This window comes from Lutjanus erythropterus, chromosome 13, assembly GCF_056507025.1.
Source record: "Lutjanus erythropterus isolate fLutEry1 chromosome 13, fLutEry1.hap2, whole genome shotgun sequence".
Classification (NCBI taxonomy): domain Eukaryota; kingdom Metazoa; phylum Chordata; class Actinopteri; order Lutjaniformes; family Lutjanidae; genus Lutjanus; species Lutjanus erythropterus.
The window spans coordinates 30,342,802-30,465,002 of NC_139329.1; the positions used below are offsets into that span (position 1 = coordinate 30,342,802).

General features: G+C 41.2%; 5 protein-coding genes across 5 annotated transcripts; 3 read left to right on the forward strand and 2 right to left on the reverse strand.

The window, feature by feature from the left end:
* Positions 1-56,859: 56,859 nt before the first annotated feature.
* nuak1b (NUAK family, SNF1-like kinase, 1b) lies at positions 56,860-79,137 on the reverse strand. Its single transcript, XM_084733871.1, has 7 exons — positions 77,883-79,137; positions 70,148-70,268; positions 64,953-65,104; positions 63,291-63,356; positions 62,556-62,675; positions 60,774-60,906; positions 56,860-59,013 (listed from the first exon to the last, which is right to left on the reverse strand). Exons 1-7 carry the CDS (start codon positions 78,186-78,188, stop codon positions 57,920-57,922), a joined length of 1,992 nt encoding a protein of 663 aa, XP_084589997.1. The 5' UTR covers positions 78,189-79,137; the 3' UTR covers positions 56,860-57,919.
* A 6,491-nt stretch (positions 79,138-85,628) lies between these two features.
* mov10l1 (Mov10 like RNA helicase 1) lies at positions 85,629-100,823 on the forward strand. The gene is made up of 27 exons (XM_084734066.1): positions 85,629-86,027; positions 86,321-86,441; positions 86,523-86,710; positions 88,057-88,216; positions 88,503-88,615; positions 88,813-89,000; positions 89,583-89,723; positions 89,983-90,294; positions 90,480-90,677; positions 91,396-91,510; positions 91,732-91,909; positions 92,000-92,070; positions 92,175-92,266; positions 92,375-92,430; positions 93,695-93,789; positions 93,871-93,943; positions 94,048-94,229; positions 95,148-95,294; positions 95,576-95,697; positions 95,821-95,920; positions 96,797-96,943; positions 97,168-97,341; positions 97,501-97,650; positions 97,857-97,964; positions 98,859-98,999; positions 99,104-99,195; positions 100,682-100,823. Exons 2-27 carry the CDS (start codon positions 86,345-86,347, stop codon positions 100,707-100,709), a joined length of 3,468 nt encoding a protein of 1,155 aa, XP_084590192.1. The 5' UTR covers positions 85,629-86,027; positions 86,321-86,344; the 3' UTR covers positions 100,710-100,823.
* A 4,313-nt stretch (positions 100,824-105,136) lies between these two features.
* Positions 105,137-106,900, forward strand: szl (sizzled). The gene is made up of 4 exons (XM_084734375.1): positions 105,137-105,515; positions 105,670-105,836; positions 105,964-106,056; positions 106,177-106,900. Exons 1-4 carry the CDS (start codon positions 105,235-105,237, stop codon positions 106,485-106,487), a joined length of 852 nt encoding a protein of 283 aa, XP_084590501.1. The 5' UTR covers positions 105,137-105,234; the 3' UTR covers positions 106,488-106,900.
* Positions 106,901-108,086: 1,186 nt separating this feature from the next.
* On the forward strand, positions 108,087-110,044 carry LOC146316831 (prolactin-like). Its single transcript, XM_084734498.1, has 4 exons — positions 108,087-108,254; positions 108,406-108,507; positions 108,651-108,836; positions 109,780-110,044. The coding sequence occupies exons 1-4, from the start codon at positions 108,117-108,119 to the stop codon at positions 109,987-109,989; spliced, it is 636 nt and encodes a 211-aa protein (XP_084590624.1). The 5' UTR covers positions 108,087-108,116; the 3' UTR covers positions 109,990-110,044.
* A 296-nt stretch (positions 110,045-110,340) lies between these two features.
* Positions 110,341-114,992, reverse strand: dbx2 (developing brain homeobox 2). Its single transcript, XM_084734421.1, has 4 exons — positions 114,603-114,992; positions 113,278-113,361; positions 111,325-111,509; positions 110,341-111,003 (listed from the first exon to the last, which is right to left on the reverse strand). The coding sequence occupies exons 1-4, from the start codon at positions 114,877-114,879 to the stop codon at positions 110,812-110,814; spliced, it is 738 nt and encodes a 245-aa protein (XP_084590547.1). The 5' UTR covers positions 114,880-114,992; the 3' UTR covers positions 110,341-110,811.
* Between the last annotated feature and the right edge of the window lie 7,209 nt (positions 114,993-122,201).

A 122,201-nucleotide genomic window follows, 5' to 3' on the forward strand; every position in this document is an offset into this window, starting at 1 on the left:
TGAGGTTGATAATAAAACTAGAAATGTTGATTCTTTTACAACCCCTGGACGTTAATTATGAACATTATCTCTGCACCCAGAGCTTTTGGTGTCTTTGCATCCCTTCCTGAGTGTTGTCAAGATGAGAATAGAGGCTTTCACAGAGGCTTTCTTTGTTGTTTTAGTCTCAAACCTGATTGATGCTCCTTAATGCAGTGTGGAGGAGAGGAGAAAACATGGAGGAGAGAGAGTAGGAACACTGGGGAACTCATTTCTGCCCAGTGTTCAAAAAAAAAAAAAAAAAAAGTGCACTTTTGTTGTCCTTCCAGTGGACAAAACATGGTAAAGTGCTCTCTAGGGTGCCCTTTCAGTGGACAAAATGTGAAAAAGTGTCTTCTAGGGTGCCCCTCCACTGAACAAAGCATGAAAAAGTGCACTCTAGGGTTCCTTTCCAGTGGAAAAAGTGCCCTCAAGGGTATCCACTGGACAATACATGAAAGTGTCCTCTGGGGTGCCACTCCAGTGGACAAAATGTGGAAAAAGTGCCTTCTAAGGTGTCCTTTCAGTGCACAAAACATGAAAAAGTGACTTCCCAGTGTGTTTTTACAGGCCTAATAGTTATTGCCCACTAAACGTCACATAATAAAACAATTTTAATTTAAATTGTAACTGTTTCACCTTCAATGCATCACGACTCTCCATGCTCAGCTGGTGCCCTTTCTTTTATTTTTTTGCCCCTGCCCCTCAGAAAGCCTGAATCTGCCACTGGGTAGGAAGTGAGGGAGGGGAGGAGAGGGGAGGCACGCAGGTCCCGTTGGGTTTTGTTTTTAAAAACACACATCATCTTCCATCTGGGCCTCATTGAACATAGAAACCTGAGTATCATCCCAGTTATGCAACTCAGTTAAACCGGCTTAGACCTCCGTGCAGGAGAATCACCAGAAACATCTTTATACGAGGTGATCATCCAAGAGGTCACAGAGAATCTTTGGTGACCTTTTCTGAGGGGTTGGTGGGAGATTTAGTGTTGTGGTTGTCTCTGTGGGTGAGCTGAAAGTCATTAGCAAAAAGTTATGGATCTTGGATGTGTGGACATGGGTACGCGGTAATAAATTTTGGGTCAAGGGTGGAGGTTTATGGGTCAGAGAAAGTGTTTAGAGGCAGTAGACTACGTCCTCCACAGGCCCCAGGAAGCGACAGAAGAGGTAGTTGTGTTTTTCGGAGTCTGAAATGAGTCCTTCCTTAGTGGCAGTGGGTTTATTGTTCTGGCGAAAGGGGAGAGGATTGATGCCTATAGGTAGCAGGGGAGAAAGCCGTGTGCGGCCTGAGTGTCTGGAATGCATTATATATCCGTCTCCCAGTCGAAAAATACCTCACCTCACAGCATCGCACTCCCCATGTGGTCCGGCTCACTGCACTCGGGCTTCATGTTACAGAAAGGATCAAGGAATCGCACGCTAACAGCCAGTGGAACAACAGGCGACCTTTTAAGAGTTAAAATGGTAGGAAACATTTTTGATGCTGATGGAATGTTGTTTTCATATGATTAGATGGAGTCCTACCAATATTAGAGCCTTCTGTTATCAATATTCAGACTCAAAGAACCACAATTTACTGAACAGACAAATAGTTCTGAGCAAAAATGTTGCATTAGAAAAAGAAAATGAGAGCAAAACAACTAGATCACTGTCAGGATTGGTTGTATTCCTCAGTTGAAAGCAAACCATAGAAAATCGAGAAAATCAGCACGCAGATTAACAGATGATTTCCATTTTATATTGTGAAGAAATATATAATTTCAAGGCATTTTGGGTCTTTCCTTGATTACAGATATTATGTGTAAATATGAATTTGTGTGTGTACATTCTGCTATACTACGACTATTTTTTGTCACTTTTGACATTCACACTGATATTCTCCACACATCATGATTTTCTAACTTGGCTCTGTGTTGGGTGGTTCGGTTTTGTTGTTAGGTGCATTTTATTGCTGAAATGCAAAAAAGTTAAATATTTTTAAAATCCTCACTACAGCTCTGTGCAACCTAATAATTTCCTTGTCCCACAAAACTTCAGCTGTGCTTTATTTTCATACTGAATGTTGTCTGTGAAACCTCACGCAACCAGGAGAGCTTTGGAGAGTTTCTGCCTTCATTATACTAAGCAAGGTTAATTTCTCTCTGGCTCAGATCCACAATAAGCACAGGCAGTGGTGGAGTCAGGCTGTCTGAGGTGCAGGGGCAGAAAAAATAAAAAGGGCACCAAGTGTATGCGGTGGAGCACGAGTGTGCTGAAGGTCTTGATGCAGTCACGATGAAACAATTTCAATCCCTAGTACTGTTTTATTATGGGATTTACAGTACAACAAGTACTACACCTCAGTAATAAAAACACACAGGACACTATCAGCTCTTTCACCATTTTGAGGCACAGAGACACCAGCTAATTTTCTAGTATGTAGGGCAACTTATATAGCACTTTTTCATATTGTTTCAACTAGAAGGGCATCCTAGAGGGCACTTTTTCATGTTTTTTTCACTGGAAGGGCATCCAAGGGGGCACTTTTTCCACATTTTATCCACTGAAACTTTTTCATGTTTTGCCCACAGGAAAGGCATCTTAAAGAACACTTTCTTTTTCCCACTGGCTTTGCAACCTAGGAGGCAGTTCATTATGTTTTGTCCACTGGAAGAACATTTTAGGGTGCACTTTTTCCGCAATTCATCCACTGGAACACCACCCTAGACGGCACTTTTTTGACATTTTACGTACTGGATTTGCACCTTTGAGTGCACTTTTTCATATTTTTTCCACTAGAAAGGCAGCCTAGAGGGACATTTTTCACATTTTGTCCACTGTAAGGGTATGCCAGAGGGCACTTTTGCACATTTTTCAAGTCAGGGGGGCACCGAGCACAGACATTAATGTACAGAGTATAGGCTACTGTAATGCAAACCAAAACATAAGTGTACCATGAGGGGGGCGATCACTACGACCTTAAAACAGTTCACCAAAACAAAAATACACTGGCCAGATTATCTCCACATTGTCCTGTAGTCACACACACATTTTATGATCACAGGACCGGCGTGACTCACCGGAATCCTCCAGTTACCAAGATGATCAAATGAAGATTTGTGCTTAATTTGATAGTTATGAGCATGTAACTGAGTCATGCCACAACCATTTGGAAACCGAATATGAGGTAGATGTGCTCAGGCTCCATTGAAATCATCCATTTACTTCGGTTGATGTGTTTGCCTCTTTTTTTTTTTATTGTCCGAGGATATGGCACGAGACAGCAGTGGATGATAAAATGCATTTAAGATAAAAGGCAAAAAGAAGTTTCAGATTTATCTTTGCTGTTATCTGCCATGGTCATACATTTTCTATTAGACTGTGTGTAAGTACTGGTGCCAGCGCTTTAAGAATCAGCTGTATGCCAGCTGTGAGCTGCTCTTTGATAACGGGGGAGGATGTTTTAGAGAGCTACCTGGCCGTGGGCAGTCTCCATCTACCCTGGCATCTCAGGAATCCCTTTGTGCATAAGCACTTCATCTGCAGCCAGTAAAGTTACACTCCTGCCTCCTTTTGCCTTTCCAAACAGATTTTATGGCAGCCCATCTGAGGCTATCTGTGGTAAGCTACAGGATGGTGATCTCAGTTGAGCCCTTAAACCGTTCATCACACGACCTTTTGTTGCTTTTAATGCCGCTGCTTGCATGTGCTGCTTGCGCCATACTATTTGGCTGGGTTAGACTGTATCTCCAAAACAGCATTCATAAGAATATGCTGGCTGTCACACACACACACACACACACACACACCCGCAGACATACACACACTGAGGCTGAGCCCCATCTGTGTAATGTATAGGCTCATTCTAATCCAAACACCCTCTCAGTGGCTCAATCAGTGCTCATATTGAGTGCCAATCCATTCTTCAGAACATGGGGCCCAACATGATCTAAAGGCTACCAGCCTCTTTTGATTTATTATTGTGGGAGTGATCGAGCCTAAACACACACACACATATACACACACTTAAATACATAGACACACAATAACCACAATCCCGAATGCAGCTGCACATACGCCATGTCAAAGGAGGTCTCAAATGAATTGGTCAATTGTTGGTAATCATGAGATCTATATTTTCCACAAAGCACCAACAATCTGGCTCGCATTAGGCTGTCCAGGGATAAAAAAAAGAGCCTCGAATAAGCAGAAGGACATACCTTAAAATGGCTGTCCACATGTTGGCTGGAAGTCTGTCGGACTACAAGACAAAAGCCCCTTCTGTTGTCTTTAAACACAGCCTCATTTTGAATTGACCGTGCCATGTTAAGGAGACTATCTGAAGCGCATCCAGATGTCAGGAGACTCAAGACGGAGGAGCCGCCATCGACTGTGGGCATTGAGTTATTATTGCACAGCTTTGGAAATTGCTCCGTTATTAAAGCTGCAGGCTTATTTTGGGCTTCGACAGAACTCTGTGTCTTTGCCACAACAGAGCAGAGAGTGCGTGAGAGTGAGGGACTGCAGAGGACATCAAAAGAACAATGGAGGCTGCTTTTTCAGCCTCGCAAACCCAAAGTCCACCAATGAAGGAAAATTAAAAGGTGAACAACAGGTGAAACAGTTTGGTGATGTAGATACAGAGATTATGCTCGGGCATATAAAATAATTTAAAATCCAAGCACTAACATGCAGGCTCGTCAATCTAAGTACATTAATCAAGACCTGGCATGTCAGATGCATCCTGGGTGACCACTTTTTATCAGATCTCACTTCTCCAGTACATGCAAATAAACACTTCAACTAGTTTGTCAGTTGAATGTCCATTACTGTGCTGTCAGTGGTCGGACAGGACAGACATGTGGGATTTTATTACTTAACTATGATCAGGAAGAAAAATGTGGCTGAGCCTTTCTCCTGTCTGCTCTTCTCAGCAACACAAGAATACTTTCACGTTCTTACAATATGTTAAATTTCTGTCATTTTTTTCATGCAGGGGGTTCATACAAACATGTGACATCAGATTTAGCAAACATATAACCTCAGATTACAGTGTAAATGTTCATATTTAAGTTCACATGCATGAGACTTGTAAATTGGCGTAATTAATGTCACAATAATACCATATAAGGCTGCACTTCCTGCCCAATATGTTAGGAAGTGTTCATTACTGAAAATGGCATCAAAGAGTAAAAAAAAGAAGAAATTTCCGAGTTTGAAGTTTCAAGTCCTGCTTTTAGAGATACATAACAATGGTGGAACCTGCTAAAGCAAAGAACGCAAAAATTTTTTTACTGCTGTGTTAGATGAGGATTGGACTGTCACTAAAATAAAAGAGAAATGTCTCAATGTGAAAATGTTTTTTTTTTTTAAAAAAGGCTTTGCCACAGTAAGGGACGACTGATGACTGCAACAGGAGGAGGGTCAAAGGGAGGTCTACATCACAGAGAGAGAGGGCAGAATAAGTGAGGATGTTTCACCTGGACAGAGACTTCATAAACCTTCATGTGAAGATATACAAATACACCTGACAGTAGGTAATAATTAATCATTATGAGAGGCTACATGTGTAAATTTAGAATTATATTATGATTTAAAATGCAGTCAAACATGATGATGATGACATGATTATGAAGTGAAATTTATTTTTCAAAGTCAAAGTGTCTTCAAACTAATGAAATAAACAGTCATTTGTGATAAGTTCGGTTTGGATAAGAGGAGACTAACTGCACATGACATGAGAAAATTTGCGAGTGTTACAAGTGAATCACTTGTACACACACATTAAGAACAAATCTGTTTGCACGAGTGGTTCTTGCATGAGGCTCATTGTTGCTTTTACAAAACAAATAAACACAGACGGCCGGCTGGGACAAATGGACGTGTGTTTTTTTCACAAAGGAAGAATGTATGTATGAATGTAAAATATATGACACTTGCTGAATTTACAAGAAGTCTCAAATAATTAAGAATTTGTCTTAGACAGTGTCTCACATTTTATAAAGGTTCTCCTCACTGAACAACACTCATGAATGGAATCTGGGGTTACTACTGTCTTCACAAACAAAGACAGCAAGTAAGTAAATGTGTAATTTGCATTACAACAAAACAAATGATAGACTTACAGGATGTCAAATAAATAGGTGGCCTTTCAAAGTGGGCCAGACTACCTCCCAATGTGGTCTGAGCAATAGATCCCAAACGCTGATTGCATTCAGACCTGTACTTAGAGCTGTGCACTTGTGATCGGATCACTCAGGATCCGTGTTAATACCAGGTCTGAACAGAGCCATTGTCCCCCTGTGAGCCCCGATGACCACATTGTGTCCGCGGCCTGGACCTCCTGTCTCCTGCATTCTTCGCCAGTGTCACGTTACAGGATCTGCCTCAGCGGGGAGCCCACTGGGTTTCCTAACAGGCTTTTAATTGGCTTTAATTGCTTCAGTGTTGTAGCTTAATGAGCCGTGCCTTCAGCGCTCACCGAACAGAGAGATCTGGAACGGTATCAAACATATGTAGATTTCCAAAGGTGCTGTCCAGAAAACTGGACATACCAGCGCTCAAGCTGTGGAGCGATTTGTGCCCCAGAGGTGTTGAATGTTTGATACTTTACCGATGAGGTCATGTTCAACATCAACTGGCAGCACTTCAGCATTTTAGAGGATATGCTGAGCATATTAGGGAATGACATGAAATTAATTACAGCCACTGGGGTTATCACCTGGCTCTTACACAATATAACACTGTCTTTCTCAATTTTATGGCTGCAAAAGTTTTTATAGAAGAAAAAAAAAGAGCAGCGTGTTTTTAATAAAACTCATTGTTTTGGGATTTTGGTGCATAACGTGTTGTGGAGGTCTTAAAAAACTAAAAAAACGGCATCATCATCAGCCTCAACTGTACTTTGTGTATATGTTATTGAATGTAATATTATAATGCAAACGTGATAAACAAACATGGCAACCACAGTAAACACGTCTAGCACATTAGCATGCTGGTGTTAGCACTTAGCATAAAGTACAATATCACAACATCTTTTTCTCAAAAAATACTGAAAGGTTTACCTCTTTGGCCATCTAAAATTATCTAAATGACACAATCGGAGAAGACATTTTCCAGTGATGAGGGGTCGTGAGTACATGTTGCTTTTAAAGTGGTCACAGACCAAAAGAATGGAAACCGCTGTTGTGGACAGTTGTTGTAGACATATGAACATTTCTTTCCTTGTAGTATGTTTGAAAGAACATTTTGTTCCCTGCATTTCAGAAGTATGCGTAAGCGTGTATCTGCTATCTGCTCCGGATCTGGAGAGCCTGTGTTTGGCCAATGCCTTAACCAGCGCGCTGGAAAGGTTTCTAAACCCAAACAAATGTGGAGATATCATACCAATGTGACATCCAGGGTCGCCACCATGAACATGTATAATAACAACATGACAGTGTGCTGGCAGTAATGCAGTACAGGAATCAGTACCATTTGACAGAAATGTTTGATACACATTCACTCAGTGAGCAAAACCACTCAAGTCTTATTAAACCAACTCAGCTGCTTCTGGGAACAACTGGGGCAAAGTCACATCTTTTCAGGGAGTGTAATACCCTGCACTTTTGAGGGCATATAGGTCTATTTCTGAGTCAAAAACTGGAGTGCAACCTACTTAATGTTGGTCTGACCACAATCTCTTCCATTTCACTCCAGCTTAATCTTTCCCCACTTTTCACCTAAAGTAGTGTCAGCACCTCTCAACCATCCTAAACCTCCCTGTCCCACCTTCTCAGTCCCAGCTGCCCAGGTCTCACTCAACACATCCCGGCTTTATCCCCCACCTTCAATCTGGCTTTATTGCCGACTTGGAATGCCTGGTATGTCCACAGGCTCGCCCATCCTCTCCATCCACACAATCAACAATGCAAGCACATGCCTGGGCTTGTACTTAATGGTTTTCCACAGCAAGGCAAGTTCCAGTGGCAGCCCTGGCACTGATACATGCAGACATGGTCAGATAGGGTTTAACCGAACCTCTGTCACGGCACCGTCTCCAAGGCTTTGTCTGCCTGTCTGTCACCGCGAGCAGGTGGTGCCTGGAAGCCAAGTTCCAATCTGAGATTTCACCTCTGCCCACCCCACCCGCAAGCTCAACCCAGAGACCTCTCCTTTGTGTTGGGTGGCACTGAGGAATCATGTTGCCTGTTTGAAATATTCATGCAGCGCCAGTCTTGATGAAAAGACACATTCTTCTCCTACAGCTCCCACCTTTTCTGCTGAGGAAGTGTGGAAGTGGGCCCGCCGAGGGGCAGAAACAGATCCAGCCGCTGGATGCTGGGAAAGTGTGTCAGGATCTGAGAGTCAGATATCCCAAAGAGAGAGTGAATGCATACCTTTAGATGCATACATGCCCATGCACACACACACACATACACACAAACTTTTTTTTTCCATATGCACAAGCACACATATTCATGCTTTTCTTGCTGGAAATGATGGATGATGTGCATGAAATTCTCCTACACTTTGCAGACCTTTACCTCCCCTACATCACCCCTGGTGGGAATAAGTGGAGGTCCTCTTACAATTTAGCTGTCTCATGGGAAACATTAAAAAAAAAGAGGGCCAACATGTGGTGCACATACCGACTCAGCTTGGAAGTTTACTGTCCTAATAATACGGCTAAACAAATGCCAAACACAGCTCTCTGGCGCGCCTCCTGTTTTGAGAAACAAACAAATGACACACGTTTGCTCTCATCTGGTGATTGTTCGGTGAAGGGAGGGTGAAATAGGTGTGAAACTCAGTGCCAGGAGTTCTATCTTATGAATCTGGGGAAGGTTTACTTTTAGCTCTGAGAACGTGTAGACAAATTTCCCAGTAAGATATACAGAATTAGGGAGTGAGTTCATTCTGGGACACTCTGACTTCATAAACAACAAGACTATCAGGATGCAGAGGATGGCCTTCGGTGATTTTGGAAAAGCAGATAAATGCTCTTAAAACGAGAAATGACAAAGTTTTACAAATGATTTAGCCAACAGCTGTACATAAGAATCTTTAGTGGTACTCACTCATAGTACTCGCTAATGGAAACAAGTAATAACTAGAAGAGGTCACTCAGTAGTGTGCAGATCCCCACCTGGCAACAGATGATGAAGCACCTACTGCAATGCCACCATAACTTTCAGATGCATCCAGCAGAGATTGTTTCTGCTAACATTAACATGACCCCCACATACATTGTCCTGAGTTAAAACAATGGACAGCTGTCAGTGGTCATATGAATATAAGTCAAAAACAGAATTAGTGCCTTGCAGTTGCATGCCTGTCAAGTTGCAGTTTACAGTTTACATGATAATGAATGAATCACACAGGTCTTTCAGCATACAGTCATAAATGTACACAACAAAACAATAAGAGGCTGATCGGGCCAGTAGTACTCGAGATAAGCAGCTGACAAGCTGCAGGTTCAGTGATCAGACACACTCACTCATTTGCTGATGCACACATGGAAGCAATTACATAATCCCCTCCAGACAAGATAATACTCTGTGATATATGCTTAAAGTCTACACATTTTGAAAACTTATTATATTTTAGTAACTAAATAATTTTACTTATTTTATCTTCTCTTTTTTCTCTCTTTCTTCTCGTTTTCTTGGGGAAAGACATGACTGACAGTGCACAGCAGTTCTTGGTTTGATTAGCTGAGTTTAGAGATGAAACCCAGTGTTGGGTGGACTAAAACATTTTGTGCCTTTTGTAAGGGCTGAGAAGGGCCTCAGAGACTCTCCACTAATTTTGAGGAGAGAAAGTTCAGTCTTTGAATCAATTCATTCAGCCAATTTTAATTTATCTATGGCACAAATTACAAGGAAATTACAAGCAAAAACAAACTTTTCAACTTCTCCCTCCACTACAACGACCTTGTAGATGATAATGAACAGAAAATGATTCCCTGAAAGTTGATACGTCTCGAGAGTGCTATCTGACAGAGTGATCTTTGAGGAACTGTTGGAAGATAATTGCTATAAACAAAAATCTGTGGCTTTGTGTGTGTTTCGGTCCACATCCATCAGTCACCATGAAAATGTGTGTAAGCAGACACTTTCTCTGCTACACAGCTTCGTTTGAGCACATCTGAGTGTTTGTTAATACATGTGTGCATTCTTGCGCGTGTAGACAGTGTCCTCACAGCACCTCAGCTGCTTTGGGAGGCGCTCGATATGCTCTCTGTGCACCGTTGATTCTGAAAAGCGCCACTTCAGTGGAGTAAGCCTAGCCTGTCATTAGCGAGCATGGCATGGGCATGCTGTTTAACCATTAGCAAAGAGTGGAGCTACAGCAGGAGGCGCTGCCAAGAACAGCAGTGCTGTGCCACGAGGACAGAGAGAAGGAGAAAGGCCTGCTGCAGTCTGCAGAGATATACAGTACAATGGGTGTGCGTGCAACACATTTTTGCTTTTGTATGGTATGTGAAGTTTGACGCTTGCCCCACGAAAGTCGGTCAAACCGTAATTACTTTTTCTCCGTAACCGTCCTCGCTGTCCCCATTCTTCCAATTTTCAAACCACATACTCCACATTGATTGACGGGCCGTTGGACCCCGGACTCCTGCAGCAGCCGTTCAACATGTTTCACAGGGTTGTGGGCGACATGGCGAATAAGGATGAACGCACTTGTGACGCAGGCTGGCCAGGGGAACTGTTGAGTCGGTGTCTCTGAATTACAGAGTACGGCTGAAGGCGCTCTGCAGCAGCTAAACCACCTCATTAGGTCGTGGTGACTGCATTTAGCCGGCATTTCCCCCCTCACACGTCCAGAGAGGCCGCATCAGACATGGTGATTAACTGCAGAGTAAACACGTCCATCTCCGAGGTCTCAGGTCTCCGCCGCGCAGTGCAGATGGCAGCACGGTTTGCTGCGACAACCAACCCAGAAACACTGGAGAACCCCCATAAGTAATTGCAAGATTCATAACATTTGGTCAACGCTGTGTGGCAAAACAGAAACTACAGCATGTTGTAAGTTTGAGTTCACTTGCAGTTTAGGTTGATGTTGCTTCAAGTGTTTTAAGCCACTGCCTCCAATAATCGAAGCAGACAGGAATGTTGTTTTTGACCTATCTCGACAATTACCCTGGAACTTGAAAAAACAACAGGACCGCAGCTATGTAAACTTTTCAGGAGACGTTTTTCTCCAAAAATAATGACAAATAACTTAGAAACACAATTCCCAAAGCAAATATGCATGAACGTATAACTTAGAATTTTCCTCTTCTGGAAAGAAAGTGAATTGAGAGTTCTTCATGTCCCTTGTCTGAGACTGACTTGGCCAACGGAGCAGAATACCACAGCAGAAAAGCGTGCAAGGGCTGGATTAATTATTGCAATATCTGCAGCAAAGCAGGGCTAATTTGCTGCACACTTCATTTGGTTTTACTACCCCTTGTCTCGTGGGGTGTTGTAACAGAGTTTACCCTTGTCTGGGGAAATTTTTTACCCATTAACTGAATGTCTGTAGTCAGTGGTTTCATTTTTACTCAGGGCAATGTGGAGCCTCTGCCAAGGCTTCTCTGTTGCTGGGTGGAGAGGAGAATGAAAAAAAAAAGAGAGAGAAAGGCTGAGAGCACTTTTTTTTCCATTTCATGTGTGTTTATTGTACTGTAAATGCTACACCCTCAAAGCAATGCTTAATTTTATAGAGTTTTAGTGTGCAGAATGCTTTTTCAAGTCCATCTTGTGTTTCTGTGTGACGCAACATATTGCGTTGGTATTTCTGCAGCACATTTTCTGCACTGCTACCTCCTCTAGACTACCTCTGTGCAGTGTGTGTGGGTGGTTTCACAGAAAACATGTAGTTGTGGTGTCAAGGTCACGCCGAGGTCATGGATGCTGTGTAGAGAGGAGACAGAGGTGTTGGGAAAGAGCTCGACGCCGCAGGCTACACGACCTACCTCTGGAGCTGCAACTCAGCTTCGCACAGACAGCTGTAGACACCCTGTCTGGATGAACAGCTGGCCAGGATGTCTGGGAGAAAAGGAGGGGGAGAATGAGAGGAGGAGATACCAAGATAGAGAAATACAGTAGAGGAAGGGGGAAGATGGATGGACATATAAAAAAAAGAGGAATGGGAAAGTGGGACAGGAAAGGGAGAGGAAGGAGAGGTAGACAGAGGTGACAAAAAGTAATAGACAGGGTCCGATACATCCAGAAGCTCCAGAGAGGGGCCTCTGTGTGGGAAAAGAAGGGTGGAGAGTCATAAATCTGGCTGGGCCTGGCTGTCCCGGCTGCCTGGTTCCACACTGGGTTTGTTCAGGTGGCCATCTCCATCAGCCTCCTCCTGCCGCCGCTGCCTCCTGCTCAGTGAGCTAAAAAAGCCCTGCTGAAAGAGAAATGTGTCGGGGGGGGGGGGGGGGGGGGGAAAGAAGCACTTCATGGTTTTATGATTTCCTTGTTTCTGCAGGCACGCTCACAGACTGAGTGACATGGGCTAAGAAGCATGACCTGTGAGCCGAAGTTCGGAAGACAACCAGAGTTATGGGGTTGAGCCGCACTGTGAACTTTTTTAACCTTTATTGTTAGGGTGAAGGTTTGGTGTGTATATGACCTACTTATGGTTATGTTTCATACTGGCAGACAGATGAACATAATATAAGAAACTTGGACCTACAACAACAGTTTTCTCATGTGATGTTCTAATTTAGCATGCACTGTAAAATAAAATCTTTTTACCTCAAAATTTTGGTTGACTGAATTTGTAATTTGAGGTAACTTTAATTATTCAAATAAACTTGATATTAAGTCAGTTGTACTTGTTAAGATATTAAGTTGAATCAACAACTCTTCTGTCACACTGATGAACATTACAAACAAATTTGATCCCTTTCACATTTTCTCACTTTTATGAGGCTGCAGCTGCTCCTCTTTGAGCTCCTTCGTTCCAGCATTGGCACAAAGAGAACATTTAAAAATGCTTCCAGTGAATTCAGTATTATCCTTCATCATTTTCACAGTTTTCATTACAAACAACCATGACTTTTCTTAAAGTGTATTAGAGACACACAGCAAGCTGTCATCATATATATGTTTTAGTTAAACTATACAAAATAGAAGAGTTTTAATGCTCACACAATGCATGCTGGGTAGTCTGCTAAAATGCTGATCATGTTTCTTTAGAAACTTAATGTAATGAGTTGATTGACATCTACAATACAGTCATTCAACTCAGTCAGTTAGTGGTTTGACTGGATACAAGATACATTGTTCAAGGCTCGATACTCTCAAAAAATGTTTAACAAGGTTGAAGTAAAAAGTTTGACTGTAAAATTACCTGTATTTGTTCCTCCTTAAGGATAAATTGTGCAAAAACAATTTGGAGTTCTACTTTTCTTTTTTTTAAAAATACATTTTCACACAGGATTAGTGCAAAATGTTAAAACAGGAATCTATTTTTCTCTGTTTATCCAGTTCCTGGCTCTTTTTGTTTAAACTTACATGAAGATATAGGCTACACACACATACAGGATCAGAGTCATAGATACCACATGTAAAAACAAACACAAAACAACAAAAATAGGAACAAACATTTAAAAAGGGAATCTTTTAAATGAAAAACAAGGCAGCTTTTTTTGGACATTTGTCTGTATGAAACTAAACTGGAGACTAAAAATGGCTTGAATGTTCTCATAAAGAGCAAACGTCCGAACATGGTAACAAGTTCACATTTTCCAAATACCTCAGTTTGCCACAAACCCCAATTTAAACATCCTCGTCCAAACTGATTTTAGATGTCTGGAGTAGGACAAGGACATGTTTTAGAACTACAAACTTGTTATTTTATACATTTTCTGGGAGCAGTTGAGACCTCTGAAGGCTGTTGTTTTAACGAGTGCCGTTTAATAATGCTTGCAAGCAAAAATTTGTACCTTTTGGGGTCAAAATCCTTTAGATTTAACTGACATTGTGATCCAGTCATGATGCATTTGGCCCCTTTTTGTACTTTAATATGCTGTTGCACATTTACCAGCCAGCGTTAAGGATTCAAACCAGCAACTCTTCAGCCAGAAGCTGGATTCTCATGAAGCCGGAGGGTCCGCTGAGTTCAAGTAGGGATTTTTCAGTACACAACAGCAGAGCCAGAAAGTGGCCTCTTCATGGCTGAGGTCCAGAGACGCTGGCCTAGTGGGCAGACTGACAGTGGGAGACGATACAGAGAACAAGAGGAGAGAGGGGAATGGAAAATGGAGAAAACAGATCCTGCACAATTCACACACACACACACAAGATATTACAAGGGGTCTTTCAGTGGATCAGCACTCACACATCACGTGAAGACACACATACACATAATTTCTTTTACACAAACACATACCGGATTCACGTACAGTATGCACGGAAAGAAGGGACACCCAGTATATTAAACTCACACACACGTGCATAGAAAACATGAAACACATAAGAAAACATGCAACATAACGCAAGCAGAGTTCCACATACTTTTCCACTTTGTCTCACGTGCTGGTGAGAAAGCGAACTAGTGGGCTGTGTAGACAGGGGCCATTTTTCTCCTTTCCTGTGGTCGTGCGTATGTGACTGGGGATTTATTTTCGCAGCTCTCCGGAGGGAGGTCACTGTTTCGCTGAATTTGAAACATTTGAAGTATCCGAGGCCCCCCATCCCTGTTCCACATTAGAGGAATGGCCCATTCATTTGGACCTGTCAGAGTGCATAATGGTTCTCAGATCGCGTCTGCTTACTGCTCGTCAAACTGGGTCACACAAACACTCTGGCCCTTGATCTCATTATGTAATTTACCTCTGTCTCTCTCCTGCACTCGCTCTCTGTTAAGGTAAGATCTTCACTGACAAAAAGTGTGAGTGATTTGCTAAAAGATTACACAAATTAAATTAGCCAAATGACCACACGTGAGAAACAGTACATGTTTGCATGTGGGCAGATGTAGAAGTATTTGGATCCTTCACCAATATCACCCTGAGAAAATACTACAAGTAAAAGTCCAACATTCAAAACCTTACTTAGGGCAGCTTCACACCTAAAGGTTCAGTTTCCGAATCGAACCAATCCAAGAATGATACCTTGTTTAAATTTTCCAGCTGGTCCAGTTGCGTTCTACAAGCCACAAAAGTACTGAGAGCTTGTGAGTCCTGGTTTGTTTCCTGTCAGTCGCCAATTTGGTAACAAAATGCGCCGCTAGTCATCAAAACAGAAAGCGTTTTTTAACCAATGAAATGACACATACAGTGGAATGAATGAATGTCAATTACTGACATTTTGGGTTGGTAATGTGTCCAAAGCACAGAAAAATAATGAGAAATACTGGTTGGTGATGTTGGTGATGATTGAAAGGGGTTATTTTTCTATGAGTCTATGCATTGTTCATTGGGAAAACCCTTCATACTTTGCCTTAAAGTAAAAGTATGTAAGTATTATCAGAAAAAAGTGACTTATTGTTCAGTAAAATTGTCCCTGTCTGTGCTGCATTAAAGCGTACATTGCATTTTTCTGCTGATGTCTAAGGTTGAGCTAATTCTAACAACTTTATATACTGTTTGGTAGTTTCATCTACAGGAATGCATCATATTCCATAAGATCATCATATATGTTTGTGGTGTAGCTGCCCTGTGAGAACCATGTGTCTCTAAAAAGTCAGCTTTATATAAGCTGCAGAAAATATCCCGTTTTCAGCTTAGTGACAATGCAATTTACAGCTTGTTTTAAATAGTTTATTTAGCTTAAGAAGTAGAAGAGTTGCTCAATCCTTCATTTTATCACAAACATGATTTTCACTGGACAGAGGGAAAAATAAAATATTTATCTCTGAGATGTGGTGGAGTGTAAAGTTGCATAAAATGGACTAACTGGCAGCTGTGGGTTCAACTCCTACTACCCTCCCCCAAAAGATAATACTAAGTATCTTAAATGTGTACTTCACTGCTGTACTTGGGTAAATGTACTTAGTTAGACTCCACCACTGCAACCTCTCTGATGAAGTGGAAGCAGATATTACCCTGGGCTGTTTGACACATGGCTGTCTGGGCTTCATTTGCCTCCTACGGGTAATATTTTACAGTAATGGCTACTGAGAGATCTGGCTGAAGCTGAAAAGGAAGACTTCCAGAAGCTTCTGTCACTGCAGGACGATTGTTATGGAGTTCAAAGTGAAATGTTACCCCAGCGACGATCCAATAAGACAGCGATCGCAAGAAATCCCGACCCACAGAAAGTAGGGCACTGACAGTTGGTGATAATTTGCCATCTACAGTGACACTGCTGTGTTGAGTTATAAACATTAAGTGCTGATAGCTCCTTTTGTCTGCAAAAGTCTTAATCTCAGTAGCTCTGCCTCTGAGCTCACATTACATTCAGCGAGGTAAAATGGGTGTTTTGTGAGTTGAAACGGGCCCAATTTGAAACAGACCCGCTCATTCTGAGTCTGGTCCACTTAAGGTAATTGAATTTGACTGTAGCATTTTCCTCCAGTACTGAATCGCTAGCTGCAGCAGCAGCGCTCACTTCACATTCAAAACGAGAAGAACCAAAGTCCTCACCCGCTTGCTTCTTCACTACACTCTACTCAGGGTTCTTCCTGAAGGGCTGAGGTTCTACCTGGAACCATTTGCTGTTGAAGAACCCCTTTTGAAGAAAGGGTTGTGTGTTCTTTGTAAGACTAAGGGTACCATAAAGAATCATTTTCATCTAAAGAGCTTTCTTGAGTTCTTCAAGGATTTCAACAATCCTTGAAGAACTCTTTTGTCAAGGGCTATTTGTACCATAACAAAAAAGGGTTCTCAGTAGAACTCCTGGGTGGGTTCTAGATTAAACCCTTGAAATATAAAAGGGTTTTCGGCAGAAACTCCTGTCTGGTTCTAAATAAAACCCCTGGAATATAAAAAGCGTCTTGGTAGAACTTCCTGGGCAGGTTCTAAATAAAACCCTTGGAGTATAAAAAGGGTCAAGGTAGAACCCCCTGGATGTGTTCTAGATAAAACCCTTGAAATATAAAAAGGTTCTCAGTAGAACCATCTTGGTGTTTTCTACATCAAACCCTTTCAATATGAAATAGTTCTCTGTATAACCCCCTGGGTTGGTTCTAGATAAAACCATTAGAACCCCTTGGATAGGTTCTAGATAAACCCTTAGAATATAAAAAGGTTCTTAGTAGAAACCCCTGGGTGGGTTCTCGAAAAAAACATTAGAACCTCTTGGGTAGGTTCTAGATAAACTTGTAGAATATAAAAAGGTTCTCAGTAAAAATCCCTGGGTGGGTTCTAGATAAAACCCTTGGAATATAAAAAGGTTCTGGGTGGAACCACTACACCAGCGAAGGGTTGTGTAGGGTTCTGGGGTCCTTTCACAGGTGGTTCTAACTATAACCCTTCTCTGAAAGGGTTACTAGTGGAACCTTTATAAAAGGTTCTACCAGGAACCAAAAAGGGTTCTCTAGCATCTTTATTTCTGAGAATGAGCTAGACAATAATATCGGTTTCAAAGTCATGTGGAAAACCACCAGGGTGCAAACACACGCTCATACACACGCACAAACACATTTGTCTCTAAAAAGACCAATAAACATTGAGGCCAGTTGCCCTTGAGAGAAATGTACCAGTTTAGAGAGGGCTAGTTCAGAACTAGGACAGATATTCTCAGCCTCACACACACGTCCACTCCTCTGGCCACCGGTTTTTGTTTGTGTTCTTGCACGACCTCTAAAATACAGAGATGGGTCAGTCCCGTTCCGCATGAGATCCTTTTAATATGCAAAAGAGGATGGTTCTTTTTTTAGTCACGCTAGTGGTGGGGCTCTGGGGATGTTGGTTGCTTGGCCCCACTGCTTTGGCCCAGACTGAAATATCTTCACTAGACCTAGATCTACAAGATTAATGGGCACAAAACTTGTCACAGACACTCATGTTTCCAGACAATGAATCCTAATAGTTTGTGATTTCCGACTTTTATTGTACTGCCACAATGAGGCTGATATTTTTGGATCCTAGTAAAATGTCTCAAAAATATTGGCTCCCCCACAGGATGAGTTATAATAACTTTGGTGGTAACTTAAGTAGGGCTATTATGTTTAAACTCTAAGCAACTTCAAAATTTTCCAGTGCTTTGGTCTACATCTAGCCTACATACAGCATGCTAGCATGCTAAGCCAAGATGGTGAACATCCTTACCTGCTAAATATGAGCATGTTATCATTGTCATTATGACAGTGTTAACATGCTGCCATTAGCATTTGGCTCGAAGCACCACTGTGCCGAAGCACAGACCCTGGATTATTGTATTAGGCATTAAGAAATGGATACTGGACACCAAGATGGCGTCCATTCACAAACCTTTTTTCAAAGCAGCCATAGGTGTCACTTACACTGGCAATGCCTATTTAACTCTAAACGTTTGTGTCAAAATGGCTGCAGTGAAAAAGGTCTATAAGAATGATAATTACTCATCCTAAAAGGTTTTCTTGCTTCCTGGTTTGCTTCTGCACATGTGCGGTTCACTGGACATATGAATTAGTGTCGACGCAGCCCTGAATGCTCAGTCCCATGCAGCCACTACCTCTCTAGGCGCTGAGAAGGCTGTGCAAATAGAAGACCTTCATACATGTAAAAATTCCCATTACAAAGAGTAGTGACTTACCTCATTTGCAGTTTGAGGTATCACAGACATCCCTTTCATAATGGTGGCCCTATACACATATGATCCTCCCACACAGGTGTTTTTGTTTGTCATGCTTCACTGACTCTTCTCAGGACTGCGTGTACAGACTCTGCTTAAATGTCCTCTCTCTGACTCATATATTAGTTTTGTTGTACCTGTTGAGGTAGGAGAGTTACACCTTTATCATCCGTATCGGTTCATTTAGTTTAATGTCCGTCTAGCATTGCTCCACCCAATTCCAAGCAACTGTCTGATCAGATACAACAAGTGAAAGCACCTGTGAGTGTTTGCATGGCCTTACACCCATTGCACAGCTTCACAGAGCTTCTAGCAGGCTGTTGACTCTTAGGCTCAGACCAAACTAGCCCCTACACACCCCCACCGTGAGCTGAGTGTGACGAGAGTCACTTAAATAAGGGGGAGGGTGTGAAAACACCAGCAAGCTTTGGGAAGCCCTCGCCTTTCATTGGCGTAAACAGGAACATTCTTCATAATGGATATTGTAATTGAATAAATATTAAAACAATAATCTTATAAACAGCACTGACAGAGACGTAAGTGGTAATGACAGGCATGCTCAACGCACAAAGGGAGTGAGAGTGGGTAGGGGGATTGTGTAGGGGCTGGTTTGGAATAGAGCCTAAGTCTTGGTATTTTACAAAAAGAAAAACACCTGAAAAACTGATCACAGTGGTTCCCAGGTTTAAGAATATGTAGTGTGTAAGAATTACGGGGATTTATGGGCAGAATAAGGTTGAAGTGGAACATAAGATTCATATGTATGTTTTAATTAGTGTATAATGACCTGAAAAAGGGCCACTTACACAAAGGCCGCCACACTGCATCACCATAATAGTTCAGAACAGACAAATCAAACAGTGGCTGTGGATATGGCCTTTCAGATTTTTCACTTCCACGGTTAAGGTCCATCCACACCAAGGACTATAGCCTATACAAAATATAGTTCTAAAATCATTCTAACTCAAGTGGATGGTGGAGTTGAGAGCACAGGTTTATAGTTGTGGTGCCCCCGAGTTAGGGCCATTTTAGAACAATATTTTGGAAGTTTGGAAGGGGAGGGTGAGGCGGAGTGTTTGCAATCTGCATAAAGAGCAAAGCAAAGCATGCAAGTAGCATAAAGACAGCAACCTGTGCCATTTCAACAGATGGTATGTGAAGGATGGGCCATACCAACAAAGTATATTTCTTGGCTGAATGAAAGACAATAGTTAACAAACTTAAAGGGATCTGCATCAAAAGCACCATCAGTGGTGAAATTCTACGAATACAAACTTGACGCTGAGATAGACGATAATTCCAAAGCAATTTTGCATTTGTTTTTGCGCTGTCCTCATGAGACATATATCACCATATATCACTTGTGTTGACAACAAACCCCATCATTTACCCAGAACAAGTGATGACAGAGTCCATTATGTTAAGTTAACAGGGGTTTTGCTTCACTTGAAGTGGGGTAATTAACAGCACACTAAGTGCATTGGCCCTTTTTATTGAGCCATGGCTAAGTGGAAACCCCTTTTTACAGGAGTCAATGGTTCATCCCCGAGCTTTTTGGGGGTTGGCCAGACAACACAAGGCTACTGACAATGATGAATGGGGGCTTTGCACGCATAGAGCCTCTCGCTTCCCATCTTCAGCGGAGAACACGGACTTGTTCACCTCTTCGCTGTGTTCGTCTCCACGGTAAGGCTCCTTGTGTGTGTCTAACAGCCATTAAGTCAAATACTAATGGTAGGAGTTGACCAAAGAGAGATGATAAAGTGGAAAGAGCTGGTACCATGATGTGTGCAGGTGTGCAGGTGACCTTTTCTGCCTCTCTGAAGCACTGACCCAATAACCAGAGTATGTGTTGAAACGTGAGCTGTGTGACTGTGTGTCAGTGTGTGTGTGTGTGTGTGTGTGTGTGTGTGTGTGTGAGCCACCTACATGCCTGCAGTGCTGTGTAGAGATCTGTCACTTGTTTCTTGCGCTGACATGTGGTTTGTGTATGTCTCTCTGTTTATGTACAAGTGTAGCATGTGTGTGGTTTTATGTTTAAGTTCACAGCTGCTGAAGGTGCCTCACTCAGTGACATGCGGCTTTCTCTCACACAGAGACGCTTGTTTTACTCATTAACACAACATTACAGCACATGAAAGTTCCACTTGTCAATGCACATGTATGTTTTTCTGTTCCCCCCTATGTAAACAGAGCTGTTCTGGCTGCCAGCACTCATAGAAATAAGGGTTCCAAAAAGGGTTCTTCCTGAAAGGCCGAAGTTGTACCCAGAACCATTTGCTTCTGTGGAACCCTTTCTTTGAAGAAAGTGTTCTTTGTAAGACTAAGGGTTCCATTAAGAACCCTTTTCATCTAAAGAATCCTTTTTTGGAAGAAACCCGATTGTTAAATTCCTGAAAGAACTCTTTCATCAAAGATTAAGTAAGGGCTTTTTTGTACCAAACCCTTGGGATACAAAAAGGTTCTCTATGGAACCACCTTGATGGGTTCTAGATATAGTCCTTGGAATATAAAAAGGCTCTCGGTAGAATCACCTTGGTGGGTTTCAGATGAAACCCCTGGAATTTAATGAGGTTCCTGATAGAACCCCCTTGGTGAATCCTTGGAATATACAAAGGTTCTTGGTGGAACCATGTGGATGGGTCCTTATAGGCAACCTTAGAAGGTGGAAAGGTTCTAGATAAAACCTCCAGAGAAGATTCTGGGTGGAACCATTACACCATAGGGGGTTCTGTATGAAACCTTTCACAGATTCTAGGTATACCCCTGTGTGTTGGGTTCTAGGTAGAACTCTCTGAAAGTGGACGTTTGATAAAAACGTTCTAACAGGAAGCAAAAGAGGCTCTATGGGGACAATGTGAAAAATCCTTTATGGCTCTAGGGTAGAGACGAGAGGCCTGCTTGTCCACGCCTAACGTCCCCCGTCTCGCACCCCCATCTTCTGCAGTCTAATTAATTTTCCCAGTCAGGCTGCTTGTACGCGGGGACAGACCATTTCATCACTGGTATGATCTTTATGTCTGGCCGTCATACGCTGGCGGTGACAGACATACAGTTGTATGTTGAGGGTATGTGGGCCAGACGGCGTACAGCGCAGTAGACTGAGTAGTTCAGTGGAAGCTATGCGAGGCGATTATTATGATTTACCTGTCAGAGGAGCCAAACACAGGTGTCAGAGTTAAGGAGGAAGCTGCAGGGGAACTGGAGGACCAGCTGTGAGGGAGTTAGAAGAGGATGGTGGCAGACAGCTACCACATAAATCCTGCTCCATCACTTACATCAAAACCATGATCAAAGGCTGTATAGATGGCTCCTATTCATGAGAGGCGATGCCAAACAGCCTCACATCAAAGATCGAATGACCTCATGTGGGTACACGGGTGGTAGCCAAATCAAGGAGGAGAGGATAAGCCGAGGCGTCAAGGACACGGAGGGGTGGAGGTGGAGGAGCTGAAGTTGGAAAATGAAAGAGCAACCAGATGCTGAAGGAGCCATGATGTATTTGCTAGTTGCATATGACGTTTATTTGCTGCTGAAATAATGCTTACTTAAAAATTGTCAGTGGGATCACCATGAAATATTGAAATCAAAATGGTTTGGTTTGTTCACTTTGATATAAAAGCAAATAATTAGCATTTCTGTATGATTTGTTGTACTTAACGATATTTGATATAGTCTTATTATTTAGAATGGGCCAATCCCAAAACAGCACCTACCACTTACCATAGTCAGCAACCAATAAATTTCCCAGTGTAAATTCCCAGTGACATACTTGAGCAAAATTTCCTTAAAAATACTAAAATAAGGGTCAGTCAGCTTGTTTTTAAATTTATTCATATTCTGCTACCTAGTAGCCAAAAACTGCTTAATGATTCTTTAAAGCTACCATCTGAAGTAGTCTCATATAGCCAGACCTCAGGGCTGAAAAAAGGTCTTGCTCCACCAATGGGCTCTCTGCTATCGGGGAAAAAAACGCCCTGCCATGTTTGCATTTCTTCAAAACAATCAGAAATGTCTTTGGCAGAGCAGCAATGGTGCTGCTGCAATGTAGTGTTGAGAAGGATCTTGTTTTGGTGGATTTGCACGTCTGGAGGTGAGTTCTGGCATTAAGATGGCTAAATCATCCCAAAGGTAACAGCTACTCGCTTGTTTGTGTTTGTATCATTAGCATCTCAGGCACTAATTTGTCATTTTTACTGTGTAGTTTGCTAGCCTGGAGGTTGTTGTTGTTTCCCAAGGACTTAGAAAACGAACATAGCGGTACCTGGAACCAAGAAACCAATGGCAGGCTTGTACCGATGAGTCAAACTACATTTACAAGTATTAATCACTTCACATTGCCAATGTGTGAACAGATTGTAACATAACTTTAAAAAATGACACCTTTCCCAACTTTCTCAGCAGCTTGTTGACTCATTTCTCTGTGATGGACTCAAGATGTTTTTTCTGGGAAAATCTACAGGATGTGATGTTGGTGCACTCTCCTGAGTGCCTTGACTCTCTTCGGCCGCCCCACAAGGCCAAAATTGTGCAATACTAGCAAATGAGCTTAGAAATCATGTTTGCTAACATCAACAAATGACAGAAGCCCATCACAGCACAAGTTTAACTTTACTTTTCTCATCTACCAACATGATGCCTGCCCCACAATGATATAAAAAAACAGTTTGTTCTTTAGTATCCTCATCAAAGAGTGTTATTACATGTCTGCTAGTACCCTGACTGTCAGATTATCCCAGTTGTGTGTGGGACATATAAACCTGGTTACAGAAACCTGGACAAACCCATATCCCATTTTTGAGAAACCTGGGCCAGGATACTCAGGCCTGTAAACACCTTATCCATGTTTCTGAACATTCTGTATTGGTACAGAGTAGTAAGCTACATTATTTGGCCAGTAGAAAAATGTGGTTTCACATAAAATATTTTGTTTTTCCAAGAATTTCCTTCAGGATGAATAACGTTTTATCTCATCTTATGTTATCTGGGATACTAATTTACATTCAGCCTATGTTCTTTTTGACTTTCGCTCAAACACATAATAATTATGTTGTGATGAAAAGCCCTAAGCACAATGGCAACACACAGACACTCAAACGTATCTCTCTCTTTCTTCATCTGACACATGAAATGATTGAACTGCACTGAGGTTGCTGGCTGGGCTTGGTTGCCATTGTTAGTGTACACGGTTTGGTTGCTAGCCTGTGTTTTATGGAAACCTAGTTGGTGTGGCAAGTGCAGAAACATAAATTATATTCCACTACCTAAAGAATTGGTATCAAATATAATTGTAGGGTTGTAGTTAAGGTGGTGACGTGACATCTGGCAGTGGCACTAAACTGCATCTGTTGTAGTACTGCTCTATTTTGACTCAGTGGAAAATAGTTCTCATCTCTACAACAAAATTGTAATAATCTTTGTCTAAAAGTTACAGACTGGTTATGCAAATTAACTGTAAGAGCCCCTATTTCATTGCCACAAACAATACCACTGATGGTGGGTTCTGCCAGCCCTTTCTCCTCCAGTATTTGGAGGCAGGTCTGGCAATGTGAGACTAGTGTGGGTCTGGCTCAAGGGGTGCAGCCACCACAGAGAATTCCCATCCCTAATTCTTCACAAACTCCACATTAAATTGCTTCAGCATCTGTTTTTTTTCCAGACTTCCACAGCCTAAACAAGGGAGGAGACTTGTATGGAAAAGGGATGAGATCAGTCTCTCCCTATGCCGTCCCTTGGGTGTCACATCATCACATGATCTCGGTTATGGAGCTCAAAACGCTCACAGACCCCCGTTATACCCATCTGCTGCTTATGGAGGCCCCGGGGAGACATCTGAAAGACGGCCACACGACACAACACGCAGACCCGACCGCAGGAGAACAAGGGTGAGGAACTGGTACATTTGGAAGAGGATAAAACGCGCATGGCGAGGAAGGCAGTATATTAAAAAAAGGAAGACGGGTCACATGTGCTTGTGGATAGGGAAGAATGCTGCCCTGAAGATCACAAGCAGAGAAATAATTTATCACTGCTCCCTCTATCATTTCTTCTGGCAGAGACAGATGGCCTCGAGTCAGATTGGATCACTCCTGGCTTTCTTTGGGATTTTTTGCCTGCTGTGTGTTTTGAGTCACATATACACAGATACACATATTCATTTACTTGCACACTCACATACACAGGAGGAGACTGGCAATTAGCAGTGTCAGCTAAATGAACATCTGCCTTCGATAATGAACTGACTTCATTTGAACACATGATAATTGTAGAGACCAAACTCAACAGCATGAACTCATGCATGGTAGTTAATCTTTCATCAAATCGATTAAAGGGTATATTTAAACCAGTTTTTATAGGATAAAGAGTTTAGAGACCCCTTTGTTTGAGATAAATTATAATCCATCATCCTTAACGCCGGAAAAATATTATTTTTTGGCTGTTTCCAATTTCCTCTCAGTGTTAGAAAGCAACATTTGAACGTAGCTTACAGCACTGTTTGAAATGCTGTGGTTTGGTAATGGTGAGACGTAATTGAGAAACATTTTGCCCACATGGCCGACCTCCCTGCTTCATGTAGTTTTCTAAACTTTTCTACTTATTTTAATCATTAGCATGATGCTGGTTCTCTAGGTCAGTTGAGGTCAGTTATTTTTTTCACACTGAAATAGAAACAGAGACTTACTAAAGGGAGTAGATTATGATAACAGTCGGCCAATGGGAATCTTATCTTATGCTGCATTCCAGTCAAAGTTGTATTTTCCCCAGTTGAAATTTCCAACTTCCGACCTACAAGTGTCCCATGCCAATTGTGAACAAAAACAATGTAAAAAAAGCAATGACAAACTGATGAGTTTCTTTGGCAGGTGTACACGCAATTAACTTTTAGCAGAGCAGCATCTCTGTATAGGCTATGGGTCTTCAACAGGGGGTGTGGGAACCCTAGAAGGTCCTTAGAGTTACTGCAGGGGGTCTCCCAAATAATACACCAACATAAACACAACATTGTTATTACGAAAAATGCAAAAAGCAAAAGCAAAAAAACCCCCAAAACATTTAATTTACCATTAACAAAAGGCTAACCATGAATCCTTGTGCAATTTTATGAGCTAGCTAACCTATTACATCACTGTGCAGCATCTGCAGCATCCATAACAGCAAACTAGTTAGCTACATATTTCAAACTTACTGGCCAATTAGCTTTATTATTATCCCAAGTATACAGACACTCTATGAGCCTAAATGGATCCTTTTGTGCCTTGAAGCAAAAGACTTGCAGCTAAGATCAGCCATGCTACAACTGTTGCTAACTTAGCATCCAGCATTCAGCATTCAGCATCCACAAATGAGGAATGGTCTGAAAAACATTTAATATCCCTGGCATAGGCTATATAAACGACATGGAGGAGGAAAACTAATGCATGAGGTAATAGACATCATTTTACTGTGCTGAACTTTGCTGTATGATAGCATGCATTACTTATTACTACTCAAGTCACAAAACAGGTATACACTCAAGGGCACCTCAACAAGACGAGTGCCTACCCACACAGCAGCCTGAATCTAGGTGATGTTGGTTGATGTTGATTTTTCCCTAAAAACAAGGCAAGACTTGTCTCTTTAAACTACCCACTGTGTTTGGGTTGGTAAAAGTACGCATGCAATGGAAAGTATTTTTGGCATGGCAGAAGGCTATAAATACTACAATACCCATGAGACGCGGGCAACATGGAAAAGAAGTCTTTTTTGGACGTAGATCTAGAAAAAAATGACTATTTGTTATAGTTTTGTTCACAGCAAATCACTGCAAGTGTTCTTTGATTTAAGTGTGTGATCAGCCCACTACTGCAGCTACAGCTATCTAATTAAGCACTCAGTTGGTATTTGTTGTCAGAGTACTGGTATCATGAATTTTTAAACGATACCCAGCCCTAGTCAGCCATACAAATCAGAACACTGGACCTTTTTAAAATTATGTCATTTTAGTCGTAAAAAGTCCAGTGTGTAAGATTTTACGGAGACGTATCACAGAATAAGACAGAAATGGAATATATATTCATAAGTATGTTTTCATGGTGGCCTGGTAGCTCAGTTGGTAAAATGTTCATCCCATGTGCTAAGGCTATGAGTGCTCTGCAACAGCTGCTGGTTCAACTCCTGCCAGTGGCTCTTTGCTGCATGTTGTGGGGTGCCACCATATCTCAACAGTAGCCTAGAACGGACAAACCAAACACTGGCCATAGATATGGCTTTTTCCAGTTTTTCATGAGTCTCACAGTCATTATAGTTTCTCCTACAGGCTTGGAGGGGGAGGTTGAGATGAGGTATTTGCAGTCTGCAAGCTCACCACTAGATGCCACTAAATCCTACAGACTGCTCCTTTAACAAATGTGGCATCAGACATTAAAAGTGAACTGATTTAAGCTGCAGAATGTAAAATCCGTTTTGTCAACAGCATAATAGTTGCCGCATGCTGTTAGCGTGACAGAATTTAAGCCTGGTGATCGGAAGTGTCTTGCCCAAATGTACTTTGGAGTTGCACTGTAGTCAACTTCCACCCACAGATTTTTATCTTCGGCTTTTTATTAAAGACACAGATATTTTGTAACACAGTTGTTAATCATTTGGACTGATGATTCAACTGGGAGAGTTTTGTGCTGAGCAAAGCCAAAGAACTGCTCCAACACTGAGTCAGTAATACTTTCTATGGGAAAAATGAATGGGACTTTTACTTGCTGAACCAGAGGCGCCCGAAATAGCTCCTCTCTATTGACGACATCGCTGGAAAATGTCCTCCATGACTCCCAATTTTACAAGCTCAACACCCATTGGGTAACTGACAGGGTACTTGAAATAAGCTGAGGCTTTATCTCATCTTAATATTTAGTATATATACTCAACCTTACCAATTTTTACACTGCTCTACACATGCATTCTCATCTCTAACAAGTACAAGTGCAAAACAAGCTACAATTAGTGCACTGCTGGACACTTGTAATGTGCATCTGTGCCGTGATGCTCTGACTAAAATGAAGTTTGCTAATGTTAGCTAGATTATCTTACCTGTCCAACAAATATGATGCAGACAAATGTTTCTTACAGCAGACGCAGGTGTGACTAATCACAATAATTACATCTGCATTCCATTCAGGTCTTCTAGTCCTACTGCGCACATTACTGCTCACTGGCATAGCTTACTGACACAGCTAATTGGAATGCAGCCATCATTAATGTTATTGGTTACACCTGTGCTTTTGTCTGCAATGACAAGTCAAAATGTTTGCTGTGAGGAAGGTGGACGATTATTAGTTCCTGAACCTTTCCACATCACTCAAAACTTGATCTAATATTTACTCAGATTTTGGAGACACTAAACACATTTCAGTCCAGGAAGCCTGCGAGGAGTGTGGAAATTCTCCAGCAGAGTTTAGAAAGCTTTAAATCTGTGGAGCCATTGAGGTTAATAAAGGAGCAACTGGTATTGATCAACAACACTTGCACGCTCCAGCTGATATATTTGCGGTTTAGCTGCACAAAGGGGCAGTAAAATATTTCTTAACTAGCTCAATTAAGATTGATGCCAATTAAAAATTGCCCAGAAAGTTACCCTGTGCATCACTGGCTTTAGGACAGGCAAAACAAAAAAAAAAACAAAAAAAAAAAAACTGCCGCCTTCATCTATCTTTAATCCAGTGAGTGATCACAGCCGCTATGTCGTAAACACACACTCGTAAACATGTAAACACTACAGGGTATAAACATTCACAAGGTCAGTTTCACCCACATACTCACTGCTAAAGCATCCAAACAAAGCCGGCATGCTATAGTGAGGGGACTCTGTTACGTAAGTTAAATTAAACCAGAGAGGACGATGATGATGATGATGCCAAAGCACAAGAATGAGCTAATTGCTGATTTGCTTTACAACACAAGTTTAAACTGCAGTACACCTGACTCACTTCTTTGATGTTAATGAAATACTGCTGGCCAACTGGGTTCTTAACTCTATACAAGGGCACACAGCGGCTCTATTATGAAAGGGAAACAGTAATTTTTTCAGGATGAAAGTGAGTACAAGGAGAGACAAACCTCTCACTCTATCTATTTAAAGGGATAGTTCAGATTATCTGAAGTGGGGTTGTATGAGGTATTTATTCATACTTTGTGTATCACCTACAGTAGATGCTGATTGGCACACTATGCAATTAACATGTGGAAGGGGTCAGCGACAACAATAACTTAAAAAAGGTCAACCTAAAAAGAAAATCTACATCAGTTTAAGTTTAGGCTATGTCTTGAGTATTTTCACTGCCTCACCTTGCTGTCAGACAGCCTTTTCTGACAGAAAACCACTGTTAAATGCCAAATAGTAAACTAACCAAAATCCTTAGGTAAAAACAGAAATTTTCCGTCAGAGAACACAGGAGTTGCTGGTGTACTGCTGCCTCGATCAGGTAGTTTCTTTGTGTTATTGTGTGACTTTTGTGAGTCCGAACACCTTTCGGAACACCAAAGTCACACAATAACACAAAGAAACTCACAGATCGATGCAGCAGTAGACCAGCAAATCCCATGTTGTGCAAGCTAAAATCCCTGATTTTGCCTATGGAGTTTGGAGAAAGAAAAAAGCCTCTTCTGACAGGTAAAAATATTGTACATATAGCATATACTTAAACTGATTTTAGGTTTAGGTAAACCTTTTCTAAGTGGCTTAAATACCTTTTATTACTGACCCTGTCCACAGCAGTTCATTGCTTAGCTTTCATGCTGGTGCCCCCCTCTGCTTCTCCAAACTGAACTGCCATCTATAGTTGGTAATACACTGACTATCGATAAGAACCTCATGCATTCCCACTTCAAATAATCCAAACCATCCCTAAGAATGCAAGAATGCGAGAATGCACTTTTGGAATTTCATGCTGCTCAGGGAAAGTGCAAATGAACAGTGTTTTCTGTTGTGATATCCGCCCTTCTGCAAAGATAGTCATGCCATGAATTTCTACAGCTCCTCCTTCACAGGTGCCTCCGTCTCTCTCGCTCTTCCTGTCTGTCAACATGCAGATGAATCACCGATTGCAGGAATGAGCGTCCATTAGATTTAAGCAGGATGTTTGGGAATGCTGGTCGGCCTTGTTTTCATCTACGTTCTATCAGCGCATCTCGGCTTTGCATGCATTTTGGTGACGGATATGCCTAAAATGGGTGCCAACAGCAATTGAAGCGGGAAGAGCGAGAATGGGTGGACGTGATGGGAAGGGGTGGAGACAGAGACTAGAAAAACACCACACAAGCCGGCGGCGTTATGGATCCGTGGAGAGCAAATATCATCTATTTGGAGATTGGATTGGGAGACGGCTCATTTGAGAACCTCAAACACCTGCGTGCTCCAGTGCCCATCACATGACTTTTAAAAAATAAAAGGGAGAATAACTCACACTCGTGATTCACAGCTCAGTTGCTTTGACCATCTTTGAGGGCTTTGATTTGAAGCTGCTCGTTCCCTCGCACCCCATCACGTCACACACACTCTTGGGGAAACACACATGTTCATCGCACACATTTAAAAAAGAAAGAAAAGAAACCTTAAGATAGAATATTCAGCTCTGAAAATAACCAACACACCTTGGCCGGTGTCCTACTGTATCCACACCCACCCTCCTGACACACACATCCATCAGCCAAATCAGTCAGTGTGTGAAAGATATGAGCCACCTCCGAGTGATGATGAATAGAGTGTGAGCTACCCTGAACTTTGTAATTACAATGATCACACACGGGCTGTAATTCTCACTCGACACATTTAACACTTCGGCTCGGTCTTGCTCGGCTGGCACAGACACGCCACGCCAATAAATATGCATTCCTGCTCCCCTCTCTGCACAGATTAAAGGGCCGATTTATGTGTACAGTGCTCTGAAGCTGACGTGTCTGAGTCCGCTTTTATCAGCATACAGTAAGCTTGAACAGTGAGAGTATGTACATACAGTATTTTGATATTAGAATTGGTTTATAAAATACAAAGTTTTGATAATATAGAGCAGTGAGCCCACACCTGCATCAGGAGGTGCATCTGCAGGTAGATAGAGCTGATCGTGACTGAAGAAAGAAAGGAATAAAAATGTCCACATACTGTATATCCACATAGTAAGGGACAAGAAAATATTTAATATGAATGAATGGCAGTTAGCTAAAAGTAATGACTAAATAGTTAAAACAGCTTAGGAGTTGAAATAATTAGCTTAAATGAACTGTATGCTGATGCTAGGGGTCTCTCAATCAAAACAATATCAAAAAATAGATTCTGTGGAAGTTGTCTCAGGCAGGAATCATGTTCTCAGTATTAAAGTCAATTCACTTCACATTCAGACACATTCGTCAACTTCCTTCCTCACTCTCTGATGCATCATGCAGCGTTTCCTGTGTTTCCCAGCACACTGGTGCAAGTGACCAAATGAAACACACCCTTACCTTAAGTAAATTTACTGATTTCTCTTGATCTGAACATTGTTGGAAAAATTTGAGTACACATCTCAATAAAATATATAACAGGTCCAGTCATTTCTAGGCATTTTAATGTAAAAATGTGTTATACGTTTAAAAAAAACTGTTAAAATTAAAAGATAAAGTAATGGTTACATTGTTTAAAGAGTTAAATGGTTGTAATAGTTGCTAAATGTAACCAGTTCAAGTAATTAGCTAAATGTTAATGGTTGAAATGGTTAGCTAAACATAATGAACAAACTTAGCTAAAAGTTATGGATAAATGATTGGAACCATTGGATAAACGTGGCAGGAATACTATATATAGCTAAAATTGGATAAATGGATAAATTATGAAATAGCTTTAAATTATGCTAGGCCAATTAGCTAGGTTAGCCTCGTTAATTATGACATGTACAGCCACACCTTAATAGTACCAATGCAAACTTGACCAAACTGACCTAAACATGATTGTTTTATAGTTTTAAATAATTTTTGGCACATTATAGAGAAGGAACAGGCAAGGGTCCTTGAGTTCATCTGACAAGTCTGCAGCAATGCGTCAGACAAAAAATTTACAAACCACTGCTGTAAAATACTTGATTTTGAGCTGCCTTTAATTGTTTGGAAACAACCCCCCTCCCTCCCACATTGTGTTCTTATCGTAGACATCCCAGAAGCTTCCCAAAAACAAGCCAACATGCCAGCACGCCTAGCTCTCTCCGCTACCCACAATCCTTATCTACAAAGTAAATAAGGGCTCTCATCCTGTCTAGAGGGATTTTGTCTCTTTCTACGCCGAGCTCTGCCTGCCAACATCTTTAAAATATGGTCAGAGGGAAGGAGAGGGAGGTTGAGAAAGGGAAATAAGCTAAAAAGGCAATGCATCTTCCACGAGCCAAAGAGAAAGTAGGCCTAACTATCAGTGTTTAGGACCACAAACCTCATTTATAAGAATGTTGCATGAGATTTTACAGGATTTTTGGAAGGTTTGGGAGAAAATGTCTTGAAGGGATGAAGTCTTGGAAGTCTTGGATACAGTCCTATCTTCCAAGATTTTCAGAACATTTATACACAAAGATTAAATCAGGTTCTAGTCTTGGAAAAGATATGAATATATTACAAAAACTGTTACTGTAACCAGCTTGTATTTGGCACCAAAGTTGTACAAGAATAGTTTGATGGATATAAAGTTTCTCTTCATTCTTATGCTTATTTGCTTATTTTCATTTCAGTATCCTCATATTAGCCTCTACTCTGGAGGGAAACGATTCTAGATTTTCACACGTTTCTATTGACACATTCACTGACAACTCATGCGACAGCTTCCAATGCAACCAGCTGACAAAATCTCCTCTGAAGAACCCTGAGACGCTTAACCCTCATGGAGAAGCATCTCTGTAGCTTCTAGACTTCCACTCCTGCGATTTTCTTTTAAGGGATTGTGGAGACGAAGCAAAACACAAAGTCTGTTTCAGTTGCCAACTGGAGAAATGAACTGTAAACACTTGCATGCCTCTCATTTATTCACATCGTGAGTGGAAATGCCAGAAAACAATTCAATTAATCTTTGGCAGAAGGAAGGAAGACTGTGTAGAGGACAGGATAAACACACACACACACACACACACACACACACACACAAAGAGAGAGAAGAGATAGATTAGGAGATGTAAACACAGATCGTGAAGGAAAACGTGCCATGGAAGCCACCCTGCCGCAGACGAGGACCACATAAACAGACCGGCTGCTAACATGTCGGCAGGGACGGCAACGCTGATCAACTGTGGGAATCCAGTTGTAAACACTGTCCATCAGTGGAAGGGGAGGAAGGATCAGCTGGCACTGTGTGTGTGTGTGTGTGTGTGTGTGAATTGTGTGCATTGCATTTGCAAACATCAATGAAAATACATATATTTTGGTGTATATATACACTGTAAAATGTAATAAGTTGGGTGTAAAAAATTAGCAAACTCAATGCTAAAAAAAAACTAAGTTGAAATTTTAAAGTAAAAATAACTTGTTTATTTTGAGTCCAAAATACTTCAACTAATTTGTTAATTGTGAGTGCACATTAGTTTAACTAACTTGTGTATTTTAAGTTCACAATAGCTAGACTAACATGTTTATTGTGTATTTCCTGAAATTCTTCAGAGTTCAACATAAATAATGTTCAGCAATAAACAGCAAAAAGAACTCAGTCAGTTCAGTTCAGTATCTCCAAATTTGGTCCGAGTAAACCCTCTTCACCGAAACAAATCAACTTAGGATCTTTGGGAAAGTTTTAGCGGTTCAGTTTAGTAAGGAGTAAAAAGAGTAAAAAGACTAAATCAACTCGCCAACAAAGTTCATTAGAGATCTGTGGACAGGTGTCAGGTGTTTGGCTCATGCTCAAACAGAAAATCAAACACCAAAAGTTTGTTAAAGAAGAAAATAAACGGAATAAAGGGGGAAATGAAAACCTGGCGTTCGCCAACTCACCTTTCATGAAGGGAGGTTATTGATCAGCTGGTTCCGGAGATATTCGGTCTTTTCAGAGGACTCACGCGGCGTTTTTCCCACGCCGTCTTTCACAGACCATCACTTCCGTTTTACCTCCATAATAAAGGAAGAGATGTGGGTCGACTACTCGAAAAACGGTAAGTGATTGGTTGTCAGGATGGACAGGTGACAGGGGGGTGGGCTTCATTCATTAGAATTAATTCATTTTCTGGGGACAGTGCATATTATTAAACATTACTATAAATATACCTGAATTAGCCAGAAGGTTAGTTTTTATTGACCAGATGTAAAGTTGGCAACCTAAAATCAATATGAAGATTAAGAAAGAAATAAATAAATGAAAGAAATCTGCATGATAATCTGATAATATTTAAATAAAATAATTTAAATAAAGCAAACATCAGATATCACGTATCTGAGTTTCTTTATATATTTTTTAAATTTTAGTAATATTTTATTCTCCTTTATTTCTTTATTTTATTTCTTTATCTTTCTTTTGTAGTATTTTATTCTTTATTATTAGTTTTCACTTGCAAATCTTTCATTTTCATATTTTAGGGGCCAGTTAATAAACAAGCATTAATAATAACTTTATTTACCAGAAAAAATAAGTAAACATTAAAAGGCCCATAACTAGTTCTGAACTAAAACACTGTTTTAAACTGTTTTAATTCAAAATGACTTTTAATTTTATTTTACAATATTTACCTTGTTCTGGATTGCAAGATGGAGGATTAGAGCTGCTCCAGGACGTCCAACAGGCAGGTTTAACTTGAGCTCACTGCTGTTTGTGAGGGAACACGGACTGTTTGTGAGATCTAAATCAGGGGTGGACAAACTTTTTCCCTTCAAGAGCCAAAACTGAAGCTTACTGCACACACCCGATGTGTTGTACAGATACAAAATGATACCAATCCCAAGTTCCATTAACTTCCTGTGCAGAGAGTCGCTCTAGCCGTCTGCTCAGATTATGAAAAATAATTAATAATAAAGGATCCTATTTAAAGAGTTCTTTTATATTATTTTGGGGGCTTTTGCCTCTATTGACCAAGACAGGTGAAGGTAGACTGGAAAGGTGAGAGAGACAAAGGAGACGACAGACAAAAATAAATCAGCATAAATAACAATTTACACATTCATTCTTAATTAAAGGTAGAAACATCTGGTGGGACGAATCAAATATTATGGTGGGCCAACTTTGGTCTGGGTGCCCCAGTTTTGGCAGCCCTGATCTAAGTAAAGACTAGCAGGCTCTACAGAGGCCAGATGAGTCTGTTTTTTACTTTCAATAACTGGGTGGTTTTAGATTTGTTTTAAAGGCATTTTTCATTCTCACTTATATAAAGTGCCTCTAATTTGTGGGATACTTAAGAACAAGAGTAATGTACTTAGTTACATTTCACCACTGAAAAAAGCAAAACATCTAAGTACTTGGTTTGTTTAAGTGAACCCAACTCAAGCACACTGAGTTTGGCAGCTTTTTTGACCTTAAAGTACAAGTAACTTATTTAAAATGAGTGTTAATGACAAGTTGACAAAAACTGAGTTAGATGAACTCAGTATTTGTGAGTAAACTTGATGTTAGTATTTACAGTGTGGGCATGGTGGTTTGTACATATTTAAAGTTCCCATGACACAGCTAACAGAGTGTTTATGCTTACATGTTTCCAGTAAAATGGAACAGGGACTTTGTCTGAGACATTGATTGGTGGTTATAAGAGCCAGTAGCGTTGTGTATTATGCCCCCTGCCATGCAGCTAAAGGAAGCCCCTAGGAAGAGCACCAGGCTTTGAGGCCAAACCATGTCAAAGTCCTAAAAGACTTTTTTACCCAGTGTCTTCCATTGTGTAAGAAACCAATGTAAAATGGTGATTCATTTTTCTAAACATCACTCTTCCCACAAAATGACTCATTTCAATATCAGAATTCCATTATTATTATTATTTATCACATTTAAGTAAGCGAAGGCTAAACCGGGAAGTTAGCCATGTGGCTGAAGGAAGTCTCGCTGCACTTGTTCTATGGGCCACACAATACAGAAGCATACATGTTGATGCTCTGTTATAGTGGCTGGCTTCATGTGGTACTGACCAGCTCACAGGGATGAACAGAGGCCTGCCTTCATTGCTTTATCCAGTTTTTCTCAGTACATCCATGAGCATGGACGTAACACAGAAGGACAGCTGACTCTTCCTGGACTTGGCTCCAAGTGCACACTGCCGGACCATGATCAAAACGGATCTTGGTTCTTAAAAGCAACCTCGGTACTGTGTTATCTGTCGGTCTGGGAGGCTGTGTTCATCCTGGTGACTGGTTTTGTGCACTGGGAGGCCGCTGAGCCCAGTTCTGTTGCCCACTAATGGTCACATTTAGCTATTTTAGCAACAAGTAAGCTATTGCTATCTGTCTATAAGGAAAGCGTCGTAATTAAATAACCAAGAGTTGAAGCTTAGCAGCCAGAGGACATCAGAGGGGAATCCAGAAAATGTCTTTTCCATGAAATGTGATTTAATTTTACCCTAAATCAGTGAATAAAGTTATAAAGTTGAGCTTTTGTAATGAGGCCCATTCCTCAAAAACACTGCAGTCAATTCCAGTGAATGGAATGTCTACAAAACAACTTTTTTGTCATTGTTAGGCCAGATGTTTTAAGATTAGAATGTTTATTTTTACTCTTTATGAAAGTCGATATGAGAGTAATTGGTTACAGTGCAGAAGTTGCTTTACACGACCCCAAAACCCACAGCCATAAAGTTGTGTGAACCTCTTCAAACCGAGATAGGTTACTGTCATTAATCAACACAGACTGATGTCAGTATAGTTGTGTTTTTTTTCTCTGTGGACGGACTGTAACATCTCATTTACTCTGTGTTTATAATGCCATTACTTTATGTTATGTCACCACATCTTAGTAAGCTGGGACCGTAAACAAAATGAGCACCGATGCTCGTAATTCAAAATGCAATATCCACCGTCTATAGAAGGCTTTGTAACGTACATGCAAAGTGCAATACCATCTGAAAGCTAATATCTCAAGAACCATTTCTGGTTGCACTTTTACGTGTCCAAACAAAATGTTATTACTTGGCGCCATGGAAATAAGTGGAGGTAAAAATAGTCACGGTAAAAATAACACATTCCTAGCGAGTGACAGATCGACGTTTGCCCATTTAGTGCAAATGTTGCTGTACTCCTGTGGCTGCGAGGAGAAATATTGGTGGGAGGCACGTTCCCAGAAAAAGGGCCCTTTTTTTCTGTCTGTGTGCTGAAAGGGATAATTGCTCATCTGAGCTCACACAAGATGCCTCTCGCTCCCTTTCCAATGGCAACATAAACTTCTTCTGCATTCTTGGGAGAAGAGTTATGTTGACCTCCTCTCCCTCTCCCGGGTGTTTGTGTACACTCTAAGAAGCAAGGGTTGCAAAAGGGTTGAGGTTTTTACCCAGAACCGTTTGCTGCTGAAGAACCCTTTTCTGAAGAAAAGGCTTGTCAAGGGTTCTCTGTAAGACAAAAGGTTCCAATAAGAACACTTTTCATCTAAGGAACCCTTTTTGGAAGAAAGACATCTTCAAGGATTGTTGAAATCCTTGAAAAACTCTTTCATCAAGAGTTTGTCAAGGGTTCTTTGTACCACAATATAAAAAGGTTCTTGTAGGTTCTAGATAAAACCCTTGGAATATATGAAGGTTCTTGGCAGACCCCCCTTGGTGATTTCTTGATAAAGTCCTTGGAAAAAAAAAGGCTCTTGTTAGGATCCCTTTGGTGAGTTCTAGATTTATTCCCTTGGAATATAAAAAAGTTCTTGTTAGAACTCGGTGAATGTCTTTTAGATAAAACCCTTGGGATGTGAAAAGGTTCTTGGTGTAACTCCTGGGTGGGTTCTAGATAAAACCCTTGGGATGTGAAAAGGTTCTTGGTAGAATCCCCTTAGTGGTTTCTTGATAAAACCCTTAGAATATAGAAAGGTTCTCAGTAGAACCTCTTGAGTGTGTTCTAGATGAAACCCTTGGGAAATAAAGTTCTCGGTGTACCGCCTGGGTGGGTTCTAGATAAAATACTTAGAATCTAAATAGGTTCTTTTTAGCACCCTTAGAGGTTGAAAAGGATCTGGATAGAACACCTGCTGAGGATTTTGGATGGAACCACTGTACAACAGTTCTCTGTAGAACTTCCTACAGGGGGTTCTGGGTGAAACCTTTCACAGATGGTTCTAGGCACAACCATTTATGCTGGGTTCTAGTTAGAACTCTCCTGAAGGATTCCAAGTGGAACCTTTGTAAAATGTCCTACCAGGAACCAAAAAGAGTTCTCCTATGGGGACAAGCAGAAGAACCCTTTAAGGTTCTAGTTAGCACCCTTATTTCTGAGAGTGTATGTGAAGGAAAGACTGAGAGTGTGGCTGCATGTGTGTGTGTATATACAGTATGTGTCTCTGCTCATGTCCGCTGTATGTACAGTATGGTTCTGTGTGTATGGGGTATATACGGGGTGATTTTTAAAACGAAGGGAGGATACAAGAAAGAGGTTCTCTGGAGTGGTTGAATTGTGTGGGAGAAGAAGAGTTTGATGGTGGTGATGGGGTTGGGAGGGGGCACTCCAGTGGTGTTTGAAGGTTTGTGAGTCAGACTTCAGCAATGAGGGAGTAACAGAGGCCATGAATGAGAGTGCTTGTTTATGTGGGTCAGTGGGCTCCCTTTTAACCCCTTCAGCCTTTTCAGCCTTTGCACAGGAAGTAGCTGCTCCACCCATGGTCGTGCCTGACTGAAAGACAAATCATGTGTGCGGGAAAGGAAGTCAAACACACCGTCAGCGAGACAAAATCCTTTGTAGTCTCGTGGCTCCGTGCAGAAAAGCTCTCCAATAATTGCCGTGTTTACACTGGGGATATGAGGCTTGCTTTTCGTCACACATGCCGCACAAAGCTTCTATCTCCATCCACAGAAGGCCGAGGTTAATTGGAGTGAGATCGTCTTTCTATAGAGAGCCCCCCCCCCCCATAATGAAACTCTTCTCTCTGCAGGAGGGAAACTGGATCAGGAATGGAACTCTAAACTGTCGCTGACATTTTGCTGGAGAGCCAAATGTGGCGGAGGAAGCCTTGGCGCTTAGCGTTGCATGCACACAAATTGCTTGTCCTGTTTATGCAGCTGCTTGATTCGCAGAAAATTCCAGATAAAACAGCCATTTCAGGATGTGAACTAGATGGAAGGAAAATACCACGTCTAAATACTGTATGTGCACCTGGTGGAACTCAATCAAAGCTCTGTGAGTGCTGCTGACCCTTTGGGACAAATTTAAGATTGAAGAGATGGTCAGGTAATTGACTTGGCAGATTTGCAGTGATGCACAGTGATTGCTTCCTAATGAGTTTATAAAAGCTGAGATTTTACAACCAATCTGACTGCTGTTACTAATTTTACAGCTACTTTTTTCTCCACTACAACCACATACAATGCCTATTATTTCCTCATTAAACATACAATATGTAAGTTCAGCTGCTGACATTAAAACAATAACCAAAGACATCGTCTTTGGATCATGATTTTTTAAGTTTTTTTTTTTTTCAGGCTTTTTGCAGACACTGCAGAGAACTGATACCAACTGAGCTACAGGGGCATCCCACAGATGATTTTTTCACTGTTAAACAACAACCACTGTATATGAAGAACGAGGTAATATTCATGTCACGTTTAATTATGTTTGCCGGCTTCCTTTCTGACTAAAATCTGTATCCTGTGTATTACCAGATGTTATAGCAACTAGCTGCTAGTAGGAAATGCACTTTTACCTTTAATTAATTACAGATTTCTCTGTGTTTGACAGTTGCTGGAAATATTTGAGATAATGAAGTACACATAAAGTTTAACAAAATATAAAACATACATATAACATGGGGGTCTGCAATCTTCAATCTCATTTTTGGCAAAAAAAAAAAAAAAAGAAAGAAAAGAGGAGAAATCTGCCTGAAGCTGTAACTATTACAGTTTCTGTTTTCCTCTGAGACTTTTCTTTCCTGGATTTGGCATCCATAGGTAGCCGAGGGAAACACAAGACCAGCCACAGGTAAAATTTAGAGGAAACGGTGACAAGCTGTAGATGTATGATACACATTTTAGTTGACAATATTAAAACTTGGAAAATGACAAAAAAAGTAATTCGGTGGTATTATGATAGTTTTGGTTTGTTTCAGCCAGGTTTTATATTTGTCTCTAAGATTTCTAAGCGCTAAGCACGATGGAGCGAGAGCATTTTTGGCCACATTGAGGCAGCAGAACAAGATGTAAACACAACACTGGTATATTATTACTTCATAAAGTTGAGCAAACAGTTGCCTTTTTACACAACAAGTAGCCACAGAGCAACCATAGCATTAAGGGTCATGTTTCTCACTATATGACTTTGCTCTGTTTTTGTCTCCACCAACTTCTGAAGAAAATATCTGGCTATTTAGCTGCTAAAGGCTGCACTATATTCACCAATGTCACGCTAATAACGGTCTGTCTGCCATTCGGTGCTGGGCAGGTAGGATACCGTCATCTATTGATCAAAGCATTTTCACTCAAAACGGCTCCTGGAAATGAGGTTGATGAGAGTTTTGAATGAAGAACAATGAGCTTAGATATGCTAAAACACTGAGAGGAGCAGCATAGCTGGTTAATGATTCACTGTGGGTGTGCCTCTTTAAGATGACACATTCTTATTTGAGCCATTGTTCGTATAAAAATATTGATTATTGCAGCTTTAAATTCTTCAACAGCAACCTCTCTTTCCAGAAACAATGTTCACATTCACTCTGGATAATCTGCAGAACACAATGGTGAGTTTTCCCAGGGATGACTTCTTCAGTACAAAGGAGTTTCAATGGAAAACTGTTGACTGTGAGGTTTTTGGACTGATTTTGAAAAGACATATTTGTGGAATTGCTGTTGAAACCATCACAAATTAATTTCCATTCATTTGCATTGTTTTGGGTGGAGGCAAGAATGATATTTCAAAACTTGGACAGATAAAACCAAACTATCTGGATGGCTTGATTTCACTAGATAGATGCCTTGGTCTGATTCTTGTAGCTCAAGGACACTTCGATAGGATGGCTGTTTTTCTGACATGTGGGCTCGAGCGCCGTTCCACAGTTCAGATGACCCGACCTTGAAACTACAGGCTGCAAGGCCTGCGGGGTCTAATGTTATTTTTCCTGGTCCAGCATCAGAGTCTAAATAAACTTCTGGCGGCTTTTAGATGGATGAGCTTCACAGGGACTCATACAGAGTGATTCACCAGAGTTCAAACCACAGCAAGTCTGGAAGTGGGAAAGAACAATGATATCAAAAGATCGCCTGTTCGCTCTCTGACACCCCCCCCCCCCCCCCCCCCCACACACACACACAGGTTGTGAAGAGGACATCTGTCCTGCGTAAACTCACCAGGACGTCACTGTCGGAGGGTAGAATGTCTGGAATGCGGCCTTGTGGTCAGCGGGCCGGTGCACGAGTCATTGGCTAGTATGGCTTCCAGTGTCTGGAAACAAAGGCGTCCTGGTCCACCTCTCACCTTTGTGGGGTTCTCCTTGGACCAGGCCTGAGGAATTTCTACCTCAGGAGTTATGACTCTGACCTGCAGGTCGGCCAGTTGGGGACCACCCTCGTCCAAACATATCAGCTCTCACATTGTCCAAGGGGTTCATATTTTGGTTTGTAACATCATATTGAGCATATCTCGTGATATAACGTTGACATCAGCTGCTAGGAATGTCTGTCAGTTCACTAATCTTTCCCACCCTTCTCAGTGCATAGCTCACCACTATAGTGTGTCATTAGTGTATGAAAGATTTGTGTTTTGAGAAGGAGACGTGTGGGAGGTGTGTGTGTCTGTTACTGTCTTTGATGTTGTCAGGTACTGAATGTCTTGGTGGAAAATGTTTTGGTGGTCAGAGGGACAAGTTATGGCAGCTCCCTGCTAATCACAGAATAATTGTTTTGTGAGAGATGGTAAGAGTTGGATTCTGAACAAAGTATCAGGTAAAAAAAAAAATGCATGTGAAAATATTTTTGCATGAAAGCGATGCCGTTGTTTTCTTTTTTCAAAGAATGCAATCATCTCATCAAAGACATCTTATAGTTTTGGCCTTTATGCTACTTAGTAAAGCTGCAACAGTCAATATTTTTTTATATTAACAATGGATCGAATGAATCTGTGTCATATAAAATGTGTTACCTCATGACCATCACCTGACTTTGCAGGTCTCCTCAGCTCTACGCAGCTTTTTAGCCTCTTTTTAGCTTGTAGTTTTGGTTATACAAACCAAAAATTCCACTCTCATCCACCTTAATTTCAGCTGTAGCAGACAGCTGTTGTCAGCAAAAAAAAAAAAAAGCTAAGAAAAGGCCACTGTACACTCCTGCTCAGCACTAAAAGACAGAGATAAAGTCAGCGTCTAGCTGCTGAAGAAAATCAAACCTTCAGCGTGCAAAAGAGCAACCTTTTTTTTTTATCAAGAGTTTGCAACATGAGCTACCAGGAGAGTAAAGAAGGGGGCTTAAAGCAATAGTGTGAGAGTTTGGTATATGCTGTTACTTAAACTGCCTGGCAGGAAATTATGTAAATTATGAATAAATAACTTTGCAACACTACTTATATTTTCCCTGTCTACTCAAGATTGCTTGCTCCTTGTATATTAGTGTTAGATGAGAAGATCGATACCACTGTCATGTCTGTGCTGTAAATATGAAGCTATTGCGAGCAGCCAGTTAGCTTACCTTAGCATGAAGACAGGAAACAGGGGAAACCACTAGCCTTGCTTTGTCTAAAGGTAAGTAACAAAATACACTTACCAGTACCACTAGAGCTCACTAATTAATATGTTATGTTCTGGGCTATTTCTTGGTTGAGTGCAGGAAGTTTGTATGGTCATATCTATACAGACAGGAGAGTGGTATTGATCTTTGCATTTAAGTGTCTGCAAGAAAGCAAAGCATTCTCTTTAACATTCATCAGGTCACAGCTTTGACTGAATGCTTATGTTGCTGTGCTTCTGCTGGATGTACACAACTTGATCGATGACCATAGCAACTTTATAAGGTCATAATAGATCAGATGTTGTATTTCCAGCATGTCCGTCTTCCCCCCACATGGCCAAAAGTCAATTAAAGCAACTTTGAAGAAAAGCTAGAGCTCATTTAACGTTATTATATCTGTGCATTCTCAATTAGCCTACTAGGTAACGTCATTTTGACTGCCCTCATTGTGTTTCTATAACATAATTTTTGAGTGGCGCCTCCTTTCTGTTAATATCTAATTTTTTTTCCCTCTGCTTCTTTTCCTTGTCTTTTAATTTTCTGGTAAACCACAGCCATGCCTTTCATTGCGCCTCCACCCCTTGTGCTGTACAGTTCTACAGCTATTTTGAACCTAATATTCTTCAGCTGTCCAAAGCAAAGAACCCTCTTCTTTCTCATTTCCTCTCCCCTGTATATACAACTTCTCTGCCATTTATTCTCTCTCAGTTTATTCTTGCTATCTACTCTGCAGCTACTCTACATTTTTTCTCATCAGCCTCCTCAGATGGATCTTCCTCTAACCATCACTCTCTCCTCCTCTCTTGTCTCCATCATTCCATCCTCCTCCCTCGCAAATTTTTTTCTTTTAATTTTACCCCAAACCTCCTTCCCCACTCACCGCACCCCCCTGCCCTTGCGTGCGATGCAGAGAGGTATACTCTTTCGTCAAGCCTGCACAAGTGGAGGGAGGAGGGGGTCAGAATTGTGGAGGGAGGTGGTGGTGGTGGAGGGCTGCTGGGACAGATCCATTTTCAAAGCGCTATCTTTTCATTTGTTTTCCTTCAACATTTCACTGCTATTTAGGAGGAAGAAAAAAGAGGAGAGGAGAAACAAAGAAGAAAAGGAAAACCATACACATGCTCGCACACACATACTGAGGAACAGCCCAGATGGCCATCACTCATAAAGGGAATCTTTCAGGAACGACTCACCAGTCTATCCACCATGTTAAGACAAGACACCCCAACAGCCAGCCCCCACCCCAACAAACCACAGCTGCCAAGGGGAGATTTGTATCTCTGCCTGGGAGGAAAAGCACAGCGCTTCCATCCAAATGTCACCCTAAGTGAGCATCAAATGGGACTCACCTGTAGTTGCGGAGCGGCTGCTTTTATTTGAAACTCAACCGTTCCCTAAAGAATTTCCCCACCCCTCCCTTGTCTTGGCAGGCAACGCAGACCTTGATATCTGTCTAGGATGTTCCTCTTTTCTTAAATCAATCCAAGAAGCGTGTATTCATCCCCCTGAGGCTGCTTTTAATCCCCTCATCATGAGAGGAACCGCAAAACCTCCTCATAGTTGTCTCCATTCCCACAAGCATGCCTGGGACAAAAACACATTTTCATTTATCTGGTGGAATCTCTTGTCAGTGACATACTATTGTATAAGCACATGAGGATGGAAGGATGGGAAAGGAGGACCGAGGGTGGAAGGACGAGAAGGGGAAAGGGTCATCGCTCCGAGAGTGATTACCTCAGTGGTTAGCACTTCATTACCTTGTGTCTCACATTGTTTTATGTGCACGGCTGTGTCTTAGGTGGGCTGTAATGGGATAGCAAATGTCAGGCCCCACATACTCCTGGGAAGTTTTTTTTTTTTCCCTCTTCCTTTTAAAGAGAGACAACAGTGGGCGGACCACCCTGACAGGGATTAATGTAGACAGGGTTTTTACTCCCAGGTTATCTGAATGTGGCGAAGGTTCAAAGAGGTCAGTTGTTCGTGGTGATATGTGGTCATATGTACAGTAGTTGTACCGAGCAGTGGACTGAGTGTACCTTTCCAAACAAGCTGCTGAAACATGAGACTGGACGAATCTGATTACTGTCTAACAGGATAAATTGGCTGGATGTGGAAAAACACACAATCTAATTTTGTAATGATGACTTGAAATCTCATTTTAGGCTGGGATCAAGAGTAAATGTGTGTTTGGCTGCTCCTCATGCATACGTCCAGCTTGTAAACATAATGAGTTTACATGCACAAAATATTCCAGCTTGCCCTTATTCAAAAGAATATTCCTACTAAGCTGTTAAATAGCTAATTAAAGTGAATGTTCCACCATGCATGCTTTGATTTTGAAAAAGCGGAATGACTGGAACAGCTTGAGTCATTTTACTTCTGTGTGTTAAAAAAGGATTTTTTTGATGGTGCAAACACAGCCTTTTTAAAAGTTTAAAAGTGGGTGTGTTTCTCCTTACATCCAGAAATGTGGGATTACCTCTTTTGTATGCATCTCTATTCCAGCTTTGCAGACTGTTGGCGACCACGAACAGGCTGTTTGTTGCGAACTGCTGTAAAAACAGTTGAGCAAACTTTGTGCCTTGGTCAACTTTCTCCTTTTCCTGCAAAACCAATCACAGTTGTCTTGGGTGGTGCAAAGCCCAGGGTGCAAAAGGATCCCTGCAAAAAAGGTGTTGGATGGGAAAACTATTTTGGTGGAGCAACATAGACAAGCCTAGCACATAGCATATAAGTATAGGGAACAAGACAGTTCGCCAAGGTACCTAGCTTGCTTAACTGTCGTTGGAACACAGAGCAAAAAGGGGCGGGCCTTGCAGTAGGAAGGGTCAGTTGAGTCACATTTTCTGAATGTTTTGTAGAGGCCATGTCCAAAGAATGCTCCTAAAACCTGAATTTATCCAAACACAATATGTTCTTTACATTGATCTGTATATAATTCGGAATATTATCATAAATTCTGCATACATTGTTGTGCATTTGAACGCTTTTGCAAGTGCCAGTTTACCTGTCTGAACCACGATTTATGAACAAGCCATTGTGCATATTGTACTTGAATATGTCGAACTGAACTGCCAAAATCATTCATCTCACACTTGGAGTCTCATCAAGCCCCCCTCCGTGTGAAACAGCCACTTCTGGAAAGCAGCGGAGGAAGAGGAAGCAGGACAAGGAGTCACACCCATCTTCACATCAATCACTGTGATGTCAGTCTGAGGATGGCCAGTCAGTTGGTACTGATGATAAGGCCATGTGAAGAGATATTGTTGAAGGGTGGCAGAGCGTGAGAAACTGCGATAGTGATATTACAGCGTGTTGTGTGGATGCAACCGCATTGCACACTAAGCAGAGAGCATAATGTTTACTGTGAGCTGTTTCAACACATCTGCAAGTCCAGGAGAGAATGAAGATAGTGACAGGATGAAACAAATTAAGTTTATTTTTATTTTTAACCACTGAAGTGGCTGCAGGATAAAACTGCACGGGAGTTTCCCTGGTCAATTTTTGGGACTATTTAAATTCACTTGAAGAACGGGACAGGCGAAAAAGGCAGAGAGGAAAATAGCTATGAATGGAAAGAGAGTGGAAAAGCAGAGGGAGGGGAAAAAGGAAAAGAAACTTTAATCACAGAAACACTGACCCATAAAAAAGGAGAAGCAGACACAAGTGGAAACCAGAGGAATGTTATCCAGCTGGGGGATACATCCATCCAGCTCTTTCTGCTGTATTTCTACTTAAAGCTACGGGTGAATTAGATTGGGGTGGGGGTGGGGGGGCTGGGAAAAGAAAAAGCCTCCGAAACAAAAACCAAATTGAAGGATGAGCTAAAACCAGCAGTGCTAAAACCCTGCGGCCACGGGATCGGGTCCCGGAGAAGCCCGGCCGCACATCTCTGTGCTACAGCCAAGAACGACTTTGCTTCCCAGCCCTTTCACACTCCGGAGAGAAACAGCTCACATACAAAGTGCTGAAGGCTGTTTAATTACCTGACTGGCCAGTTAGTTGGACGGCTCGGCCACGGCGTCTGATGGGCTTCCTCCCAGTCTCCGCTCTTCCCTCTGCATGGCCCTAGACTCGGCCCCACCATGCTGGAGCTAAACCCACATCCCCCTTATTGGGAGCCAAGGCCAATTAGCTGCATCCATGCTCACACTGCTGACTGTTCGCTTTTCATACTCGCCTGTGTACATGCTAATGCTAACAAGAACAAGATGTTTTGTGATGGGAGTTCTTATCAGTAGCTCGAGGATCAGCAGGATGCGGAGTTCACTGATTTACAATGAAAGGGTTGCAGAACATGCCATAGAAACATTTCCTCCTCTTGGCTTCTGAAGAGGCAGCGGGTGCATGATTACGTGTTTTAAACGACTTGGCTGTCGCCCATCGTGTGATTTTTACACCCTCCTGTTCATGCCCTAATCACTTGGCCTGGGGGAAACCACTCCCTCACCGGATGAACTCTCATTGCCATTTAGAAAGGCAGGTTTTGTGTCATAAAATATGATGGAGACATATGTAAAACGCACCCTGTCGATTCAGATTGTGGCCTGGGGTAAAACGTCTACAGAGCGATAATTTACTGGAATGACAAGCAGCTTTATTGTCCTAAATAGCTCTGTCATGTCTGAATATTTAGATGATAGATAAAGAAACGTGAGCAACGCTGCCGACAGTTCAGGCATGCCTATAACGTACTTATTGCATTGTAGAGCATCGTCCCTGCTCGGGTAATCTTGTGGAATGAATGGGCCCGCCTGCTCCATTGATGTTATTGAGTGGCATACTGCAGTATGTCTCTCGACAAGGCCCAGCTCAAGCGGATCTCTGCAATCATGAGCAACAGGTGGGCTTGGACGGCGTTCCCTCCACTGCAAACAATTTTGCTTTGAAACCCCTAAAGCCTGATCCAAGACAGGAAAAACTTCCCATTAGTGCTGCTTATTTTCTTTTCATGGACCACACACACAAGCACACACACACACAAAGACACCAAAACATGTAAGCAAGGCTGCATTGCATTGACTTTCATTCATTTCCTGGAGACTTAACCAAACTTTAACCATAACCATGACTAACCTCAACCCTAACCTTAAAGGAATAGCTCAACATTTTGGGATTTATGCCCATTTGCTTTCTGATGGTGAGTTCTGGTGGGAGAAGTTGATACCATTATGTCTGTCCAAAATCATGTTGATTCTACGCACGTACATTGGTGCCATGGTTTTGATCCATCCTCCCCATGGCCACAGCATTTCAGAAGCATGAGAGTGTTTTGCCCAGCTGATTTTGTTGCCTTGCTCAGGTTTTGTTGTTTTGGCCCTCTTTCCTTGCTTTTTCGTGCTTCTATCATGAATAAGTTGGCTATGTAGTAAATTTTTTTTGTCTGTTTTTATGATTGCGAGTTTGCATGGCGTCTTATATTTTGACAGTTTGCTCTGCTCTTGAAAACTGATGCAAGGAGAACATGGATACCACATTGCCACTTAGCCTTGCTTCACTTTTGCCCAGTGGCCACTCGCAGTATTGCAGGGAAAAATTCCTTGTCTGTAAAACCTTTGACAGGACACCTTGAACTGCAAAGGTCCATTATGACTCTTTCTATTATGATTTTCTGTACATGCCAGGTGAGTAATTCTCATTGGACTGAATAGGAGCTGCCTTTGCGTCTGCTATCCTGTTCTACATCTATGCCTATAGCTAGTAGCCAGTTAGCTTAACTTAGAATAAAGACTTGAAACAAGTAAGTAGCTAGCCTGGCTCAGTCCTAAATCACATTTCAACACTTCTGAAGCAATCTCATCTCATTTATTTAATCTGTGCAAGTGTAAGAATGACAATTTGGGGTTTTACAGGTGGATGTTTGATGAGCTTGTCTGGCTGAGAGAACCAACCCAGCTAAGAAAACATCAAATTAACATTTTCACACCTCATTTTATGTATGGATTAAACAAGTATGGATAACAAGATATAATATGTACAGAGATTCTGGTGGACATAGATTTCTTTTAGTGAGACTGAGCAGTGCTCACTGTTTCTTCTTGTTTCCAGTCATTGTGGACAGTTTTGAGAGTGATATTGAACATCTCAGCTAACTCTCCACCAGACAGTGAATTTCCCAAAATGCTTACTTTTAGCACCAAATGGGAAGAAAAAGTCAATCTTTGAACAGATTTTTGTTCCTATCACATAATCAATACAAGTACAAAAGCACAAATACAGATAAACACTAACAAAAGGTCAGTCAAAGACCTACATAGAAGAACCTCAGAAGTATATGGGACAGAGAAACTTTCTCTCCCCTCGCTCCAGCTTTTTGTTTCTGCTGGAGGAAGAGCGAGCTCCAGCTACAGCGGGCTTAAAGTTGTAATCAGAGCCCCGAGCCGTCCGCCCTGCACTGGGACTCTGGAGTGGTTTGAGAGTGGGCCAGACATTCCAGAAGAGATCGCCGCCCAGACACCCAGCAGCAGCCAGTCAGCAACAAATTCCAGAATAGCAGTGCTGCCGCTAAAAATAGTCATCTGGACAGGAGAGGGATGGAGAAGCTGGGTGTGTGGAGGGGGCCCGCTCGCTGGATGGAGGATGAATGATAGAGGAGTGGAAGCTGAGCAGGAAAGGAGGGTGGTTTATTCCATTCCATATCCAGTCACAATGTTATCACAGCGGCGCAGAGGAAAAGGAGTCCTGCAGGGATGTGAGTTAGGAACCTGTGCGAGAGCTTTCCGAGAGAAAGAATGAAAGAGGACTTATAAAAATGTGCACATGCGACTGTGTGTGCATGTGCAAAAGCATAGAAAGCGGCCTCTCACAGACTGTTATTTCTAAAACAATGTGTCAGCTAACCGAGGGAACACACGCTCCACTGTACTCATGACTTTCTTCAGGCCCGGCCCTCTGTTTATTTTTCCTGCAATGAACGGGCAGCTCGGTTTACAACAGCCACCCTAAACCTTCAATGTGGAACATCCTGCCTGCAACAGCAGCCAGACGCGCCAAGGCAGCACTGACCTCGCCAAATCCTCTGCCAGTTTTTGCTCAATTTGCAGAATATCCTACCCTACTTTCCTCGCATGAAGCCGTTTTTTTCAGGAGACAAAAGAAGTTGTAAACTGATGTAAATTCTTCAGCTTTCATGTCCCAAATCCCTCTGCGTGTGACGGCTTTTATCCGGGGGCTGTGAAGGGAGAGGCCTCTTTTCAAGTCAGCGCTTCATGCTTAAAGAAGAGAATAGCTTATATCCTCCAACATTATGCAGACTTCCATATCTGCAAGGCATAGAGTTGGGGTCACAGTAAAAGGACCGGATGGGGTATTTCTTCAGGGAGGGGTTGTTTGGCATTTTGAACGTGTAGCTGGGTATGCCGTCTCCACCAATAAACCCCCAACTCCAGGGGCAAACAGGCTCACCTTCTGCAGATGGAGGGAGGAGGGAAAAGTTCAGAGGGTCTAGCAGCTGGACTTTATTTAAGGGTCAAAAAGTGAACCAGAAATTGTTCTGAAGACATAAAAAAATCCCTTTGAAACTCAGATCATATCAGTGTCAGGGTGCAGCCGCTGAAATTTCAGAGGAATTTGCTGTTTTTTCTCCTTAACACTGTCTGCACTGGCCTCTGCATACAGCAGACAATTAATTACCACAAGCATTTAAATTGTTGCATAATTGCTGTATTTGTGTTTATTCTCTGCTCGCAGTTTCACATCTGAGGTTTGTTCTTGTTCGACAACTGGAATTTGCATTAAAACAAAAAGAGACCTGTGCTTGTTCCAGGGATAATTATCTTGCTCTTTTTGAGAAAACTTCCCAAAATAAATAATGACTTTAGACGATGATTGATGTAATTTTCTGTAGCTCCCTGTCAGTGTGACATAAATGGACACTGATGTAGGAGGAATTTATAAATAGAAGGCTTAGAGGCTACTTTTATAGCCCAGACTAGCTTACAAAGGCCAATTTCAGTCAGACTTGGGATAACAGTTTCAATGTGTGATTGAGGAAACCTAAATCCTGCTCTGCACCGTACTGTAGAACTATTTGATGTTGTCTTCTTCTTCCAAGGCCTGCAGCTTGTGTCTGGCCAGCACGAGCTGGGGGTGCTGTCCTACTCATCAGTACCAAAGCCCCGAAAGACTGCAGAGCTTCCAGCCAACCACCCACTCCCCCTTTGCAAAAATGTGGATCAAATTAACCCAGCGGCAGCAATGTTCTCCCTCGACAATCAGTTGACTCTCCAAGTCCTAAAAACAGACACTCTTGTTTCTTCCCCGAGCCAGACATGAACTGTGTTCCCTGCTCCGTGTTGACTGCTGCTGTTTGTTTGACTCTGTCAGGTTTCTAATGACAAAGAAATTACTTTTCTCCAGAGACGGGCACAGTCTACCTTTTTTAGTAATTACCAGCAGGTGTGCTGAGTCCAAAAAAACAACTCTATTCATTGAGGATGTAATATCAACACTTTTGTCACATAACTGCCCCGAGGATTTGTTTTTATATTTGCCCTATTTCCAGCATTGTACAGGTGAGCCACTACTTACCTGTTGGTTTTGGCATTCAGCGTCTCATCAGGGTGCAAAGTTGTCCATCATGTAGTGGCAGCCCAGTCTTGATTGTGATTGGCCAGTATAACAATTTCCCTGATTGGGACTGACTGTCAATCAACCACTCAGAGCTCCGTCCCAGAATAGCAGAGTCTACCTGCTGAATGTACAAGAGGATTGTAGTCAGAACACAAAGTCGGTGTACAGTTGGCAATACAAGAAGACGCTGGGCCCCAATAGACGTGTCTCCACTCCTGCATCATGAACCACTCTGCTCAATATATTCAAAGGAATAGTTCACCCAAAAAAAACAAAAATGCATAATTTTTGGTACTATTTATTCTCTGAGATTGTTTTGGTGTGAGTTGTAGAGTTTTGGTAATATCGGCTGGAGAGATGTCTGGCTTCTCTCAAATATAATGAAACTAGATGGTACTCTGCATGTGGAGCTTGATGTCCCCCCAAAAAATTATATTTGAAAAACTCAAAAAGCAATGTCTCCTTCCAAAAATCATTACCCAGTTACTTGAGAAAATCCACAGACTTTGTTGTGACCCACCAAGCATGTCACCGCGCAGAAGGAAGTGTGCATCTACTCATGGTCAAGGGGGCGCTGTCACAAGCAAGAATTCACAAAGTTTGTGGATTATTGTGAGTAACCGGCAGAGGTGTGGTGCTATTTGTACCGCACCTATGACATGCAAACTCTTTAATTGTTTTTAGGTCATTTAACCTCTTCCTATGGTGGCAAATTTACATACATCAGCCAACTATAACTGTCCACACAGTCAAATGTGACACTAAATTTAATCATGTTGACATTATTACATGTTGTTCAGTCCATATGTGCATTTTGTCTCTCTCTCTCTGCTGCAACTGCGATTCTGCATCACACTTTTCTCATCGCTTAAATGTCAATATGACAACTTTAACCATTCAGTCATTCTCTTGTCTCTCATCTAAAACACAAGGTGCCCACACCGCAGTGAAAACAACTGGAAAAGGATACCTGTCACTGCAAAAACCGCGCTACACTGCTGCTTCGATCTTTAAGTGCTTAAAAAAACTGGACTATGTGAACTCTGAATGTTCTGTTTCCTTACTTGGATAAAGAGTGACGGTGTGCTCTGGAAGCACTACATGTATGGTCATGATTTCTGGAAAGAGGCATTGCTGAATGAAATTTCTTTTGGTGTTTTGAGCACCACAAGCCGATTACCATCTGGCTCCATTATATTGGAGAGAAGGCAGACATTGTTATAACTGCAAAACTGCAAATCACACAAAAACAATCTAGATAGACACTACAGGTTACAGGTCATTAAATTCTTGCTAAAATATACTGAAATACACTGGTTTAATCTCTGTCCCTATACACGGCTCACAAGTAAGCATGCACAATAGTTTGGACAGTTTGTAGCACCGCTCCTCCACGAGAACTGTCATCCTAGATAATCACTGGTCATTCTGAAAAACCTGAATCTGGCTTGTTTGTTGATCCTGCTGTAGTCTAATGGCACTCAAGAATAACTTCTGTGATAAACAAAGCAGCAAACTTAAAGTCAGCCTCTCTCCTGACCAATAGAAAAAGAGGAGGAGGGCGCTCCAGTGTGCACAAACCGATGTGCATGCCCACTAATGAGTTTGACAGGGTTGTATGCAAGGAATTAAATAAAAGTTGAGCTTTTTAACAACATTTTGGCAGAAACATGATATGTTTGGAACATCATGAGCGTACGAATGGTCAGTGGCAAAATGGACTATTCTGCAGCGGTGGTTTAAAAACTCTCTATGGATGTTTTTATGCTTGTTTCCACTGAGAAAACTGGTCACTATTGGAATTTATTGTAACCGACAAGCTCACCAGAACTGCTGTGCTCTGTGAGGGACAATACTGCAAAGTTTTTTACGGCCACCTTTCAAGCCTAGAGGCAATGACTTTTAAATGCATATAAAATAGATTTTGGGTGGAGTAACACTTTAACATCCATCAAGTTAATTTAAGACTTAGCCTGCGTGGAAACATTGGCTAATTTCAGTGCCACAAGCTGTCCCATTCTCGTGCTTTAAACAGGCCGTGAGGTTTGAACAAATTCTTTTAAAGTGAGTCAAAAGGACCTGTGCTCTTTCAGCGTGGCATTGTAACCTCGACCTTCTGCCCCCATCAGTTAATTTAATTCATTATGTTAGATTTGAGGATGAAAATAGGACACCTTTGAAATGTGGATCACCGCTGCTGACCCCATTCATGTATTCATGTAGGTTTATGGGTCACACGTTCTTAATGAGGAAAAGAAATTAGGACATCCAATAATAGTTTGCGTCAGACACGTCCCTACTGTAAGAAGAGGAGCAGTGGATGAATTTGTAGTACTGCCCCGGTCTCAGCTCTGGGAATATATTTATTTATCCAGCTCCACCACTAGATCAACTAGAGACAACTTGCAAATATTAAAGGGGTAGTTCGGATTATTTATATGCTGTTGTATGATGTACTTATCGATAGTCGGTGTGTTATCTACAGTACATGGTAATGCCTCCAGTTTGAAGGAGCAGAGAGGAGCACCAATACGGAAGCTAAGCAATGTACTGATGTGGACAAAAGGTATTTAAGCCACTTAAAAAGGTCCACCTTAAAAAAGTAAATATCAGTTTAAGTGTAGGCTATTTTCAGAACAGTTTCACTGCTTTACCTTGCAGACAGACAGCCTTTTCTGGCAGAAAACCACCGTTATATAAGTCACATATCACTCTCTCCAAACCTCTCCAAACACAGGAGTTGCTAGTCTAGTGCTGTTAGTTTGTTTGTGTTATTGAGTATCTTCTGTGAATCTGAATTGTCCTTATAAAGTACTGAATTCACACAATAAGACAAACAAACCAACAGATCGAGGCAGAGGTAGACGAGCAACTCCTGCGTTCTGTGAGGTAAAAATACCGATTTCGCACAGGGAATTTGGTTGGTCTGGAGAAAGAAATATTTGGCTTTTATAACAGCGGTTTCCTGTCTGGCTGTTGTTTGTGAATGGGATATAGGGTGTTTGCAATGTGTATGTCATAAACTTCAATACTGATCACCCCTGAGACTAATTTATACATGTATTTATTGGGACTTTCCTTGTCCACATCAAGGAAACGTCCTAATTACAGGGTGACTGTGTAGCCTAGAGCTCTTTGTAAACTTAAATGACCACACACAGCACAAAAACAGACTTTCAAGATCCATTTATTTGAGTTGATACAGTACTACAGAGGCATTGTGTTGAGTAGAAATACACCCAAATGGATGAATTAAGACATTTTACAGGATTTGAGGAACTCTTAATGATTTCTTAAAAATACAGGCTTGGCCACTGACTTCACAATGAGATGATACCACTCTACTTTTGAGCGAACAAAATTAGATTTTTGTGTGCAGCACGTCCTGAACACAGCACACAGTCCAAAGCAGGCCAAAAGCATGAACAGGGAGTACTTTGACAACAAATAAAATGGCTTGATCACCAATAAATACAAGTATAAAAACACATTGATAATAATTTTCATTATCAAAAAAAAAAAAAGTTCATAAAAGATACCAAAGGCACGCAACTTAACCCACCTTGGCAGTCCAGGATCACCAACAGACAAAAAAACCAAAACTGTGGCAATAGCCAACAATAGTAATGAGCCGTAACGAAAAATAATACTTAAATAACATAATAATACTAATTTATTATTATTGTCATAACAATATCCAGTCAAGTTTTCCTATGATTAGACTTTCTGCTAACTAACAGATATGCACCACTTATTCCAGTTTGGCAGAGTTAAAGTTTCATCATCAGATTCTTTCCATTGCTTTATTTCCTTTTTTTCTCCTGATGTTGTTCCAGCTTTTTGGACGTCCCCTGCTTTGGTAGAGGTGGAAATGCAATTTCCTTTGTTATATTAGCACATATTCTTGCATTTTTCCCTGTTCCAATTAATTTTTAAGAGTTGGATTTTGCCATTTGGAGGTTTATATGGGACTTTTCTCACCCACAGGTGTATCAAAACAGGGGAAAACTGAGACAACACCAATTTCAGATCAGATTTCTGGAGATAAATTCTAATACTTCGAGGAAGGAAGTATTTTCTGCCATAACATAAAGCAATATAAAGTTTCTTATATTTTGGAAAATCAAAAACAGAAGCATAATAATAAAACAAAATACTAACATAGTATAATTTTCTCACTGTAAATCCAGTTGACAATAAAATGCAATACAAAAAGGCAATAAAATGCAATATAATACGCAACGGGTCTTTCATTTGAATCCATACCCAGGACCTTTCCTTCACACCAGAGGAAAACATTCAACACGTGAGTGATCTATTTCCTCGCCGGGGTCATCTACTGCATGGTTTTCCGTCCACATCATTTGATATTTTGGATGATGTCAGTCGCCGTTCTCCCACTTTTTTTTTTTTTTTTTTTTTTTTTTGCTGCTGTTGAACACACTTTCTAAGTCACACACTGACCCTCAAGTCAAGCTGAATCAACAGCCTCCAGCATCTCGAATAAAAAGTCACAAAGGAAAATAAAACAGAACATGAGGTTAAAGCCAATGCGGGGGTGATTTCATTCACCGATGGGGATTCCCTAGTCGAAGAAAAATCCAAAGGACTCTCATTAGTCCCTGACCTATCCTGAATTCCCCTGAATCATGCCAAAGCTTCATCATCAACATCTTTGGTATTAAAAAAACTTTCCATCTACTCTTTCTACTCACTTTCTTTACTTTCACTATTCTACATTACAATTCCTTTCAAAAAATAAATCTAACTCCTCGACCTTTCCTACAGGAAAGTCCTCTCTACTCTCTGATCTCGCCGTTCCATGCATCACTCTTTCACACTCCTTTCTTCTCCCTCTAGCTATTAATCTCTACACGCTGCCTCTTTCTTACTGTCAAATGAAAACAATAGCTGGCTAATTGTGCTTGCTTGACATAATGGACTAGTATACACAGCTGGAGGGCTGAGCGCGGACCGCAGATTCCCACCTGTGCTGAGTCGGGCCGGAGCTGATAGAGATCTCTAGCACCAACACGTCTCCAGCCTCTGTCTGAGGAATGTGCTGTGTCATCAGCAGGCTAAAACAAACCACCTTACTGAGCTCTTTTGAAGAGCTGTGGGTAAAATATTAACTGGTCTGACAATGGAAACCTTACGTGTCTTTGGCATAAAAAAAAAAAAGAAAAAAGAAAAAAGAAAAACTTGAGTCTCTCACTAAACAGCCCCAGTGAGCACAAACCAGGATTTGTGATGAGAGGCGTTTCTCCAAAGTTATATTTGACTGGTAAGTGAAATCTGGTCCTCGCAAACATATAATTTCTACACATTTTATTTGTCATATAAGTCTGTGCTTCTTGCTGTAGCCTAATGCACATACACAGGCTTCTTGGTTACAACTTTGACTATTCAAACTGAGAAATTTCAATGTAGTTTCTTAAAGGAGCAATATGCATGTGCAAAAATGAGTACTGCAGTCCAAATAGCAACTTTGAGCTGTAGACAGTGGATTAAATAGGTTGAAATCATATTTAATACATACTTTAACTTTTGAACCAGTTCTGGACATCTTTTCACCGGTCTGTGGTCGTCTCTTAAACGTCTTTTCAATGCTCACTGGGGCCTGTTTTATCAGGTAGCCTCGACAATGTGAAACAACCAAGGTTAAGAGAGCCAGGCACATTCCAGGACTGTGAGATGGTGTCTGGTGTCCCACTAGGTGAGTCCCTCCAGACCTCTGGTGCTGCCGGCAAATCTGTGCTCGACCGAGCCACCTAAGCTGCTGACAAACCAAACTACAAGCTTAAACACTGACAAAGAACACAGAGGAGGTCTTTTTTTTTTTTTTTTTTTATCCGATCCTGCCTGGCATATCTGTGTGCGATTCTACTTGTGTGGGGAGGAGACGAGACTGTTTGATCTCAACTGTCTGAGATCGACCTTTGAACCCCAAAACAAGTAAAGCTAGTCAGCTGTGTGTGTGTGCTGAAGGCCCTGGGTCTCTCCACATTCACAAACATCAAAATAAAAGCACAACTGGTGACAGGTCGGCCTGGCTTTTCCCTCCACTTTAAGGAAATGACATACATAATTTCTATTATGAATCAAAAAAGGCACTTCCTACATATTCCCAAGTATCATACACATATATAGGACATACGCTTTTATGAAGGTATATTTGCCTGCGTGTTTTACAAGCGCAGACATACTTATATATGCTGAGTATATATATGTTTGTCATAATTATATATGTCAGTTCCACCCAAAGAGTTGGAGACTTTGAATTCTTCCAGTAACAGCCAGCGCCCACCAGTTTAAAACTAAAAAGCTACGAAAACATTAATAAATAATTAGCAAATGTCAGTTATTTTTGGAACAAGACCCTGGTTTGTTTCTTTTTTTTTTTTTTAAAGGAAGTAAAGATCACAAAAGCATGTGCTCTGTGTGAGTTTTAAGGTGCTTTTGTAAACTCAAACTCAAAATGGGTGGTGCACAACGAGAAGAGCCAACCAGTTTCTGGTTGCTGCGTTTGTGATTCTAACTTGCCTTCTTGCTGAATATGTAAACATGTCGAACACAGCAAAGTCTATGGGCGGGCCGAGAAAGCAGACTGGGTGGCATTCTCTTCTCGTGCCAGCTCCTTCTCTTGTTCACAAAACCCCTAACTGAATTTCCTCTGGCCGGAGAAGTGCACCTAAGTGTATATATATGTGTGTGTGGAGACGTATCATTTCCAAGATTTCATCCCTATTTGGAAAACCACAACTTCCCAAAAGGTGTATCCCAGTAACACACTGGTCGTTAATGCCACCATAGACGTCTGCACACACGCATATAAACACACACACACACACTCAGTCATCTGCTTCTTCTTCTCTCTGCCACCCGTCTGTTAGGTGAGGTTGCTGCTGATGTCCAGGGCTTGCTGGTACACCTGAGTCATGTCCTCCAGGTCCCCCAGCAAGGAGAAGCTGCCATTGTCCCCCGGGGAGCCTTTCGTTTTGGGGCCGCGGCTGAACTTGGGTCCCTGGTGAGGCGGGGCCGCCTGGAAGCCCTTGAAGTTGGCGAGCTGCAGCAGGTTTTCAGCCGAGACGCAGGCCCTGATGTTCGGGCGGAGGTGGGGGGTGGAGGGGTGCCACTCGGCCCCGCTGAGGGAGCTGGGCGACAAGGACAGGACGGAGCTGTCCTCCCCGACAATGCTGGAGGGTCGACTCTGACTGCGGGACAGACCAGAGTCGGTCGAGGGAGGAGGCTCGCCGAGGACGCCAGCCACTGCTGCCGCTGATGGAGGCCCGCTGTAGGTGGAGTACTTGCCGTTTCGCTTCAAGATGCCCTTTCTCCCCATCACTCTCTTTGGCGGGGAGGTGGCGAGTAGAGACATGCTGGCACCCCCTAAAAGCTCGGAGGACTCGCTGCGCTCTGGCGAGGAGTAGTACCCTGATTCCCGCTGTTGGTTGTTCTTCAAGATGCCTTTCTTTGGCAGAGACGGCACCATCTTTGCTGGCGAGCCTCCTCCCAGAGCTGGCTCCTCCTCCTCTCGATCTGGGCTTGAGGCTTCCTCTCCACCTTCGGCCTGTTGAGGCAGCGACGTCTGGCCCAGCTCCACCTCTTCCAGACTGGCAGACTGCTGCTCCTCCGTCACCCTGGTCTTCAGGATGCCTTTGGGTCTCTTCAGACCCGGCTTGTCCTCCGTTCCACAGTGCGTCTGTCCCGCCTCCACGTTCTCCTTCTTAGATTTTTTGGGCCTCTGGCGCAGCAGCTGAGGCATGGCTGCAGCTTTGGCTGCAGAACCACGTGGCTCAGTGCGGTTCTGCCAGTCGATGAAGCGGGCCAGCATGGGCGAGCCTCCGTGGTCACGTTGAGTCTCGCAGTCACACACACTGTTCTTCCAGCCCCAGTTGACCCACCAGTGGTTGGCTATGTCCTCCACTGTGGCCCGGCGCTCAGGGTTCACCATCAGCATCCAGCGGATCAGTCCACGGGCATCTAGCAGCAAACACAACAAGAAAAATCTGTAAGCTAGTTTGACACTGAAAGCACAAGCTGAGGCTGCCTTAATTCAAAGATGCTCATACTGGCCATGGTCGATGTGGGTTTTCATTATATAATGGAATAATTTCAGAGGTATGTAAAAATTGGGTGATATAATAGTTTCTGACATTCAGCTTTTTTGTTTTTTGCATAACTTGGAATTATTCAATTTAGAGTCCTTTAAAAACAACTGCAGTGCTTTTAGACTCTCACTAAAAGTATTAGTCGCTAAATATTTCACATGATTATTTTCCCATTGTTCACTGTAAACCACAGTAAAGCATCCTCTGTTAAATATCACAACGAACAAAACAACAGAATTCACACCATGTGAACGTCTTTGGCACTTAAATAACATTCAGATCTCAATAATCATGGGAATAAAAACAAAACTATTTTGTAATTGCTTTGGTCTGGAGGGAAAATTAGTTTTCAATGGCATTACCGCATTCCATTTCCCACCATAACATTGCTTTCCTAAACAAATTAGACTTTAGATGAATTGAAAAGGAATTTGTTAATAGTCATAGATGTGTCAGTTAATTGATGTTGATTTCTGTATTTATTCAAGGATCAGCAATCCAATATCATTGATGCAAAGTAAAAACATTGATCCATTTCATCATCTTTAAGATACACCTTTATGATGTGATGAAACTTGATTTACACCCTATTAATACTTTACAAAAAATTCAATGAGTGGTCTGACAGGTTTGCAGCTTAGGTAATATTATTGAGTTGCTTTATACTGTCTCGACAAAAATGGCATTGTGCATTATACATAATGTATTGTGCAGTTTCTTCTATACGTACAATGGGAGCATGCTGATCCATATTCCATTCAACGGTTAATGGACCAACGTCTCAAAGAGTTTAAAGTATTTTCTGGGGTTTACATAAAGAAGTGAGTCCTGTACAATTTATAGACAGAAAGTCAGGGGTCGGTGGTTTCAGTTTCTGACAAATGCTGTACCTCAATGACTCTCTGTGGTCCAGCTGAACTAGATTTGTGAAGCAGTTTATGATAAGGTTGTCAAAAGTATCAAAGTAGAGTAGATACTTTTTCAAGATCAAAACAACATCCATTAATTATAGTATCTAAAGTACCAACGTTATAAAAGGGTCTCATTCAAGACTTCAGTCCAGTTCAGTCTTTATGTCCTGCCTGAAATTTGACTTGCTGGAAAACCAGACAGTGTTCAGTGACTTTTTCTGTACCGGCACTGTGTGCAGGTTGTTAACCCTCTAAAGCACATCTGGGAAACACTGTCAACTTCGACTACGTTGTTGCACGAAGCATCGTCCATCTAAACATCTTCCTCTGCTCATTTTGCAGGAGTCTTGTGTAGGGTCACCATATTTTTAAACAACAAACTGGAACGCCTAAGTCAACCACGAAGCCATGTCGCGCACATGTATGCAATTATGCACACACCACAGGTATTTTCATCAGGATACATTTAAATTATATAATTATATTAGAAATTAAAATGATAAATCAGGGACATTTTTCAGTGAAAGCAAGAAAAATGACTGTATTTGGTGTGCCTAGGACTTTTTGCCAAGTATCAAGTTTTACTGTATTGAAGTTTAAAATTCTGGTATCGTGACAAGCCTCGTTTATGATGCAGTTTTATAAAAGGCACTGGCATCAGGTCTGTTTTCCCAGCATGACAAAAAAACAGAAGAAATACAAACAGAGGTTCCTGCGGTACCTGAGGACTGAGTGGGCTCTTTGTACTCGCCGTTGCTTATCTGGCGAATGAGGTTCTTGTGGTCTCCCCCATCAAATGGCATGGTCCCGTAGACCAGGGTATACAGCAGCACCCCCAGAGCCCAGCTGTCCACCTGGTGGAAACAAAAAAAAAAGGTCATAAACTCGCCCATTCAGCCATACACTGCCTATCAAATGAGAAATGTATATTCTGTACGCAGCAAGCAAGTAAAACAGATAGCTGAGATGTGTTATGTGATAGAAATGCAGTAATCCCAGCCATGTTTGAATTAATGATTCATGGCATTAAAATAAATGGTGTGGAATGAGCTCATCCCTGCTCATCATCTGATCAGACCTCTTTGATTTATGCTCCTGACTTTACTTTGACATTAATGAGCACCACAGTCACTTCTTCATACTAACATCACACAAAAACATCTCTGTTAAAGAGATTGTGATCCTGCGGTGCTTCTCTAGCCACTCTTTCATAGAAATAAAGACAAAATGCCAGTAATCTGCTGGGAAATGGCTTGTTTCCACACAGATAAATCCTCTCCTTCCCCCCCTCGACTCTGTCCTGCTCTGTCAGGCAGAAGCAAGCACTTTCTGACCACCAACCTAATGCAATGTGGCTTTCTAAGTAAGCGGTTACATAAGACTTTGTGTCTGAGGCATGAGGAGGTGCGGAGCCACATGGGAAGTGGTGGGAATGGAAGAGGGTAATGAGTCCGGCAGAGATGGCAAGAGTTGATATCCTGGCCCCCTTGACGACTCAAATGATCAGCAGATGACCTGTTTCAGGGCGTGTGTGTGTGACAGAGAGGGAAATGTGTGTGTTGACTGTGGATGAGATGTCCTGAGGAATGTGCTTCTGATGGCGGTGGCTGAAGCTTTGAGACATAGTCTAGGAAGAGGAAATCAGATAGGGCCAGTTAGGGAGCTGGTGTACTTCCTCTAAGGATCTGGACCCACATCAAGAATGTCTCACTCTCCTGTTGCCATTGGTCCATTCCCGAGGGCGAGACGGGGCACGCACTATTGTTGTGTTCTATTTTCGTTGCCTGTGTTTGCTGTAATTTGTGGCCTCACCCCAACCGGGGTTCTGTAATTTCGATTGCAATCGGACTGCTGTAGTTTTTAGCACTCTGGAGTAAATTATAGTGAATTACGCTAAATTGAATGGTTGGAGTTGAATATCTAAAAATGCGAGTTTTTTTCCCCCCGCCGTTGCTTTGTTTTATGTAACTGATGCGATTTTAAAGCCAACGCCCTTCGGAATGACTCTGAAATTGCCAGAAATGTGGCGCTGGGGAGACATTTTCACTCTTTCTTTTACCAAAACTATTTCACTTTGACCATGAGTGTCTTTTTGAGGCCACAGGGCTCATTCTGATCCCGTTAGGATGACAAGAAAGTGAGCAAAAACCATCCTCCAGTTCCTCACTTCAAAGGACACAGACATCGTAGGAAGGGGGAGATGCAGACAGTATCTGAGCTGACCCACAGAGAGACCTCCCTAATAGTAATCCCATCAAAGCCACAGAAAACAAAGCCTATCCACCTCTTTGTATTTGGCCTATGTGATGATGATAATCACCAGTGAGGTAATAATGATGAAAGCTACATAAGGAGCAAGATCTAAGAGCTTCACACCACATTTAGCAGCTAAGGGAGAAAATTATGATGATTATGGATACAAAAAAGGAAATCATGTACTCGAAATTAAGTTCACACACAAATAGCTACGGGTATTGTCATTGTCTGGTTCACTGAGCCTTACCTCTGGGCCACGGTACGGTCTCCCATTGACGATCTCTGGTGAAGCGTAGAGCGGGCTGCCACAGAAGGTTTGCAGCAGCTTGTCCTTATGGTAGAGGTTGGACAGCCCAAAGTCAGCAATCTGTGGAAACGGGTACGGATGAATTTAAAGTGGGGTTGTATGAGATACTTATCGATAGTCAGTGTATTATCTACAGTAGGTGGCTGTAGGCACGACCCCAGCGGTTTCCCTAAACCTGCTGTGCACAGGGCCAGCAGCAAAATGTACTTTAGCTGCCTAAAAAATCAATAGCAGTTTGAATGTGCACTATATATAGAATATCTTCCCCACTTTACCTTGCCATCAGACAGCCTTTTCTGACAAAAAATTACAGTTATATATAAACCAAATGTCGTCCTCTCTTGCTCAGCCAAACTCCACAGTGAAATCAGTCATTTTACCTCACAGGACACAGCAGTTGCTAGTCTATTATTGTGCGATTTTAGTGAATCAAAACCAACTTTTTAAAACACCAAAGTCAAAAAATAACACACCGGTAGACCAGCAGCTCCTGTGTTCTGCAAGGTAAAATGACTGACTTCATCAGTGGAGTCTGGCAGCTTAGGAGAGACCATTATTTGGCTTATATAATGGCAGTTTTCCCTTCCCTTCCCACTTCAAATAATCTGAACTATCCCTTTGATCCCTAATAGAAAAATCATTTGAGGTAAGGTGGGTAACGCATTACAGACTTACCTTAATATTACAGTTTTCATCCAGTAGCACATTTTCCAGTTTCAGATCCCTGTGCACAACTCCATTCTGAAAGACAAAGGAAAATAAAAACAATGATTGATTAATCTATCAATGCATTATTCACAAGATGTGGATCCAAGTAATAAACAGTCCATTGTACTATGAGATGATTTACTCTGACAAAGCTTGTGGCTCTCAGGGGAAATCAAGGCAGCCTGTTGGTCTAGTACTCTTTAATTGGTCTTGTCCCCTCTGGGGTCTTTATGCTGACATCTGCTGCGATTTTCTTTTTAAATCGACTCACATGTGTCACAAAAACATGAGCCTGTAATTACCACCCTGTATGAATGATGTTCTCACAACATCATTGGATTAAAAAACAACTATGCTGTTAAAGCCTGGGTTTAAAAAAAACCCTGGAATTAACATGTGGTATGCAGACAGACAGAACTCAGCCTAGATGCGGAGGAGTGACTTCACCCACTTCACTTCCCCCCCTCAGGATTGCGTTCTGCATGGCATCTCTCATTGGCTATTGCTTGGCTGGGGTGCTCATATTCACATGGCCCTGATTGGCGAATAGAAGGAAGAAATGGTTGCTTGCTTGTTGTGTCAGTGACTCACTCCACCACCCCACCCGGCGGGAGGTTGTGCTTGGTAGTGATGATTCATCATTCATGGCTGTCTGGGACTCTCCTATCTGAGGACCATGACATCATTTCTATCTCCAGCTGAGAAGAGGATGACAAGAGGGGAAACGAGCCCTGGGACCTTGGGGTTTTGATGGGAGTTAGTGAGGTGTGGAACATGGGTGTGGCTGGGGATAAATCTCTGAGGAAAAGCTTTGGGGGTATCTCGGGACATCGGTGAGCGTGTCAACAGATGAGGACAGAATTAATGCGGGGCCTGTTTGGTGCACTGTAATCGGAGCGTAAGCTTGAATTAAACTGGCCTGTGTTCCATCTTCACTCAGAAACAGATGACTCCCTAAAACCAGCGGGCCAAGAAAAGCATACTGTAGGGCCTGCAGATTAACTGGCTATGAGGCCGACTTTGGAGGTGCATGGTTAATGTTACAATGAGCACGCTGCAGCCTGGAAAACAAAGTCTGGGTGTGTGTGAGAGAGACAAAAAGAGATTTAAAGGGATAGGAATATTTGATGCGGTGTTGTATGAGGTACTTGATAGTCAGTAGATGCCAGTTGGCCTGTGTTTTTCTATGCCGCAAAACAGAAAATGTTATACTAAAATAAAAATCCATATCAGTTTAAGTGTACGCTTATGTATTTAGCATATTTTCACTGCTTTACTTGCTGATTTCGCCTATAGAGTTTGGTTGGTTTGGAGAGAGCAATATTTGGCTTATATAACAACAGTTTCCCATCAGAAAAGACAGTCTGATAGCAAAGTAAAGCAGTAACAATATTCTAAATATAGCATACACTTAAAGTGATTAAATACCTTTTGTTGCTGACCCTGTCCACAGCAGCACACCGCTTCCATGCTGGTGTCCCTCTCTGCTACCGCTAACTGGGGGTGTGCCGGCCACCATCTACTGACTATTGACAAGTACGTCTTCAAAGAATTTGAACTATCCCTTTAAGGTGACCACGAAAATGTGCACGTTTTTCTCTATGCATTGCACGGTATGAGTTTTCTCACCTTGTGACAGTGGTGAACGGCGGAGACTATCTGTCTGAAGAAGTGTCGCGTCTCCCGCTCGCTCAGGCGCCGGCGCTCGCTGATGTAGTCGTACAGCTCGCCCTTACTGGCGTACTCCATCACGATCACGATCTTGTCCTTGTTCTCAAACACTGAGAAATGATAAGAAAACAATTGGGGTCTATTAACATCTACTTTCAGGAAAATACATCTACGTTAATGGCAAGAGAGATGGGAGGCCTCCTTATAAAGTCATTTCAGGTTCATTCTGTCATGTTAAAATCACAAATGGATGTTATTATGCAAAAAAAAAAAAAAAACTAAGTAAACGAGTTCAAGCTCCCTTTAGTTTTGGAGCAGGAATCCAAATTCCAGAGACGCACATTATATCTGTACACTTCTCCCAAGGTTACATCACCCAAACCCCACCTCATGTGTCTGGCTCCTACACAACATCGCAGGGAGGGGCTGTTAACTCAATCATGCCCACTCTTCAGAGACCAGAGCGAGTGGAGAGCGGTGAAAACAGACAGAAACCAGGTCGAGGAGGGAAAGAGTTAGCATTGCAGACAGAGGCCACACTACAGCGTCGGGCGATGCCCTTGACACATCGCACTGCATCTTCGCATCATGTCAACACATTTCACAACACACTCCCACATTCTTAACCACCATACACAGTGTCCATCTGATTGGAAAATAACATAAATTATTGCACAACAGCTTATTATGACAACACAGTGCAACTTCTCCTTTCCACCATGTGTTTCTCTGTATGAATAATAATGGAAGCCAAGTAATATTCATGTCAATGTTCTTCTAGGTTCTGTTTACTCACTGACGTGCCAATATACTGTACCTACCCTTTTTACATCTAAATTGATGATTAATTTTTATTTGACCGACACAAATCAAGGATGGGAAACAATTCTGGATAATTTGTCTTCAATCTGACTTCTAGAATTCTACATTAAAGTAATAATCTTGAAGATTTTCACTTTAAATGTCTGTTAAGTTTCTATCTGTCCTCCTGCAATACAGTGTTGTAAGCTGAACACATAGTAGTACAAGTATTATAGGAGTTCTGCCTTTTTGAGCCCTTTTCTTCTCCTCCATGCACCTTGTAAGTCAGTGGAGTTAAACCAGAAACCCCCAATTTGCTTCTATGTGTTGCCAAATAAAGTAACACGATGCTGAGCCTAGGGCCCACACTGAAGGCAATATTTATGTATTTGCAGTGTTACGAAATGGGTGTCTGTGGTGATATTCCTGGAAATAATGCTGTCTCAAGTCACTGCTAATGCAAACCGAACATTCCCTACTGTTGAATCTTCACATTAAAAGCATTTTAATGGCAACTGGTGAGTGAAAACCTTATCAAATGCAATGTGTTGGTCAATGAGTTTGACACTGACGGCTATTATTCATCAAAAATGCACCTACAAATGGTCATTTTCTGCATTTTTTTTTTTTTTTTGGCAGTGCATCGGGTTTATAATATTGCAGGGCGTAAAAGAGCAGGAGGGCGCCACCACAGTGCATGACCCCAGTTTCTTCGCCAGGTTACCAACTCCTTTCACTTTTGCTGTTTGAAGACTTATGCCAAGTGCAGCACAAAATCAGATTATTGTTGCTCACTAAATGATGGATAAAGACCAATTATTGCCTGACTTCTTTACTGAAACGCCAATAGTTTGTTTGCTGAAAACTCAAGGATCGTAATTTTGACTAACAGCATCACTTGAATTAAAACTGTGACTTGTTACATATCCAGTGACTGGAGAAAGTATTATTATAACAGTACTGTAATGCATTACTATCCAACTGCAGTCACCAAACATATCATTCTGTGTCAGTATTTAGCCTACTGGTGTATAATTTCAACTTGGCAACATATTTCTCTCCCAGCGCCTTGGCATGAAGGGAATGAAAATGGTTAGGCAGGGAGAGAAAGACCAAGGGAATACTGAGGAGATGACAACAACACAGTCAGCCATGTTGCTCTGTATTGTGTGGGTTGATTTTCCCACACAGCAGGGTCACCGGGGGTGAGGGCCTCTGCTTTCTGCACCCTTGAGTGAGCACCTTCATAGTTTGTCACACTACTTTCCTCACCCTCCTCCCAGGGTCCTTTTTAAAGATATAATCCTCTACAAAAACACACAGTTGCTGAGTGATGGTAATGCTCCCTGATTGTGACTGTCTGTCTGCTCAGGAAGCAACAGACGGGATGTAAGCCAGGCACCCGCGTGGGCAGAGCAGATCCGGCCCTGTGATTGGTGGACACAGCGCTGACCTGGGGTGACATTCACAGTGATCTGTGGTGGGGTTGTGCTGGGAGAGCCAATTCTCAGCTTGCACTCCCACTTACCTTTGACCCCTGGTGGTGAAGTAATTACCTGGCTTACATAACTCGGGTTTGTTACAGCCCGTTGGGCACGCCAGCCGCCGCTGCAGCCTCGCTGTCACTCATTGGGCTTTTGTTCACAGGTCAGGCCCTCACATCTGACTAATTAGCGCCCATTGTTCTATTGCCTGCACTGATGATAGACTGCTGTCGCAAGCTTGCACAGGGGGGGCGAGCTGAGCTGAACAACTTTGTAGCAGTTGGTTTCTAATCATTGAAACATGGTGGAACATACAGTGAAACATCCAAAAAAGCAAAAACAACATCGGGAACCTAACTTCAAGACAGATGAGTTGGAGGTTTTGGTAACATCTGTTGAGAAATTTGGGGAAATTTACAACAACGCTAACTTGAGACACCATCATATCCAGCCACTCATTGTGAAAAAGCAATAAAAGAGCAGCTGTACAGATGAAACAGTTAGCTACACTAAAATTAGCTACTGTTAGCAAACACTACTTTTTGCTACTGTTAGCTAGTATGTAAGTTAGCTACTACTGCAGGTGGTAAAGTGAAAATCAAGCCAGCTCAACCTTTATCCTAAACTTAGGAGAGTTTATTTAAGATTTTGGGAAGTTAGGATAATTCTGTAATACACACTCCCTATTCCACATTGTCTTTAGAACTGTTAATCTGTAATTGCTTTTTCTGCAAGTTAGGAGGTTAGGCCACTTCTTGAATTGGTCTTATTTACTTACCAGGGCTACCAAAACAAAAGATCCTCAGACTTGAAGTTACTATCTAGGCTGATGTCACCGTTAGAGAATGCAGTATAATGACTGCAATAAAAATTGTGGCTCTTCACTCACAGCAGGGTGAATGGTTTATGTCTGTTCTAACTTCAAATCACCTCCCTTTTTCCCTTCTTCCTCATAAAGGAAGTCTGACATTTTGGGAAATACATTTTCTTATATTTTCTTGTTCAGAGTAAGATGAGAAGATCCAAAACCACTCTCATATCCGTACAGTAAATGTGACACTACAGCCAGCAGCGGACTGTTTCTTGGCTGGAAGCATAGAAAAAAAAACTCCCTTAGTTCCGCTGAACTAACCAGCTGCTGATTCTAGTGTCATATTCACAGTACTGGCATGAGAATGGTATCGATCTTCTCATGCAACTCTCGCAAACGCAGCAAATGTGTGCATTTCCCCAAATGCTAAACCATTCCATCACTCACTTCTTGCATTTACGTGCCACTAACATTTTAGTTGGATGTATCAATTTTTGCATTTACAGCATTCTTCGGGGTTGACTATTTGTTTTAAAAGGGGGGCACTGGGGTAGAAGAGCAAAATCCCCACACAGCATGCTGATGGATGCAGAATGTGAGGGAGTGGTACAAATCCATCTTCACACACACATCTGGTTCAGCTTTGCTTCACACAAGGCAGTTAGCAGGGGTTGTTGAAGAGGGTGTCGCCGGATACACAAATCTCAGGGCCTCCTATATATCTCTAAAGCGAGGCTGGGCGGAGGCCAGGCCACAACAGTAAACGCTGGGTTTGAGGAGAAAAGAGCGAGAACAACGAGTCTGGTCGAGTACGCCACCATAGTACACCATACACGGCCTCCTCGGAGTTTATAAAGCTGGTTGTTCGTTTAATCATTCTCCTAAAAAACACATAAAACCCGGCTGCACTTCAGCCCTCCAGCTGACTACTGGCACGCTCCCATGACAAATAGAGATGTTTGTCGCATATTGCTGATAACAGCCTGGGGACTTTGAAACTGAAGGACAGTGGGTTAACCAGTTTGGGCAGTGGCACACAACCGGCTGCCATTGTGCCAGGGCAGCTATTCTGAAAAGGGCATTGAGACTTTTGCTTTGTTGACACAAGCATAAAAATAGTCACGAGTCACAAATCATATGAAGCCGACTCACACTGCAGCGCCTTGTGACTTTAATTGCCTGCACACAGGCCCAGACTACATTATGAGGGATGATTAATTGCGAGCAATATGTTGAAAGAATTCAATGGGAATTGTTCAACCTTTACACTCACCATTAATTCTAATCTATGTTTTCTCCCAGAGAGGTTAAGGTCATTCTAAAGGGCTCGTATCAAAAAACGGAGGTCCCATAGAGTAAATATGTGAGTCGTTTAAGCCTGACTTGAAGGCTTTGATATTTAGAGGGTTGCTTCCTGGGGTAGATATATGTTGACGTTGCTCCAGGGGAAGGCTTAAGGCTTTTCCTCCCTCTGCATAGCACTGGACTGGAGTCAGACAGGGTGCAGGCCTGGGTGACTGAGGTCAATCCAGCGTCTCCCTTGCTATACGCACAGGCACATACATAGACACAAATAGACGAAGACAAACACATGCACACATACACAAGTACAGTCTGGATCCCAGCTGCAGTTGTCTCTAAGTATCAGCAGATGTCTGGCCCTGAGATCAAGACCAGAGAAGACAAGAGATGAGACCTCTTAGATGTGGGAGAGGCAATCCCTAAGAATACCACCCCTCTTACACACACAACACACACGTGCACACACACACATTCAGAGAGATCCAGATGCACACCGTCAAAGCCATCCAGACTTTTACTGGCCCAGGCAGCCAGACAGAGCAGAGAAGATGAATAACATCCCAGAGCTGTAGTCCAGGTCTTATTATGACATCTGCATGTCATAACATGACAATCCTGCAGCTTGGCCACAAGTGCTCGATGAGCTGAGGGAGGGGTGAGTGAATTTTGTACATGTGTGTTTTTGTTTATGTGTGTTCAAGTCGAACACGTTTGCTCGATTTGTCACGCGTGTGCGCATTGTTCCAGACACTCACCTTCATATATAGAAATGATGTGTGGGTGGCGAAGGGATGACATGATTTCAATCTCCCGGCGGATGTGAACCATGTCCTGCTCATCCTTGATCTTCTCCTTCCGAATTGACTTGATAGCCACCTGGAAACAGAGGACAGAAGACCAGATGACTTATAGGAACATAAAATTTAAGATTTCAAAGTAATGGATACAGTAGGTGCATCATGTGTAGCAGTTTAAAACATATTTGCCTTTTTTCCACTTAAACCATAGATGTGCTGGTTGAATTTGGAAAGGGAAATTACCAAAGACAACTGCAAAATAGGGCTAAAGGACAACACATTTATGCCACATTCTTATCTTATCAGTGAACTTACATGTATGTTAGTACAGTACATGGCTCTTGCAGAGTACGTGCTGTACACCATGTGATCTCTGTCCATCTCAGTAAAAACATGTGAGCCAATTCAGTATCTCTTTGCATAATAAACTCTGTGTACTTCATGAGACTAATTTACCTCCACTCTCATAAGTCCTACAGGGGCTGTATGGCAACCTTTTTGACCTCATCTTTAACAACCTCATCGCCAAGCCTTGCGGACATGACAGCCAGATGAGTCAAAGAAGTCTCACACTGTGTAATTTACTCAGTCTCTTTTCTGTATGAAGCAAAATGAAGGTGCTCTCTTTGAGGAAAACAACCTGACACGTGGTGCCATAATTTAGGCTTGCTTTGTACTCTTTCAGGGCCTGGGCCTACATTTAACCAGGTATTAGTCAGTGTTTGGGCTGGATCTGTGATGTGGGCCCCCAAATTGTCTCTAACCAGAGAGATCAGAAGTCAGATTAACATGGTGAAACATTTGGTTTCCATAACAACCGTCTATCTGGAGGCAGCTGTTGTTGAAAACAAGCTTCTACAGCCAGTGCACAAAGGTGCTGTTGTCCTTACACTGATGATGTGGATGTTTGTGTTTGTGTATAATATTTATCATGTTCATCATATTCATTAGCGTAGTGTGTTAGCATGCAAACATTTGCTGATTGGTACTGAATACAAAGTGCAGCTGAGACTGTCAGTGGGGCTGTGTCTTGGCAAGAATCTGGTGGTACAATACATATCATGATGCAACAGTTACGATTCGTATTTGGCGATACATTGCAAAATATATATAATTAGTTTTGCAGGTAATGGGAGGACAGAATGCTGCTTGGCTCTGATGGCTGAGCGGACGGTACTTTTTTATGAGGCAGGTACAAAAAAGTACAAAAAGACAACAAGATCCAGGAAGTCTTGCTTAATGTATTGTGCAGGCAACCAAATTTCACCAGAGGGTTGTATGCACAACTTTACATTAAGTAAAACATCCTTGAGCTTGCTGTCTAGTTGTGCGGACTTTTCCTTCAAAACCAGAATTGTTAACATTGTGGTGATGCTATGCTTCATCCTCTGAACATGGTGAATTTCTCTTTTATTTCAAGGCTGCATACAGTGCACAAAAGTGGTGGACCAACTGAATGACTGTCCAACGTTGCCATCCACAGAGCTGATGAGGATGATGAGTATTGTAAAAAAAAAAAAAAGAGGTACACCAGGTGTTAAATGTTCATGGTTTCTGAAGGAAGGCAGGGAGTCATGAAGGTCAGAGTGCTCCTCCATAAATCAGATGTCAACATTAACCTTCACAGCTGTGTTTCCTTCTCTGTCAAAAGGTCCTTGAGAAGTCATTAAATCACTACCAGGTCTTATTTTTAGTCATTCTGATTAACAGCTAATGGCCTACTTTTTGTAAAAGCAGGCCTGCTGGGAGTTTTATGGAGGATCAGGAGAATGAGCAGGGGTTGAGGAAGTGATTCAGTCCACTTGCCTTGCCAACGGGCCTGCTCCAGGAGGTTTAACAGTCAACAGCTACACTTGATTTGAAGATTTTTCACTGTCATGGCAATGCCACCAGGATATGAGTCCGCAGCAACTGGATGCACTCAAACCTCTAGCCTTGCACTCTTAAAATGAGAGGTTAGCAGCCTCCTCCAAATAAACCAATCGAGAGTACACAGTCTAGCACATGTCACTATAATTGCAGCCTAAACATTCTGGATTGAGTCCTGGGTTTGCTTTGATCAGGCCTGTATAGAGTCTGAATTCTGTTAGTTTAAACTTTTGTCCTCTCCTAGCTAGGCGGTAGTATTCTGAGGATCCCAGCTTTATTCCATGCAGCAGAAACCACAGGCAGTAGCGAGTGCCAAGCTAATTACCGTGTACATCAATAAAAATAACCCCAAACCGGAATAGTTCTCTTCCAGAGCGCTGCCTTGATTACATAGAATTTAAAGAAATGATACCATAATAAACAAGATGGGGTCTAGGGGGGTCCACATGCTGTGTTCATAATTGGTAAAAGTTGTTTGTTTCTTAACACCGGTGCTTTCCTTTACCTCACCAGATTCATTGCATTTTATCACTGATCCCCAAAACGAGGGTAACATTTTTGACTTTGTTTAGCAGCAAGGCAGAATGTGAGTCACCTTCCTGGATTTAATGTAGGAATTCTTTTACACTCTTAGAAATAAAGGTGCTAACTAGAACCACGAAGTGTTCTTTGAATTGTCTCCATAAGAGAACTCTTTTTGGTTCATGGTAGAATCTTTTATGAAGGTTTCACTTAAGAGTTCTTCATACCCAACATAAAGGGTTATAGGTTTCATTCAGAATCTCCTATGAGAAGTTCAAAAGAGAACCCTTCAGTGGTGTAATGGCTCCACCCAGAACCTTCTCCCTTCCACCTTTTAAGGGTGCCATCAACCCTTTTTTCCCCCAAGGGTTTTAGCTTAAACCCACCAAGAGTGTTTGACCGAGAACCCTTTCATATTCCAAAGGTTTTATCTAGAACCCACCCTGGGGGGTAACCCACCCTGGTATGGTACAAAACACCCTTGACAGGGGTTCTCACTAAAAAAAAAAGGGGGGACCATTTTTTAGTCCAAGGGTTTCATCTAGAACCCACCCTGGGGGAAACCCTTTGAGAACCATTTTATATTGGTTGATACAAAGAACGCTTGGCAAAAGAGTTCAACAATCCTTGAAGAACTCTTTCTTCCAAAAATGGGTTCTTTAGATGAAAAATGTTCTAAATTAAATCCTCAGTCTTAAAAAGAATTCCAGAGGAAGCCTTTCTTTAAAAAGGGTTCTTCAGAAGCAATTGGTTGTAGGTAGAACCTCAGCCCTTTTGGAACCCTTATTTCTAACAGTGTAGGCAACAACTGAGAAATGACCTACAAAAGTTACACTCAGAGGCAAATAAACTTTCTCTGTGTATCTGCTGCCTAAACCCAAAAAATGCCCTTTCTCTTAAAAGGGTAATAATCAATCTTTGAAGCCGTGATCTTAATCCCACACTGTATGCTAACTCATTGAACGAACCAGGTCTCCCACATCGGGCTTGAGACAAAGCCAGGTATCTCTTGTGTATCTCCTCATGTTCCCCTGCCCTGACCCCGATGTGGATCATTAAACAGGACTGCAGATCAGCCACTTGCCAGCTGGCCTGGCTGGCTCACACAGCTACGCTTGTCCTTAAGTGGATCCCTATTACTGTCACTCACAGTAAACAGGCGCTGCACTGCTGCCCACGCCGGCCCCTGCCAGGTATGGGGCCCCGACTCGTCTGGACCCCCCCACCACGCCGCCTTTTTCGCAACACAGCTTGTTTGAAGTGAAAGTCCATGTTTCGCTTCACCGGAGCCTGACATCTTCCTGCGCGTTCTCAGGCCATTAAAATAGATGAACTATTCATCACAAGCTCAACCGTTCTCTAAAGATCATGATCATCTGTTGTGTTGAGCGTGTGTGCGTGTGTCTGACTCAGAGACAGAGTGAGTGGGAGGAAGAGACCCGTCAGTTTTCCAGAGAACTATATTCTCAAACACAGCCAGGAATCATAATACCTCATCAACAGCACCACATATAGCAGAGGAATGTGAATGTGTTCCCCTCTCGCGTACCTCTCCAGTGAATCCATTGTTGGGGAATGATGTAATCTGGTGCTTTAAGCTCATATTAATATGACTCTCTAACCCCTTTAACTGAGGCTGTCCCTCTTAGTCTCTTGTTATGGTGGTGGGCTTCCCTGTGTTTCTGTGCTAACTAACTGCCCACCCCCTCCTGTCTGTGATGGATCCCTCATACAGGATATTAACCTTCCCCTCCAATCTCATTTCCTGCTGTGGCCGGCCTTTCATGTGTCACTGCCCATTTTAGGCTCTGCTGTCACCACGACCTTTTCACTTTAGTCATTTAGATATTAAATAGACACGCACAGTCTCTTTCTTGTGAGAATACAAACATCTTCTAGAGTCATGCACAGACACACAAGATTGTGCATGTGTCACATATCCTGACTATGATCTGTGTGATCAATTGCACTCACTATAATGTTGGGTTTCTACTAAGCTAACAAGAACTGCAACATATGGCTTTGCAGATTAAAGCAGACAGTCACTCAGTTCCACTTTCGCTGACACACTGAATGTGCCCACATCTAATCAATCTTCCTCAAGTGCCTTCAGCTCATTCCACACATGTGTGTACACACAGTCACACGCAGAACTTCCTCAGTCTGCCTCTTCACTTTGCTCTCTCTCTCTCTGCTCGTCTCATTTAGTCTGCTGGAACTTAACAGGAAAAGGTACAGGGACCGGAGTCAAGATGATTGCATAACAGTCTCACCACACCACACTGCTGCATCTGCCATGAGGACACAAGGGACCACCTTAAAGTCAGAGGTCATGTAAACTCTAGCAACGCTGTGCCAGACACACGTGGCCCGTGAGGTGACCGGCTGTCTGTTTGCTGCTTGTGCTCCATGTGCAGAGGAGTTGAATCTCAAAGGACTTCCCTAAGATGTACAAACTCCCACGTGAAAAACACAGTGGTGCAAGAAGTCCTATACTTTACCGACAGGCTATTTTAAGTCTGAACACTGTGCTCAAGACTGCAGCAGAGAAACAGGAGAAAGGGAGGCATTAGGTCATTGAGTTTTAACCTACAAAGAATTAACTGTATACTGACAGGTGTTTCTTTTATTTTGTCTACCTCATTTATTTAATTTATCTCTCTGTGTAATGCGCTACAGTTGAATGGCGCCACCAGGCTAACAACATCCTCCAAAATGACCATTAAGTTGAATCAACAGTTGAATCAAGAGTGCATTCACAAACTTTCCTTAAGATTTTTGTGAGGGGACTTCATTTCAAACATCAGTACCAGCAGGTTATGGTTTGAAGCATAGTTTGGGACAAATGTCGACAAATATGGACCTTGTGTGAGAAGCTGTCAAATACTGTTACTCATTCAAACAATATAACTCTGAATGAAAAGAGTCTTCTTTTAATTATCCAAAGCAAACAATTTGAACTATCTTAAGGAAACAGTAAATCAGTCTCATTCATGTCAAATGACCCTTCCAGTCAATACACATTGCACAATTTTACAATAGCGAAAGTAAAACACTTAAGAGCTGCTGCCATGGAAATAATAAATAGAGAAAACATAAACAAGGGACAGGGCGCCAAGCAGGACCGGCCATGAGAGAATAAGCCCTAATGGAGGGTTTATGGTCCACCTATCAAGCATGCCTTTGCCAGGAGCTATGAAACCATTGGGGGGACATTGTTGACCTATACTAAGTTTCCCCCTGGCATACTCAGTGCATGGAAAGTTCCTCATGTCCTGCCAGGATGGGCTCAGGGGTCAGATTTTGCCACACAGGAAGAGATGTGCTGGTCTGTAAGGACATAACAGCCAATGGTGGCTTTACAATTGCAAAGACAGGCAGTAAGTTTTTTTAAGCAAAGAAACAGAAAGTGGTGGACTGACCCTTAACACACTCACACCCGTAGAGTAATAATAAAAACAAAACCGAAAGGATGTGTAACAGTAAACAAAAATGTGAGTAGACCGTTGTAGCGTCTCCGGGGGACTGTTAGCTGCTCTCAGTGATGCTTTTGCCGGGATCACCGGAGTCACATCAGTCACTCAGTAGCTGGATTTGCACTCCAGCATCCGGTGGTGAGGCCCCGCACAGGACAAGGCGTGTGCAGCCACAGCTCCCTGGTCCCACGGGACCTTTAGAGCACGGGGGAATTCCCAGGGGAAGGAGATGCACACGCCTCTGAGAGCAGCAAAGCACTTATTTTTAGGACCAGTGTTGTTTGTAGAGGCTAGTAAAGGCTCTTAGAAGTGTATGCATATATAATAAGTATCTGGACCCACTAAAAGCACCAAGATAGATGTTTACAGCTGTTGAGAATCTTTTAAAGGGAAAATTCTGCCATTTTCATGTGGATGTCCAGTAAGTATTGATGGTGAATGTAGTCAATTAAAGCAATAAATTCCTCTGTGCATTCTATATTGACAGAGAGAGTTGAGTTCTCCAGCTGCAAAATCTGGTATTTTTCCTGCATCCAGTGACATCACAGTGAAGTCTTGGACAGCCACATGAAGTGGATTGTAGGGGGTCTCCATAAAAAGCAGGGGACCCCCTACAACTTTAAACTTTTATCACATTTTTTTGGACAGCGGAATTACAAGCAAAGAATGCCAGTGTTTGGACTGTATAAATGGGCTATTCTGAGGTAACAAAAACACATCAGTTCTTTCAATTCTTATTTTCAGGTGACTTCACACTAATGGAAGCATACTTATGAATATAAAACAGTAAGCAATTTGTTAATTTTTAACAGGGGGGATTTATCCAGTTTGTTTCGTTCACTCGCGACAGGCAAACCAACTCATGCACGACTCTTGTGGCTCTAAAAAGTTAGTTTAGATAAAAATATAGATTCAAGAGTCTAGATTCCATAGAGTCTAACTTGTACAATCCTCAATCAAATAAAGGATCAGTGAGTCAGGCAGACATATTTAACTAAACTGGGGTTGCCCAAAGAGTAAAAAGCATACCACATTTCAACAAAAAGTTACAAACAATGCAGAGAAACAGAAAACAGCTTAAACCAGCACAAAGATAACAAACAGGCAACCAACATTAAACACTGTGTTGTGAACAGAACATGGTGCACTAACACTAACAAAAAGTAGCATTTGCATTTTGCAACATAAAACAGCTAACTTAAGAATTGGATGGAAAATATAGGCCACTGCTACAACAGTAGCAAAACAATCCTGTTTTGATCCGGTCCTGTCTGCGCTGTTAAAATCAGTGCATTATGCCGTTGATACAAACTCATCACTTCCTGAATCAGTTTCAGATTAAAAGTCCTCTAGCATTTCAGTGGACAGTGCAAGTTCATAACAAGGTGGTGAGAAACTTAGCATTACCCTCAGGCCTTCTTTTATAATGAAATAAATACATTTCACATGCATTTTAAATTCATGGTTTGATCAGTTTATAAATGTTATGGCAATTCATGATGTACTTTTGTATGTTTGCCTTTTGGAGCTGAAAAGATTTCGGGACCTCTGAACATAACAACCCTGCCCTTACACTGTCTTGGGGGACTGAGAAGGGCAATCGCAGGTTGGCAAGGAGGATGTATTTTGGTGATTTTGATAAGGAGAATGGTGTACCCCTTTCCTACTAACTATTATATTCTATTTCTGCCATATTCTGCAAATAAATCCCTGCATCCTGGACCTTGAATACAAACCCTCTCAAACTGGCTACCTGTGGTCTACCTGTGGTCTTCTGCACATCTCGCATGAAAAAGTTTGGGACCCCCTGTCTGTAAGTGTCTCACCTCTCTGCCGGAGTGCCTCTCAATGGCCTTCTTGACTTTGCCATAGGTGCCTCTTCCCAGCGTCTCCAGCAGCTCGTAGCGGTGTTTCAGGTTATGCTTGTGGTGGTGTTTCTTCACGCCCGAGTTTCTCCGTCCATCACTGCCTGCCGGGGTCCCCTCGGGTGAGCTGCCGGCAAGTAGGGGTGGATGCGGGGCTGGAGGTGGAGGAGAGAGGTCACCCCCCGCCGGTTTGCCCGCAGAGGTCTGGCCTTTCTGGGCCTCGGGACGAGTTGCCCCCCGGTGGGGCGATAAATAAGCGGTTTCCATCTCGCTAGGGAGGTGTTTAAACAACCTTCCCACTGTTAAATATCTCAAACTACCTACCTAAATTGATAATATAATACTTATAGGTCTAATAATAGTAATAATAAATAAATAAATTACAAGGAATAACGCTAGTCATATTATTACATGTGGAAACTAACATTTCCAGATTGTCTTGATTGATCAATTGGCTTTGATCAAAGAGAAGAGAGATTTCTCCTCCTACCTATTCATGTTATTATCGCTATATAATCAGTCTACTACGGATTAAGCACAACAAGTCTATAAGGACATTATCGGTCTATAATTACCTGATACATAGTCCTGTATCACTGGATTAAAATTAATTCTAGTGCCAATTATTTTATTTTTTTTGAATAAAATATGTATTCAGATGTCGACAGCAGGGAGCATGCCGAAAGCTGAGCACACTTTCGATTTTAAAGATGATATATTGGCTATAATATATGTGCAAGCTCTATCCCAATAAAAGAAAAAAAAAAGGCTAAAATAAATTCTCCTCACTCCTCAATTGACTGGCATGGTCTAGCTGTGGTTAATTCTGGCTCGTACACCTTATCTGTCGTCCTAAACGCTGCCAACATCACCGACTCACATCTAAAAGGCGAGAAAGCTGCGACGAAACCGGCGTTTTGGATGAAGATGACCCTCATTTTGTCCACGGCCCAGGTACAGCTCCCCATTCATCTGGACTCTGGTCTATTGTGCGGCTGCATGCTCCGTGCAGTGGTGGTCGACGGTGGTGGATGATCGGACACTATCTCTAGCTGAGACGTTTTGGATATTGCCATGGTCGTTTTGCTGCTCCCCTTCTTCTTCTTCGTCGTCTCTTTCTTCTTCGCGTGCCCTTCTTCTTGTTTCTCCCCTTTCTCTCTCTATCCTCAACGTGAGAGGCTGTGAATAAGGATTGCGAGAGGAGCCGAGACTGGAGGCGGAGTTTGCAAAAACGCAGACCTCCTCCTCCTCCTCCTCCTCCTCCTCCTTCCCTGTCTTTTCTCTTGCCTTCTGTCTTTGTGCTCTCTTCCCCTCTCTCATCTCTCATACAGTAGGACTGACGCTGAACATCAGGGGCGTCGGCTGCTGTCGGAGGTGACCCCCCCCTGTCTTATGCATCATTGTCAAAAATGTCTAAATACACCCCTCCATCCCTGATTATTACCTCCACCCAGTTGTGGAAAGTAACTAAGTAATTTACTCCAATAGTGCACTTAAATAGGCTACAATTTTGAGGTAATTATTATTTGCTACTTAATAGCCTATTTCTACTCCACTACAATAGACTTTTTCCATAGCAGCCATATTAATATGAAATAATATCACTGGTAAACACAGGTGTTACCAATGACACTAATTATGGTCCCATTCCATTTAGTGTAGCAGAGCCTTTCCACTGAGCCAAGGTGCACAATAGCAGCACCCTGACTCTGTTTAACCTGAATGGAAAAGAACCAAATCGCAGAACCAGAACCAAATTTCTCACATATTCATCCAAATTGCAGGATAAATATGTGAGAAAACAGCATCATAACGAAGCACTGTGGTGCAGCAGAGTGCCCTGCAAGTCTTGTTCTCCAGATTAAAATAAAACATTTTTTGGTACAGACTGCCACATCATCACAATGTTAATATTTTTTTAAATGCAAAAATGATAATTCCCACTGATCATATCGTGTATTGCAACTGCTATACATCACATCACATAATCACAATATGACTTTTTTTTACCCCTGTTTTTTACCCCAACTCTATTTATTATTAATATCTTCTATTTCATGTTAAAATGGCTGCTGTGAAAATGGTCTATTCAGAGGCAAATACTGTACTTGTTGCTCCACTACATTTATTTAATTCCTTTTGTTACTAAATTAGTTACTTTGCAGATAGTAGTGTAAAATGTAATTAAGAAAAAAAGGTATTATGCATTATTGTAGGTTAATATAAGACTAAGGGAGAATTCACAAGCTAGTAGTGCGCAGAGTAGTTGAGATTAGCTCCACCTCAACAAGCTACAATGTTAAAGTAGTGAACACATTATAGGTTTTTGCCTGTTAGGTAACTTTCAAGAGACACATGACAATCCTTAGTTACTACAAGGAACATTCATATTGTGTTGATTTTGGAGGCCCCTGTGCACAAGATCGGTAGTGTTTTCATCACCATAATCATAAAATATAATGTCAAAAATGAAACTATCCAAAGAAAAATCTTATCCTTGTTCCTTTTAACCGGTGTTTTTTAACATACAACTCAGTGTAACTTCGCTTGTAAAATGTAAACACCAGTCGTTTCCTCTAACTTTAAGGAGAATCTGACCAGCTACTTAGCTTAGCACAAACACCGGAGGCATCTCTAAAGCTCACTCTCAACACACGGTATATTTGTTTGTATATTTAATTTGTTTTTTTTTTAATTCATACAAAAACCTGAGCATAAAGGAGGGGGGATATGTGCTGGACTGTTTCTTGGCCTGGACTCGTAGGGTTGCAATCAGCCAAGAAATAGCATATTTCCCCACAGGTTGAACTATTCCTTAAATTCATTGCAGGTGCTGCGTAGAAAAACACAAGAAACGCTGCTTGCTTGTTCCCAGAAATACAGACAAAGGTCAACCAAAGATGGTCTTCGTCAGGTACAGTTAAGAGGATGAGCACACCCGTACATACATGTCACACAATCATCTCCCGATAATAAACTAATAAATTTTATGCACAGTGTTTACACAGAGAAAAGGCCTCCAAACTGGGTCACTAAGTAAAAAGAAGGGGGGGGGGGGGCAGTTGACTGTAGAAAAATGAGAGCATTTCATTTGCTAAATATGTGCACAACAAGCACTTAATGGCATGAACACCAGAAAAGGCTTGGAGTCATATAGCCCCTCTGGATTACAACACATTTCAGGAAAAATGCTGGAAGTGACGTGATATAAGTGTCAGAACGGAAACTGTAAGGACAAAACAATAGTGGGATGTTTACACTATGATAAAGAGTATTGAACATATCGTCCTCTTACATAACGGCATATTACTTAACACACTTAACAATAATTTACACTACTCATAAGGACTTGTGTGATCACTGCTAAACAGTTAACATTTTTGTCCTTTTTTTGCAAGATGTTGCAAAAACTTGTCACTAAGGTAACACAAAATGCAACACTTTAGTGCAGATCAAGATGCAGGTTTGAAGATTTTTGCTATCATGAATTACTGCACTACCTTGAATGAAAAAAAAAGTTTTACATATATCACATTGTGGTCTGTGTTTGTGTTTCTTTCAGTTCAGATCTGGATCAACATGCAGATGAAACAACTGCACAGCCTTGGTGGAGTTACGTGCTCTCTGACTGCTCTGGCTGATATAAGATATAGGATCTGCTCTCAAACACCAGCTGCTGTGTTATAGTTTAAAGAAAGTTTGCCTGCAGTTTTGTCGATTTCAATCAAAGAAAAATCAAAGCACTGCAAAGTCTTAAACATGTCTAAAATATGCACTGTGAGAGACATATTAGGTATGTAATGTCATACAGTACAATGTTGTGCGTTCATTCCAGACATACGGCAAACAGACGCCAAAAAATACTGGCTCTGTTTGCCATTACAATGTTCGTACACTTCCCCTGTGTTTTCTATACATTCATCATGCCAAATGAATTCCTGTTTGCATCTGGTTTCCATACTGGGACAGAATGGAGACCAATCTCAGAAGGGATTATCTAATTAATCCCATTTTCTTCATGTGGGCTGTAGTATATACCGCACACCGCTGTAAACACACATTTTGTTTGTTACCTGAACAAACAAAATCTGTGTGACGGATCATTAACCAAAGAAAAAACTTCAGTTTGGAGGTTAATAAGCGATGCCTCTAAAATTATTCAGTTTCTCTTCACTTTTATGGGGATGTATTGTGTATGTGTGGTGTTTATTTAGGCAATATTACATGAGAGGGTGTGCTTTAATGTGATTTTTAGCTTGACAGTGATGCTGTCAGGAGGGAGGCGCTTGTGCATACATTGACTTTTCTTTACTTTAGGGCATTTTATAATGCAGGACCAATATACTCTTGTGCAAAACAAGATTATATGTTGAATGATGTTAAGTTTCAATTTGTAGTAATGACTCTCAAATGACAACGCAGTTTGGAAACTCAAAACATTTAGAATAGATTCATAAGATTTTGTATAATTTCAAATATGCCTGTGAATATTTTATGCTGAAATCCTTGTTTATATTGGACAGGTAATCTTCTTTAAATAAGCACAGGCACCCTGAGAAGATAACCTGCTGTGACAAAACTCTGTCCAACAATCAGATTGTCTTGACTGTCCTGTCGCTTGTGTATTTTAGTCACTAATTACGGAGGGTAAGTCTATGTCCATGCCAAAACTATCTGATTAGGGATGAAATCAGTGTTTCCCGTTGGTCCTCACAATAGCTGGCACACTTTCTGAGTGTTTGTGGTATTTGTTGTCATTAAACAAGGTGAGCAGAGTGTCTAGTTGTAGCAACACAGAGATTAGTATCTGATCTGATTCCTGCCTTGGCCTCATTTGCACCCTGTAGCTAAGGCTGATGTTGTCTGGTGCACAAACAGTGGCAGCACTGCCCTCTTGTGGTCAAAGAAGGGTGATAGCAATTTTTGCAAACATCCTAAATTTATGACAAGATCAACAAAGAGCCTGGTGATCATAGAGTATGACTCTGAGCAGCACCAAGTAAACTGTAAATAGTTCATGTATAAACTAATGTTCATGTGCTGTCTCTTGTCAAAGACTCCCGAGGGCACACGATTTTATATCAGCTAGATAAAAATGCTTTTTAGGAAAATCTATAAATCAACATAACTGGTCAGACATATAGACCATTTCAGTGTTTTTACATGCTTTACTGCTTTTTGCAAATCCATTAACTACAAATCAAACATACCTCACATGACTGCGGAGCATTTTCCAAAGGATTACCTTTTCTTTTCTAAGACATTAGGAATTTCTTTTCCCAGCCTGTCAGACAGAGTGAAAAGAAAGACAGACGTTTGACAGGCAACAAATCACAGTGAACATCATACCTAGTTTAAGTTTTGTTAAAGCTATTGTTGCATGACAGTTAGGGCAGTTACAGAGTATGGGATAATGTACAGTGAGCAGGTCATTATTGCAAAATAAACCCTGACAGGGTGATGCAGGATCCTGATGCAAAGTGGAGGGACTTGAATCAACTTGAAGGATTATCCTGCTTATTACACGGCTACTTAATTTTTTATTAATTTAAAAATAACTTTAGTGATTTAAAAATGTTTTTATTGCTCCTCCAGAGTCTACGATCAGAACCTTTTTTAATTTATTCATTCATTCACTCATTCAATTGTGTCCATAACAGCAGTCAGGTCCTCATAGCAGCAGTCTGTCATACAATGCATTGGTCTGCTACAAAGAAATAACAGACCTTTGAATGCCATAAGTGACCAATCACAATTGAATATTTAACAAAGCAATGCAAATTTGCTGAAATGTCTGTATAAATCACATACGTACGATAAGATAGGATATTTCTACGTGGTTTCCTCCTTTGCCATACTCACATATACAGCATTTTTTTTTTTTTTTTTTTTTTAAGTTATTTTTTGGGGCATTTTTTGCCTTTAATGACAGTGACAGCTGAAGGTATGACAGGAAAGGGGGGTGAAGAGACAGGAGATGACATGCAGCAAATGGACCGCAGGCGGGATTCGAACCGGCGGCCGCTGCAGAGGACTAACAGCCTCAATACATGGTGCGCACGCCCTACCGACTAAGCTATAGGGGCGCCCCACATATACAGCATTTTATTCTGGGAGAAAAAAAATAAACTGATACAGATAACACAAATTTGCAAGTTGTTTATAAATGACTAACTCCCCTGGGTATGTCACTACTGCAAATTAATAGAGACTCCATATGCTGTATATCCATATAGAGAATCCACTGTTAGCTGTTTTGCCTTTACAAAATCTGCTGGATGTCGTGCGGTATGAAATTAATCAGAAACAGCTATCCAGCTCGTGGTTTAGACACATTCGAGCATTAAAGCGCCATCTGTTTACTCACCAACTGCCTCATTCAGCTCTCTCCTCTTGCAAATGGACTGTTTTTTTGTTTTTTGGCGTGTAATGCATCTTTCCACGTCAAGAAGAAGCAGGTGCAACACTTTATTTGGGAGATTTTATACCTGGAAGGAAAACATCTCCTGTACCCTCTCTCAGCAACAAGCCCCCTGTACATTGTCACAGTGCCATCACATTCACACCTGCCAGGTAAAAACTCTGTTCTCTATTGCTTTACTGAATAAATGACAAAATGTAGTGATGAGTCACCGTCAGTCAGCTGATGTGATCTGATGACACGGCGTGAAATGCCTCCCTGACATGATGCTCCTCTCCTTTACACACACACTATCAAAGTCAACAGCACAACACTTTTTATGTCACTCAGCATTATTTCGGTCTAAGATCAAGCCTTGACTCAGCCAGATAGACCTTTTGAATGTGATTGTGTTGCTGCCAAGTTTCATCCCTGCAGCCTCTCTCTTATGTCTTAGTTTTAGAGCCATATTTCACTTTTACAGACTCTTCCTGTGTGCCAGGGGTGTCAAATATACAGGGCTTTTTTTTAGAGTGACTAATATTAATACCAATGGGGCGAGGGATTGTGAACACCCATGGATAAATCATTCCAGTGTCTTAAGTTTGCAAGCTAAGAACTTTGGGAATTTATGTCAAGCAGTGCTGCCAAGGATGCGACATGCAGTATATCAAAGGCTATAACCTTGTCATCTTTTTCTTCTGGCAGCTTTTCTGTAGATGTTAAGAGCTGGATAAATATCAGGGATGTTTGGCATTCATTGTGAAAGTCTCTCTGTTTGTGAAGCTTCATGGTTTTTATGACTGAATGCCATGATATGCAAGCATACTGTCAAAGTACAGCCTCTGACTCTCGTCCTCTGTGATGTCTGTTAGTGTCAGTCAAGATGTACTGTGTGTTTAAGGATCCTGTCCGTTTACTACACATCACATACTTTATATCACTGCCAACGATCTTTCATATATATACTTTTAAGATGTTAGATTTGACTTTCACTGGCTGCAGAGTTAAGATTTAAAAACAGTTCTTGAGTAAATATTGATTATTATTATTATCATTATTTTGAGGCTCTAGGTCATTCTTTTGGTGATCTTTCTAGTTTTTTTAGGTACAACTCGTTATTTTGAGATACTAACTTGTTAATTTGAGATACACATTATTTTGATATTTCTCACTATTTTGAGATACTAAGTTATTATTTTGAGAATCTTTCTAATTATTTTGATATAACGCATTACTTTGGAAACGTTTCTCAATATTTTGAGGCACTTAGTCATTATTTTGACAATCTTTTTTTTTTTTGAGGTACCAACTCGTCATTTTGACATACTAACTAGTTAATTAGAGATATTTAAACATTATTTTGACGTTCCTCACTATTTTGAGACGCTAACTCATTATTCTGAGAAGATGTCTAATTGTTTTGAGATGCTAACTCGTTATTTTGAGAAAGTTTCTCATGACTTACATCCTGTCGTTCCGTCACACTGGCAGAAAAAGGTTTCCATACTGACCTACTAGTTGGTTTGGCGGTGAATTATGGGATGCGCTGCATGGATCTGGTAGGTTCACCAAAGTTCTCGTAGCACCAACAACCTCCCGCGACATCAGTTTGACTCCGCGCTCTCGCACACCGGCGTGCACCTGTGAAGAGCTTCTCATGTGGTCTGAAACAGGAACAGGTGTCGAGCCCAACACGTGAACCGGTCCGTGGTTACTTTAATATTTGTGTTGAAAGCTGAAATTTGCCATTAAGCTCACCTATACTTTGTTTCTTTAATGTGTTCAATTACTTTCGCCTGCACGATGCCACCCCTTAGCTATAGCTGAGGTAACGTTAACTTTTAGCATCATTAGCTAGCTGTGAATATGTAAGATAGCATTTTTCGAGCTAATGTTAAGTCCTGTTTAATTAATTGTTTAGCTAGCTAATATCCAGTGATTGCACCCAAATGACGGTATGTTGATGTTAAAACTTCTGTTTTATTCTGTTTTCTAGCTAGCTGTTAGGTACTTTGCAGACATGCTTACTGCTGTGCGGTGTATGCTGTCTAAGCTGGTCTCTCCATTGTGGAGGGCAGTGGAAATGGATGGAGACGACATTTTCTCCGGCACAGCAGGTAAATGCAACGCTCCCGCAAACTAAATTATAGCTGAGTTATATAACGTTCATCTGCCATATTGTTTCTTTTGCTGGACAGGCATGGAGGATATTCGCCACTTGCTGGGCAGTGTGGTAACCCAGCTGTGCCAGGACTATGGGATGATAGACGATGCAATCTACTTCACAAGTGCAGAGGTTTTGGGAGGGACGCCACTGAAAGAAGGAGACCCGGTGAACTGCATAGCAGTACGAGATGGTGCCCAGGGTGGATGGAAAGCTCTCAGGGTGAGAAACCCTGCTCTCCGTCGATTTGTGAGCCAAATGGGGCTGCCTTCTGATAGCCAGTGATTCAAATCATAAGTGATAGTCAACTTATTCTTCATGTTCTTCCAGTCAGCATTTGTTTATTTTTCCTTTATATGTCTGGATAAAACAGCTAGAAGCTTACAAAAATGCACAGGGATAACATTCCAATAAGGAATCATAAATATAGCTTATTTTTTATAGAATAAGAGACCTTTTGTTTAACCAGAAACAGCTGTATAATTGCTCTTGCCAAACTCCCCACATTCCTTTTGCATCGTTGGCTTCGTTTAGACTTTACAGAAATCTGAATCAAACTCACCAAAAACGTTTTGGTTCATCTTTCAGCTGTTTCAACAATCGCCAACACTGGTTTGGTACAAATAAATCCTTAATCAAGGCATAGAGGAGCGTGCAGCGCAGGTCCACAGGCCAGCTGATTTTTATAACTGAACTTTTGGAAGAGGCGTGCTTTTAATTTCCCTGACTTAATGAAAAACCTCACAGGAATGTAATATGGCGCAAATTGTCAAATATTCATATAGGCTCGCCAAATCTTAGTCAGGGACAGCCCTAAAGGCAAATATTGCTTTCTCCAAAGCAACCATGCTTTTTTATTTTTAACTCAAGTAATTAGTTTGTTTGTTTTATTGTGTGACTTTGGTGATTCACTGGACTCTGACAATAAAACTAAATAAATAATTGATTGAGGCAGTAGTAGTCTAACAATTCCAGTGTTCTGTGAGGTAAAATTACTCTTTTTCAGTCAGGGTGCTTTTGAGAGCAATGACTGGCTTACATTTAGGGCTGCACAACTATTCTAAATATTATAGTAATCGTAATATATCAAAGTGCAATATCCAAATTGCAGAAGCTGCTATTTTTTTTTTTTTTTATAAAGGAAGAACGTGGGGCAGAACAGTGTTATGATGAAATAATGTAGTGTTGCAGGGCTGCCATGGCCTCATCTTCAGATGAAAGAAAACATGTTTGTTTGGGACAGACACCAACAAGAGTAACATATAGCGTACACTTAAACTAACTTTTATTTTTTAGGTTGACTTTTTTAAGTGGCTGGAATACCTTTTGAACTGTCCACAGCAGTGCTTAGCTTCCATGCTTGTTCTCTTCTCTGCTTTTCCAAAGTGGGAGCGGCATCTACTGTAGTTAATACACTGACTATCGATAAGAAAATTGTACAAACCCACTTCAAATGATCCTAACAGTCCCTTTAAGTCAGTTAAGTTGTGTTTTTTGGGTTTGGTGCAATAGGGCATACAGAATTATGATGACTGCTGTCAAACGTGCTATTTAATGCTGTAATTTAGGTGGAGAAGAGTGCAGATGCTTGGGAGGATGGAGGGAGAACCTCCCTGGAAGCTGACAGTATGCAGCTGCGGCCCCTCATTGGCACAGTCACATCGTTTGATGGAGATGGCGGCTACATAAACCAGACCACATACTTCCCACGCCACAGTCTTTCGGAAGGTACCGCCACCCGCTGTACTTTACGCACTAAAACGGCGAGCCTTTTGACCCTATGATGCTTTGCATAAACTTACTCTGTTGCCCATAGTGGTCTATCAGTCTCAGAACTGTCCAGCATTTCTGACTGATTTAACAGCCACATATATTTTTACTGTTGATGTTTGGTTAGCTCTCAAGCTGAGAGTAAATTAGACTGACTCACAAAATTTACTAGCACTTGGCTGAAGTTTGATGTTAACTTTTCTGTCTGTTGGCACACTTGCTTATTTTCTCGCCTTTTTGTTAGGTTATGAGCCAATGAAAGGAGACTGGGTCCAAGCAAAATATTTTATCAGTCCTACCCAGTGGACCACCCAGGCTCATTCTGTGGCCCCTTTACGCTACTGCCGCCTAGACCAGGTAATTGCATCATTGAAAGTTTTTGCTTTACCTACTCATTACAATTTAGTCCTGTTAAGCACTAAATCCTGATGGTGTTTAATACTTAAAAGCTAATTCAGGTCTATCTAATCCAATTTAGACTTATTAAAACCTTGTTTGCTTATAATGACTTCTCTAATGCCTCTCTCCGCCTCTGACTAATCTGTGCTCTCCAGGTGTGTGTGACCAGCGTGCATCAAAACATTGGAGTGGTGGGGGACAGTGTGTTCTTCAGCCTGGACTCTCTGCTGCTGCCTGCCCACTACCAGCCTTTGCCAGGGCACCTGGTCAACGTGGTGATGGTGGAGAGCAGCCAGTCCCTCTACTGTTGGAGGGCCCTGTGTATGGCACCCTGCCATCAAAAGTATCTACCACTGTATTTGGACCTTATATCTTTATAGGGTTGTAATGATTAACGTGTGTTTTGTTTTTGTTTCTTTTTTTAAACTGAGAAATATTTTAAAAATGTGAAAAATGCCAATCACAGCTTCCTGCAAGATGACCCAGAAGCATTCAGTTTACTAATATTTGACAGAGAAGCAAGAAATCTGCCTCTTGCTAAGCTCAGAATTTTTTGGCCATACCTCACAAAATTTCAACAATTAGTTCTTTTTTTTTCCCGGTTTCATTGTGTCAAACTAAATTCCTGTATCAGCTTATATGAATGTTTTACCACTAAGACTTATGTTTCACTGTGATGTGAAAACATCAGATTTTCAAACATTTAGAGAAAGTAAAATTATGCATCCTCTTGTAGTTCAGATATAAAATCCCAGCTGCGCGACTCCTGTGGGCTGATGACAGTGCTGTAGCTGCATCAGTGTTACAGTCCTTTCCATAATGTTGACAGACACTTACAAAATCAAGCTCAAGTGTTAAAATTTTGATTGGCTGATGCAGGCGAGTGATTTGATGGCATTTCTTTTTTGTTATTCTTGTTTTGCAGTGTGAATGTTTCTACTAAACTTCTCCCAGAAGCCGAACTCTTAAGAATTTTGGAAAACAAAGGTGGGGTGGATGTAACAGACTATGGCCAGTTTGGGGATCTGATGATTGGGGAGAAACGGGAGCTGGTGCTCTGGATTCAGTGAGTAACCAAAGAAGAAATAAAATAATTGCAATCTAAACTGAAGCACTAATCACAAAACTCTGTAAATGTATAGTTCTTACGAGTAGCATTGGTCATTGTTCTAGAACAATTTATTTTATCTTTGTAGCCTTCATTAAAAATCTGGCACCATAGGTCTTTGGGTAAGAATTGTTTAAATCACAGAGAAAGTAACAGTACTATGGAATATGTGTTACAGAGAAAAATTCTTATCAATTTCATCTTTCTCTCGAAACAGAAATAAAGGTTCAGATGCCCAGAGACTGAAGTGCTGTGACTTTGCTGGGTGGGATTCAAAAGAACAGTTCACCCTGGTTCATGTCAAAAGGTCCACAGCGCAGAGACAAAAACAACCTTTGCAAGAAAACTGCTCAGAGTCTGAAAAATGCACCGAGCCTTCAGAAAAACAAGTCAGTGACACAAAAGAGGAAGACAAAGAAAATGGAGAGGTGCTGAAGGAGACTGTCAGTTCTGGTGTAAGGAGAGAGGAGAGAGAGGTGGATATTCCCCCAGGGGAGAGGCTGTCTATCGTAATATCCTGTCATGCAAAGTAAGTATTTTTTTTAAAACTCTTGTAGTGGCACTAGTGTAAATAACAGCAGCAGTTGGAGATGATATGGATGAAAAAGATGCCTGTGAGGTTACCCTATATCTGGGCTGGCTGTCTTTCCATATAACATGTTCTGATTCTTGAATTTTGTCTGTACAACTCAATTCCATATGGGATGTTCTCAGGAGCCTTGGAAGCTGTGCTGAACTTCTGCTACTGCACTTCTCCTCTTTCACCATTGGGAGGCGCCTGGAGGTCACAGTGGGCAGTGAAGAGGAGAACCTGCTGCAGCCGTCTGCACCCTACAGTCCCAGTGATGCGCGCCACTTCTCAACAATGCCTAATCATGTGATCACAGTGTCTGCTCCAAAAGACCCACCGAGGTATCAAAACAACTGATTACGTTGCTGTTTGAGGAAGAACAACAAGTTGGAAGTTAATTTCATACCCACCTGATAGCTATTGTAATATCAGACACTTAGCTACAGTAACATGTAATTTAATGATGAATATCTTTACTTTTTGCACGCAAGGAGCTTCCTATTGTCTTTTTGCAGTTGTCAGTATCCCCAAAAAATTAAATTACCCTGTCATTTTCATTTTGCATGTTCTAGATGGATGAATAGTTATTAAATTAATATGCAACACAGCTCCTTTGAATTTGAGATCCAGTATTTTTCTGATCAGGCATCTGACTTGGAGCTGATCAAACTGTTTAGAAATTTTATAACTTTAAAATACGCCACAATTACTTTTACTCTTTCATGTGTCTGTTTCAGGATTATGATTGAATAAAATACTGAAATATTAATGAGAAAAGTTTTGGCATTAATTTTAGGAAAATTAATTTAATTCTGTTATTTTAAAAAACTAACGTAATCAGTAAATTTATTTAAAAATATAATTTTGATTAATTGATTTATCAAAAATAATCGTTATTAAATATCAATGTAATTTTTAGTCTCATCTATGTTGCTGTTTTAAACAAAGTTTTTTAATGGCATAATTTGATGTGTGTGTGCAATTCTACTTTTGTTTCATTTTATAGAAAATTAATTATTTAAGTATTCCCTTGTTTGAGATCGACTTTCCCACCTACAGGCTGACTAAGCGACGGCTGCCAAACTTCCTACGTAACTACCCGGTGCCCCAGGCTCTCAGAGACTGTGTGGAGTCACAGAACGACGTGCTGGTAGCTCAGCCCTGCCTAGGAGAGGTGCGCATGCCCAAAGTCATATAGAATAATGTAATTAAAGTTGCAGATTAAGAGGTGGATTAGGCGAAGTACTTTTAATAATGGAGTACCAACATTCAGATTGCCACAAAATTTGCTCTAGTGGCTGCTGTTCATGTTATCTTCACGTTCCCTGATAGAAAAGGAAACTTGAATCTTTCTTTAGTGATCCACTGATCCACTCCCGGTGTGTCTCTGCTCAGGTACTGTCCCCACTCAACATGCATGCACGGTTCTCGACCCTTCTCTGGCTGGAGGAGCTCGATGCAGAGATGGAACTGAAAGAGTTCACCATCAACGGGGCCCTTCTCAGGAAAGGAGCAGGCTCCCTGCACGTAGAGGTTCCTGGTTTGGCTGAAGGCAGACCCAATCTCAATATAGGTGAGGAGGCCTTAAGTGTCTTTGTTCATCATTGTTGAATTATTACAGATCTGCCTATTGTGAGGTCTTTTGCACAAAATTGCTCTGCAGGTGACAAAATAGTATTGAAGAAACCATGGAGTGATGGTGCGGTAATGGAGTACATTAGTTATGTCACAGAGGTAGGGAGATATTTCATACTGAAGCCTCTTTTATGTTTTTTCATAATCAAACATAAAGGCTATTTGAATTTAGATTTAATCCAGTGCTCTGTTTTGACTCACAGATTCATGATGAGGATGTAACTTTGAGAGTGAACTCAGACTTTCAGCACAACTACCTCGGAGAGCCGCTTGATGTTGAGTTCACCTACAACAGGTTAGAGAAGTGATTGCATTTAAAATTATTCATAAAAACTTAAATATTATACCCGCAAATAATGCATCATAGTTGTAATATGAGTGTTTTGACTGCTTGCATTGACAGACTGACCATGAGACGGTGTCACAATGCACTTGACCAGACGAAGCAGTTTGAGGAAAGTAAGTTGAGGTCTTATTTGAACGTAAAGTCTTTATAGGGTGTGCTTCCTGATATTTTAGACAAGACAGAGAGGACGGATTCTTATTTTCTTTAAAAGTGCTCCGATTGATCGGACACTGACTGTTATCAGCATATATCTGTTGTAAATAGTTTGATCTGTGGTTTCTATAAAGGTCAGTGCAAAATGGGGGTAGAGTTTCTGTTTGGCGAGTAAACTGTTTTTACCATTCTGGCATTTTTGCATCAAAATAGTCATGTAATAAGAAACTATGCTGTGTTGACACAGGCAGACAGGGACGTCTTATTCTCCTTTGTTTTAATGCATGGGCCTACACCTGTCATTACCTTCTTGTTCTTTGACTACAGCATTTTTTGTAATTAGATGCTAAAACATAATATCCCGTTCATTTCCACATAGGCACATTTTCAAAATTCTATTAAAAGACACATCAGATTGTTGGCAGACTCAGCCACATTGTTGTATAACAGGTCCCCAGGTACTTCTGTGATGACTTTTAAATTGTTCTATACTTAATATTGAATGTTGTTAAGAATAGTTAAATAAATAATACTACACATAAGAGGTTTTAAATAGACAGATTGATGCAAGTCAACTGTACCTACTATCACATGCAATATACAGTGCTTTTTGAGGGGTATGATGTGAGACGTTTGCATTCATGAGGATGAAAAATGTTCCATTTCAAACACACTACTAATGAAAAATGTCTCAGTCTCAGCAAACTGTTTAATCTTAAAAAGCTTTCATACACAATTTGTTGCATTACAAAATGCCATGAAATAGCTAGAATTCCCTGACATGTTTTCTTTAAACAAATTTGTAAATTATATTCATAAACTATATCAAATACAATGAATGAAGGTCCTTTATAAATATGTTTTAATAATTATCAAAGTCTAGTAGATCTTTATTTTAGCAGCAAAGTGATACACTATATTGAAAACATCCTTTAGAGGGAGGACACACAATGACACTGCTACAAAATTCGCTCTAGGTGGAGCTGTTTGTACCTTAACTCTTTCATCTTTTTTGTTTTCCATAGAGAGAAAAAGAGAAAATAGAATTGCCTGCAGGGATGAATTTAATATGATTTTAACTCTCCTGCTTGTTTGCATGCTTTGAATAATTTTGACAGCTCAGAATGACACATTCAAGTTTAATAAGTTACAGTAAGCCACTTAATTTTTTAAAGGACTTTTCAGTAAGATTTAAATTGCTCTAATTTTCTCATTGTCATGCAGTTCTGTTCCCCTCCAGAGTGACTGTTCAGACCCCTCAGTGGACAGGAACATGGATAGAGGAGCCAGACGAAAACAAAACAGTGGAGGATAATGAGGTGAAAGAAAGACACAAATAAAATAAAAAGCATTGTTATTGAGTTAAGTTTTTACTAAAGGTAATTGCGTCTGAATACCAGGCTGAAGGCAAGGAAAATGGAAAGGTGTCAACCATTTCCATCGACACAAAGTCAAAGGCCACACAGACTAAAGGTACAGTTATTCAATTTTTTATGTTTTTTTTTTTTTTTTTTTTTACCAGCTTTGCCTGTTCATATCAGATAAGACTGAAAACATTCATGTATAATCACTTCTAGATAGTAGCCTGCCATCCAAACCCATCCCCAGGAAAGGGCACTTTTTCAACCCGGACCTGAACCCTCCTCAGAGGGAGGCAGTGAAGAGGATCCTGGCAGGCGAGTGTCGGCCCAGTCCTTATGTGTTGTTTGGACCGCCAGGCACTGGAAAGACCATCACCCTCATAGAGGCCATCCTACAGGTACACAACCACAAACACTGTAGAACAGGAGTTCTTGCCCTTTTGTAAGTGAAGGCCCACTTCTGATTGTTTAAACCACCTTCCCAAATAAATTAGACTTTCTGCTCAGCATCAGTGCCTACTATTATGGAACCAAAGTGATAGATGCATTTTAATTTGACATTTTTTTAGTTATATGAATTCTTGAGTACATTTAAATGTAAGAATAAACAGCTTTGCAAATTACAAAAAGAAAAAAAGAAAGAAGAAAGATTTTACTTTAATCTCTTTGGCAGTGCCACTCCCTCTGCGGCCCCTAGATGGTGCTCTGAGGTCCACAAGCGGTCTCTGTAAAATATTCTTTTAATCAGGGACTGTGTTTATTACAAGGCTAATTAGCAAATGTTGAAGAAAGCCTTTGAATTAATAACAATTTGAAGCAGTATATCAGTCCCTAACTTTTAATATGCTTTTGTTTTGGCCACATAATTTCTACCAATAGCACCCATGTCACAGTTTAGTCAGTACCCCAGATGTGTCGCCATGTTGGAGGTACTGGGATGTAAATGACAAGATTACATGTTGAATATTCAATTTAAGCCGCTTGTGGGATGTTGAAACCACTGAAAAGTTCAGGAAAACATGTGGAAGCTGCTAAAAAATACAGAGAAGAACTTGTCAGCTGGGGAGGGTGTGATTTTTTGATAAACTAATGTTAAAAGGCAGTGAAGATGGATACATATTGGCTCTGTTGTCTTGGAATGACGTGACATAGGATCTACCTTGTTTCATGTTGTGTGGAAAAGGAAAACTGACACCTATCTGAAAAAACTTAAACTTGCAATAGTTTGAATATTTCAGCATTAGATGTTAATGCCTGACAAGCTTACTTCCATTCTGGTTTGATTGTATGACTTCATAAAGTTTTTCCGCCCACAGGTTTACCACTTCGTGCCCAGTAGTCGACTACTTGTATGTACTCCTTCCAACAGTGCCGCTGACCTCATCTGCATCCGCCTACATAACAGTGGCTTCCTGCATTCTGCAAGTTTGGCCCGTGTCAACGCATCTTGTAGGCAGGACGAGGTACTGCACAGCAAAAGGGAAACTAAATTCACTGTGCTGGGTTTTTTTGGGCAGCAGACACCTAATTTACAGTGTGTATAATCAAAGAGAACATGTGCATTCTCCTGTGTGCAGTTTGCACAGATGCCATTCGCCACTAGGTTGGGTGGACCAGTTGTCAGTAATCCTTTTAAATAATAGATGAGGTTGTTTATAATGTGCTCTGTCTGCATCTACCTTTTAGTACATTGCTTTATCATCTAAAACATACGTGTCATGTTGATATGACTGTTTTTTCTTAGTCCATTCCAGAAGTGCTGAGAGTGTACTCGAGGGCAGGAGAGGACATCCGTCATGCCTCTTTTCACAGGATTGTGGTCAGCACCTGTTCCAGCGCCGGCATGTTCCATAATATAGGACTGCAGTAAGTAAGGCCTTGGCTTTAGTTTAAATGTAGTTTTTGAATGAGCAGCTTTTGTCCTCATGTTGGTCTCCTTTTTGTAACTCAGTTCACTAATTTTAGGTTTATGGATTTGTTTTTCCTCAGACTGGGACATTTTACCCATGTGTTCCTGGATGAAGCCGGCCAGGCAACGGAACCAGAGTCCCTCATCCCCATGAGTCTTGTGTCCGAGAGAGATGGACAGGTTGGTCCAAACACTTGTGTCCTGACTATATTCAGACCCTGAAGTCTGTCTACTCTGATACTTTTTTTAGAAGGACTGGTCATTTACATTTCCCATGTCTGACCTGTAAAGTTAAGAATTTTTTTTAACTGGTTATGAAACTGTCTCAATTTAATATGCGTGATGTTATATGACCTACAAATGAGACCATCCATGAAAAGAGCCTATATAGTTCTTCTTAATGGCTGCCACCGGGTCAGATTCTCTGTGAAATCAGATGAAACAAGCCTGTGTTTACATTTTCCCAGGCAGAGTTACAATGAGTAGTACGCTGGCCAGTTAAAAGGAGGCAGGAGGAGGTTTTTATTTCCATTTTTTTTATTTATTTGTGACATACTTTGTGGTAGCGGTGGTGCAAACAGTACTGCTTTTATCCACAGGGCCCTCCAAAACCAACTGATTTTGAAGGTTCCTTGTATTAGCTTTTAATGTATGAAACAATGCACTTTTTTATACCTCCGTGTCTGTGACTGTGATTTGTTTTTCCTCAGAGTGAGCCATTTTACCAGTTATTTTTCCTGCACTTTATCATTTCACTTTATTGCATTCAGTTTGACTCTTAAATTCCCTCTGATAAAACAGCCTAAGTTAAAACTTCTTATAAGAGTGTCTGTGCTTAACATTAGACACAACCAATGAATAGGCTTATTTATTGATGCTTTTTTTCATATTTATAAATGATTCATATTCGCTTAACTGATTCCTCACTCATTAATTAATATGCTTGATTAATCAGTTAAACAATTCTTCTTATAACAGATAATGAGCCTTGTTTGTTATTGATCACTAGCCTGTGGTGTGTTGATTAATAATGACTTCTTTCCGTTGCCTGCTTAGATAGTTTTGGCTGGAGATCCCTGTCAGTTGGGTCCAGTAGTGAAGTCCAAGCTGGCTACTGCCTTTGGCCTGGGGGTGTCTTTGTTGGAGAGGCTGATGGCCAACCCACTCTACTCCAGACAGGAGTGGGGATACAACCCTAAGCTGGTTGGTGCTCTGCATACAAAATCTAATTTGTTTTTTGCAATTTTAAGATCTTATTTGGAAGCAGCGATCACATGGACTGACTGCACAAATGCTGTTACATGGCACCTGATGCTGTGTGTAGTATATATACTTATTTTTATTGTGAGATCGTTACACTTTCTTTGAAGAGAGCGTTGTTGAAATATGTGTATAATGATAATAAAGCGGCTCTGTTACTACTGCAGGTGACTAAGCTGATCTACAACTACCGCTCTCATGAGGCCTTGCTCATGCTGCCCTCCAAGCTCTTCTACCGGGGCGAACTGTCTTGTAAAGCCCCCAGGCACATCATAGACTCTCTCTGCCAGTGGAAAACACTGCCCAAAAAAGGCTTCCCACTCCTCCTCCATGGAGTCAGGGTGAGTAGTCTTAAGACTTGTGAAGAATTGTTAGAAATGTGGCTGCACTCTTGCAAGTCAGTGTGGAATCCACTAAGATACTGTTTATTGCATACATCTGGGATGTTTTATCCTTGTTATGCTTATTATGTCACTTTATTGCTGATTGCTCTGCCCCAGGGCACAGAGATGAGGGAAGGTAACAGCCCATCATGGTTCAACCCAGTGGAGGCTGTGCAGGTCATGCTCTACTGCTGCCAGCTGGCCAAGAAGCTCTACAACCCTGTGGACGCCTCTGACATTGGCATCATTGCCCCCTACAGGAAACAAGTAAGAATGCACAGTTTATCAGTGAAACTTTTTTTTTGTCCTTTTTAAAGTTTAGTCTACTATTAAAGCTTTGCACACTTAACTGCATGAATGATCACGTCATTTCATATTCAATTCCAAAGTAGCTTAAATGGCTTCTGAATGTTTAAATAGCTTTGCAGACTATCGTCAGCCAATAATGACCTTGTTTTCTAATTTGTCTCTAGTGTGAGAAGATTCGAGTGCTGCTGGGTAAGGTGGGCCTGTCTGATATCAAAGTGGGCTCTGTGGAGGAGTTTCAAGGGCAAGAGTTCCTGGTCATCATCTTGTCTACGGTAGGCAGAAACAGAATTTGTGTAACAGAAGTTAGAACCATCAGAATGTGTTTTCCTCCAAATAAGATGTCCATAGTTTGATTTTTTTTAAATGGCTCCTGCTTTGTCTAAGTGCATAATTCTGTACAGCCATTCTTTGTATTTTATTAGACATCAAAATTACATCTAATTAGATGTAATTTAATCTAAAGATGTTGGAACTCTAAAATGTGTTTTTGTATTACCTCACTCAAACGTATGGTGATTGATTTTGTATCCATCATTTGCCTTAATCACAGCTTGCATTCTGAAGCATTTGCAGTATGTGAGAAATTATCTTACTGTAGCTTTCTTCTAGAGCGTCAGAGTATATTGTGATGTTTCAGTATGATTTGTCGGTCTGCTCTTTCCCTCTTCTTATTGTACAAAAGATTTTAAATGGGGCTGGGGTCTGGTGGCTGCGGAAGTAAAGACAGACAACACAGCAGTCTTTACCTGTTTGTTGACCTTTTACTGCCAATTGATGCGTGAACAAGATGTTCACATACATTAAAATTTCATCCAAGGATTTTTACAGAGGTATTTTTACACATGTATTGGGATCACTTCTAAATAATTCATGAATGGTTGGTATCAACATCAGCTGAGCCAACTAAAAAATAAAACATCAACAGCATTTGTTGTTTTGCAAGATGGCAACTAATGTTTGGATCTGATGAGTCTGATGAGGTGAATTCTTGGTAGACTGCGGTATCATCTTCTGAAAAAGCAGCATGCTTTGCACCACAAAACATACGTAAAATACTTAAAAGCTACCATTTTCAGTCTGTGGAGCACAAGCATCCATTCTAACCTTCCCAAGGTTTATTCCCTATTTCGAGGATTAGTCAGTTATTTTATTCTCTTACAATTTAGGTGCGCTCGAACGAATCAGTAGAGAGTGATGATTTGCAGAGTGCACTCGGCTTTCTGTCCAACCCCAAACGCTTCAACGTGGCCGTCACTCGTCCCAAAGCCCTGCTCGTAATTGTTGGAAACCCCCACATTCTCATAAGGGTGAGTAACAAAACAATTTATTTGATCCTAGACTTTATAAAATGTGTATTTTTGTTGATACTGGTGTGTTATACATCCAGCCTGATGCCTTGACTTTTTCCCAGGATCCATGCTTCAGGGCTCTGCTGCACTACTGTTTCATCAACGGGGCATATCTGGGCTGCGACCCCCCTCCCTCGCTAAGAGACTGTCAGATGTACGTAAGCCACTGACCATCCATCATGTAGTCTTTATTTATTATGGATTTATACACTTACTAGGTACACCTGTGCAATCTAATGCAACCAAATACAACTGTTCTGCCATAATGTCTTCTTTTATCATGTCTGCAATGCTCAGGTTTATTGATACTTGTCATAGAGTTGTTCATTGTCACTGTTAGTGATGATGATGTACTGAATAGTGTTATATTCAAAGATGTTTCTAATATTCTGCCCCCTAATAAATGGACAGAACTTTAGACAACACCACAATATAACGAAGTCCAATACATCAGCAAATTTAACTGTGACCTCAGTAATAAAGATACATGAATTTATGCTTTTCTGATGATGTCACCAGAAACTTGACATTATACTTTGTGCGTAGAACTTATGGCAAACAGACCTGTTGTACTGAATTGCAGTAGTATATTTAATAAAGTGGCCACTGGGTGTATGATTCTCATTCTACAGATCTAATCTTGCCATAATATCAGGTTAAAGTATGGCTCAGCCTTATTGCCAAACTAGTGTTTTGTACTGTTTGCTGCCAATTCTGTACTTTAGATACACATAATCAAAGCTGGACAAAAAAAACCCCACCAACATCTGGATTTTGTCTTCAGTGAGAAAGGGTACAATTTGCATTCACTCCTGGGTCAAATGACTCTGCAGTAGTCTCGGGTATTTATCAGCTCCAGGTCTGATAGGCAATGTAGGCTTGTTGTCTCCGTGGTAACTTCTGTGAATCTTTTGCTCCCTTTTCATACGTGTTGCTTCACTTAGTTTGACTTGGTACGTCAACACAAGCAAAGCAGAGTTTGGCCCCATTTGAAGGTATGCATTTACTGATGAAGCGCTCATCTGTAGTCGAGCTGCTGTAAAATGGTGGATAAGCATTATATTTGCTCCACAATAATTCCCTCCTTATTTTGTTATCTAAAACCTCTTTTATCATGTAGCAGCAAAATCGGGAAACAGTGGATTTTCATCAGCAGTAACTTAACTCCTATCCAGCTGGAAGCAAACATGAAACGGTAAAATAAAGCAGATGACTACGAGAACAGTGACGCAGGAAATAAACTTAACTTCAGACTACAGAGTCATGTAGAAGCTACAAAAGTACTGCACACAGAGACTTTTAAATAAACTTTCTCTCCGCTCTCTTGCACAGAGAGATGAGTTGTGAATCGGCTTCCGGCACACATTAGAAAAATCAGCAGAAAGGCAAACTCACTGGCAATGAGAATAGTAATATTGTCTATTTTTAGCTGCATTTAATATGGTTTTACACCGACATAAGCGTGTATGTGCAGGTTTTTTTTTTGTTTGTTTTAAGTGAAAACTCAGTGTATAAAAAAATAGGTAACACCACATATGCCAATTGCAAATATATTTACGTTATGGTAAAATTTAATTTGCTTCTTTTAATCCATTTCTGGCCAATAATGAATCCATCTCTCTCCCTTTCTTCTCCCACAGTGTTGCAGAGGAGCAGAGGAGTGCATAAGAGGTCGATGTAATCATGGATGGTGTACCTCAGCCTTATGACGTTCTAAGTTTTTTTTCTGTCAGTTCCACTCTGGGGTAGAAATAAAGATGACGTTTGTGTATGCTGCAGTTATTTCTGTGTCTTGTGATTATTAAGCTAATGTGCTCGACTGTGCATAAGATTTTCTATTGAACTGTCACAGATTATGGGTAAATTATTTTGAATTGCGTCATTGCAGCTCTATAGTTCATCTGCCAAGCCTGCACAATAATACCACTACAACAATGGTCTGATCTTTAGCAAGTGCTTTTCTATAAGCTTTTTGTTGAAAACAACATAATAAAAGTTCAAACCTTGTCTTGTAATGTTGAGTGCGTTACCCTGGTTTAGCATACTGAGTCGATCTGCAGATGTCTGTAGTTTCCGGGGGCAAGTTGTCTGCTCGCCTCGGCGTGGCAGCGTCTGCCCACAAGGCCCGGAGACTGGATGTGACAATTGAGTGCTACTGACAGTCTGCATGGGGACTGTCAGTCCTACTGGAGCCCAGCAGGATGGAGAAGGAGGGGGGGGCGGGGGAGTAGGGGAAGAGAAAAGAGTCAAATGGGGGCTCAATCTCTTAAGTTAATGAGTGTCTTATGTGCAGGGAGGAGACAGCTTTTATCTGAGTTAACTGTGTTGCCAGGGAGGCCAGCTCAGACACCCAGTCCCCCCTCCTTTCCTTCCCAAACGCGCCTCTGTCTTTGATGTATGTCTCAGGTGTTTGTTCTGCTGTCTTAATGTACCAATGTAGACTGCTGTGGAGGGAAAAATTGAATTTCTATTATGCAACTCAAATGGTTTTGGACAATCACTTCATGTTCAATTCTCTTTTGTAGCTGGATATTAGAGCAAGGAGACAAGTAAATGACAAGGTCCTCTGAAGTCATGTTTAAAGTTAGTCTGTCGATGCTACTTGTCATGAGTTATGGGCTCATAGAAAAGTTTAAATAGCCCTTTCAATTAAGTTTTACTTTAATGTAGAATTAATACACGTGAAACAGACATTCTCCCCACATCCCAGTTAAATTACAATGGTGTGCTGTGGTAACAAGGGTTGTTTCATTAGTTACTGTCTACAAACAAGCACGAAGATATTTGTCTCTAGATGATGGATGACGGCACCACTTTCATTCTTGTCGCTCTACTTTTCAGTTTATGAGGAAATATTTCACAAAATTAAGATGTAGCACATGGAATAACGGATTATTTTAGGGTGGATTCTTCCCATATTAAGCACAGGTCCCAATGTCAAGTTTTGTAAAACAAATTCAGCAGTAATGAATCCAACAAACTAAGTTGCAAAAGTACAGAAATAAAAATTGTAGTTTTGTTTTCATTGTGTAAAAACAGACAGTATGATTGTAAATGTGACACATTTGGCTCTAGATGAGATTAATAGATAATTTGAGCTGAATTATGTGCACAAAGGTTCCTAAATCTGTTTTGCACTGGTGGAAAGAACAGAAAAGCATTGTTTAGGTTCAGTGTATAGCAAGATAGTTGACTTTTAAAAGGTAACTGTTTACTTGTGTTTGAAGAGTTTCATATGCCTTTTTGAAACACTAATACTACCTTGGCCAGGTCGTCTGCTGAAGGCATGTCCCCAACCACTGAAAGCTCATACTCAAATTCATTTCTTAAAATGGCAGTTTATTATATAACATTTTATTTTTAGGTGGATTTCCCCTTTAAGTACAGGTGTTGGTGCAACTCCCGGTAGTTTTAGAATTTCAGAAGAAGTAAAGCTACTACAAGGAATTTTCGCATTTTATTAGTTTTGTTAATTTTTTTTTTTTTTTTTTACAAGTAACTATATAGATACAGCTGATCCTGTGGATGGTCTCGTTAACTTATGTAGTTCATATAGAGGCATCATTGTTAAATTGACAGTTTAATAACTGGTTATAAACTCGGTAGCTTTAATGTCTCATTAGAATGGGCAAAAAATGGCAGTGACAGTGTTGTGATTGTAGGGAATTTGATGTGGGGATTTTGCCAGTGTGCATCAAGTGAATATTTTGACTTTGAGACTGCAGAAATAAGTATAGCTCAGTTATGTTTTGATGCAGTGTACAGTGAGATATAATTATTTGATGTATACTAGAGGATAATTGTTGACTTTGGGTTGGGGATTTATATATTTTTCTTTAAGTGATGTTCTCTTGACTTTTAAAAGTCATGTACTACATTTGCTAGATTGTCTTCTGGATGAGTGTTTGACAGACAGGTGCCCGAACGTTCAGCTCATACTCAAATCACCTTCTCATTAACTGAAGCAGGGGCAGGCAACACATTAACAAGACAGACACAGTGTCTACAGGGCAGCCATTAGGCCCAACAACAGACCCCTGCTGGGCTCCTGGCAGGGGGAGCTTGTTAAATGTGTGGACCTATTGTTCTCCCAAATTGGTCTGTGACTCTAATTGCCCAGTTAGTCCCCTCTTACGGGCTGTACTCGTCTACCCGAACTGGAACCAGCCTCCACTCATCTGATCAGGCTGTAAAAGCTGGCTAAGCTGGGGCCGATGGAGGCTCTGGCTTGGCTGCGAGAGCGTAGTCCTTGCTGCAGACAGTGCTGGAATACAGGCACAGAAAAGCGGGAGTAGGGCCAATCAGAATTGGCTTTGCTTTGGCATGCCTGAAGCCACAATGACCATGGCAGGCTGGGTGGGATAGAGACCTCCGATTCATGAGGGAAAGTCCTCAGAAGGCCCACAGGCATCAGCCCCCCAGATACACATCTAAATCTGGAGACAGACGACATCCAAACAAATACGATGATGCTGTAATGTATTTCTATTGTTACATTAAGAGGCTCAAATACATCAGACAGAGAGAATGAGACAAATTAACACTCATGTCTGTGCTCCTAGTCTGCATCTCAGAGCAAGATCTCTGGTGTCTTGATGGGATGTTGGGACGTTATGACTGAGTGTGTCTGTGTCTGGCTGACAGCAGATGTTGCATGTTGCTCTGGTTATATACCAGCCAAATTCTTTTTCTTTACTTTATTTCTCATGCAGATTGAGACATCAAATTGACATTTGTATATTTATTACATGAATATAAACTAAGAAAATGGACAATTTCTCTATGCACTGAAATTAATGACTCTTACAATAAAATGTACAGCTTTTTGTATTGCTTTTTAGGTTTTGTAAACTATTCAAGGAGACTTTTTTGTTGAGAGAAATTGATTTTCCTGTCATGGTTTTAATGTGCATGTAGCACTAGCCTCAGGTAGGCAGCTGGAAACAGACAGGTTACTGCATGGAAGTATCATGGTTTTAAAGTTGTTTTCATGTATTAAAATGCACAAAATGAATGCTGTTAATGAACTACTTGATTACTATAAGTGATTTATTTAAGCAGTATACTTCTGTTAGACTTCTGTGATAAATTGTCTTTAAATAGATGTTTTTTCAGTGCAGATCCTCATCAAATCTTGCCTGAAGGAATTGTACAGTGTGTACATGTCCTTAGGAAAGGAAAAGTATCTGCAGCATCACTGAAATTGCATGAAGTCCTTCACTGTGTAACACTGATCATGGTGTTATTATGTGACTGCCACGTACAGTAGCTGATGATGTAAAAATGTTGCTGCTTATGCATCAAACGGATAAGCAAAAGAGGTAGGCTAATAGCATTTTGCGTGTGGATCTGAGTTTATGTTATTGGCACATCAAAGCTAGGTGAGCCAGAAGAGACTCCGCTTTGCTAATGAGAACTGAAGGCTTTGCAGATGAAACCCTCCAATTAGGAAGCAGGGACACATGAAAGAGACTAGCAATATGAAGGAGACCGTCTGTCTGTCTCCAAAAACCTCAGATTTCTTTCAGCTGAGAATCAGTTTGTAACGCTCAGCAAAGCCTCTTTATGGGATTTGGTTGTTTTTACATATCAGCAAGAAAGTGGCAGTTTGTGTTTCGCTTAGCGTGTGCTCAGAGCAGATATGAGGAGTGGACAAAATAACAAACACATCGTTCACTTTTGAGGTAACCTAATGAGTGCTGCAAAATGCTGTAAAGATTGTGTGCAAGTAGCAGTATTTGTCAGCCATATATTGAACACAAAGAGTTTGTTTTAAAGTTTTCCATGAGGTGTTCACATTGTTTTTCTACCCTCTGGACCTCCTGGACTTATAAAAGCAAATGAAGCAGATTCAACCTTCTGTGACTGGACTTCACTCAGTGAAAGCAAAGTTGTTATTGCCCATTGTCCCCCCATTCTCCCTAATCCCCCTTACACACCTCCCTCCTTCTGCTTACAGCCCCCTCTCTGTCTGCAGTCATCACAAAACAAGCCGTTGTCTCCAAACACATCGTCTCTGCGTCTTTGATAGGTAGTTGATAACAGACTTACAGACTGATGGGGCTGGCTGACCTTGCTGTATATAAAGCAAGCAGCTGCAGCTAGAGAGTCATTCAAAGACAGCAGAGTCTTCTGACAACAACCGACCTCATCGATCTACCTTGTGGACTCTGGATTTTGCTAAAACTTCACTATGGCCGTGTTCCTCACCGTTGCTTTCCTGGCTGTGGCATGTCCTGCAATGGCATTTGACATGGGTCAGTCCACCCGTTGCGTTGCTATTCCCAACCAAATGAAGGTCTGCAAAGATGTTGGATACTCCGAGATGCGGCTGCCCAACTTCTTGGGCCACAGCAACCTGGAAGGCGAGGTGGTGCCACGTTCAGAGGACTGGAGGCCCCTGCTGCAGACAGGCTGCCACCCTCAAGCTCAGGCCTTCCTCTGCTCCCTCATCGCCCCCATCTGCCTTGACAAGTAAGTAGATTTTTGCTTTCTTGTTCTTTTTACTGCCTTTGTTTATTTTATATGAGCATTCTCTACAAAAAAAAATAATTTGTTTTGAACCCGGCTGTTATCATTATTGCAGTAATGTGTTCCTTCTTTAACATTTTGTCTTTCTTTTCTTCAGTTTCATCCAGCCGTGCCGTAGTCTCTGTGTAGCAGTGAGGGACAGCTGTGCCCCCGTGCTTGCCTGCCAGGGTCACCCATGGCCAGAGGCACTTGATTGTGACCGCTTTCCTGCTGAGGAAGACATGTGTCTCACTCCCCACGCAAAATTTAGCCACGTTGCCAAAGGTATGCATGGACGACAAACCAATCATTATAACTCTGTTTTACTTCAAGCGCTTGCTCCTTTAGATTTCCTATAATTGCTGTATATGCCCTACAGTTTTATTAAATTGTGTTTTATTTGTTATCACAGACTTGCCCAAACCTGCCTGCCAAAATTGTCCCTCTGTGGAAGAGGCTCCTGCACTGAAAACAGTCCTGGATGCTTTTTGTCAGCATGATTTTGGTAAGTTTAACAATTCTGTCATTAAGCAATGGTTTGTTGTATCCTGTTCGGGCACATTTTTCTCCCAGTTGTGTTTAATTTTCCAAACCAGACGATGAACTTTTTTCCTCTTATCCACAGCTGTGACTGCCAAACTCCATCGTCGTCGCATACCAACAGGAGAGCCAGAATTTGAGGTTGAGGGCCGGGTTGAGTTTGTCCGCCAGGGACCTCTGCTGCCTTATGACACCCAGCACCTTCTCCAGCAGTGGCTGCTCATCAACATTCGATGTGCCAACGCCCTTGTGCGCCCCGGGCGGTCACAGCTTTACGTGCTGACTGGTTCTGTGCAGCCTGATGGCACACTTGCTCTCACTCGTGTCTTCCCTTGGCACAAAAAAGACACAAATATCGCAGTGGCCACTCGCAAGTGGAAGCACCACAGATGTTGAACAGACTCATACTTACATGTAAAAACTGGAGCTCTGAATCTGTGTTTGAGGTGTATAATCATATCGCAGTATTCTTATGATTCCACACCTAAAATACACATGAATTTTGAGATGGAGAGCTTCTTGGCATTGGGTGTTTGTAAGAATTTGTAAAGAAAGCTGACTGGAAATGGATAGAAGACGAAAGCTGGACTCAGACATCAACACACTTTGCCTCCCTCAGCAGCTCCCTACCTCATCCCTGCTCTGACAGCACACAGTAATAGAATGCACTCAAACTTGTACATAATATTAATAAATGTAAATTGATGGTAGATTATATTTTCTATGACAGTCGTGTATTTATGACATCTTTTTATGTGCATGTTATGTGGAAAAGGATGACAATAAAATATTTGTTCTGTGAAAACATACTTGTTGAGTATTTGTAATATTTAACTTTAATAGTTTTGTTGTTTAACCCTTTATAGTCCCTTCTTTGGTTCCATTTACCACCTATTTTTTTCTGTGTGTAGAGCAAAGGCCAAGAGTCATGAATAGATCTCCTCTGTTGCCCTCTTGCTTATCACACATTTCACCACAAGGTGGCACACTTAAGGAGAAGCAGAGCACCGGATTGCTATTGTGCTGCCATGCCTCTTTTCATTCAAAGTATTGAAATGGGTATAAAATAATCTAAATAAACAAAACCTGCATGAAATCATTTCATGTTGATTTTCTGACATTCTAATCTTGTGCTTTGCATTTACAAATTAGTCATGCCGTAGTGTATAAAGTGGCTCTGGATAAGGTAAAACTGTTCAGAATGACTCATGACTGTACTCGCTGTCGACAGCCTGTAGAATTGACCAGACTGTAGCACTAATGAGAAGATAAATCACTCACTTTACATTTGAATAGCCTAATTTTCACTGCCAGGCTGAACAGCTCTAGCCAGGGTTTTTGTACAATGGGCTCATTCTGTACTGTTTTCTGATACCATTCATTTCTACATTGTCTTGAAAGTTTAAAATAAATGCTGAATGTTTTGTATTGATTTGGCTATTGTTAGTCACCCTGAGTAGACTAATTACCTCCAGTGTTTGAGTTTGTAATAATTTTAGTTATCACACTTTGGACATTTATAAAGATCAGTTTTTAATCCTAAAGTTGTGTGTAGACAGTTCTAGTAAAGATCTACTTTGCTTTTTTATCTCTTGACAGCTGAGCACAACCAAATAAATGACATATTTATTCTTCTCAATAATATTCATTTCTTGAAACTGGCAAATTGTGTTGTATCTTTTCCGCCCTGGTTAACTTTGTCTGCTTTCGGCTGAGTAGATAACTAAGTGAAGCATGCTGTATGACGTACAAAGAGAAAAAAAAAATCACGTTTTTATAAACCAATTTGTTTAATCAGCAATGTCATGACTGTGTGAGTTAGCCACTGCAAGAGTAGCTCTGGTGGGAAACGAGCTCTGCTCATCATCTGGTGCTCGACTGCAAGACAGGAACCATGAGAAATGGTAAGACAGCAAGATGACAAATTAAACAAAGTTGTTATTCATGCAGATTTTTATGACTTTTAATATGTTTTCCCCCTCAGTTAAGTTTGCCGTTCTCACTCTGGTGTACCTGGAGGTTTCCATGAGGGTTGGCACTGCCCCGATCTGTACCTATGGACAGGATGGATGCCACGTTCCTTCCCTGGCAGATCTCTTTGACAGGGTCATACAACAATCTTCAAGAATGCATGGCATCTCCAGTGATCTGCACTCTGAATTTGTGAGTTCTTTTTTTTTTTTTTTGGCTCTGACATCGATCATCCATCACCATCCATCACGCTTAGACTTCCATTCATTCATCAATCACCCTTTGAATTGACTATTTTTCAAGCCCTGATATCACCATGTGATATGTGTGTACTTCTTTGCAGGAGCAATATTTCTTTCCCAGCAAGAACCTCATAGGAAAACGAAAGTGCCACACATATGGCATAATAACACCAGATGATAAGGAGAATGCACAAAGGCTAGGGGTGAGTGTTCATGCTAGAAAGTTATTATCACAGCTACTCATGCACATAAGTGACCGATCTTGTCAGACATAACCTAAAGAATTGTTTTGCAATTAAGTTGTATTTTACCATCAAATTTTTTAAATCAGTTCTTTGATGTGCAGAGAGAACAGCTGACAGAGGTGATCCTGAGGCTGCTGGGGGCCTGGCGTGACCCCCTGTCACAGCTCTACCGGAGTTTGTCTCAGGATCAGAATCAGGACTTCAACCACTACAGCTCCAACAAGGCGCTGGAGATCAGTGATATGGTTCATGAGCTGAGGGATGGAGTGGCAAAAATGGCTGAGAAGGTAAGGGTCCAGTTATTGTTGCTGAACTTGGAGATGTGTTTTGTGGTCCTATTAAAAAAGTAGTGTAAGTATGGAGATAAATGTGGGGAAAAAAGCAGAGTATGGACAATATTTGTTTCCTCTCCATTTTCTGTTTTTCTTTTTTCTAAATATGAAATACATTATTTCTCAAAATAAATTCATCATTCAAGCTGAATGTTCACCTGGCTTTTGGAGCCAAAATGTTTACCACTGAGTGAGAGAGTGCAAGACGAATGACTGAACACACACCGACACAGAGCAGCTGCTACACCTCTGTGTCACAGCCTGCGAAACAACCAGATTGACCAAATGAGTTTGAAATAAAATGCTCTTATATGTTTGAATTGAATATATGCATAGCATCACAAATAACCAAATATTTGGGAGTTCTACAGTAATAAAGTCTGAAAAATACACAGACTTTCTTTTATACATAAAGATAACATTTACCATCTCACCTTCAGGGCTGTTATTATCGTCGTTTCTATGGACACTGAATAAAAAAAAACTGTACAGACTGGGTTTGGTGCTGATTTGTATGACCTACAATTTCTAGCTATAATCTTTTGGCGATTGTTTGGTATAATATCATGCATAGTCAGAATATAACATACATGTTCACAATTATAATAAAATAATAAACATCTACCTATTTGCATTAAAATATTTAAATGCTAAATATGGTTTTAAGAATCTACAGATTTTTTTCCAAAGTCTGAGTCTGGAAAAGTATGAAATATTGAAATGAAAAATGTGTAGGAACCTTAACAATGATTATTGTGTTTATTATCATGTTTGAATACGCTTGTTTATTTGTATCATGTTCTAGTTGGAATGTGACCTGCGACTTACTGCATGTGTCTTCATGCTTTCCTTGAAAATATCAAGTATGTACCATTATTTTTCCGTCTGTCCACCTCAGATGAAGTTATTGGGAGTTCTTGGTAACACTGTTGGTTACATCTCTCCCGAGAGTTTGGTCCCCTCTTCTGCCTTTTCCCTCTACAAACAAGGAGAACTCAACTCAATGGACCATCACGATCTACTCTACTGCTTCCGCAGAGACTCCAACAAAGTCAAAAATTATCTCCGTATCCTGAAATGCACAACCCTCCCTGGACTGGACTGTTAATAGTGATGGCAAAGCAGTCTAATGTAGTATCTTTAAATTTGCCTCATTAGGAAACATTTTTCATGTTCTTACATCTGTGTTTACATCCCTTGTAATCCATTTTGTGTGTGCATTTAGTGTAGAGGATTGTGCCTCTTGCAATGTCAGTAGGTAGTTATATAATTTCACTTTTGAGCATTGAGCATGAAAAGGTAAAAAAAACCCTCATGTAAACCCTCATTATTGTTTTTGTTCATCTTGTTAGTGGGGAGCACGAGCGCTATAGAGATGGTAGATGATGTACAGCAGAGTGTTCATTAACATGTGAATGGGATTGCTTCAGAGAGCCAAACACAGTCAGAATAAGCAATGTGAAAATCAGGAACGCTTTATTTACAGTTGATCTATACACTCAAGATCATGGAAAAAAAAATATTTACAAAATATACCAAGTAAAAATGTGACCTTAGAAAGGTTTTGGATTGTGAACAGAGTATTTGTGTAAAGCTGAACAAAACATGAAAACAAAATTAAAAAAAGTCTGATGCATTAAATGAAGTGACTCATTTATGTCTTTAACAATCAAAGAGGGGAATGTTTCCTGGAAAGTTAGTGTGCCAACAAATTGCTTACTGAAGCCAGTAAAATGCAATATGACAATTAACTGAGCATTTGAACGTAATTACATTCATGCTGCAGCAAAACAATTAATATTATCTTGTTAGTCTTCATAGACAGTGTACTCCATCCTCATGCTTTTAACACCCTCCCAGTGCTGTAGCCTTTTTACAGGTTTTTGTGAATTTGAGAGTCATTAGTTTATTTTGCACCTTCTAGAGCCTCTCATGTGTCCCTGACACTCTTCTGTTGTGGTGATTTTTCTGTTTTTGCGCCACTGTGATTCTGTGTTGGCTCTTCCTCCTCTTGAGCGAGACCTTGGGCCATGAGCTCGTCCATTGGGGAGCGAGTGTTATGAACCTCCTTCTCCTTACAGTTCCTCCACTTCATGCGGCGATTCTGGAACCAAATTTTCACCTAAAGCAGCAGGAGAATGGAGCAGGATTTTAGTCAAGTTTGTGTTGTCCATATATATTTTTAGTCAGGTTAGCGATGTAGCTCTAGGGAAGGCAATGTCTGTCTGTCTGCCACTTTTGTCCCACGACTGTTAAATGGATTGAAATGAAATTTTGTTCAGACATTCATGGCGTACAAAGAAAGGATGCTACCAACTTTACCTCTAGTACCACAAAAAGGTCAAAATTTTCTCATATCCTGTAAAACAGGTGATTCTTTGGCATTTCCTCTGGTGCCACCATGAGGGTTACTCATTTATATTATTTGTAATAACTCAATTACCTGTGACTCCTTGAGACTGAGATCAGCCGCCAGTTTGTTCCGGTCTGTCTTGCTGATATATTTCTGTCTTCGAAAAGTTCTCTCGAGCTCCTTCCGTTGTTCTTCCGAGAACACAGCCCTCCTAAGGATCCCTCTGCGTGTTTTAGGGCTTATATCAGCAGACCACATTCGTATATTTGCTCCCTCTGAAACATAAATAAAAAAAAAAAACATAAAGTTGAGTATGTTGACTGAAATGGCAGTACTACATCAAAGTCAGTGAGGTATAAGTCATTGAAAACAGCAGTGTGTGTAGTGAATTGAGATGAAACATCACATTATTGGCTAAAATGGCTGTGGATTATGTAGATAAATTCAATGTGTAACCTTTAACCAGCCATACCACATTTCCTACCTTTTTAATCCAAGATCATGCCTGTTTTTGTCACACTCACTCACTTTTGATTTCTTTTTTTTCCTATTTGTCCAATTTAACAAACTGGGGGTGACTAATAAGAATAGAAAGCCACTTCAACTGAGAAAAAGGGATTTGATGAACTGTGAGGAGCAATCCCACGCTACTTCACTCACAGGTGCACGCACAACAAAAGTCAAGTGGAACAATTTATCCGATCCATTCAGTGTTGCCTTTTTAATCTGTACGACAAATCTGCACATAGACCACCTCTAGGGAGCACATAACAGGTTTGGACATGCTTCTCACTTCTCTATTGGGGCTCAATGGCTTTCACTTAAATAGCTGATTACCAGGTCATTCCTGGGCAACGTGTGTGTCTACCCCAGTGGGCCGACTATAGAGCCCGGTGGGACACCAACAATAGAGCTGTTCAATGGAAATGCCATTACTCGATGGCTCACTGGCCCAACACTAAATCTTTTCACTTGCAGGTATGAAGCCAGTTTGTATGTGAAGATGAGCTCGAATAAGTCTATAAAAGTCACTTGCATTGAATGCTTTATGTCCTAGTCAAGAAGTCTCCAATGGGTCGGAATGAGAGTTGAAGGACAGGAGAAAGGAGGGGGGTCGGCGAACCAAGCTCTTTAGCCACACAATGGCTGGGGGATGTTCCTGGTCCAACCCTCTTCTGTAGAGAAATGGGCAAGTTTTTTGTGCTAAGCGGAGTTCATTGCTGCAGTGAAAAATTGCAGTGAGGTCGCGTGTGGATGGTGGAGTGAAAGTGCCAATTGGTCACGGCCAGACTTGGCATTGTTGTGTTGCTGGGCACTGTGGGAAAGTGTCAGCCTAGTAAGAGGACTCCAGGGACATGTGGGATGAGGGCTCTCTGATTTGTGCTATTTTCCACAACATTTGACAGGCATCATAGGTTGCAGCAACTAATAACTTCCAATTGCTGTTGGACAATGCCAAAATACGACAGCTGCTAGTCTTAATTAGCGCTGCTAGAGCACAATGTGGCACTGCTACTCTACACAAATCTAAAATGCTGAAACATTTCAAGTACAAATCAGAGGAAAATTACTTCAAGAAAACTTTTCAAGTGTAATTACAGGTTTCCTGGATGTTTTGAAATTTAATTCAGTCTGAAAACTTGAGGATTTTTGAATTTACAACCAAACTTAGTAATGTGCTGAGGGAATCGCTAAGCTTTGCAACAATCTGCCTTATTCAGCACTAAGAATCCACACCTGGTAATTATAATCTTAATATGACAGAAGACAAGATGTTTATTAGCTCTGCATATTTGTGCAACTGAAAGTGTGTATTTGCAAGTACAAAATAGGGGGCCCCAGGGACTCTTAAAAGCCTTGCAACCCACCCCTCTTCCCCGTCCTAAACAGCCGTGAATGGTTATGAATAGAGCTGTGCAGAGTTGAGCGGAGAATTAGCTCTTTGGCATTGCATCAGTAATTAGCTGTGGAGAGCATGAGAGACCCTGCTGCTAATGCTTAGAGAGTAGCTGAGGCATTGCTGATGAGGCATAAAACACTCACTGGAGAAGACAGGAGGGGGGCTGGACCCACCACAGCATGCCAGCAGATACTGCGGGCTCCGCAGGAAAACACTGTTCAGTACACCTGCAAAGACAGATAGCAACAGTCAGTTATGGTCACATAGTCAGCTGAGACAGGTGTGATCCTCATAGGACTATACCTGGATCTATACCTGGTGACCTACTTTGGCCAGTTTTTACATTTGTTTCTTTCGTATCTGTACTTTTACAATAGTTCTATACTTTAGGTGATGCTTACAGATCGAGCAGTGTCTTATTTAATATTTAGATGTTTTGCACACTCACTTCATGCCACAAAGATTTATCAGTGAGGTTTCGTTACCACCTGGGTCTTTGTCAGGTCTGACTTAATAAAGATCTAAGTGCAGGTGTTACTGTTTTTCTTTGACGTTGTTTTCTGACAGCCTTGCACCTTTAGTGATGCGCATATAATTACTCTCCCTCTATATTTAGTTTTAACAGCAAACTTTTAAACTACCGTTCTAAGAGATATAAACTATTTACTAACTCAATTTGAAGATTAATTGCTTCAATCTGGGGTTCTATTAATGAACATACCATAATTAGGAATTTCATACAAACATCATGTTTAATAATTTTAAATGTTTGATTTTTTCTTAGTAGTCAGTTATTTCTCATCAAGACTCTTAGCAAGTATTTCATCTGTAAATCTGAAATCTAAAAATGATAAAATGTATTTTTTAAAAAAAATAAATGATGTCATGATATTTCTATTGGATATTTGATGACTACTTCATCTTGAATATAATTAGCTTACAAGGACCTGTATTAACATTTGAAATTATAGTTCATAATTTAAGTTACAAAAGATGCCTTCAGGTTTTTCTTTACTGTAGTAATACACAGTGAATGATCAAGAAATATTTGCAAAAGCAAAACTGAAATTTTAATGTTAATAATCTCACTTGATTAAAATATTTTAAACAAGTAAAAAACAAAACAAACAAACACAAAAAACAGGCAGCATGTAGATTATTTGCCACTTACAAAGATCCATATAATTTAATATCATATAAAGTTAAGTTAAAGTTTAGATCTATGACTAATTTCCAGCCTAAAGACAAGAGAATGTTTGAAACTTGTTGTTAAATCCTTTACATGAATCTAATGGGTTAGAAATAAGAAATAAAATATTTGTGGATGAAAAAAAAAAAAATCCTCCTGTTAAGTCAGACTGTGACTTTGACCTAATGAGATAACTTGGTAACCCTTGACATAATCAAAGTACTGTATATTTTGTTTTAAAAAAAAATGCTTGTAAAAAAAAAAGAAAAAAAAAAGTACCTGAATGTGGCAGAAGTGGTCCTCCTAAATCTTTCACCTGCTGAGGACTGTGGGCCTGGCTTTGGTAGGCTCCATGCTCGGAGCCCCAGCTTCTTCTCGGACGTTCACATGCTGCTAGTCTCAGGTGTCCACCTACTGTCCCTTCTGGACGGGCTGAAGGTGTCTGTGACTGCAGCAGATTGTCAATAAGAAAACTCTTCCCCGAGTTCCCGAAGCCCAGTAAAGCAGGAGGGGAGCCAGCCATATTCCTCCTGGTGCAGCTCTGCACTGAGACCATCCTGTTCACACAGTGACCCGAACACTTGAGCTCCCTCTTCAGCAGTCACAGCTCAGTGACACTAAATTCTCCTTTAATCCCTTCTTGAGTGACCAGGCCAACTTCATTAAACTCTGAAGAAAACAAAAGTTTTCTGCTCTTCCTCTTTCGGGCCTGCACTTTGCTACAGGGCTGCGCCGTGATTGGCTGAGAGGCTCTAATGTGCTTCTCAATTCAGATAAGGCTGGGGTCCTTTCTAGAGTGGCAGAAGGTGGGTCTGGCTCATTCATTATGTCAACTAGCCTATTAAATGATAGACACCAGAGACAATGAACTGCTGGCCAAAGTTTAACATGCACCAAACAGTCTTCTGCAGTAGTAAATAGTTTTCTCTTTTCTCCAGCCTCCCATTGTGCCTCCCACAAACCGCTCAGCGATTCATTTGCAATGTGCTTTTCTCTCAGTTCACAAACAGTGCTCAGTGAGGATTTATTTGATTGCGAAATTATTCAAAAGCAAATCACCTTGGTGTGAATGAATATGGGTTTACAGAGTAATGTAATGAAATTTTAAGATAAGACATTTTCTGTTCAAAAGTTATGGGAAAAGTGCAAGAAGCTATAAAAAAAAAAAAGTGTTTTCTCAAACATAATACCTGACACTGCCTTACAGGATGACTTGAATTATCCACAAATTAAAGCTTGGTTTCTGAATAAATTTGGCATTAACTTAATTGTGTTTTTTTTTCAATGTTATTAAACTGCATAATAATAATGTATTAGTCAGTCCATATAACATTCTGCTTGCACTGTTATTTTAAAATCTTAAAAATGAAATCTGATGCAACTGCACTTCACACAGTACTCACACACTGACAGTTTTGATTGGTGTCTGAAAAAGCAATTTTTCTGTAAAATGACAGTATTACTGTTGTATTTTGAAAAACAGTGTCATTGACACAACAAGATTACAAACAGCCTTTCTCATCATTACTTTTTAAATTTTGTGAACTTCTGGGACAATTTATTTGCAAATTTGCCGTCACATTCCTTATTAAATGACATAATTACTGTATAGGGAAAATAGGGTTAGTGTCATTGACAAGACATCTTAAGAATTAAAGACAGCCTTTCTAACTATCACTTGTTCAATTCTAGTAATTCATGGGCTAATTTATTTGCAATCGTGCTGTCAAATCTTTTATTTTATATTTACAAGAGGGCTTCAGTTCTAGGTCAGCACTGAGAAATCCATGTGGTGCCACAGGCAGCAGACTGGTTGAGTTAAATATTTATTCAGTGCTAGCCTTCAGTGTGGTGGGGGCATATTTGAGAGTTGCAACTGTAAAATAAAAATGGTCAAACAGACACGCATGCATGTGGTGATGTTTTGGTACAAACATGTCCAATGAGAGGCTTGTGTAACCTTTCACACTGCAACTAATGATCCTCGGCATCATAATAGAAAGTCCAACAAGAGGGGCGACAGACCCGGAGTTTAGGCACAGTAAACAGGCATATCCACACTGGTCCGGGGGTTTGAGGGGGGGGTGGCAGCGAGCTCCAGTCTGCGCGTGTAGATACCTCATGCTGAGCATGGAAATTGGCCCAGACAGCTCAGCCTATTGTGTGATGGCCAGGGAGCCAAAGGTTGCTTGTAATCAAATTTGAGGTTTTATTCCTCAGACTGGTGGAGAAGGCATAGCGCTCTGTCACATGATGAGTGTTAGCAAGTCTGTGTGCACTATCTACTTTTGTGTAGCGACGATGTGTTAACATGCTCCACATAGAGCTGTGGCTGTGATAGTCCCCCAAGGCTTTTTGTTTGGTGGAGTGTCATTTGTTTATATGACACAGAAAGCAGGAGGGAACCCCAGACTGTTCTCCAGTGCTCTTATTAACTGTATTTGTGCAGGCCGACCACAGTTGTGGTGGAGGCACATTTTATGTTATAACACCAAGGATGTTTGTTTAGTTCATTCATACAGTCGCACGTTCTTTCCACTTGAAGTAGCAACAAATAAGAATCTGTGGCAATCCAAAAACTTTTACAAGCACCTCAAAACTAACAGCACTCCTGTAAGCATCGTGTATTCTTGTAAAAACCATATATTTCTCTGTGTTCACTTTTATTTTAGGGAGAACCAATCTCACACGACTTTATGCACTTTTTAAAAAGACATCGCTAAGAGCGTATCATCATTAAGATTCACCACTTCGTAATTAGCCAGATTCCAATAGAGCTCTCCAGGAGAGGGAGGTATAATTAGGCTATTCTTAAACAGGAGGTCTTGGAAACACCCTGAAGCAAGTTCATGTGAATTTATTTGATGTCCATCTCTTTTTAGAAATGGAGGGAAAAAACAGGGGTCCCTTCATTCAGAGTCCTCACAATGGCCCTGTTGAAAGCTAGCACTTTGCAGACCGGCTGAGATCCCTTTTCTCTCTTTTTTAACCCCACTAAAGCTCTTAAAAAGATACTGGCCCATTGCACATGCAATTGATATTCCACCACTCGAACTTAATATCGTGAATGGAGGGCCAAGCTCTATGAATCAGGAAGACAATGCGCTTAGCTTAGCAGCAAACTGGCACTTTGTGTGCGGTGTCTGTGCCCCAGAGGAGGAAGTTTCTAATGTGAGCCTCACAATTGTGTGTCTATAGAGTTCTAATGAGCTTCTGTATGCTGAGTGAATGGCTGCAGGCCATTCACCATGAGGGCCCAATGAGCCAGCTCACTGCACACATTCACAATAGGATCCAGGGGGAATGGGAGTGGCTGAGCGGAGCGACTGCACTGCATGGACAGTCTATAAAAGATCAACATACTACGTATAGCCATGTTTGGATCAAGAGTAGGTCCATCGTAAGGTGGTTACATCTAAAAATGCATCTTCTTAATTCTGTTTCAGTTTTCCATCCTTGCTAAACTGGTGTTTTTCTAACCCAAAGGGGGGGCATTTCCATAATGGAACCCAGGGTGGATAAATGTTAAAATACCAGCTTGTTCTTTTATTGTTCTTTTATTGTTTATTAAGCTTTTGAAATGACGTAAGTCTGCCCAGTCACGGGGGGTGGGAGGGGGTGGGTTGGTTGTGCAGAAGTAAAGTTGAGAAAAACAAAAAAGTACATCAGCATATGGCCCGTCTTTCTTTTTCTTTTTCATCCTTTGTTGATCCCTGTAGGGAAATTCTCAGCATCAAGCTCATAACAAGCTCCTAAGCGATGTGAGTTTTCAAAGAAATATGGAGCAAATTAATAAATTAATATCTGAAGAGTTTCCCTTTTTTGTGTTTGATGGTGTTCTTTGACAAAAAAAGAAAAAAGATTCTACTTTTCAACAACAAAAACCTAAAAAAAAGAAAGTCTAAAATTTTAAAACAGTGGATACATGGACATGCAACTAGATAGCTTTTATTGTTTGATTCAATTTTATTTGTACAGCGCCAAATCATAACAGTTACCTCAGGACACTTTTCATTTAGAACATGTCTAGACCATACTCTTAACAAACCCAATCGTTCCCGTTTATTTTTTAGGGACAATGCTGATTGACCAAAAGAAAGAAAAAAAAGATTGATATCGAAAGAACTGATTGAGTTAAAAGGGATTAATTTTGAGAATAATTTGACAAAACGTTGGTTCTAAACTTTGTTGTGCCACAGATCAATAAAAGCTGCACATAAAGACACAATCTAATAAAACTATCACACAGACCAATAATATTAAATGAATCATGTTTCACTCTTTTCTGTACATATTTTCCATTTACCGTGTGTTGCTACATGTCAGACATGATGGGCAATCTGTCCAAATCATGCATGATACTGCTTGATACGTCTAAACAGGCATCATTGCCATCAGGGTGACGATAAACCCATTCTTGGCCTCATTTAACCTTTGAGGGAGGTCCTGGAGTACAGACCGGAGACTATTTCCTCTCATTCTCTCACCCTTTATCTTGTCCCTGCAGTAACTTTGTGCTGCCCGTATCTCAGGTCATCAAGTATTTAGCTGCTGGGATGGTCCAAGAGTGACACTGTCTGTTGCACCTCAGTACTGCTACACTCTGATATGGTCACTGCAATCCACTGCCATGCACACAAGATGGCACTGAGAGAATGAGAACCATCTGAATTTCAGTGGACTTGTTGAAACAAACAAAAGCTTTTTATTTGATATACATTTTTAGTAGTATATTTTTCTTCCTCACGCTTAAATTCGTATTTCGGTGCAGTTCTTGTATTGCTGTATATCACTTTTGTTGAGCTGCTTCTTGCACTTATTTTATCAGGAGAGGAGTATCAAATGTCAGAAAATGCAACTCAGCAAAAAAATATACACAACTGGTGGCTGTGTAGTGACAATGTTAAACACTAAATTGTAATGTAGGCAGTTGTTGAATGTGAAGACTCTGTTGTCAGCTTCTCTAAAGTCATACTTTAAAGTCATAATTTTTTTTAATCTAAATTTATTCTAAATCTCAGTGTGGTGTGACTGAATATTAAACACATTATGGAGCACACCGATGTAATGAAATATTAGAGCGTACAGTTTTTAATATGGCTTATGAATGTCAGATTTGAAAGACAGGCGAGGTCAATATAATATGGAATTATGCAGCAACTGAATCCCAGGAGAGCCTTGTGGGAAGAATAGGGACAGTTTTTCTGCATTTCATTCAAATCTTGGCACAGCTACTGCCAGCAGTCCTCTTTTGTCTGTGGCATTATTATGTCTATATGGCGGTGTCATGGCTAAAGCAAATAAACCCCTGAGAGGTTTGTAAAGCATCACCCATCTGGATCTTTTAGAGATGAAGGAAAAGGACTTCCAGTGTTTCAGTGTCCTTGCCTTGAGAGATCTGGTGTGTGCACACAGCAGGAGTGTAGGTGTGTGTTGGCGCTGTGTGTGTTTATTACTTTTCATTCTTGGCTGGGCGCGTGCTTTAATGACTCTTATTTTCCTGATGGCACTTTAGGAAATGACAACTTGTGGGCAATACAAAGTAATTACATTTCCTGTGTCTGCACCCAGAAGAAATCCAGTATTATTAATAATGAATAGCAGTTTGGACGCCCTCTCACACAGCAGATGTGACACTGCATGGAGAGCCATTGCCTGCCTTTGTTTTATTGACAGTAGCCACCCATTCTCTGCACACTGTGGACCTACAAATAAGCTATCTGAATTGGAGACAGGCTCCTATTTGTCAGAACACACTCGTTTTGCATGTAGCGTAATTAAACAAAACATGTTATTGGCAATAGTGAAAACTGTATTGAGAGGGAGGCAGATTGATATGACAAATAAATTGGTGTTAATCCCGGGTCCTTAGAAAGGAGCTGAGCGCCTCACAGGATCTGGAACAGTCCCTGTATTCATATCTGCTGGCTTCCACTTGTTAGGCTTCTTCAGCAGACCAGTGCAGCCAACAAAAGACTTTCCCAGCGATCCAGGGATTCGCTGGAGTTTGTTGTGGACTTGGGATCGCCTCTGAATGGGCCGTTTACGAAAAGGCTTCGATTCATTTCCATCTGGCAGGACATTTATTAGGATTCAGGCGGAATATAACTGTGTATCCTCCTCTCTGGAAAAAAAAAATCACCAGCATGGCATGGCCGCTGATAAAACAGTTATGTTTCAACATGGTAATTGGTCCCATGGATGACGAAGATGCAAGACGGATAAACAAATATTCAAAGCACAAAGCATCTGTGCTCTATAAAAAGACATTTACAAGGCTGAGTCACACAGACAGCCAAGCACTCCATTTTAATTCATTTTCATACCACCTGCCGAAAAGCCAAACTTCAACTTTACTGGATGACTTAACTAATTGAAGGAATGAAACTCCATGGTTACAGGAGGTCACATCTGATCACAGCAAAATTCGAGCATTTATGGCACGCCGGTAAACTTATCACTTTGAGACAGCTGGTATTTTCACTGTCGACCTCTAGTCTTCATATGAGGACAAAGCAGACAGATGGTTTGAAAGAGGAATAAGGGATGCCATCTCTGTCAAACCAGAACAACCATTTCTGAACAGAGGAGGAGGATGCATCAGTACTTATCTGCTGCTGCTTATGCCATCCTGACATTCCCTCAGGCAGTTTTACACCAATTTACACTTACACTAACAAGACTTCAGGCTCTCATGATTTGCATGTGACCTTGACAACGTCTGTGACCTCATGTAACGTCAATGTGAACACGCCAAAGAGGTTTAAATGCTTGGGGATGCCCCACCTGTCAGCAGAACAGATGAAGCCTCATGGATGAATGCTGGAACATCTTCAAGATGAAGAAACAGCAAATCCAGATGCCTGTAGTATTGTAGTAAGACGTTTGAGGTTGAAAAAATCTTTAAAACTCAATGACCAACTGGACAGAGGTTACAAACTGTTGCTGTGTGGTCAAATATTGTTTAGACCCACAGAAATGTGCTTTCATTTCTTGTGGAAAACCATTAATTTCCAAAGATATCAGATATCAGATATCAGGCAAATTGTGAAAGAAGACATGCATCTACTCTTTAGCAATACCTTTTTATGTACCTACCTCAGTTGCCTGCAGTGTGATACCAGTTCTTAGCTTAGCACATAGGGACCTTTGCCCTCTCTGTAAATAAAATTTTACACTGATCAGCCACAACATTAAAACCACTGACAGGTGATGGGAATAACATTGATCATCTTGTTACAAAGTGATAGGATATAAGAGGCAGCAAGTGAACAGTTAGTTCTTGCAGTTGACGTGTTCTGATGAGGGACAAAATATAATGGCTAGATGACTGGATCAGAGCATCTCAGAAACTGCAGGTCTTGTGGGGTGTTCAGTGGTTGGTACCTACCAAGTGTGGTCCAAGGAAGGACGACCGGTGAATCAGTAACAGGGGCATAAGTACCCAAGGCTCACTGATGCTTGTAGGCTAGCCTGTCTGGCCCAATCTCGCTGAAGAGCCATTGCAGAAAAAAGGTGCTAGTTAATGCTTGCTATGATAGAAAGGTGTCAGAACACACAGTGCCTCACATCTTGCTGTGTATGGAACTGTGTAGCCCCTGTCCACCACTGAAAGTGCCTACAAAGGGTATGTGGATGTCAAAACTGGACAATGAAGCAATAGCAGAAGGATGTTTGTTGATGACAATGTGTTGACTTTGCCTTCAAATTCCACAGATCTTAATCTGATCAAGCATCTGTGGGATGTGAGACCGATCCATGGAGGCCCCACCTCGCTACTAACAGCACTTAAAGCATCTGCTGTTAAAGTAGCATCTGCTGCTTCATCTTGGTGCCAGACACCGCTTATGGAGGTCTTGTGGAGTCCATGCCTGGCAG

Bases quoted from the DNA above. Each gene is read 5' to 3' on its own strand.
- LOC146316831 (XM_084734498.1), top strand. From the start codon at position 108,117: ATGAGGGTTGGCACTGCCCCGATCTGTACCTATGGACAGGATGGATGC. The intron at 108,255-108,405 runs GTGAGTTCTTTT...ACTTCTTTGCAG, and splicing joins GTGATCTGCACTCTGAATTT to GAGCAATATTTCTTTCCCAG. The intron at 108,508-108,650 runs GTGAGTGTTCAT...TTTGATGTGCAG, and splicing joins AGAATGCACAAAGGCTAGGG to AGAGAACAGCTGACAGAGGT.
- nuak1b (XM_084733871.1), bottom strand. From the start codon at position 78,188: ATGGAAACCGCTTATTTATCGCCCCACCGGGGGGCAACTCGTCCCGAG. The intron at 65,105-70,147 runs GTGAGTGTCTGG...ATCATTTCTCAG, and splicing joins CATCATTTCTATATATGAAG to TGTTTGAGAACAAGGACAAG. The intron at 59,014-60,773 runs GTACCGCAGGAA...GTTTGCTGCTAG, and splicing joins AGAGCCCACTCAGTCCTCAG to ATGCCCGTGGACTGATCCGC.
- szl (XM_084734375.1), top strand. From the start codon at position 105,235: ATGGCCGTGTTCCTCACCGTTGCTTTCCTGGCTGTGGCATGTCCTGCA. The intron at 105,516-105,669 runs GTAAGTAGATTT...TCTTTTCTTCAG, and splicing joins GCCCCCATCTGCCTTGACAA to TTTCATCCAGCCGTGCCGTA. The intron at 106,057-106,176 runs GTAAGTTTAACA...TCTTATCCACAG, and splicing joins TTTTTGTCAGCATGATTTTG to CTGTGACTGCCAAACTCCAT.
- mov10l1 (XM_084734066.1), top strand. From the start codon at position 86,345: ATGCTTACTGCTGTGCGGTGTATGCTGTCTAAGCTGGTCTCTCCATTG. The intron at 86,711-88,056 runs GTGAGAAACCCT...GCTGTAATTTAG, and splicing joins GTGGATGGAAAGCTCTCAGG to GTGGAGAAGAGTGCAGATGC. The intron at 92,267-92,374 runs GTTAGAGAAGTG...TTGCATTGACAG, and splicing joins GTTGAGTTCACCTACAACAG to ACTGACCATGAGACGGTGTC.
- dbx2 (XM_084734421.1), bottom strand. From the start codon at position 114,879: ATGGTCTCAGTGCAGAGCTGCACCAGGAGGAATATGGCTGGCTCCCCT. The intron at 111,510-113,277 runs GTGAGTGTTTTA...TTTATGTTTCAG, and splicing joins CCCCCCTCCTGTCTTCTCCA to AGGGAGCAAATATACGAATG. The intron at 111,004-111,324 runs GTAATTGAGTTA...CTGCTGCTTTAG, and splicing joins TCAGTCTCAAGGAGTCACAG to GTGAAAATTTGGTTCCAGAA.